Here is a 144,179-nt window from a genome sequence, read left to right on the forward strand (position 1 = left end):
CGTGGTTCTGGGATTTTTGCTCACCGTTCTTGTGATCATTCTGACCCCACGGGGTGGGATTTTGCGTGGAGCACCAGATCGAGGGAGATTATCAGTGGTCTTGTATGTCTTCCATTTTCTAATTATTGCTCCCACAGTTGATTTCTTCACTCCAAGCTGGTTGGCTATTGCAGATTCAGTCTTCCCAGCCTGGTGCAGGGCTACAATTTTGTTTCTGGTGTCCTTTGACAGCTCTTTGGTCTTCACCATAGTGGAGTTTGGAGTCAGACTGTTTGAGGGTGTGCACAGGTGTCTTTTTATACTGATAACAAGTTTAAACAGGTGCCATTACTACAGGTAATGAGTGGAGGAAAGAGGAGACTCTTAAAGAAGAAGTTACAGGTCTGTGAGAGCCAGAAATCTTGATTGCTTGTTTCTGACCAAATACTTATTTTCCACCATAATATGCAAATAAAATGAAAAAAAAACAGACAATGTGATTTTCTGGATTTTTTTTTCTCAGTTTGTCTCCCATAGTTGAGGTCTACCTATGATGTAAATTACAGACGCCTCTCATCTTTTTAAGTGGTGGAACTTGCACTATTGCTGACTGACTAAATACTTTTTTTCCCCACTGTATATAGTACTTACCATCACTACCAAACAGATTGAACTTGGATTCATCTGACCATAACACCTTAGACCAATCTGTCTCTTTCTGTTGGCTGTGTTCCTTGGCAAACTCAAGTCGGACTTTCAGTTCTTTGCAGAGATGAAAGGCTTCTTGACTGAAGCTTGCACATGCAACCCTACTGCTCTTAGCTGTGACTCTACAGTTTAACAACTCACTTTGACCCCATATTCTTCATTCATTTCAGTTCAGCACTTTTATGGACATCAGATGCTGACTTTTTCTTAATAAAGTGATCAACTTTGGTGGAAGTTTTCCGTGGTCGTCCCCTTCTCGTTTTGACAGTTGTTTCATAACCTTCTTTTTCTTTTTGTGTTATACATGACACTTGACTCTGAGAACAGTTGTATTCCATAGGTACCTCTTTTTGGCTTTTGCCTGACTTCACAATAATAAGATTCATGACATTTGGTGATGAATTTTGCTTAGTCTTTGAGATGTTTTAACCAAAAAACACACACATAAAAAAGTAGGCAAAATTTGACTACCCATGACAAAATATGCAAAACATTTGGTCCAGCAAATGTTGAAAACTAACACATAAAGGGATAAAACAATGTCAAATACAATTTTCAACCTAATAGCTGACAACAATTTGCTTCTGGTTTACTAAAATCACCAGGAAAATGGCATCACAACTACTAGACAGAAGTAATAACACATTTAAAAAAATGCAAAACTTTTGGTCACAACTGTATACATACCCCGGTACAGTCAGTGCCAACTCTACAATACCAAAATGAACTACTAGCTGCCACTACCAATAGTTTACACAGACCGATTGGACAAGCTTTACAAATAGCGTATGGCTTCAGGGTGCAGTTTACAGAGTAAGAGGAACAGAGTAATTGCATTTTATATATTAAAGATGTTCCAAAATGGGAACAAAACAATGCGGTATATACAATTACATGAAATAAAAAAAAGAAGCATTTCAATCTGAGTTTGCAAGAATGGCTCCTATCATTATGGAGGGAAGAGCTCCAGTTAGGAAAATGGAATACTCTCACAGAAAACTGTGTCTTCAAAAAATTAACAATAATAGAAGCAAACTTTCTGATTTTTATTAGATCAAGGTTACTCCCACATATCTCCCCTTCGTAAGATCATATGGGGGATGCTTGTGGGATGTGCTAGGTCTTTTAGAAGTTTATGAGATCCCATTTTTCAGGATATCTTTGCCTCTGAATGTCCCAGGTGGTATATATTGTTTTCATGTTTCCTATTGCAATTTTACCTTTCTATAGAGATGAAACATGGCATGGATAGCATCATCCATCATCCTGATTTTAAAGAGAACCTGTCACCCCCCAGGCATTTTTAAGTAAAAGAGCCACCTTGTGCAGCACAAATGCTGCATTCTGTCAATGTGGCTCTTTTACTTAGCATCCCTTCCACCGCAGAAATAATTGTTTTTAAAATTGGTCAATAATACCTGAATTTTGACAGGGGGGGGCAGGTCTTTCCCCCTCTGACAGAAGCCTCGCATCCATCAGTCATTTCTTTCTTCAGTATTTGGCCTCCTCAGCTTCTTTTGAAATTGTGGCGCCTGCACTGTACTATATCTCCTTGGGCATGCCCGTGCTCTCACATCACATCCCGGCCTTCCTATTGCACTGCCAGAGATCCTGCCCTGCAGTCGCTTATGATTTATTCACACTGCGGGGCTGGGAATCTTGGGCATGAGAGACGCAGAGAACTAATGCGCATGCCCAAGATTCCCAGTCAACAATAGTCAACTTTTGGAGCAAAAAACCTTGGTCAACTGTAGCAGGCCAATAGGTTTTTGAAAATGTTAAACCACTGTAATTTTACACAAAGCAGGTTAAACTGTATGGATGACAATAGTCAATTTTTGGAACCAATTTAAATGTTTTTTTGGGAGTTTTATATACCATAATGTATAATGTAACACTAAGCATGTTAAACTGTATGAATGACAATAGTCAACTTTTGTAACAAAAAAATTTGGTTAACTGTAGCAGGCCAAGCGGTTTTTAAAAATTTTAAACCACTGTAATTTTACAAAGAGCATGTCAAACTGTATGGATGACTAACTGAATCCCAAAAATGTTTTTTTTTTACTTTTTTGCAGTTTTATATACCACCATAATGTAACACTAACCATGTTAATGTACCACTGTAATGTGATATTAAGCAGTGCGTTAAAGTCTACGGATGACTAATTGAATCCATAAATAATTTTTGAATTTTTTTTAGGTTTTATACACCATTGTAAAGTAACACTAACCATGTTAAACTCTATGGATGACTAATTGAATCCAGAAAACATTTTTGAACTTTTTTTTGCAGTTTTACATACCATCGTCATGTAACACTAACCACTTTAAACTGTATGGATGACTACTTGAATCCAGAAAAAAAAGGAACGGTTGAACAGTTTTTGTGAGTTTTATATACAACCAGAATGTAGCACTAACCACATTAAACTCTATGGATGGATGGCTAATTCAATCGGGAATTTTTAAAAAACTTTTTTTTGGAGTGTTATATAAAACTTTAATGTACCACTAAGCATGTTAAACTGTGTGGATGACAATATTGTCAATTTTTCACCCCCCCCAAAAAAAAAGAATGTGGTCACATGCAGCAGTTATATATTTGGCAATGGACTGAAAAGCCCTAAGCCCTGCTTAGAGGCCGTATTCTGCCTGCTCATGCAACTGTCCGTAGGCTAAATGAAGATTGTATTTGATACAAACAGCAATGGGCAGAATTAGCCCTTAGAAGGACTGTTAGTATGATGTTTCAGCATCAGCCCCAGTATCATCACTAGGAAACTCTGGTTAGTTTAATTTATGCACACATAGGCCTGGATAACTGCTCTGTCTCTCCAATCACAACTGTCCCTGAGCTGTGCAATGGCATCTTTGTGCCAAGCATGGTGGTGCATGTCCTGTTATAACCTCTGATGAGGTAATGCGGCCATCCAATCACAGTAATGCCACTATCAAAATGGCTACGACATTACTGTGACTGGCAGGCAATACCCACATGTTTACTGACTGTGTAACAGGTGCCAAACATGCGGGGCATGCATTCGAATCCAAACACCAGTCAATGCTCGTAAAATGCTGAGTAAATCCGAGCACTCAGATACTCGAGTGATATCCGAGTATCACCGAGCATGTTCGCTCATCCCTATTGGTTATACAAAGTGGACCGCACCTTTCCCTTTGTTAACTTTACACAAATAATAAATATGTGTTAAGTTATTGTTATTATGAGTATATAGATTCAGTTATGAAAAATCTGAAATTTAGTAAGTTTGAAGTTAATATAGCTTATATCAACTAAATGTCAACTTTTTTATTTGTCGACTAACAATTAAGCGCATGCTACCGCCTACAAATTATTCTTTTGCCTAAATTGGGAATTACATGCCATTGACAATATCTATTTAGATTTATTTTTTACCAGAAAATAAAAAAATGACATTTCAGTGATGCATAGGACTGGTGTTGAATATACCCTGTGTGCCATGGGTGGTCAATAAGCTGCTCTGTCTTGCCTAAGATATTTCGATACTGGGTTAGGGTCTCAAAGTGCACTTTTACCCTGATTGAACAGAAGTCCAACTATGCCTTTGTGTCTGCCATTGATGTGCTTTTCTATCAAAGATTCTGAAAATCTCTGCCTGGGGAAATTGCTATATTTGAGAAATGCTAGCTAAGAGGCTCAATAATTATATGGTATATTTGGTAGTAAATTATTTAAAGGTCCAATTTCTTAATGAGAAACTGGCTCTATTATAAGGCAATGAAGCTGTTACACCATGCTCTCTCTATATTTTTTTATATAATGAAAACGTGTAATAAGTGAAGCACTCGGCTGCAACATGTATCCGCCAACAATGGACAAAATCATCATTTCAGGGGTGACTTGCTTAACATAGCTTGAAAGTGCTTTCATAAATGAAATGTCCGCTGAATTTAGGAAACCACCGAATCGTCCACAGTGAAATTGTTTCAGATTGAGTCTATTAATTTTCTTACCTACTAATAACAGAGGGAAACTGTCTGTGCAAAATCATATGTATCTGAAATTACCATTTTATCTAGTCTAATTAAATATTGTTCTTAATAAGAATTACTTTGCATTTCAGTCCATGGCCTTTCTCTCTGACTCCAGCCACTACCTGGTTAACCCCTTCCTGCCATCCGACGTACTACCCCGTCCATGGGACCTGGGCCCCTATGCCCATGGACGGGATAGTACGTCTCAGCGATCAGCGGCGCCCACGTGGTGAGCGCCGCTGATCACGGCCGGGTGTCAGCTGATTATCACAGCTGACACCCGGCACAATGTGTCAGGGGTGGTCACGGACCGACCCCGACACGTTAACCCCTTGCACACCACGATCAAACATGATCGCGGTGTACCGGGAGTTAAAGGGAAGCATCGGCAGGGAGGGGGCTCCCTCCGTGCTTCCCTGAGCCCCCCCCTACAGGCCCCAGGATCCAAGATGGCAATGGGGGCCTTCGGGGGCCTGCAGGAAGCTGGCTTCCTCAGTGCCTGCAAAGCGCAGGCATGAGGAAGCCTTCGGCACTGCCTGTGACAGATCGCTGATCTGTCACAGTGATCTGTGATGTGACAGATCAGCGATCTGTCACAGGACAGTGATGTCCCACCTGGGACTATGTAATAAAGTAAAAAAAAATAAAAAAAAGTGTAAAAATAGTTTTAAAAAAATCGCCAAATAAATTAGTAAAAAAAAAAATATTCCCCAATAAATTCATTTTTTGAAAATGAAAAAAAAAAAACAATAAAAGTACACATATTAGGTATCGCTGCGTCCGTAACGACCCGCCCTATAAAGCTGTCCCATTAGTTAACCCCTTTAGCGAACCCCTTAAAAAATAAAAAACGAAGCAAAAAATAATGATTTATTATCATACCGCCAAACAAAAAGTGTAATAACATGCGATCAAAAAGACGCATATAAATATCCATGGTACTGCTGAAAACGTCATCTTGTCCCGCAAAAAACGAGCTGCCACACAGCATCATCAGCGAAAAAATAAAAAAGTTATAGCTCACAGAATAAAGCGATGCAAAAATAATTATTTTTTATATAAAATAGTTTTCATTGCATAAAACCGACAAAACATAAAAAAACGACCTAAATGAGGTATCGCTGTAACCGTACTGACCCGAAGAATAAAACCGCTTTATCAATTTTACCGCACGCGGAACGGTGTAAACGCACTCCCCCAAAAGAAATTCATGAAACGCTGGTTTTTGTTCATTCTGCGTCCCAAAAATCGGAATAAAAAACGATCAAAAAATGTCACGTGCCCGAAAATGGTACTGATAAAAACGTCAACTCGTCCCGCAAAAAATAAGACCTCACATGACTTGGTGGGTCAAAATACGGAAAAATTATAGCTCTCAATATGTGGTGATGCAAAAACTATTTTTACAATAAAAAGCGTCTTTTAGCGTGCGACAGCTGCCAAACATAAAAACCGCCATAAATAGTAAATCAAACCCCCCGTTATCACCCCCTTAGTTAGGGAAAAATAATAAAATAAAAAAAATGTATTTATTTCCATTTTTCCATTAGGGTTAGGGCTAGGGTTAGGGTTAGGGTTAGGGCTAGGGTTAGGGTTAAGGTTAGGGCTAGGGTTAGGGTTAGGGCTAGGGTTACAGCTTGGGTTAGGGCTAGGGTTAGGGCTGAGATTAGGGTTAGGGGTGTGTTGGGGTTCGGGTTGGAGTTAGAATTGGGGGTTTCCACTGTTTGGGCACATCAGGGGCTCTCCAAATGCAACATTGCGTCTGATCTCAATTCCAGCCAATTCTGAGTTGAAAAAGTCATATGGTGCTCCTTCCCTTCCAAGCTCTGCCATGCGCCCAAACAGTGTTTTACCCACACATGTAGGGTATCAGCCTACTCAGGACAAATTGCAAAACAATTTTTGGGGTCCAATTTCTCCTGTTACCCTTAGGAAAATAAAAAATTGGGGGCAAAAATATCATTTTTGTGGAAAAAAATGATTTTTTTATTTTCACGTCCGAGCGTTATAAACTTCTGTGAAGCACTTGGGCGTTCAAAGTGCTCACCACACATCTAGATAAGTTCCGTGGGGGGTCTAGTGTCCAAAATGGGGTCACTTGTGGGGAGTTTCAATAGTTTAGGTACATCAGGGGCTCTCCAAACGCACATGACACCCGCAGACCATTCCATCAAAGTCTGCATTCCAAAACATCACTGCTTCCCTTCCGAGCCCCGACGTGTGTCCATACAGTAGTTTTCTCCCACATATGGGGTGCCAGCGTACTCATGACAAATTAGACAACAACTTTTGGGGTCCAATTTCTCCTGTTACCCTTGGGAAAATGAAAAAATTGGGGACTAATTGATCATGTTTGTGGAAAAAATACGATTTTTTTATTTTCATGCCCTGGCATTATAAACTTCTGTGAAGCCCTTGGGGGTTCAAAGTGCTCACCACACATCTAGATAAGTTCCTTAGGGGTTCTCGTTTCCAAAATGGGGTCATTTGTGGGTGTTTCCACTGTTTAGGTACATTAGGGGCTCTCCAAAGGCAACATGACACCCGCAGACCATTCCATCAAAGTCTGCATTCCAAAACGTCACTACTTCCCTTCCGAGCCCTGACGTGTGTCCATACAGTAGTTTTCTCCCACATATGGGGTGTCAGCGTACTCAGGACAAATTGGACAACTACTTTTGGGGTTCAATTTCTCCTGTTACCCTTGGGAAAATAAAAAAATTGGGGACTAATTGATCATGTTTGTGGAAAAAATATGATTTTTTTATTTTCATGCCCTGGCATTATAAACTTCTGTGAAGCCCTTGGGGGTTCAAAGTGCTCACCTCACATCTAGATAAGTTCCTTAGGGGGTCTAGTTTACAAAATGGTGTCATTTGTGAGGGGTTTCCACTGTTTAGGTACATCAGGGGTTTTCCAATCGCGACATGGTGTCCGATCTCAATTCCAGCCAAAAACGTCAAATGGCGCTGCTTCCCTTCCGAGCTCTGCCATGCGCCCAAATAGTGGTTTACCCCCACATGTGGGGTATCAGCGTACTCAGGACAAATTGCACAATAACTTTTAGGGTGCTGTTACCCTTGGAAAAATAAGAATTGAGGGTGAAAAGATCATTTTTGTGGGAAAATATGATTTTTTAATTGTACAGCTTTATGTTATAAACTTCTGTGAAGCACTTGGGGGTTCAAAGTTCTCACCACACATCTAGATAAGTTCCTTAGGGGGTCTAGTTTCCAAAATGGTGTCATTTGTGGGGGGGGTTCCACTGTTTAGGTACATCAGGGGTTTTCCAATCGCGACATGGTGTCCGATCTCAATTCCAGCCAAAAACGTCAAATGGCGCTGCTTCCCTTCCGAGCTCTGCTATGCACCCAAATAGTGGTTTACCCCCACATGTGGGGTATCAGCGTACTCAGGACAAATTGCACAATAACTTTTAGGGAGCTGTTACCCTGGGAAAAATAAGAATTGAGGGTGAAAAGATCATTTTTGTGGAAAAAATATGATTTTTTAATTGTACGGCTTTATGTTATAAACTTCTGTGAAGCCCTTGGGGGTTCAAAGTTCTCACCACACATCTAGATAAGTTCCTTAGGGGGTCTAGTTTCCAAAATGGTGTCATTTGTGGGGGGTTTCCACTGTTTTGGTACATCAGGGGTTTTCCAATCGCGACATGATGTCCGATCTCAATTCCAGCCAAAAACGTCAAATGGCGCTGCTTCCCTTCCAAGCTCTGCCATGCGCCCAAATAGTGGTTTACCCCCACATGTGGGGTAACAGCATACTCAGGACAAATTGCACAATAACTTTTAGGGTCCTGTTACCCTTGGGAAAATAAAAATTGGGGTGAAAAGATCATTTTTGTGGAAAAAATATGATTTTTTAATTGTACCGCTGTACGTTATAAACTTCTGTAAAGCCCTTGTGGGTTCAAAGTTCTCACCACATATCTAGATAAGTTCCTTGGGGGGTCTAGTTTCCAAAATGGGGTCACTTGTAGGGGGTTTCCACTGTTTAGGTACATCAGGGACTCTCCAAACGTGACATGGCGTCCGATCTGAATTCCAGCCAATTTTGCATTGAAAAAGTCAAACGGCGCTCCTTCCATTCTGAGCTCTGCCATGCGCCGAAACAGTCGTTCCCCCCCACAAATCAGGTATCAGCGTACTCAGGACAAATTGCACAATAACTTTTGCAGTCCAATTTCTCCTGATACCCTTGGTAAAATAAAAAAAATTGAACCTGAAGTATTTTTTTTGTGAAAAAAAGTTAGATGTTCATTTCTTTTTAAATATTCAAAAAAATTCCTGTGACGCACCTAATGGGTTAATAAACTTCTTGAATGTGGTTTTGAGCACCTTAAGGGGTGCAGTTAATAGAATGGTGTCACTTTTGGGTATTTTCTATCATATAGACCCCTCAAAGTGGCTTCAAATGTGATGTGGTCCTAAAAATAAAATGGTGTTGTAAAAATGAGAAATCGCTGGTCAACTTTTAACACTTATAACTTCCTAACAAAAAAAAAATTTGGTTCCAAAATTGTTCTGATGTAAAGTAAACATGTGGGAAATGTTAGTTATCAAGTTTTTTGTGTGCCGTATCTCTGTGATTTAAGGGCATAAAAATTCAAAGTTGGAAAATTGCGAAATTTTCAAAATTTTTGCCAAATTTCCATTTTTTTCACAAATAAACGCAAGTTATTGGAATGAAATTTTACCACTATCATGAAGTACAATATGTCACGAGAAAACAATGTCAGAATCACCGGGATCCATATAAGCGTTCCAGAGTTATGACCTCATAAAGGTACAGTGGTCAGAATTGTAAAAATTGGCCCGGTCAAGAACATGCAAACCACCCTTGGGGGTGAAGGGGTTAAAATTAAAACAATCAGGCCATAGCTATAGTAGGTGCTGATATATATTCGTCCCATCTAAGCATGATACTTATAGGGCTCATACCCACTTGCGAGAGACTCTCACGATTCTGCACTGGCATGTATTTCTATGTAGCCGCATCCTCCGGTCTGAGTGCCAGCGGCAGTGCTGGGTTTTCATGCGAAAGACTCACACGAGAATTGTGCGAGTCTCTTGCAAGTGAGTATGAGCCCAAAGGGTTATTCCCATCTCTAAGATCCTATCCCAATATTTAGTATGTGTGATATTATTAATATTAGCAAATACCTCCAATTAGAAATGTAGTATAGTTGTTCAGATTCACTTACCTCATGTATAGCATTGCAGTAGTTTAGCTATCCACATTTAAGACCAATAAGAGCTGTCTAATGAGCTGTCACTATATGAGTGGTCGTAACCACGAATACCTAAACTATTGCAATGTTCTGCCTATGGGGTAAGTGACACAGCGAATCTGAAGGCCTATACTGTAGTGCATCTTCCTCTAACACAGGCCCTAGCTGGAGTCTTTGGTTTTTCCCGCTAGGCCGCAAGTCCTCCTGACAAAGTCTAAGAATGTTACTTGGGCCTCACTTTTTTCAACTGGCCCCTGTCTGCTATACTAGCCCCGGTAACCTGTGTATCGTACGTCAGTGCTGGAAGCAACGGACCGGCTCACTCACGGATCCCCATTCACCACCGCAAGCGTACTCCCTCGAATGGAGCTTCCTCACAGACCTTCGTGCAGATGACATTAGGCATATTGCTTTTGTTCAAGCTCTAAGACATTGCTGATATTTGTAGGTAATTTTCAGTACAATGAGATGAGACCAGAGGCATAGCTGCAGTTTTGGTTCAGGGGGGGCAAAACTTCTGAGTGGGCTCCTAACCAGGTAACCTTGATTACAACAGGGTGACGCACCCTAATAGTGGATGTAGGAGAACCTCAGCAGATGACCGCGATGTTGCTGAAAATAATCTCTATATAAAGACCAACATTGATTTTACCGCCTTATGGTCAGTGGTAGATACCAGTCCTAAGGAACATAAGATTACAGCACAGTTATAGGTGGTGACTTACAGCTGACGTTCTTTCTTATGGAATCGTTCACTTTTCACATCTTCTCCATCTGGCCCACACCAACATGACAACTTCTTCCAGCCAGGACTTGACTACAGAAATTACAACAAAGACACATTTCACGTCTCATATTTTCAGCACCATCCCCATCAATTCCCAACCTGCACAAACCCCTCATCCTGCTGATATCCCAATACTGAGCAACTGCTGCTGTATGTGTGCCCATTACTACACCTACTGTGTGGTTCTGTGTGACCTCTAAATTCTAAAGCAACCCTCTAGAATATATTGGGTGCAAGTGCCCTAGAAAACAGTGCCCACATTTTGCACCCTAGAAAATAATAATGCCTTGTGTGCGCCTTTGATAGTCACAGTAACCTGAGTTCCCCTATAACATTAAGCTTCCACTTTACATTTAATAATGTCCTGAGTCTCTGCCCCTGTACACCTCCCCTATACACAGTATGATGCTCTCTTATACACTAATTTTTTTTTTATTTTTTTTTACTTTTTATTATTGTTTACTCACCTATTATGATAGATTCTGTGTTTGCATGTGTATTGGTCTCTACAGAGTGCTGCTGCGTTCCTCCTTTTTGCAAGAAATGTATTCATTGCAGTTGGCACCTGTTCATACTATATGGAAGAGCAGGTCAGGTTTTTTGCTCTATGCAGTTATCCATTGGAGGTTGACACCTCCTCCTTTCTGACTCTGCACCCCATCCATCAGCCCAAGGGTGTTTAGAATCAACTACCAGCATACTTCAATGTGCAAGTATGTAACCCAGGAGAGACATGTTTGCCCAATCACACTGTAGACTTTTATAGCACAAGAGATGCATTTATTAGATGATAGGACCCATCAGAGAAGTGTCACCTTGTCGCAGTTGATGGGCTCACATGACTTGGCCAATTTATGCGCTAAGAACCTTCACTTTTATATGTAATTTTTTAAAAAATTTGTTTTACTTTTTTACTTTTTTATTACAGTTTACTCAGCAATTATGATAGATTCTGTGTTCACATGTTTATTGGTCTCTACAGAGTGCTGCTGCGTTCCTCATTTTTGCAAGAAATGTATTCATTGCAGTTCATACTATATGGAGGTGCAGGTCAGGGTCAGGTTTTTTGCTCTCTTATACCCAGTATAATGCCTCCTCACAGTATAGTACCAACCACACAGTATACTGACCCCTTAGTAGCCCCAAAACTGATTGATGACTCCAACACTGTTTGATGGCCCCCTCACTGTAATCTCCACACTGTATAATGGCCTCCATATAGTATAATGCACCAGATAGTCCTCAATATAGAATAATGAACTCCCCATAGGTCTCCATATAGTATAATGTACTCCCATAGGCCTCTATTAGTATAATTCATTCCCCATAGGCATACTCTATATAGTATAATGCACTTCCCATAGGCCTTCATATAGTATAATGTACTCCCCATAGGCCTCCATATAGTATAATGCACTCCTCATAGGCCTCTATAGTATAATGCATTCCCCATAGGCATAATCTATATAGTATAATGCACTCCCCATAGGACGTCATATAGTATAATGTACTCCCCATAGGCAGACTCTATATTGTATAATGCACCCCATAGGCAGACTCTATAGTATAAGGCAGGCCCTATAGGCAGACTCTGTATAGTATAAGGCAGCCCTCATAGGTAGACTCTGTATAGTATAAGGCAGCCCCCATAGGCATACTCTGCATAGTATAAGGCAGCCCCATAGGCAGACTCTGTATAGTATAAAGCAGCCCCCATAGGCAGACTCTGTATATTATAAAACAGCCCCCATAGGCAGACTCTGTATAGTATAAGGCAGCCCCCACAGGCAGACTCTATAGAATAATGCAGCCCCAATAATAAATGCAATACTCACCTGAGTCACCTCTTCTCCTCATTTCTCCATTGCTCCGAGCGCCCACACATCTCCGGACAGCAGTCACCGAGTAGTGATGTCATTGTGACCCGCCATCAGTGTCTGCGTCAGTGACATCAGACGCTGAGAGGAGGATGATGGGAAAGGGAGCGTAGGGCTCCATGTCTCATCAATGCTGTCAGCTGTATTGGCATGCAGCTGATACAGTTTCACTTGCGATGATGGGCAGGGGGCCTACTGCTGGCACTGGGCCCCCCGCCTGCTCAGGGGCCCCATAGCGGCCAGGTGGCAGTGCAGGGAGATTGATTCTCCCTGCTCTGCTGCAAAATTTAACTGTATCGCATGCACATCTACAGTAGCGTAGCTCCAGATGGGCCCCCACAGAGTGCAGGGCAACCGCTCCCTCTGCTCCCCCTGAGACGAGACATTTTTTCTTACGTCATTACAACATACATTTCCTGATTTTTAATTGTCTACTTTTTTCACCACCTCTTCTTTCTTCTACCAATCTCATTTCCTTTCCTTTCTTGATTTATGTGTATTTTGATGACCATTCCTTTTCTTCTTCTTTTGTTATTTGGATTTGCATGAGGTAGTTAGACATAGTTAAAAAGGTTTTCCAAGAAACATTTTTTTTAGTAGATAGGCTGTCCAAAGTGAAGAATAACAAACTGGGAACACGATTAGCAGTACTGCTAATGGAGAGCTGGTACTGCACCTTATTCACTTCTAGGGACGTTTGTAAAATTACCAAGCACAGGGAAATATATAGGGGTCACCATCATTAAGAAAGAAAGAGGGTTGGACGTGACAAAGAAGAATGCGCATGCGCTAAAGAAAGGTGACGTCAGTGCGTTACTATGCAACCCGAAAAGAGTGCGCACGATCATGTGTTTTAAATGGAGGTCGATGTAATCGCATACTACTAATATGCTATGTGAGTAAGTGAGTAAGTGATGTGAAGGAATATATGAGTAACGGGCTTGTCACTATAGTGACACAGAAACAGGAAGTGGTCACGGGCATACACCCGCCCATCTTTATGAGGCGGGAACACACTGAAGAGTGCATGCTATAAAAAGCGGGTAAATGAACAGCCCAGTGATGGCATTTTTCTCATGTAGGCATAACGCTGTACTCAGTACTCCCCTGATGATCTGGTTGGTGAAACGCGTAGGGAGAAGGGAGCGTCACATGGAGGAACCCATGAATGTAAAGATTTGGGTGAGATCTTTCCATGATATACTAGATGACATAAAAAATCTGTAAAGGTGGTGAACTGCATGATCTAAAGAGGAATGTCTAGGTTCACACCCTGGTTTCATAATTACAGACTGTATATTATGCCATTCTTTATTTTTAGGTGATCATTGAAATAAGGCTGTTACTACGAAATTTGTCCAGGATCATTGTTAGTGATGATTATGTATGTTACACAGAAGTGGCACATAAAGAACAATGGATCTGTAAAAGACATTTTTCTAGCACCATGAGAGTGTGATTTCTCAAAAGAAATTTACACTAAGCGGATACCCTGAGGGGGTGTCTATGTATGGTTGGATAACGACACTAAGGGTATACCGGTAAGGTGTTTAAAAGTTTGGTCTTACCGCATCTGACAGAGCGGTTTTTTCTTGTAAGTGTTTGTCTTTTTGTACATGTACATTTTTTATGAATGGACTAAGTCCTTTTTAAATCTAATTTTGAATAAAGTAGATTAGTTTTATTTCTGGTATTTTTCTAGCTTGCTGGTGTAGATAGAGAGAGAGGGTCACCATCATTAACAAGTAAGTTACATAACATAAATGGACAATATGGAAATGCATCCTTAAAGGGAGCCTGTCATGTAAAATAACACTAGTAACCTGCAGCTATGGGGCAACTCTGTAGGTTAGTAGTTTTCTGACACACTGTGTTGCCGCAACTGAGAGCCCTGTTGCCGGGAGGAAATGAACATTATTAATCTCAGAAGGCTCAGTCTTTGAGTCATATGGCTGTCGCCGATACAGTTTCAGTCACTACTCAGTGTATAGAGAGTGGTGCCTGTCACCGCATCCCCTATGTACTGGCTGACAGTCGATTCTAATGCTAAGCCTGCTGTCAGTCAGTGCCGGGAGTGCAGTTACAGCCACTGCTCTCTATACACTGAGCAGTGACTAAAACCATGCCATCACCAACTGTTTGACTGTAAGAGCAAGGCTGCTGGGGGGAATAAAGTTAATTTCCTCCTGGCAGCAGGGCTCTCAGTGCGGGTGCCGGATGGTGTCAGAACCCTATTAACCTGCAGATTAACTCTATATCTGCAGGTCAATAGTGTTATTTTGCATCACAGGTTCCCTTTAAAAGAAACAATGAGATCTATTTTTTATTGCCACAATCTATTTAAAAGATAACGTAGATTTTTTACAGATTTCTGTATACAGCTCCTATACACACCACTGTGTCTCCAAGGTAAGACTCCAAACACACCCTGTGCAGTCTGTCTCTACAGACATGTATTACTATCTCTTACCCGCTCAACTCTTCCTACTAACTCTGTCTGTATTTTTTAAACATACATTTTTTTTATTTTGAATTTCTTTTTCCAGTTTTTATTACATCATTAAGATAAACATTTTGATTTTATCTCAGATTTAAGACCATCATGGTGCCATATTGATATTGGTGCCATAATATATTACCTTCTCCAGTACAACTTGATTAATATAGTAGCAATAGAATCAAGCCATGTCAGGAAACAGAAAGTGTAAAAAGCACTTTTCTCCTGTAGATCATCTATTCCATATTCATTCTGACATGCATGTGCCCACAAATATTTAGAGTAATAAAAAATTGGCTGCCGCACAGATTATACTCTGTACTTCTTTAAATTTCCATCGGAACTTTAAAAAAAATCTATATATACATTTAGATATAAAGCAACCGCAACAAAATATGACATTTCCCCAAAGTCAATAGTGAATTGAGATGTAACCAAATGGTGAAGTAACACTTTCAATGAGTTTCTGTTCTGGGAGACCAAGTTTGTGCTTTGCTAAAGTATAGAGGAAGTGCTATTTAATATGAATGGGCCACAGTAATGATATGGACACTTTACTGGAAGAAGGATATAAATGTTGGCAATAGTGCTCAGCACACATTATGGATGGATTAATAGACCTATGTTTTATCAGGGGGGTTGTTGGTTCTGGCCTATGGATGTTTTGAACTTTTCGGTTGAACTCTTAGGTTTTGTGTACACAATGGCTTGATTCTTCTAAACCACCATTGTTCAAGTTGATGAGGGGCCATGCTGGATTGAGTCACTCCTGATTAATTAAGAGGTCTCTTAATGAATTAGAAATGTCTTAAAAGTGGTGTGTGACTCCGTGAGACTTTCCACAAATCTTACTCCAGTTAGATTCCTTGGGTACCCAGAAGGAGCTCGAATCTCAAAAAAGGGGTAGTAAAACTACAACTGGGGGGAGTCTGCGGTTAAGGACCTGCTACACCTGGTGATAATAGGGCAGGACTTTAGATTGTTCTGAGACTTAAGCCCCCGTTACACATACCGATATCGCTAGCAATATCGCTGTAACATCACCGATTTTGTGACGTAGCAGCAATATTGCTAGCGATATCACTATGTGTGATACTTACCTCCGACCGGCTCCCCCTGTTGTGAGTTCATTTTCCCCTTCACCTTTGATGTCTGATGAACTCCCTCTGCTGGTGAAGAGAGGTAGTGAAATTGATTGGGATGGGAAGAACCTGTTATCTGAACAGGCGGAGTGTGATTGGACATCTGGAATTTCTGAGTGGATATAAGGCAGCCGACGCCCTGCAGGGTTTGCTGGTGATCCTTTCTGCTCTGAGCTCTGGCATCCAGTTTTAGCTCCTGTCTACTAAAAGCTAAGTTTTGCCCTGCTATTATTCCATGAGATTTTGTCTGGTTTCCTTAGTGTTTGTATTCAGCCAGTCCTGGTTGGGACTGGCTGAATTCCATTTTTGTCTCTGATCAGTTGATCTCTTTGCTCTGTTTTCAGAATATACCTGAGTGCTTATATAGTGATTTTGAAGTCTAGCGACTTCAGGGCCTTTTTCCCTATCAGACGGTTGGGACATTTTTGGTAGGGTTTTTTGTGGATTGCAGCCAGCATCTTTTCTGTCCTGTCCTATCTAGTTAGTTGGGCCCCATCGTTTGCTCAGCCTCTCTTTCTGTCTGTGTTTGTGTTTTCATCTGTTTTTCACCGACAATACATGTTGGGGGCTGTCTATTGCTTTGGGGTCTGCTCTGGGGCAGTTTAGATTTCCCCTTTCTTTCTTTAGGCTTATGTAGTTCTCCGGCTGTGACGAGGGGTCTAGGGCACCATAGGAACCCCCCACGGCTACTGTTAGTTGTGGTGAATAGGATCAGGGGTCTGCAATCCGATAGCTACCAACCTCTCCGGTTTTCTGGACTTAGCTTGTATTTTTGTTTTCTCCTCCTCCGGTGACTCATTCATAACATCCCCCGCTGCTCATCGCTGGTCGCGCGAGAAGGTCCTGGATCATTTCTCGTTGGGCGCTTCCTGCTGGGGCTTCCTGTGGAGAGACGAGCAATGCGTGGAGGCGGGCGGAGGACGTCTGGATCGCCGCGTCTGACAGGTAAGTAGCAACCCCCAACCCCTGCTATGTTGCTGGTGAGATCTGCCTGTGTGGCAGCTCACTAGCAACCACTTAGCGATGCACCAGCGATCCATATCGTTGTCGGGATCGCAGGTGCATCGCTAAGTGTAACGGTACCCTTACAGCTGTAGGCGGGAATGCCAAGTGACTCAGACAGACGGTTCAACCGTGATAAATCCTCATCGCAGTCAGAGGTGGATGAGTTCCCCCTGTGTGTCCTTGTTGGTGACAAAGATGGGATGGTGACTGATGAGGCCAAGATTCCTGAGTTGGGGGTCTCTGGGGGTTATTTTGGGACTGCCCAAATGCAGGATCTTTTGTTAAAAAGTGCATTTGACAATGTGTCTGTGATAAATGGGGTTGCTCAAAAGCCGGCGGCCGACATTAGGTTTCCATATTTAATTTTAAATGAAGAGCTTCTTAGCTGCTTTATCAGGTCACTAAATCAGACGGAAAGTGATAGAGCAGTTGTTGGTACCAGGACCCTATAAGAGTAAGGTATTAGATCTGGCCCATTCTTATGTCTTAGGTGGTCATCTGAGAGTAGACAAAACTCAAGACCGGGTCCTTTAGAGGTGTTACTGGCCTGGGTGTCACTGAGAAATTGGAAATTTCTGCCGATCTGGCCCTACCTGTCAGCTAAAAGCTCTTGTATCCCTTTTCTGCAGTCTCCTAATGCCATTGCACATTATAGAGGTCCCATTTGATTGCCATGAACCTTGTTGGGCCCTTAGTTAGGTACACCAGGGGTCACCAATACATCCTGGTGGTAACGGACTATGCAACACGGTACCCAGAGGTGGTACCGCTGAGAAACTCCTCTGACATGAGTATAGCTCAAGAGCTAGTCCATATTTTCTTCCAGATGGGCCTGCCAAACAGATCCTAATGGACCAAGGAATTCCTTATATGTCTAAAGTGATGAGGGAGTTTTGTAAGGCTATCTGAATTACCCATCTCTGGAAGTTGATGTATCATCTGCAGATGGATGGTATTGTGGAGAGGTTCAACAACACCTTGAAATCTCTGCTTAAGAAGGTCGTGGAGAAGGATGCCTGAGACTGAAATTTCCTACTACTCTACCTACTGTTTTCCATTAGAGAAGTCTCATAGGCCTCTATGGGGTTCTCACCATTCAAGCTGCTATACAGATGGCACCTTCGGGGACTACTGGACATTGCAAAGGAGACCTGGGAAGCAGAGGTAACACTCCACCAAAGCATTATCAAACGTAGCCCAGATGCAGGACTGGATTGCGAGGGTGATGCCGATTGTGGAGGAAAGCCTCCTTCAAGCACAAGAGGCCCAGGCCAGGGTCTATAACCAGTCAACAAGATGGAGACAGTTAAGCCCTGGAGACTGTGTTGGTGTTGGTCCCCACACTGGAAAGTACGTTCCTGGCCAAATGACAAGGGCCATACGAGGTGGTCAAAAAGTTGAGTGATGTCAACTACAAGGTCTGCCAACCAGGGAGAAGAAAGCCATACCAGGTGCACCACATTTACCTGCTCAAACCATGCCGAGACAGGTAACCGGTGGAAGCTACATGCCTGAGGGACAATCCTGAAGCCAAGGTTGAGGGTGTGACAGCGGCAGAGACACTATCAGCAGTACAGAAGCAACAGTGCCAAGAGCTGCTTCAGCAGAACGGCGACCTGTTTTCGGAGTTGTCAGGTTGACAGTTGCTTTCAGTATACCAGGATGCCCTTTGGTTTGCAGGGATCCCCAACTACCAGCTACCTTCCATAGGGTCATGGACCAAATCCTAGCCTCTCACAAAAAGTACACCGCAGCTTATCTGTACGACATTGTGATCTTCAGCCCAGATTGGGAAAGTCACCTGCAGAAGGTCCAGGCGGTACTGGATGCACTGAAGATGGCTGGGTTTACCATAAACCCAAAGAAGTTCCCCATGGGTCAAGAAGAGGCAAAATTCTTGGGCTATATGGTCAGAAGGGGTGAAATAAAGCTGCAAATAAATAAGGTGGAGGCAATCCAAAATTGTCTGAAACCGGTTTCAAGAAGCAAGTTTGGGTGTTTCTGGGAATTGTGGGATACTATTGGCATTTTATACTAAATTTTTCCAAGGTAGCCACCCCCCTGAATGATCTTCTTAAGGGCACAAAGACATCGATGGCCAAATGGTCCTCTGAAGTGGAAATGGTGTTCCATCAGTCCAAGCTCGCACTAAACAGCTGGTCTTGGTCACACCAGCCTTCACCAAGGAGTTCCTGATTCAGATGGATGCCTCCAAGTTCAGTTTGGGAGCTGTGTTGTCCCACGAAATAGATAGGATGAACATCCAGTCCTATACCTGAGTAGGAAACTCTCCTACTGTGAAAAGAACTATGCCATTGTAGAGAAAGAGTGCTTGGCCATCAAATGGTCAATTCAGTGTTCCTGTGTCTCTGGAGAGGCTAGCTCCAGACAGGTGTTCATGATTATGTTAATCAAAACCCTGTGTTTTGCTAACTCGGTGAGGGCAGATCCACAAAACTACAAAGACTGTGCTTTGTGTTACCACTTTGTTTTTGTTTTCCTGTTTTTGCCCATGTGCAATAGACCAGTGAAGGACTTAAACAAACAGTGTTCCAGTGTCTACCTACGTGTACAGCTGAGTAAGTCTATCTACCAAAATAAATATGTATATATACAAATATAGTGGGGAAAATAAGTATTTGATAAACTGCCGATTTTGCAAGTTTTCCCACAAACAAAGAATGGAGAAGTCGGTAAATTTTATCAAAGATACACTTCAACTTTGAGAGACAGAATATTAAAAAAATCCAGAAAGTTACATTGCATGATTTTCAATTTGAATTTTATTGCATGAAATAAAAATTTGATACAATAGAAAAACTGAGCTTAATATTTGGTACAGATATTAAGCTCAAGTTTGCAAGTTTGTTTACAAGTACAGAGGTAAGATATTTCCTGTAGTTCTTAACCAAGTTTGCACACACTGCAGCAGAGATTTTTGCCCACTCATTCAATCAGATATTGCCCAGGTCTTTCAGGTTTCAGGGTTGTCGCTAGACAACATTGAGTTTCAGCTCCCTCCAAAGATTTTCTATTGGGTTCACGTGTGGAGACTGGCTAGGCCATTCTAGGACCTTAAAATTCTCCTTACAGAACCACTCCATAGTTGACCTTGCTGTGTGCTTCGGGTCATTGTCATACTGGAAGACCCAGGCAGTACCCATCTTCAATACTCTTACTGAGGGAATGCGGTTGTTGGCCAAAATCTTGCGATACATTGCTTCATCCATCCTACCTTTAATATGGTGCAGTTGTCCTGTCCCTTTTGCAGAAAAGCACCTCCAAAGCATGATATTTCCCCAATTCATCCTTCTTCGCCTCAAACACGAGTGAAGTTGATACCAAAAGTTCTGTTTTAGTCTCTTCTGACCACAAGACCTTCTCCCATGCCTCTTCTAGATCATCCAGAGAGTCATTGGTGAACTTCAAAAAGGCCTGGACATGTGCTTGTGTGAGAAGGGGGACTTGCAGGATTTTAATCCAAGACTGCGTAGTGTGTTAATAAAGGTACTATTTGATACTGTGGCCCAGCTCTCTTTAGGTCATTGACCAGATCCTCCCATGTAGTTCTGGACTGATTCCTGACCTTTCTCAGAATCATCCTTACCCCACGAGGTGAGGTCTTGCATGGAACCCTAAAACGAGGAAGATTGACAGTCATGTTGTGTTTTTTCTATCTTCTAATAATTACACCAGCAGTTGTTGCCTTCATACCAAGCTGCTTGCCTATTGTCCTGTAGCCCTTCCCAGCCTTGTGCAGGTATACAAATTTGACCACTGACTCTATAAAAGCAGAAAAAAATGTCCAATGCACAAAAATAAAGAAAAAAAATACCAAAAAACAAGCCTAAAAAAAGTTTTTATATGGAGATTTTTCCACAAAAAAAGCTCATGTGACCATACCCTCAATGTCGCTCCGCAAAGGATTTGTAAAGTTATACAGCTTGTTCTGTTAATTGATGTAATCTTATCTATAATATTTTGCTTATAGGTGAAATATAAACCTGTCATATCCTTTCCTATATGTATGAATACAAGTAATAGTAATAATCATAAACTTTTGTATATCAAAGAAAAATATTTTTCAATAAAAATCACGGAAAAGCCAAGTAAATAAATTAATCAATCCACTGAATAACCCTTCAATAATACTTTTAAAGGTGTTGCTATAGCGGTAGAAGATACACTCAGATCCTCTTGCCTGATATTGTCCCAAGGCCCCGCTGCACATATGAAGACACTAGTAGAAGACAGGGAAAATAGTAATTGTCTATACATTTTTTGTGTTATGATTGACATGCAATGTTAAGGTCACTGGCTACCACTTAGAGATAAGCGGCATTTTCCTCTTTACAAGGCTCTCAGGTAATCGCCTCCGACCTGATTGATAGTCTAATCCTTTTCTGCATAGAAAGCATCTCCTAACCTGCATCACATCAACCTTGAAATGTATTTCCTCCAGCACCCACCAAGGGCAACAAAGAATACAGGTGGAAGTTATATAGAGCCGATGGCCTCACATTTCTTGCCGAGACGTAACTGCACCATCTACCTAATTTCATAAAGGATTACAACTTGCAGTTTGGACTGAAATTGTAGTCCCTCTGCAGAAATGAAAGGTCAGAGCAACTGAGATTCAGGTTTAATGACTGAGAGGGGAAAAGATCACTAGTCAGCAATAGTTTTAATTATGGTGATGTTAACATTGACATTTCGTCCAATTAGAGTTTATGAAATGAAAAACACTATGTTATAAAATAATGTTAAGGGTCACAGACATGCTGACAAAACCAAACAAATTCTCAGTTAATATGCTTCAGAGCTGCGCCTCCGAACCATAGCAAGGTTCAGTATTCTGATAACCTTTACTAGATATTGCCTTGATATACGCCGCAGCTTGATCTAATGCTACTATGACATTTTAGTTCATAATGCCCTTGGTCTGCTTCTGCCTGGCTGCTGACTTACAACTATTTAGCCCAGTATGGTTTTTTCTTCCCTTATAGCTCTCCCACAAAATCTTCATTTCTTTGTATTTCATCTGCAACTGTTAAATAAAAGGTTTTAAGGTTGAACCTTACATACCCTTCATTTCAAAGACTACCAGTTCCCTACCAGACGGCACGGAGATTGTAAATGGAAAGTTGATTTAAAAAGGTCAGGTCTATTCCCATTCAAGCCTGCAATTTAGCATTTTAACTATTGTCTCAGCACTGTAACTCTGACTTCAATCTGGGACTTAGCAATATGTTTCCCATAGAGATTAAAGACGGTGATTAATATAGATGTGGTACAGATCTCATTTCATTGATATACTGTATGACAGAGAAAGAAGGAGAATGGGAACAAAACAGAAAAATGGAGCAAAAGTTTACAGGTTGGCTTCGTTACGTGTAGAGAAGCTCGTGATAATACAAATAAAACATTGTTGTTAATTTCACATGCCAAAAAATAGGGGATCTTAATGTGCCTTGTGTCTGCTGAAGTTGAAAAAGCATCCAACAGAGTGCATTGAACTTTCTTGAAGAACATTTTATGACAAATTGAGGTGGGCCCTTTCTTGTTATCTAAAATTCTATCCTTATACACTGACCCTAAAGTGAGAGGTAGGGTAAACGGCGTTCTATCTGACACATTTTCTATTAAAAATGGGACAAGGCAAAGGTGTCCATTATCACCTCTCCTTTACACATTGGTGATGGAACATTTAGAGGTAGCATGACATAAAACTCCAGATATTAGTGGAGTTACTATAGGCTCACATCACTATAAACTAGCTCTAAAAGCAGATCAATTGTTGCACTATGTTTCAAACCCAATGATTTCCCTCTATAATAAAGGAATTCAAAGATTTCGGCCATGCTAGTAATTATAAAGTCAACTGCTCTAAAAAAAATGCCATGAACACAACCTGGGTACACAAATTCCAGGGAACTTGGACGATCTGTATAGTTTAAATTAAATCCCCATCCTTGAACACATTTTTCAAATTCTAATGAATGATAACTTTAAACCCTTGTCCTCTTTTGGTCATATTAATGTGATCAAAATTGACATTTGCCAAAAATGTCTTATATATTCCAGACTGTTCCTGTCTGTGTTCCTCAGACCTTTTTGTTCCTTCTCAACAAGGCCATTAGCAAGTTTGTTTGGGAACGTCAAGGCTTGGGATACTTTTTAAAATATTGTGTCATCCCAAGAATAAAGGAGGTCCTAGTCTGCCCAATCTAAAAAAAAATACCATTAGTCTGCAATTCTTATGAGAAGATTGGTCAGTGGAACATTCTAATGGGTAAAACTGAGAAGAGACCTCTTTTCCTCGACACTCACATCTTTACCATGGATCAACAAAATACGTGTACAAACTATACAATAACCAATACTCATGCAACACTTTTTCAAACATGGGAGCAAGTCTTAATCTATCATCATTATCACGTAGGTTGGGACCATTAACGCCCTTGTTTACCAACCAGATTTCATCCCTGCTTTAGGTGTGGACTCATTTCCAATCTGGGATAGATCCGCTGGGGTTAGATTGAGATACGCTCTCATGGGATTAGGCTCTTTTCCTTCCTTTACAGAGCTTGGTGGCTCTTGTCCAGGTAGACTTCTATCATGGCTGTCTTTTTCCAGCTCAGGTCATTTATAAATTCTCTCATATCTCCGACTACTATAAAAGATGAACTCACTCAGTTTGAAACCTTAATCACTGAAGTAGGTCCTTGTACTAAACTTCTATCTTGTATATAGAAAGCAATACAAAAGGGACACCTGCAAAGACCCTCTGCCCTTTACTGGGGCTTGGGAGAAGGAGTTGGGTAGTCAAATTTCAGAGAAGGATTGGCATTCATACTCTCCAACAAATTACCTATTACTTGCTGTGCCCTTAAAATAAATATATGATTCAATTTAGATGGTACCATTATCCCACTATGCTACATAGGATCTTCCCCTCTGTTTCGAACTTGAGCTGGTGGTGTGGAGGTACAACCAGGTCTATTTTACATATATGGTGGGAATTCCCATTGGTTTCTGGGTTATGGAATTCAATTTTATCACTACACAATAGTCTCACTGGTAGCAGAGTCACACACTCCGCCCAAATAGGCCCATTTTCCATTACTCCGGATTCAATCTCAAAGGCAAAGAAAGATATCCTTAGGCACTTACTAATAGCTGTTAAGTCTAAAAATAATACTTCAAATAGAATATTGTGGTAGATGGGGTCTCATCTGAAGTACTGGTTTCACTTGGTCTTGGATTTTTACTTTAAAAATATTTTAAGAAAAAAAGTTTACAGCTAGAAAGTCAAGTCTATAGAATCTGATACATAGATGCCAATTCATGATTTGCATTTTTTAAGTCATTTTTCTTTTGCCTTGACTTCACTGTATACAATGGAAGTTGCTCACTCCCAGCAATTTGATAAGTTTTACTTCAAACTGCTCTTATATAGTACACCGCTGTCAATGGAGACTACTGGTACCCAACCTTTCAGACCTTTAAAGCCACATTAAGCTCTGAGAAAGGATCATGAGCCACATCAAGATCCCCTTGACATCTGCCTCAGTGTAGTAGTTCCAAAGGCTCCCATTATTGGTATTATGATAACCAAGCTTTCCCACCAAAATCCTACCAAGGCACAAAACTTAAATACAGGGATTCTTACATTACCCCTTTTTGGTACTCTTGCATCAAATACTCCCATGATACTATCACCTCCAGCTTCAAATCCTTCCTGACAGGTAATATCATCCTATGTTGAACTTATCGTATGTAATTTTATACCTAAATTTTCAAGGACAGTATATGTATATCCAAATCTGCTCTTCTATGTGGGGTACTCACAAAAGTTACCATTTGGAGACCGGTTCTTTATAGCTATTTGCTAGACCTGGTGCTAATGAATTGATCTGGCAGGCAACCATGAGCCACATGACATGGGCTAGCAAGCCACATGTTGGGGACTCTTGGTGTAGGCTAGCCAGATACTCACTACTATAAATTTCTACTTAACCACATTTATTGTGGCTCATCTTGGGGTTATATTGCATCTCATGATTAGACTATACCTTTGTGCTCTGCTTTTCATGCTTACATGCTTACTGGTAGAGATGAGCAAATCTTTCAAATTTGACAGTATCGACAATCTTTGCCCAAAAATGTGATCCTTGGTGCTTGGTAAATTGCTTTGCTGTGAATTGCATATACTGCATAGCCTCCAATTGCCTTGTAAATACTCATGTCATACTCTAAGGTCTCGTAGTTTATCTAACCACTGTCAAGCTCATTAAACAAACACAGCCCTTGTAATGTCAATGTGACTTTAACATACATGGCTATGGCTAGACACCAGACAGTAACCATTTTCCATAGCTATGATAGTCACACACTTTCTACAAATAGTTGGCCAGTTGGATAGAAGATAATGCTTACAGCATGCTTGCCAGCACCATCGAGTCTTCCACACAGTCCAGTCTCACTAGCCAACAGTCTGGATCACTTAATCTTCACCCTGACCCTCCTTCCTCCCACCATGTTGTGTCCCAGGAGATTAGTGATCCCACACTATGACACTCTGAGGAGCTCTATACAACATAATTTCTTGATTGTGGCCTCTCACCTTGCATGCTCCAAGATGGACAGGAGGAGATGTTGTTTAGCGATGCACAAAATTTAGAACAGCCACGGTCATAAGAAGATGATGGGAAATTGCAAATTTTAGCTAAGGAGGTAGATGATTATGAGGCATAGTTGCCAATAAGTCAGGTTTTTGTTAAGTCACCAAATCAGGAGGACCAAGGTGCAGCGGTGTTTAACAAGGTGGTTAATAATGAAGTCACCAACCCAGCCTGATAAGCTGGCACACAGAGCGAGGCCAGCAGCACTGAGGGTGAGGAATCAACAGCACCAAAACAGGAAGGAAGAGTCAGTTGGGTGACAAGAGTGAGAAGGCGGGCAACTGTTTCGCAGAGCACCAACACGTTTGAATTTCTCAGTCAAAGAGTTAGATGTTCTCCAGTCTGGGACTTTTTTTAAAGAGAATTCCATGACAAAAATATGGTCATTTGAAACCCCAGTCATACCAAGATCCTCAGTCGCCTGATCACTAAGAGCCTAACCAATATTAGCATGATCAGGTTCATATCATCTAAGCACCCAACTCCATGGGCCAAATTCGGGGTCCACAATTGGTGTCAGCAGGTGACACCGCTGCCTCTTCCTCTGTGCTAGGTGCTTCCCAATCCACTGCTTATGACACTGGTGCAGACGTCTCCCATCCTGCACCTGTTCTTACACTTTCTAAGGCACCATCATCAGGAACTTCCTGAGAGTAGTCAACATGGTGAAGACAGGGAAGTGTTGGCTGTAGGGATCTAGCCACATATGGCCAACTTTATATACCACTGTCTTTCCCATGACCAACACGTTACACTCATCTCTGCCAAAAAAGAGTACTGGTTGTTCACCCTGCTAGACCCAAGCTACAAGGAGAACCCTGCATCTCTCCTTCTGAGGTGGAGAGGTCTACTAAAATGGTTCTAAACCAGAAGACCATTGTGGAAAGTATGTTGAAAAAATCTGACAACAATAGTGGCAGGGAGCAAGCTTCCTTGCCCAACCAAGGAGGAGAGGCAAGGGAGACACACACCAGGTACAGCAGAGTCTGTATCAAAGACTTGGACCAATATCATAATACCCACCCAGCATCCATGCCCTGATGATGGTATTTTTGACAGGGAGGTAAAACTTTTTAAAGATGATCAAGCAATAACTGGCTGACAAAGCCACCGTACTTCCTTATTCCTTAGCAAACCTATTGGGTCTCTTGCTGAACACCTGGCATGAGTTGTCCTTCTATGCCATGGAGGTGTTGTGCTGCCATGTTGCTGGCATCTTGTCTGAGTGAGCTTTTAATGCTGCCAGGGAGGTCATACCAGATAGACGCTTTCGGTTCTTACCAGAAAATGCTGACAGGTTCATTCTGATAAAAATTAACACAGCCTGGATTAGCCCAACCGTTTCATACCACCAGTTGACATCAACACATAAAGTGCTTTTAATCTTCAATATTTGAATGAGGCATTCCAGTTATTGCCTTGTTGCCTTCAAGGGTATATGGATGACTTGATGACCCTTATTATTATTTTTTCCTGGCTTTGCACTTTGTGCAAAGCATTTATGAGTGTAGGAGTACATCAACTACACTTTCAAAATATTTGAATGAGGCCCTCCAGTTGTTGCCTTCAAGCGTCTATGGATTACTCTATTACCCTCCTTATCATTTTTTACTTCCTTTGAGGTCCTCCAGTTGTTGCCTTCAAGGGTCTATGGATTACTGTATTACCATCCTTGTTATTTTTTCCTGGCTTTGCACTTTGTGCAAAGCCTTTATGAGTGTAGGGGTACATAAACTACACTTTCAAAATATTTTCATGAGGCCCACCAGTCGTTGCCTTCAAGGGTCTACGGATGAGCCTCCTTTTAATTTTTTTTTCTGGATTTGCACTGTTTACAGAGTCTTTATGTGTGTAGGAATACCACAACTACACTTTCTTAATATTTGAAGGAGGCACTCCAGTTTGGACCTTCAAGGGTGTATGTATTACTCTGCTTGTAATGTTTGGCAGGCGTTGTATAGCCTTTATGAATCTAGGAGTACCACTACATGACTATTTGTTTTTGGCAATTTTTGCTTCATAAATTAAGCTGAAGTTTCCAATATATTAATAAAAAATAAGCCCCGCAGATCCCCGCACAGTCCCACCAGACCCCCATACAGCCCCGCCAGACCCCTGCACAGCCTCGCAGATCCCCCGCACAGCCCCGTCAGACCCCACACACATAGCACGCACACACCATACACACACACAGTCACCGCCCACACACTATACATGTACACAGTCACCGCCCTCACTCTGCCAACACTCTTCCTTCCTCCCGATCTGCAGTGTTTCATCCGCAGCAAAACCGCAGATCTTTTTTAGACCTGCTGTTTTGCTGCGGAAGTGCCCAACTCAGTGCAAGTCAATGAGTGCACAAAAACTGCAGATCCACACAAAGAATTGACATGCTGCGGAAAATAAAACGCTGCGAATCCGCGTGTTTTTTCCGCAGCGTGTGCACAGCGTTTTTGAATTTCCCATTGATTAACATTGTGTGCACAATGCTCTGCGGATTTGAGGCAATTCTGCGTGTCCAAAAATGCCGCAGAAACACATAAAAAACGCAACGTGTGCACATACCCTAAATCCCCTATTACTACTTTTAGTTCCTTGAAACAATATGAGGAATGGATTTGCAACATCACTAAAAGACTTGCACAACTTGAGGAACAAATTACTGATGCTATAAAAAGCAGATTCGCCAGAGATTATGACGATTATGAGAATGATGAGGTCTATACTTGGAGGAAACTACCTAGGAATATGACAAATAGATTGCGGTTCATTCTCTAAACTAGTGACAACAAAAAATGTGGCTATAATAAATATCAGATGAAAGAAAATTAGTTTCACCAATACGGACACCTCTCAGGAATATATGGAGGGTATCACTTCTGATGGTGTATCAGATTCATCAATGATGAGTCATACTTCCCTTATCCCCAAAAGTAACAATATATAATCCAGCACAAGGAGGTCATAGTATACAGGATCCATCCATTTAATCTCCAAAAAGCACCACAGGAGGGAAGGTTGGAAACATAGGGGCCACAAGCAGGTATCCCCAAAGATACAGGAGGTTTTACAACAGTGATCCATCGAGTATTATGTGCTTTGTGGTACACTTTGATGTTATATAACACTCCAAAAAGTGTTAACATTTTTTATGGATTAAATTACTTACCTATAGAGTATTCCATGCTCTGGAGTACATTTTTGTGATATTTAAAATGCAAAAAAAGCGTTACAAATTATACATTGCTACATTTCTCAGCCTTACAGTATTCCATAGTGTGGGGTACGTTTATATGATATCTAATACTTCCAAAATGGGGTAAAAACATTGCTTGGCTTCAATTCCTCATCAATACAGTATTGTGTGATCTATTGTAGAGTAAATTTCGGTGTTATAAAACACTTCCAAAAATAATGTGGTAGATGTTCCCCCATTTTTGACAACCAGCCAAACTAAAGCAGACAGCTGGGGTCTGGTATTCTCAGGCTAGTAAGGGGCCATGGAAATTGGCCCCTACCAGCCTAAAAATAGCAGCCCACAGCTGCCCAGAAGAGAAAAAATTGCAGTGACCTCAGTGAGATCACCGCTGACTCAGTTAGAAAAAGTGCAATGGTGCATAGGTGAGTTCACTCAGTTCAAATTCACAGCAGTGAAATTCTTCCGGTGAACTGCAGTGAACCTGCCTCTGCACCGTGAGACTTTTTCTCACTGCACTAGCGGTGATCTCACTAAGGTCACTGCAGTTCATTTGTCGGCTGGTAACCTTGATGATGTCACCACTAGTCACCGATGCTGCGCTCACAGCAGCTCATTCCCCAGTGGTTCTCAGCCTGGATGGTGGCATCTTAGCACCGTTCAGGTTGAAAACTGTTTATCCCCCAGACATGGATTACGGCGTGGGACAGATCAACGGACAGGTGAGGGATAACGGTAGGTGAGCAGTAGCCCCATCAGCTGACACCAGTGACCTGAGATAAATAAACTTTATACCTCAAATCACAGCTTCATGCCCACGCTGCCTTTTGACAGCATGGGAACCATGGCTGTCTCACTGGCTGCTATGACTTTACCGCTGATAAGAAGCAGTGTTTGCCACGCTGTCATGCACAGGACAGATGTCAAACACCTGTTGTTCGAGGGGCCGAACCTGAACAGTAACACGGATTTCCTAGTGAAGTTTGTGTTCAGAGTCTGTGCCCAAGCAGTAGGTGTTCAGTATGGACGCAGAACTTTACTGTTTGGGTTCACCCATCTCTAATTAACAGTAGATCTTATTGTATGATTCCCATATATCATTCTCTCCCTAAAATACACAAGAATTGTTCCCCCCACTTAGACCAATAGTTGCTGGAATTGGGGGGTTGAATGAGAGACCTAAGTGGATTTGTATTTAGAAATGCTTATTATAGATGTGTAAGGAAATCTTGAAAGCATGATGTGTTGGGTGCCAGGAAGAGGGGACTGGGACCACATAGAGTGGCTAAGAAGGTTGTGTAGCAGAGGCAACCAACTAGGCTACAGAGAGAATCGGCAAGAGTGTGCAGCGGGGAGGTGGAGGGAACACACTGCCATATCACTTAAGTTATGGGATGGGAAGAAAGAGGTAGACTTTATGAGTTCAGCAGGAGACTGTCTATATTTAAAGGTAAGGAAATGTAATATTACTAAATGTAGAAACAGAGCTAAGGTCAAGCAAGTGTCCATCATGTAATTCTCTAATGCTACAACTTTTAGTATTCAAACACAAGCATGTAGCCATTGGGACTAATGATTCTAATATCCAGACATGATTGTGAATCTATCTTGCATGTATTCATTCAGAAACAATGACATAAGTTAACTTTTCATCCCAACAACAAATGAATTTTGAAAACTATGGAACACTTTTTGATACATAAATTTTGCCATACATATAGAAGGTAAAATTGCATGGGATGTAATAAGCTTTTACTTTGGTTAGCTGTCCCCTTTCAGCTCCACTGGAGCCTTTTAGTGGAGCTGAAGATGACTGAGTGCATATGTCAACAAGTCATTTACTGACCTCATTTTCTGTCATGTCTCATAATGATCCTCTTAATTTCTGAGAGATCATTATTGGGGATTGATACATTCCCCTCATATACTACTTTGTGTAATGATCTATTTCGCGGCTAATTTTTTTAGCTTCTTTTGTTGGAACTCACCATCATTTTTCACCCCAGGAGCTTACATCTTGGCTAAGATTTTACAAGGCGGTTAATAAAATTATATGTTAAATAGATCAATAGGCCACCTTCTCATGCACAGTGTTTTCTCAGCACTCAAAGAAAATCATTCCAGGTGTTTTTCATAGCACTTTTTACTAGTTTCTTTTGTTGACTCTTTATTCATTTTTGTGACTCATATTTTGGGGACATTTTTCAAGTGCTAAAGAAGAAAAAGAAATGACATATTAAAGGGATTGTCCAGTTAAAAAAATGCTGAAATATGCCTGAAATAATAAGTTATACAGCTTATAAATATACAGTGGCATGTAAAAGTTTGTGCACCCCTAGTCAAAATGCTGCTATTGTGAACTGCTAAGAAAGTTGAAGATGAAATAATCTCTAAACGGACTAAAGTTAAAGATGACACCTTTCCTTTGTATCTTAGCAAATATATATATATATATAAATATATATATATATATACAGTATTTACACACACACTTGGTCAAAATTGTTGGTATCCCTCGTTTAATGACATAAAAACTCACAATGGTGACAGAAATAACTTGAATCTGAAAAAAGTAATAATAAATCAAAAATCTATGAAAACAAACAAATGAAAGACAGACATTGCTTTTCAACCATGCTTCCACAGAATTTTTCAAAATATAAAGCTCCTGAAATATGCCTGGACAGAAATGATGGTACCCTTAACTTAATATTTTGTTGCACAAACTTTTGAGGCAATCACTGCAATCAAACGATTCCTGTAACTGTCAATGAGACTTCTGCACCTCTCGACTCCTCAAGAGCAAACTGCTCCAGTTGTCTCATGCTTGAAGGTTGCATTTTCCAGATTGCATGTTTCAATTCTTTCCAAAGATGCTCAATAGGATTTAGGTCAGGGCTCATAGAAGGCCAATTCAGAATAGTCCAATGTTTTCCTCTTAGCCATTCTTGGGTGTTTTGAGCTGTGTGTTTTGGGTCATTATCCTGTTGCAAGACCTGTGACCAGCGACTGAGGCCAAGCTTTCTGACACTGAGCAGCACATTTCGCTCCAGAATCCCATGACAGTCTTGAGATTTCATTGTACCCTGCACAGATTCTAGACTCCCTGTGCCAGATGTAGCTAAGCAACCCCAGAACATAACAGTGCCTCTTCCATGTTTCATAGTAGGGACAGTGTTCTTTTCTTGATATGCTTCATTTTTCCATCTGTGAACATAGGGCTGATGTGCCTTTCCAAAAAGTTCCATTTTTGTCTCATCTGTCCATAGGACATTCTCCCAGAAGCTTTGTGGCTTGTCAACATGTAGTTTGGCAAATTCCAGTCTAGCTTTTTTATGATTTTTTTTCAACAATGGTGTCCTCCTTGGTCGTCTCCCATGAAGTCCACTTTGGCTCATACAATGACGGATGGTGCGATCTCACATTGATGTTCCTTGAGCTTGAAGTTCACCTTTAATCTGTTTAGAAGTTTTTCTGGGCTGTTTTGTTACCATTCGTATTATCAGTCTCTTTGATTTGCCATCAATTTTCCTCCTGCGGCCACATTCAGGGAGGTTGGCTTCAGTCCCATGGAGCTTAAATTTCCAAATAATAAATGCAACTGTAGTCACAGGAACATCAAGCTGCTTGGAAATGATCTTATAACTTTTACCTTTAACGTGTTTGCCTGTAAATTTTCTTTCTAATCTCCTGAGACAACTCTTTCCTTCGCTTCCTCTGGTCCATTTTGAGTGTGATACACACCATGTCACCACACAGCACAGTGAGTATCTGTAGCCCTCTATACAGGCCCCCTCACTTATTCCAAGATTATAGACACATGTGATGCTAATTAGTGGACACACCTTGATTTAACATGTCTTTTTTACCACATTATTTTAAGGGGTACCATCATTTCAGTCCAGGCCTATTTCATGAGTTTCATTTTTTTTTTATTCTGTGGCAGCATGGTTGAAAAGCAATGTCTGACTTTCATTTGTTGACTTCAATAGATTTTTTATTTAATATTACTTTTGTCAGATTCAAGTTATTTCTGTCACCATTGTGGGTTTTTCTGTCATTAAACTAGGGGTACAAACAATTTTGACCGTGTGTGTATTTAAGAGGAATTGGAGAGCAGATTTAAATTCTACAAAAATGCTTATTCGCCAAAATGTGGATTTTTTTTGTCATTGACTTCCACATGGATTCAGTAAAATGGCAGCTGCCATTTTGCTTAACCATAAAGGGCCATCAAAAGATTAAAAGTTAAGAAAATACTTACATTAACCTTACCACTCACCTCAAAGGCCCTTCCACAATACAACATTTCCCATCTAGTCCTCGGCATAGCTTATCTCCACCATTGAGCGTTGAATGCCCAGCCCACTTCACTCTAGACCGGGGCTTCTGGCTCTGATGAAGCCCATTACAATTTTGCCCATTTCAATTTTATCCATGCACTTGCAAGGTCATGGCAGACGTCGTGACATTATATGTTTATACTGTATGTATATACAGTGGGTACGGAAATTATTCAGACCTCTTTAAATTTTTCACTCTTTGTTTCATTACAGCAATTTGGTAAATTCCAAAAAGTTCTTTTTTTTCACTTTAATGTACACTCTGCACCCCATCTAGACTGAAAAATCGGACCCTTTGCTCATTCTTGAGTAGATGCACCCTTTCGAGCTAGTACAGCAATGAGTCTTCTTGGGAATTATGCAATAAGTTTTTCACCCCTGGATTTGGGGATCCTCTGCCCTTCTTCCTTGCAGATCCTCTCCAGTTCCGTCAGGTTGGATGATGAACGTTGGTGGACAGCCATTTTCAGGTCTCTCCAGAGATGCTCAATTGGGCTTAGGTCAGGGTTCTGGCTGGGCCAGCCAAGAATGGTCACAGATTTGTTCTGAAGCCACTTCTTTGTTATATTGTCTGTGTGCTTAGGGTCTTGTTGGAAGGTGATCCAAAGAAAGGAAAATTTAAAGGGGTCTGAATACTTTCCATACCTACTGTATATATTCATCTTTTGCATTTTAAAAATTTCAAAAAGGAAAGTGGGCTGATGCAAAAGTTTGGGCACCCTGCATGGTTAGTTCTAAGTAGCAACTCCTTTTGAAAGTATCACAGCTTGTAAATACTTTTTGTAGCCAGACAAGGGTATTTCAATTATTCAAATCCAACGGAAAAAAGAGGGGGTCTCCAGCATCAAAATTAGTGAATAAAAGATATAACTCACATTTATTAGGAAGGTTTTAAAATTGTATTAATAAGCCACTTTGACAGGCAAGGCTACTAACGCGTTTCAGGCTGGTTTCACATTTGCGTTTTTTAGCGCTGGAAAAAAACGCACACCTGCGCATGCGTTTTTTCCCCTATATTTAACATGGGTGCGCATACCTGTGCACTGGTCAGCGCATGTATGCGATTTTCATGCGCTGCGTTTTTTTGGGGTGTGCGTTGTGATTTTCCAGACGCAGCATGTTGCATTTTTTGGCCCTGCAAAAAAGCGCATGCGCACATATGCGCACGTTTTGCGCTAAAAATGGCCATTATAGCCTATGGATGCGCATATGTGCGCACTGGCATGCTCATGTATGCGTTTTTTTGCATATGCGTTTTTTTTTTTAACCATGGAATTTAGGGGTTTGGGTTAGAGTTAGGGTTAGTTAAGGGGGTTTAGGGTTAGGGTTAGGGTTAGGGTTAGGGTTGGGGTTTGGGTCAGGGTTAGGGTTAAGTATGGTTTTGTTAAGGATTAGGGTCATGGTTAGGGTCAGGATTAGGGTTAAGTATGGTTTTGTTAAGGGTTAGGGTCAGGGTTAGGGTTAGGGTTAGGGTTAGGGTCAGGGTTAGGGTTAGGGTTAGGGTTAGGGTCAGGGTTAGGGTCAGGATTAGGGTTAAGTATGGTTTTGTTAAGGATTAGGGTCAGGGTTAGGGTCAGGATTAGGGTTAAGTATGGTTTTGTTAAGGGTTAGGGTCAGGGTTAGGGTTAGGGTTAGGGTTAGGGTCAGGGTTAGGGTTAGGGTTAGGGTTAGGGTCAGGGTTAGGGTCAGGATTAGGGTTAAGTATGGTTTTGTTAAGGATTAGGGTCAGGGTTAGGGTCAGGATTAGGGTTAAGTATAGTTTTGTTAAGGGTTAGGGTCAGGGTTAGGGTTAGGGTTAGGGTTAGGATCAGGGTTAGGGTTAGGGTTAGGGTCAGGGTTAGGGTTAGGGTTAGGGTTAGGGTTAGGGTCAGGGTTAGGGTTAAGTATGGTTTTGTTAAGGGTTAGGGTCAGGGTTAGGGTTAGGGTTAGGGTCAGGGTTAGGGTTAGGGTTAGGGTTAGGGTTAGGGTCAGGGTTAGGGTTAGGGTTAGGGTCAGGGTTAGGGTTAGGGTTAGGGTTAGTTAGGGTTTAGGGTTTGGGTTAGGGTTAAGTATGATTTGGTTAAAGGTTAGGGTCAGGGTTAGGGTTAGGGTTAGGGTCAGGGTTAGGGTTAGGGTCAGGGTTAGGGTTAGTAAAGTCATGGTTTGGGTAGTGTGAGGGGCCACCGAAAAATGTTGGAAAAAAACGCAAACGCGGTAAAAACGCGCTAAAAACGCATACAAACGCATAAAAACGCTGCGTTTTTTTCATGCATGCTCATAAAAATGCTTGAAAAAAACGCAGCAGTTGTATGCTTATGTATGCGTTTTTTCTATGCGTTTTTTTGCGGGAAAAACGCGCTGCAAAAAAAAGCAAGTGTGAAACTAGCCTCAGACAGATATTTCATGTCCTTAGTCATAGGTATATCTTATCAAAACTAGGAAGCTTAAATAAATGAATACATGAGGAGACTGCAAAGTGAACACCCAGTTTCAGGTAATTAATTATCTCCACCTAAGGCCGGTTTCACATTTGCGCTTTTACAGCGCACGCACGGCCGGGGGTAGCTCCGCCCCCGAGCCGGCTCTCTGCCCGGCGTGCCCGCCCCTTGCTTGTAGCGCCGCCTCCTAGCGGACAGCGGCGCCTGCGATCGGCGCACCCTATCTTTAGCATAGGGTGCGCAGATCGTGCGCAGGCCGTGCGCTAGTTGCGCTTTGACCTGCGCTGCGCACTTTTGACGGTGCGCCGTGCGCGCCAAAATCCGAAAAGTTTGATTTTGGCGCGCACGGCGCACCGTCAAAAGTGCGCAGCGCAGGTCAAAGCGCAACTAGCGCACGGCCTGCGCACGATCTGCGCACCCTATGCTAAAGATAGGGTGCGCCAATCGCAGGCGCCGCTGTCCGCTAGTAGGCGGCGCTACAAGCAAGGGGCGGGCACGCCGGGCAGAGAGCCTGCTCGGAGGCGGAGCTACCCCCGGCCGTGCGCGCGCTGAAAATGCGCTAATGTGAAACCAGCCTTAGTCAGACCTAAGCAATTAATGCTGCTAAACAAAGCTAACATATAAATAATATAAAATATAAATAAATATTTTTATTATTTATAATAATAATATTATAATATTATTTATATGTTAGCTTTGTTTAGCAGCATTAATTGCTTAGGTCTGACTAAGGTGGAGATAATTAATTACCTGAAACTGGGTGTTCACTTTGCAGTCTCCTCATGTATTCATTTACTTAAGCTTCCTAGTTTTGATAAGATATACCTATGACTAAGGACATGTAATAAATGCCTGAAACGCGTAAGGTAGCCTTGCCTGTCATGGTGGCTTATTAATATAATTTTAAAACCTTCCTAATAAATGTGAGTTTTATCTTTTTTTCACTAATTTTGGTGCTGGAGACCCCCTCTTTTTTCCTTTGGATTTGGATTTATAGCACCAGTTGAACCGCATTGGACATCTCCTTGCATCAGACCGCTTATGGACTATATGGACACTGATGTACGGTAAGCTGAATATTTTTTCCTCTTTTTTTGCTATTTCAATTATTGTTTGAGGGATTTTCATCCATTCTTCCTTGGAAAATTCTTCCAGTTCTGTGAAATTCCAGGGTCGTATTGCATGTACTGCTATTTTGAGGTCTGGTCACAGATTTTTAATGATGTTCAGATCAGGGGACAGTGAGGGCCACTGTGAAACCTTCAGCTTGCACCTTTTGAGGTAGTCTGTTGTGGATTGCGACGTGTTCAGAATCATGATCTATTTGTAGAAGCCTTCCTCTTTTCATTGTCAGGTTTTTTTTACAGATGATGTTATGTTTGCATAAAGAATTTGTTGAAATTTCGCTGAATCTATTCTTCCGTCTTCCGTCTTCAAGTTAAATGTTCCTCATGCCATTGGCTGCAACACAACCAAGAGTTCCATTTTAACCTCTTCAATCCACAGGACTTGTTTCCAAAATGAATCAGGCTTGTTTAGATGTTCGTTTGTGTCACGCTGCCTCCACATACTCACCCGGCCTCCGCTCCCACGCCACAGCCCCCCGCCACCCGACAGCCACGGCAGTCCCTTCTGACAGGCTCACAGTCGACGGGGTCTCTGCATGCAATGCGCATGCGCCATAGGCCGCAGCCGCGCCTCCCTCCTGTTACTTGTGCTCCGGCAATGCCCTAACCCGGAAGCACCTACGGACCAATGGCAGACCTGACAGGGCCATACCAGGCTGCTCCCCCCTGAGGGAGGCGCCTGATCGTTGTGTTTGCTAGCACACTGGGCCCTGTTTCCTCGTGTGCTCGCTGCAGTCTCGCAGTCCTGCCTTCCGTGGTCCCTGCAGTAGCCCCGCAGTCCGGTGCTCCGTGGGTCCAGCTATCTACACTCCAGTCCTGCCTCCGGTGTTCCTGCTCCACCCTGCTATCCTCACTTCAGTCCTTCAGTCCTACTCCAGTCCTGCCTCCGGTGTTCCTGCTCCATCCTGCTATCCACACTCCAGTCCTTCTGTCCTACTCCAGTCCTGCCTCTGGTGTTCCTGCTCCACCCTGCTATCCACACTTCAGTCCTTCAGTCCTACTCCAGTCCTGTCTCCGGTGTTCCTGCTCCGTCCTGTTGTCTATGCTCCAGTCCTGCAGTCCTACATTTGTGCAGGTGTCTCTAAACAGTAGAACAATGTACCACTACTCAAGTGTCTGCTAAATTTTTCTGATGGTCTTTTCAAGTCAAATGTGGGTTCTGATTTGCCTCTCTAGCAATCCTAAGAGCCACTCTCACTGAAATTTTGCATGGTCTTCCAGACTTTATCTTGACCTCCACTCTTCCTGCTAACTGCCATTTCTTAATTACATTTAAAACAGAGGGACGGGCAACTTGAAAAAGCTTCCCTATCTTCTTATAACCTTCTCATGCTTTGTGGGCAGCAACCATTTTCATTTTCAGATTACTAGTCAGCTGCTTAGAAGAACCCATGGCTGTTGGTTTTTTGCACAAGGTTAAAGGAGGCTGGGTTTTTATAAGCTGGGAAATTTGCATCACCTGGCCTTTCCTAACGATGATAGTGAACAAACCATAAGTTTAACAGGCTAATTAAGGTTTGAATCCTTGCTCAAAGTTATCTGAGCACTTAAATATCCAAGGGTGCCCAAACTTTTGCATTGGCCCAATTTTCCTTTTGTAATCTGTAAAAAGAAAAACATGACAATATATATATATGGTGGTGTAAAATACAAAGGAAATGTGTAATCTAATTTTAGGCTTTTTAGATATAATTTTTTCTTCCACTTGCTTAACTGGTCACAATAACAGTAATTTTGGCCAGAGGTGCACAAATGTTTACTTGACACTGTGCTTCAATCATCCAACTTAGCCTAATCTTCATAAATATTCACATTCCCAGTCTACTTCTGACACTCCTGGAAAGTGTTTCCTGTGCTGACATATCATGAACCTATGATGGTGCCTGGCTGAATGCATCATTTTAATAGACTAAGCCACCCACATTCTCAATCACTGATTCGTAGACAATGGGAAGGTTTGGCTATTGGAATGAACCAGTCAGACAACCCCTTCACACACACACAGAGCTCTAAACTGCTGGCACAGAGTACAAATGGTTAGTAAACAGGTCAAAACTTGAACTTGGAGCTGATATGAGAAAATTAAAAGAAGGACGTTGTCTCCAGTGTAGAAATCCATATAATTAAAATTCCTTTTTATTCAAGACATTCTTAAAACTTCCAATATGTAGCAAAGACTGGGGCCCCTTGTAGACAACCAATGCATTTCGACCTAACAGGTCCTAATCATTTTGTGTCACACACCATCATTAAGACCTGTTAGGTCGAAACGCGTTGCGGAGAAGATGGAGAACTTAATTTTGATGATAGCGATATAGTGATGCCATCTTCTTCTATTTTACCAATCAGAATTCTACAAAAACAGAGTGGTAATTCTCTCACTGTAATGTGCCTAAGGGCTTGTGCACACGTCAGAATTTTCAGCCTGAGTTCAATCCTACAAAACATCGGATCGCACTCAGACCAATGTTATTCTGTGGGGCCGTGCGCATTTCACTTGATGATTACATTTCATCCGCTATTAGGTCAATGAGTCCGTGGAAACCATCGGACTGCACTCGGATGACATCTGAGTTCAGTCCAATCAGTCCGATTTCCACAAACTGACAGAATGGATAAGTTGGAGAATTTTTTTTTTCTCCATCTTCTCCTGATCTGAGAGAATTGGATCAGCATCTTGTGCAAATGGCACTCTGATTGGAGTTTAATCACAGTGTGATTTGCATAGTCGACCCTAATCTCTTGGATAAGAGAATACACGATTGTCTGCACCTAGCCTAGCAATAATTATCATATGGGGGAATAAACTTATCTCACTGAGAAAAAAAGCTAAATCCATAGGCATTTATTAACATCTGAAAACAAATCAAAGACTTATTCTGAGTCACCGTCCTAGAGGCATCTGTAAAAAAAATCTATGAATCACGTTACCTAATCTAAGTTTCCCATATGATTACTCTACTCCACTCCCCATCCTTAGTAATCAATGCAAATGTCCCACAATCATTGCACAAGATTTATTCTCGTTCTATTACTTTGTGAGTGCATGCATGACAGTACCGTGCCTCACAATAGCTGCAGGCAGTACGTTGTGGTCTCATATTGAGCGTTAATACATTCCTGCTGCATGACTTTACTTTAGATACCATGATTTATCGCACATCTAAGGTCACCACCTAGCACAGATGAAGGATTTTATATTTTCATCTCACCAGACTGGAGTAGAAAGCTGGGTGTTCATTCTTGTTGAAAGAATAAAAAGTACATAAATAGTACCATAAGTAATAAAACCAATATTTGGGAGAGTCACAGTAATTGACCCCGGTGATGTCACCAAATGCTTTACATCTTCAGAATGACATCATACAGTAAGTGTATTATCAAGAGCGGTTAGGAGACAGCAATGACAAGCGAATAGACACGCGTGGTCAAAATTATCGGTACCCCTCGTATAATTACAGAAAAACCCACAGCGGTGACAGAAATAACATGAATCTGACAAAAGTAATAGTGAACTAAAAATCTATGAAAATGATCAAATGAAAGTCAGACATTGCTTTTCAACCATGCTTCCACAGAATTCTTTTTTAAAATAAAACTCTTGACGTAGGTGGAAGATCCTTAAAGATGATTTCAGGGAATTAGGCTGCAAGCTTAAAGCAAGGACCTCCAAGGTGGTATTTTCGGAAATACTTCCTGTACCACGTGCCACGCCAGAGAGGCAACGGGAGATTAGGGAGGTTAATAAGTGGCTCAGGAATTGGTGTAGGAAGGAGGGGTTTGGGTTCCTGGAGAACTGGGCCGACTTCTCAGTTGGCTACAGGTTCTACGCTAGGGACGGGCTGCACCTCAATGGGGAGGGTGCAGCTGTGCTGGGGGAGAAAATGGCTAGAAGGTTGGAGGAGTGTTTAAACTAGGGACAGGGGAGAGGGTATTCATTTTATAGGAGGGGAAGACAGTGCAGATAGAGACCTGGGCACAAGTAATGAAATTGGGGGTGGGGGTGGCATGGGGGTGGGGTTAGAACAGTTAATAATTTAAGAAAGAATAGAGGTACAGAGAGATACATAAAGTGCACGTATACTAATGCCAGAAGCCTCACCAACAAAAAGGAGGAATTGGAGTTAATGTTGTTGGAACATAATTATGACATGGTGGGGATATCTGAGACATGGCTGGGCGAGAGCCAAGACTGGGCGGTTAATTTACAGGGCTATAGTCTGTTCAGAAATGACTGTACAAATAAGCGAGGGGGAGGCATGTGTTTATATGTAAAATCATCCTTAAAACCCATCCTTCGTGATAATATATATGAATCTAATGAAAATGTAGAGTCCCTGTGGGTGGAGATAAGGGGAGGGGGGGAAAATAATAAATTACTGATAGGGGTTTGTTATAAGTCTCCAAAAATAATGAAAGCAACAGAGAATATCCTCATAAAGCAAATAGATGAAGCAGCGACTCAAGGAGAAGTCATTATTATGGGGGACTTCAACTACCCTGAAATACATTGGGGAACCGAAACCTGCAGTTCCAGCAAAAGTAATAGGTTTCTAACAACTATGAGAGACAATTACCTTTCACAACTGGTTCAGGACCCAACAAGAGGGGAAGCACTGCTAGACCTAATATTAACCAACAGGCCAGACCGCATATCAAATATAAGGGTTGGGGGTCACTTGGGTAATAGTGATCACAAATTAATACGTTTTCATGTATCCTTTAATAAGATGTGTAGTAGAGGGGTTACAAGGACACTAAACTGCAGGAAGGCAAATTTCCAACGGATGAGAGATGATCTTGGTGCAATTAACTGGGACGATATCCTGAGACATAAAAATACACAAAGAAAATGGGAGACGTTTATTAGCATCCTGAATAGGACCTGTGCACAATATATACCATATGGGAATAAACAGGTTTGAAATAGGAGGAAACCATTATGGCTAAATAGAGCTATAAGGGGCACAATAAGAGATAAAAATAAAGCATTTAAAGAATTAAAGCAAGTAGGTAGTGATGAGGCATTAAATAAATACAGAAAATTAAATAAATTCTGTAAAAAGCAAATCAAGACAGCAAAGATTGAGACAGAGAGACACATTGCCAGAGAAAGTAAAAATAATCCCCAAATATTCTTTAACTACATAAATAGTAAGAAGCTAAAAAATGATAGTGTTGGCCCCCTTAAAAATAGTCTGGGTGAAATGGTGGATGAGCATGAGGAAAAAGCCAATATGCTAAATGACTTTTTTTCAACAGTATTTACACAAGAAAATCCCATAGTAACATAGTAACATAGTAACATAGTTATTAAGGTTGAAGGGAGACTTTAAGTCCATCTAGTTCAACCCATATCCTATCCTAACTTGCCCTAACATGTTGATCCAGAGGAAGGCAAAAAAAACCCATGTGGCAACAGTAGGCTTCACATTGGGGAAAAAAATTCCTTCCCGACTCCACATACGGCAATCAGACTAGCTCCCTGGATCAACGCAATATTAAGGAGACTATGATCAATATTATCAGATTAGTCTGACAGGAACGGTTTCTTGTAAACCCATGTTGATATTGGGTCATAAGGTTATTCTTCTCCAGATACTCCAGTATAGTATCTCTTAGAAAACCCTCCAGGATTTTACCCACAGTTGAGGTTAAACTTACTGGCCTATAATTTCCAAGTTCAGTTTTTGTCCCTTTTTTGAATATTGGCACCACATTTGCTATACGCCAGTCCTGTGGTACAGACCCTGTTATTATGGAATCTTTAAAGATTAAAAATAGTGGTCTATCTATGACTGTGCTTAATTCCTGCAGTACTCGTGGGTGCGTCTAAAAATCACTAAAATTGACAAATCCCCGGGCCCGGATGGGATACACCCCCGAGTACTGCAGGAATTAAGTACAGTCATAGATAGACCATTACTTTTAATCTTTAAAGATTCCATAATTACAGGATCTGTACCACAGGACTGGCGTATAGCAAATGTGGTGCCAATATTCAAAAAGGGGACAAAAACTGAACTTGGAAATTATAGGCCAGTAAGTTTAACCTCAACTGTGGGTAAAATCCTGGAGGGTTTTCTAAGAGATACTATACTGGAGTATCTGAAGAAGAATAACCTCATGACCCAATATCAACATGGGTTTACAAGGGACCGTTCCTGTCAGACTAATCTGATAAGCTTTTATGAAGAGGTAAGTTCCGGACTGGACCAAGGGAATGCAGTGGACATGGTGTACATGGACTTTTCAAAAGCTTTTGATACATTGCCACACAAAAGGTTGATACATAAAATGAGAACAATGGGGATAGGGGAAAATATGTGAAAGTGGGTTAAGAGCTGGCTCAGGGATAGGAAACAAATGGTGGTTATTAATGGAGCACACTCGGGCTGGGTCATGGTTAGCAGTGGGGTACCACAGGGGTCAGTTTTGGGCCCGCTTCTGTTTAACAAATTTATTAATGACCTTGTAGGGGGCATAGAGAGTAGAATTTCAATATTTGCAGATGACACTAAACTCTGCAGGGTAATCAATACATAGGAGGACGATTTTATATTACAGGAGGATTTATGTAAACTAGAAGCTTGAGCTGATAAATGGCAAATGAGCTTTAATGGGGATAATTGTAAGGTCATGCACTTGGGTAGAACGAACAAGATGTATAATTATATGCTTAATTGTAAAACACTGGGCAAAACTGTCACTGAAAAAGACCTGGGTGTATGGGTGGATGACAAACTCACATTTAGTGGCCAGTGTCAGGCAGCTGCTGCAAAGGCAAATAAAATAATGGGATGTATTAAAAGAGGCATAGATGCTCATCAGGAGAACATAATTTTACCTTTATATAAGTCACTAGTGCGACCACACTTAGAATACTGTGTACAGTTCTGGTCTCCGGTGTATAAGAAAGACATAGCTGAACTGGAGCGGGTGCAGAGAAGAGCGACCAAGGTTATTAGGGAACTAGGGAGTCTGCATTACCAAGATAGGTTATTACACTTGGGGTTATTTAGTTTGGAAAATCGAAGGCTTAGGGGTGATCTTATTACAATGTATAAATATATGCGGGCACAGTACAAAGACCTTTCTAATTATCTTTTTACTCTTAGACCTGTGACGGGGGACAAGGGGGCATCCTCTACGTCTGGAGGAAAGAAGGTTTAAGCATACTCACAGACGCGGATTCTTTACTGTAAAAGCAGTGAGACTATGGAACTCTCTGCCATATGATGTTGTAATGAGTGATTCCCTACTAAAATTTAAGAAGGGACTGGATGCCTTTCTTGAAAAGTATAATATTACAGGGTATATACACTAGTTTCCTTAATATTGCATTGATTCAGGGAGCTAGTCTGATTGCCGTATGTGGAGTCGGGAAGGAATTTTTTTCCCTAATGTGAAGCTTACTGTTTGCCACATGGGGGTTTTTTTTTGCCTTCCTCTGGATCAACATGTTAGGGCAGGTTAGGACAGGATATGGGTTGACCTAGATGGACTTAAAGTCTTCCTTCAACCTTAATAACTATGTTACTATGTAAATAGGCATGGACAGAAATGATGGTACCCTTAACTTAATATTTTGTTGCACAACCTTTTGAGGCAATCACTGTGTCACGTACCCGCTTCTCAGCACGTGACTTGGGGTTGTGCCTGCAAGGGTAATCTATCTCCTCTCACTCAGTCCAGCATTCATCCTCTGTCCTATGCTGCACTGGGTGCCTAAATCACACCCCATCACAGAGCACGCACCCTGCTTCATACACACTGCCACCACTCACCGAACACATGGGCGATAAGTCCCAGAAGTACCACTACTACTGTCTGCCAATCACCAGGATCATATACTCTAAGGCTATGGATTCTTTTAGAGCATACAAGGTTCAAACTTATTGAAGTTTTAAGCTTTAATAGAAAAGGTACAGTGCTTACAATAAAAGGATATAAAAAATAAGGAAATAAAAAGTGACATACAAATATGCAAAACAGTTATAAAAACAAAATGGAGAAACTTACAAAATACCTAAACCTTGCAGTCTGGTATTCTGCTCCCTGAGGGGGGATGAGTATGAAATGGAACACATCAGCTTGGCTGTCCCTCAGTCTGTGAACAACTTTTTTTGTGTATGGGCCTAATTTATAGGTTTAGCCCGCAGATCAGATTTCTAGACCAGCCTCTCATGTTAATATTCTAATTCCTGGTTTGTGACTGGACCATGGCTACATTACAAATGAATACATTATTTTTCTAAAAGTTCTTGTCTTAGCTTTTCTTTCCCATAGTAAATAGAAATTGTCAGGCTGCAAATAGGTCCCATTTGGCATCTGCACTCAAGGCATCAGAGATGTGAAATGTGCCAATTCTGTTTGTTCACAGGAAAGCACCCTGGGGTCTGAGACAGGAAACTGCCTTTTCTCAGGATAACATATGTTGTCACGTTTGTGAGACCTGCAGCCTAACGGCCCCGTCACACATAGCGATCTCGCTAGCGAGATCGCTGCTGAGTCACAAGTTTTGTGACACAACAGCGAGATCGCTGTGTGTGACAGCGATCAGCGACCGCCCCCCCTGCCGGTATTGCTGACCGCTCTTGGAAAGCCCTGGACATTTCTTTTATCGCTGGTCTCCCGTTGCCCAGCACGCATCGCTGCATGTGACAGGTGGGAGACCAGCGATCAGCTGGTAACTAACGTACACATCGGATATCTAAGGGACGTGCGTCACTTAGAAACCCAATGTGTACCTTAGTTACCAGCGCGCTGTTGCAGGGAGCTGGTAACTAAGGTACACATCGGGTTTCTAAGTGACGCACGTCCCTTAGAATCCCGATGTGTACCTTAGTTACCAGCTCCCTGCATCAGCGCGCTGGTAACTAAAGTACACATTGACGCCGCGCTCTCGGCGTCGCTAGTGCTGATCGCTGGTGAAGCTGTCTGTTTGTCCTGACACGTTGATATCGTTGTCGAGATCGCTGGTGAGTCACTATGTGTGATGGGGCCTTAAGGATAGATGCTAGTTACCTGCTGGCCATACACCACCTACAAATACATATTTCAACTACACACTGCAATCAAGCGATTCCTGTAACTGTCAATGAGACTTCTGCATCTCTTCACCGTCATTATATGTTGGGGGCTGCCTTTTACTTTGGGGTCTGCTCTGGGGCAGTTTAGATTTCCTTTTCTGTCTTTAGGCTATTTATCTCTCCGGCTGTGATCGAGGGGTCTAGGGCATCGTAGGAACCCCCCACGGCTACTGCTAGTTGTGTTGATAGGTTCAGGGGTCTGCAATCTGATAGTGCCAACTTCTCTGGTTTTCTGGACGTAGCTTCTATTTTTGTGTCTGCCTCCTACGGTGACTCAATCATAACACTGATGTTCCTTGAGCTTGAAGTTCACCTTTAATCTGTTTAGAAGTTTTTCTGGGCTGTTTTGTTACCATTTGTATTATCCAGCTCTTTCATTTGTCATCAATTTTCCTCATGCAGCCACATCCAGGAAGGTTGGCTACAGTACCACGGAGCTTAAATTTCTGAATAATATGTGCAACTGTAGTCACAGTAACATCAGGCTGCTTGGAGATGGTCTTATAACTTTTACCTTTAACATGTCTGTCTATAAAGTTCTATCTAATCTCCTGAGACAACTCTTTCCTTCGCTTCCTCTGGTCCATGTTGAGTGTAATACACACCCTGTCACCAAACAGCACAGTGAGTATCTGTAGCCCTCTATACAGGCCCACTCACTGACTCTAAGATTGTAGGCACCTGTGATGCTAATTAGTGGACACACCTTGATTTATCTTTTTTTTGTCACATTATTTTCAGGGGTACCATCATTTTTGTCCAAGCCTATTTCATGAGTTTTGTTGTTTTTTTTAATTCTATGGAAGCATGGTTGAAAAGCAACGTCTGACCTTCATTTTCATAGATTTTTGATTTATTATTACTTTTGTCAGATTCAAGTTATATCTGTGACCATTGTGGGTTTTTCTGTCATTAAAGAAGGGGCACCAACAATTTTGACCACATGTGTGTATTTAAGGGGAATTTGAGAGTAGATTTGAATTCTACAAAAATGATTATTCGCCGAAATGTGGATTTTTTTGCAATTCACTTCCACGTGGATTCAGCAAAGTGGCAGCTGCCATTTTGATTAACCATAAAGAGCCATCAAAAGAAAAAAAGTTAAGAAAATACTTACGTTCACCTTACCACTCACCTCAAAGGCCCTTCCATAATACATTTCCCATCTAGTCCTCGGCATATCTTATCTCCACTTTTGAGCGTTGAATGCCCAGCCCTCTTCACTCTAGACCGGGGCTTCTGGCTCTGATGAAACCCAGGACAATTTTACCCATGCACTTGTAAGGTCAGGGCACAAATTGTAACATTATATGCACTTGTTATCAACGACTTTGATAACAAGATACACCTAAAGCACCCCTCCAATCTATCCTAAACTATGCTGTCTGACTAATCCACTTATACCCCCGCTATTCCCCAACCTCTCCTCTATGCCAATCTCTTTACTGGCTCCCCATTGCCCAGAGACTTTAGTTCAAAGCCCTAATCATGACATACAAACCAATCCGCAACCTATCTTCTCCATATATCTGTGACTTCGTCTTCTGGTACTTACAGTACGCAACTTTCGATTCTCACAAGATCTCTTTCTTTACTCCCCACTTATCTCTTCTTCCCACAATCACATACAAGATTTCTACTGTGCCTACTCCTACTCTAGAACTCTCCACCCCAACATAAAAGACTCTCACTCATCATGGAAACCTTCAAAAGGAACCTGAAAACCTACTTCTTCCATCTAGCCTACAACCTGCAGCAACCCTTGTTCCACTATACCGTTGCACAATAAGCTCTACCATCAAACACTGTATCCTCACCCATCCCTTGTAGCCTGTGAGCTCTCGCGGGCAGGGTCCTATCTCCTCCTGTACCAGTCGGTGACTTCTATTGCTCATTATTATTGTACTTGTTTTTTATTATGTATACCCCTTTTCACAAGTAAAGCGCCACAGAATAAATGGCACTATAAGGCCCTGTGCACAGGGTTCGGATTCTGCTGCGGATCCGCAGCGGATTTGCCACTGCGGATCTGCAGCAGAACTGCAGGTGATGTACAGTACCATTAAAGCCTATGTAAAAAAAAAAAAAACACTGTGCACATGCTGCGGTTTTTTGTGCGGAAAAACAAAGCAGCATGTGACTTCTTTTGTGCGGTTTTGCTGCAGTTTTCCACCTGCTCCATTCTACAAATCCGCAGGTGGAAAACCGCAGTGGAAAACCGCACAAAAACCGCTGTAAAACCGCAAAAAAAAAGTAAGAAATCCGCAAGAAAAATGCAGGTCATTTGACCTGCAGATTTAGTAAAATCAGAGCGGAAAAATCCGCGGGAGGATCCACACAGTGTGCATATAGCCTAATAATAAATAATAATTATAATGCAAGGACCGGACGAGAGACATTAAAGAACGGATTGGCTTGAGAGGTGAGAGGTAAGGTTAGCATAATTTTTTTTTCACATCTTATGTTTCTGGTGAGGCCCCAGAGGATAAAAAGGGACATTCAATTTTTGCAGCGAGTAACTGCACTGCAAATCAAATTTCCTGGAAAATCCATGCAATTTGGTGAGTTCAAATTTTGTCAGATCTGGCCATTTCATCTTACAGTCACTCTACACAAGATTGTAAAGTTTCCACTCATTCCTTCATCACACTTTATATTTCCTAAATTAATATCCGGCAGAGCTGATTTGGAGTTTGACAAAATTGTTTGTGATTTCACCTTTTGTCATCTATTGTTTTGCATAGGACTTTGTTATTTGTATTAGTACCTCCAGCTAAAAATCAAATCGCGCTAGTGTCTTCATGTTCAACTGTTCACAGTTTTTCTTGTTTAGCCATTTCATTCATATATTCTTCTGCTTTCAGTTTAAGGGATGGAAGTAGAGAATGTTTTGAAACTTGACTTTGCCAATTTCACTAACTTCGCCGAAGAAATTTGATTTGCTGTAAATAAAAGGTGCTCCAAAGTCTCAAATTTCCTCGAAAAGATATATACGACAATATTCTATTTTCCTCACACACTAATTTTCTTCATTCACACAGTATCTACTCTGTTTCTTCACTGATGTATGGCTTTCTCTCCATATCTCTATGGCTAATCTGTGAGCTGTGACATCTGCTCACTATCCAGATTCACCCCAAAATGACTACTGCATTTCCTTCTTATGATTTTATGCAGGCTATGACAGTATCTCCTGATTGGTGGAGCTATACCATGTGCTCTCTGATAGCAGCAAGTAATTATTGGAAAAGTCACACCCACAGTCATGGGATCATTCTCTGACTGATGCCATCTTCTGCCATGTGTAAAATAGTGGCTGCTATTTTAGATGATTCCCACAAAACAATTTGAAAAATTCAACGCAAATAGTTTAAGCTTGCCGTGTTTTTCACATTTCTCTCAATTTGACAAAAATTTTATTCTGGAGAAATTCAGAGGAAGCCATTTAAAGTCTTGGTGTATTTTTGGATTGTGCTAGAAAACCTGCGCAAACATGAGTGGTTGGGGAAACTTGTAAACTTTATGTCATTTGGATTTTATGTCAGCGAATGCAGTACAGTACACAATCAGGGCAATTGTTACCACCCACCTTTCATTTCTACCTTTTTCCTCATAGACTGTAAGCTTGCGAGCAGGGCCCTCATTCCTCTTGGTATCTGTTATGATCTATGTGATTATTGTTATGCTGTAATGTTTATTGTCTGTACAAGTCCCCTCTGAAATGTAAAGTGCTGTGGAATATGTTGGCGCTATAGAAATAAAATTAATATTATTATTATTATTAATGCTGCCATCTGGTTCTGTTTCTTCTCTTTTTTTCGGATTGCTGAGAAAAACTGACTTACTCAAATGATGTCATAAGGCCAAGTCATTTAAACCTGGCTCATGCAGCAGGAAACCGCCTGAGTATTCAGATAGTTGGTATTTCTGCTGCTACACTGTACTACCACTACATACACACCTATACCAGTCATCATGGTTCCAGCATTGCCACATCAAACCAGTCTGTTATTTTATGTTTGAAGCACTGTTTCATCATGCACCACTATGCAACTCTACTATTACATTTATGCAACTCTACTATTCCATGCACTGCTACATCAAGCACTGCTGTACAACTCTATTACTCTATTTCCTACAATGCTACAGCTAAGGCTAATTTCACACTAGCGTATGGCCAAGCTGCGGAGGGCTGCGGAATTCCTCAGTGAAGCTCCGCCCACGGCCGCACCTCCTACGGTCAGCTCCGCCTACATCGGCATGCGGCCTGTGTACCCTATCTTTAACATTAGGTATGCAGGCCATGCTGATGCTTGAGAATGCCTACGCATGTGTCATTTTGACGTTGCGGCGAAACGTGTCGAACACAACGAGTTGCCTTTTGTTGCGGTCTCCGCACTGTCGAAATGACGCATGCGGAATCATACGCATACATCAGCATGGCCTGCGTACCTAATGTTAAAGATAGGGTACACAGGCCGCATGCCGACGTAGGCAGAGTTGACTGGAGGAGGTGCTGCCGTGGGAGGAGCTTCATGGAGGAAGTCTGCAGCTCGGTCATACGCTATTGTGAAACTAGCCTTAGTAACTATTCTGCGGCTTTGCAGATCCAGCTCTGCTTCCTTAGATATCACTGTTCCCGCTCTGCTACATCTGTTATTCCACCTCCACTACATTAGTGTTTGCTGTTCCAACTCTGGTAAACCAGTTCAGCATCTTCATTACAACCTGTACTATGCTCCACAGCACTTACACTTCACTGCCATCCTAATGCCACATCATCACCACCTGTCCGTGCTGCACAAAAACTACCATACTCATCCGGACCACGAGCTTTAAGGATCGACCTCACAAGGTGAGAAATAATGTACTCTTTTTTAAAGAAGTCTCGGTTAATCAAAGTAGTTATCAAGCAGGGGACACCATCTATGATGTCAATTTGCTTTACACATTTTCCTTCAATGTGTTTTATTCCAAGAAAAAAAAGAAGTGCACTACACCTAGACGATCATTGCTCATGCAATGTAAAACTATCTCACGCGATGGCCCCGATTTGCTTCCCTTCCTGCAAACCTATATATATTTTTATGAGCGGCTTTGATTGATTTAAATTGCCAAAATTGACCCTACGCCACTTGTTTTTTAAGGGCGTGTGGTTCAATAAATGGAGAAATATCATTTTACAATATGTGCTAGTGGCAAAAAAAGGCATTTGTCAAAAAGAAATAAAAACTTCTCCCACGTAATTAGCCATTAAGTCGAAAAAGAAGAGTTTTATGTGCTTTTCATGAATGCAAGTTCTACTGCAAAAAAAAAGAGAGAAAGAGGAGGAGGGGTAAAAATGCTCAATAAATAACCTGTTTAGACAGATAGTGATCTCTGGTGGCTCTGCTTGTTTGGTAGCCTAAAGGGTACAAGCTAAATTCCCAAGACTCAGTAAGGAAAATTAGCCTTGGTGTGGTATACAGCTAATATAGCTCAAAGCAAGTGTTAAACTCTGGGCATGCCTCGGCTTCCACCATGCATGCTGTCATCCCCAAGACAGTATTTACTTTAGCAGCAGGAGAATGACAATGTTTGGAAGACTTGGCCCAACTTGTTGCGAGCAAAGCTTGCACTCTAGCCCTAAGGAACAGGTCGTAGCTCCTTAATAACCACAATAAGAAGGAAAAAAACTGCTGTCTCCACTGTCAACGCGACCCGCTCAGCTTTCTCCTCTTCCCTTCTCTATGTCGATGGGCGAGTTTAGTGTGAAAATGTGCTGTTCACTCACTAGCAGTTAATTTCAACTTCAAACACTAAAATCCCATGTGAAGAATTTCTTTAAGGAGACGCCAAGATGCAGAACTTTTCTTTCTTGCTGTTCTTTTTTTTTTTCACCTCTTCAAGTGGTGGGGCCTGCTTTCCCGTGTGTAATTTCTACTCTCTTTACAGGTGGCAAATATTAAAACCAGCACTGGGTGCACCTCTGTGTAGGCAGCGCCACAGATCATGGTCTCACACTGCCCCCTGCAGGTCTCTGCCCACAGGAAATACAAAATCGAGGAAAGATTAAACTAAGCTCCGAAATCCTTCCAGGGAGTCAGTGGTTTCTTTGTAGCAACAAAGTGAACAATTGTTAAGTTCTTATAGAACTAATTCTGATGCTCTTACACTTCTTTATACTGGAGCGATAGCAGAGCGGACTTATCAATGGCGTAAGGAGTTTGTTATTTTGCACAATTTGTTCTCTGCAGGTAAATATTTTATTGACCCTTAGATTTAGCTCGGCTGTGGATGTTTTTTACTTGATGTTTTTTACCATATAGATTAAAGGGGTGATCCGACTTTATTTGTAAAACTCCGCCAAATGGTATAAAGTAATAAAATGAGCCTGGATGATGCAACACTGGTGCTCTAGGGCAGGGGTTGGGAATCTTTTTTCTGCCAAGGGCCATTACGATATTTATACCATCCTTCGGGGGCCGTACAAAAGCCACCCACAAAGTACATCCTGACTCTGGCACTGGTTTCATGACTTAATCTTTCATTGCATGCCCTTCAATGTTCAGTAGTGAACACTGCGGGTGTGCTAACAGAGCACGAAGAAATTAATGAGCTTGTGGCAATCAAAATACAGCTCCCTGCCCAAGAATGCAGTCCCTGAGAATCTGCTCGGGGGCCTGATAAAAGGTCATCGAGGGCCGTAAATGGCCCTGGGGCCTGAGGTTCCCCACTCCTGCTCTAGGGTCTCCCCTCTGTCTTCATAAACTGCAGCTTGTGACCATTGGCATCAATTAGCAGTCTCCACACACAGTTACCAAACTATTGTTATAATAGCACAAAGCTGAGAGATAAACACATGTATGGATATTTCGGTAGAGACATACGGCTGTAATGATGCTGTATTATTTTCCTTGTATAATATGCAGTTGCAGCAGCTAACACCTGTTCACACCTGCTTTATTCTGTTCGCAGGTGCTGATCAGTTTTTTGGGGAATTTTTGTAGATAGATTGATAGACTGATATATAATGTAAATTGATAGATAGATATGGGATTGATACAGGTGCTTCTCACAAAACTATAATAACATCAAAAAGTTAATTTATTTCAATTCTTCAATACAAAAAGTGAAACTCATATTATAGAGTCATTACAAACAGTGATCTATTTCATGTGTTTATTTCTGTTGATGTTGATGATTATGGCTTACAACCAATGAAAACCCAAAAGTCATTATCTCAGTAAATTAGAATACTTTATAACACCAGCTTAAAAAAATTAGTTTAAAATCCGAAATGTTGGCCTACTGAAATGTAAATGTCATGTCGGACGCTGTTCACACCACAGCGTCCGGCAGACAGAGGTAGTTCCACCTCCAGCCACTATAGCCTCAGTGGCGCCGGCCTGATCTTCAGGCTCTCGGGGGTTAATCCTGCTGGAGACCAGGTTGGATGGTTAGTCACGCCCACGGTCTTTAAATAGCCATGCTGGCCTATGGGCGTCGCCGATTATAGCTTGTGTTTCATACCAAGTGGTTCCGGTCTGGAGTGGAGGTGTTGCAGAGAGAGAGATTCGTATCTGGTGTCGTATGATCCGTTGTTATCCTTTCTCCTTCCCATATTTGTGTTTAGTTGTGCCCTGTTCACATTACTGTATATTCCTGTGTGTGTGCGGCGCAGTGCAGTTTAAGTTCTCCCTGTCTGTCTTTATTTGTGTGGGGGCTTTGGTGGTGTGTCTCCTCACTGGGTGGAGGGTGGAGGGTTAAGTGCAGGGCTTAGCAGGAGACAAGGAAAGGTTGGAGGCTCAGGCATTTGCACCATCAGCAAAAACCCTGGGTTGAGGGTCAGACAGGGTTTCCCCTAGTTATAGGGACATCACAGGGGCCCCAGGTATTACAGCCTTAGTGGGACTAAGCCCCACGTGACATTATGTTAAATAAATGTATTCTTGGTCGGCTCCTTTGGCACTTCACACTAGACCTTGGAAATCAAGGTCCCAGAGTCTGGAGGAAGAGTGGAGAGTCCAAAATCCAAGCTGCTTGTTGGTTTTCATTGGCTGTAAGCCATAATCATTAACACAGGGCTGGGGTTAGGGGCAGGCAGACCAGGCAGCTGCCTAGGGCCCCCGCTCCCCCAGGGGTCCCCAGCTAGTGGCACATCATGCAGCCGCTATGGGGCCTGTGAGTCAGGGGGGCCCGCCTGCCCCCAGCGCCGACTCCCCCCACCGCCGCCGCATTGAACTATACCGGCGTCTAGATAGATAGATATTGAAGACAAGAAAAAGAGTAGCACAAAAATACAAAAGAGAGTCCAGGTGCAAAGCTATCAAAGGCATGTACCAAACCTTTATAATGCAAAAAGGCTCCCAGCGCCGACTCCCCCCGTCGCCGCATTGAACTATACCAGCATCTAAATAGATAGATATGGGATAGATAGATAGATAGATAGAAAGATAGATATATAGATAGATAGATAGATAAATAATAGATAGATACATAGACAGATATGAGATGAATAGATAATAGATAGATAGAGAGAGAGAGAGAGATAAATAATAGATAGATACATAGATAGAAAGATAAATAATAGATAGATAGATTCATAGATACATAGATATATATGATATAGATAAATAGATATGAGATAGATAGATAGATAGATAGAGCAGTGTCACTGGGCTGCTTGCTTTAGTTTTCATAAAATCACAGTTTTATCAGCAGGAGATTATCACTAGAGGACGAGTAACCTTGCTGCCAGGTAGTCCTCCATATTCATGAGCTCTGTATAACCCCGCCCTCATCACTGATTGGCAGCTTTCTAGTGTACACTGTATCTGGTCAGAAAGATGCCAATCAGTGATGTAGGTGGGGTTATATAGAGCTCAGGATTAGAGAACTTTATAGATCTTCAATAGAGAAAACAGATATTATCAAAATGACAGCAAGTAGCTCAGTAAGTGACATATCACTGGAGATTATGCTGCTCTCAGATGGGATGGCAGCAACCTAGTAACGGATACCCTTTAATGGTTGACAGTATCAAATGCCAAAAATATACCTAGCATATACTGTAATTACAAATAAATATTTTAAATATCTTATATTAATGATTAAATAAACAGTTTATTCTTTTCATGAAGTAACATACTTACAAATAAATCAGGAAGCAACTTGGAGTCACAAGAGAAACATGATAGTGACTTACGAAAATATTTTAGTTAAAAAGTTGTTATTTTTTATGATATTCTCATTATTATTCTTATTACGGGCTACAGTCACAAATTTTAGTAGCATTTTCTTGACCTTAAAAAGCATGTTAAGAACAGCAATGTTTGCATTTTCAAGATAATATTATATAGTATCAGTGGCTTTTAGTTACACAGTTATAGCTTTAGCAGTCACAAGGTTCATTGATTTTGTGATACTGTATCAAGATATCTTAAAGAAATACAAGAGTTGTAATGTAAAAAAATGCAACATACTAGTAACTCCATCTAAAAAAGCCATACACTAGCAACACAAAAAGTCTGCCAGCTGCATATACAATACCATAAATTATTATATTATTATTATTATTATTATTATTATTATTGTTATTATTTTCTTTTAACTTGCAAGTTTGATTCATTTTGTCCAGTTCTTGATATGACATATTCCCTGTTCTGATTACACAGGTATTCCTCCTTAAGGATGAGGAAAGCTTTGAGGAGAACAGATTTTAATCTTCATTCTCTATGCCTATTACCCTGTCTCAGTGTTTCCTATAGGTGATTATTCTCCCTTGACCACTTTGTGTTCTCGGCTCTTGCAGCTCAGGATATTATCTGCCTGCAATACCTTTTCCCCCTTTTTTATTTCCCTTCCAAAGTGCTGACTGTCCCTGTCTTATCTCCTGTGTAATGTACACTGTCACCAGACCCTCAGTGTGCACAATTTATTACTACCCATGTAAAGGCCTATTTCATCATGGTCTAAAAAGTCATCTATGTGCTGATGCAAAGCCACCGATAAGAAAACAATGCAGAATGACATTTTATAACCTGAGGAACAATAGACCATGATAGTGTCTCCTTAAACAGAATATGAAGGCGAGCATTTCAGGAATCTAATAAACTTTAATGTAAGCATAATTTCTAAGTTAAAAACATGCTAAAATCACACAACACATACATACATGCCCATATAAACACATAGACATATACACACACATACACACGCACACACAGGGCTGTCACTAGGAATTTTGGAGCCTATACTGGCAAATTTTCAGGGCCCCCTTGAACCTTCCACAGTCCCATCGCCCTTTCTTAGAAAAACTCCACTTCTGAACCATGTCCTCACCAATCACACATTAACAGTTCCCATCACCAGATGACATACATAGCCAGGAGCTTTTGTTTTGACCAAAAGATTTTTTAATCTGCCACCACGACAACGTAGACTCTTTTGGCCGGGAACTACTCTACTACAACTTATTAAACACTTGTTAAAATATCCAATACAATTTTAGGTATATTTGTTTTGTTTTTCAATTTTTAAAATGCCCATTAATATCACATACAAGGGACAAATACCACCGACCACGAACAGATCACATGTTACCACCACAGTGACTGAATAGTACCACATACAAGGAACAAATACCAGCACACCATGGCCGGATAACATATTAGGCTACTTTCACACTTGCTCTGTTTTGCAGCGCGTTTTTCCCGCAAAAAAACGCATACAAACGCAAACAAATGCTGCGTTTTTTTCAAGCATTTTTATGAGCATGCATGAAAAAAACGCAGCATTTTTGTGTTTGTATGCGTTTTTAGTGCGTTTTTACTACGTTTGCGTTTTTTTCCAACATTAGTTGGCCCCTCACACTAACCCAAACCATGACTTTACTAACCCTGACCCTAACCCTGACCCTAACCCTAACCCTTAACCAAACCATACCCTAACCCTAACCCTGATCCTAACCCTAACCCTGACCCTAACCCTAACCCTTAACCAAACCATACTAACCCTAACCCTAACCCTTAACCAAACCCTACTAACCCTAACCCAAACCCTAACCCTAACCCCTAACTAACCCTAAACCCTAACCCTTAACCAAACCATACTAACCCTAACCCTAACCCTAAACCCGCTTAACTAACCCTAACTCTAACCCAAACCCCTAAATTCCATTGTCTAACTAATGGTCAACAAAAAACGCATGCGCAAAAAAACGCATACATGAGCATGCCAATGCGCACATATGCGCACCCATAGACTTATAATGGGTGTCTTGCTGTAAAAAAAACGCATTGTGCGCGCATGCATTTTTTTGAGGCAAGTCGGACGCCCAAAAAATGCAACAGGATGCATTTTGTGCGCCCGAGCGCACACCACAAAAAAACGCATGCGCGTAAAAACGCATACAAACGCATGTGTATGCGCACATAAGTGCATCCCATGCAAAATATAGGGAAAAAAACGCATGTGTTTTTTAGCGCTAAAATACAGCGCAAAAAAACACAAGTGTGAAACCAGCCTTACCCCCACATAGTGACTGAATACTACAATACTGATCATTAATAAAAAAACACAATACTAATATCATCCTAAGTGCCATTATACACAGGAGAGCTGTACTTAGTATACAGTGTCCGTGTACATGACCTGCCACACCAGCAGTGGATGCCGCGTTTACACAGGTCCTGCTGCCACCCACCAATGACAGAAATTTGAAACTACAGCCAGCTGCTGTTCTTACAGCGCGAAATTGGGGTTTTCTATGAGTCACAGGATTTAACAATCCCACAAGTAATCCCATTTGGGACAATTCCCATCAGGCATAGCCATAGGATGTTTATGCCAACTTCTGGTTGGTGCAACCTCTGGAGCTTTTCAAAGTCACAGATCTAAAAATCCTGTATATGATCTCGTTTGGAATATTTCTCTACTACCCCTTCTCTTTGAAATCTACAGGTTTATATACCTGTTCTTACATGGTGGATGGTATCACCTCCAATAGCACCTAATTTACTATTGGTCATACAATATAATGTCCAGAAAATTATAGAGATAGGAGCAGTCTTGTTTACTGATGAAGGCTAGTTGATACAGCTGAAACGTCTATATTTGTGACTGCAAATAAAAATTATTCATCTTTGCAACGAGTTGAGTGCCAAACATTTTTTGATTATTCTATACTGGTGTGGGAACCTTCTTTTGTGCACCGACACAGCTGTGCCACGTTATTCTACTGATTATACACAGGAGAGCTCTACTTATTATACAGTGTCCGTGTACAGGTAATTCAGTGATCACCAGTGACATTATACATATGAGCGCTGTATATAGCTTACAGGTAATACAGCAATCAACAGTGACATTATACACAGGACCTCTGCATATAGTGTCAGTGTACAGGTAACACAATAACCTTTGACATTATGCACAGGAGCTCTGTATATAGTGTCAGTGTACAGGTAATACAGTGATCACCAGTGACATTATACACAGGAGCTCTGTATATAGTGTCAGTGTACAGGTAATATAGTGATCACGTGGCATTATACTCAGGAGCTCTGTGTATAGTGTCAGTGTAGAGGTAATGCAGGGATCACCAGTGACATTATACAAAGGAGCTCTGTATATAGTGTCAGTGGACAGTTAATATGAGGATCACCAGTGACATCATACACAGAACCTGTGTATAGAGTGTTAGTGTACAGGTAATACAGTGATCACTGGCGACATTGTACACAGGAGCTCTGTATATAATATACAGTGTATACTGTGCATGTACATATGTAATATACTGACTCACCAGTGACGTCTCGACGTGAAGGCCACCATCTTCGCTTTTCAAATTCATCCAGCAAAGACCACCATCACTTCTTCCAGCCAGGACTTGTCTCTGCAGGAAATAACATAGCTATCAAGAGCACTGCTTGCAGAGCACTTTACTTAATTTTTTCCCAACTTCTACACTACACCAGATGAAGAAAAAAGGTGACATAATGTCACTCAGTACAGTAACAGGACCTCCCATTGAAAACAGTATCCTCCAAAAATAAAATACATCACTGCAGTAATATTATCCCTTAATTAGCCTCTACAGTAATAATATCCCCCATCCTGGCCCCCTAGTGTCTCATCACTGGCTCCAACCATATGTTCTCCCATCCTGCCCCCATATGAGCTCCCATCCTGCCACTATATGAGCTCCCATCCTGCCCCATATGAGCTCCCATCCTGCCCCATAGTAGATCCCATCCTTCCCCATATGAGCTCCTATCCTGCCCCCATATGAGCTCCCATCCTGTGGCTTTCAGTACAAAAAGAAAGTTAGGCCGGGGTCACACTAGCGATTAAAACGGTCGAATGCAATGCGATAAAAAATCGCATTGCATTCGAACCCATGTTATTCTATGGGGCAGCTCACATCATGCGATTTTTTATCGCATCCGATCCTCGGACTGAGACAATCGCAGCATGCTGCGATTGTCACCGATTTTCGGATCGGATTCCCCAATGCAAGTCTATGGATGCGATAAAAAAACGCATGGAAAACGCACCAAACGTGTGACTTGCGATTAAATCGCACAACTTCTCCAGGTCTACAGGAGAGGGCATCAGGCATTGGCATTGGATGTCAATTTGATGCTTAGATGCGATTAAAATTGGTTCCTTGCCGGAAAATGGGATGACAGATGGATATCTGGCCAAGAATTCTTTGTGCGATTTCGTACCGTTAAAATGGGACCGATTTTTTAATGGTTGTGTGTGACTCCAGCCTTAAAAATAAATTCCTTACCTGACCACGGTCCATAGGTGTCCTCTCCCTCATTTATTTGAGGTACGGACACGCCAGCACATGACAGTGACATCATACGCCGATGACATGTGCGCAGATGTCAGCTGCCAGCCTGTGATTGGCTGACAGCTGGTAACTGTTGCTGTCTGCCGCAATATATTGCAACTGAATGTGCAACCTCGGATGCACATTTAGTTGAAAATTGGATGTCAGGAAACCAGATGGTGGCACTGCTTCTTGATGGCTCGTGCATCTGCTTGCTATTTTTTTACAAATGGTGTCACCGAACTGGTGAGAGCCCACTGAATCCCACCACTGCAGCCAGTGTCTTATCTATAACCTCATCTGTGTCTTCTGGCCTCTCTACTGTGTTTTCTGTCTCTCTCTCTCCCACTCTGATTTTTATCTTTCCTTCTGTTTCCTTCTCCCTGCTTGTCTGTGGCTCCACCCCCACCATTTAGCCCTGCCCCTCCATGCCTCTCCACAGTCTGAGAGCTGTGATGCTGCTAGAGTGGAGGGATCCAATTCTCAGGTCCTAGCTGTGCTGCTGACTGCAGGCGCGGACGATCACAGTGTGACTGCGCGTCCCAGCTCCACTGCAGCCGGCAACTCTCTGCATGGCCGTGCGCACCACCCACACTCTGCTCTTCACTGTGCAGAGTATGAAGGAGCAGAGAACGAGTGCATACGCTGATATCCGGCATTCCAGCACATCGGCTTAGTACTAGGTGAGCAGAAGCAAAAAGTGAGGGGCCCGCTACGGGCACCTCTCTGCTCACCGGGCCCCATACCAGTGAGGCTCTGAAATTCTCTTCCTGAGAGAGTGGTGATGGCCAACTCACTGAATGAATTTAAGAAAGGAATGGATGCTTTTCTTGTGAGTAACAGTATAGAAGGTTACGAATAACAGAATATTATAGGTAGATGATTGACCCAGCTTAGGGGAAGGAAATTTTTTCCCTATGGAGAAAATTGGCTTCTACTCTGTGGCGTTTTTGCCTTCCCCAGGATCAACAAAGCAGAACAGCTGCACTAAAAATAGGCTGAACTAGATGGACATAAGGTCTTCCTTCAGCCTTCAAAACTATGTTACTATGTTACCCCAGTAAGGGCAGTAAATCCCTGAAGGCGGCCCTGCACGCACATACACACATACACATGGACACATGCACACACATATACATAACACACATACACACATACATACATGCACACACACATATGCACACTTACACGCACACACACAAATATACACACATGTAAACACGTGCACATTCACACACGTGCAAACATGCACATGCACATTCAAGTATGCACACATTCATACATACATAGGCATACATACACACAAGTACACAAACATAGTTGCATTTACAAGCTTGACTTTCTACATTTATTTATTTTGTTTAAATACAGTAGTGTCAGCATGTTCAGCCATGATGTACAAAGATTGTCAGTACTCATGTCAGTCCTTTTACCTAATAGCATTCACAATCTCTTATGTGACATACACGCTAAGGCCAAGTTCATAGGAATCTAATTAATTTACCAGTATGTTTTTGGAGTATGTGAGGAGTCAAGACTACCCAGAGGTCTATGAAGACAGAACATGCAGATGTTGTCCTCGGTCAGAATTGAGCCCAAAGTCTCAGCAAAGGTAAGCTCTGAGCAACCATGCTACGCCCATGGGACATTTATGACTAAAAACCAACTGAAAGAAAAGTTTTATGGATGTGCCTTAATAATTTTTATTATATGAAAAATGTTCAAAGTTAAGTATATATATATATATACACAGTGGGGCAAAAAAGTATTTAGTCAGTCAGCAATAGTGCAAGTTCCACCACTTAAAAAGATGAGAGGCGTCTGTAATTTACATCATAGGTAGGCCTCAACTATGGGAGACAAACTGAGAAAAAAAAATCCAGAAAATCACATTGTCTGTTTTTTTTTTCATTTTATTTGCATATTATGGTGGAAAATAAGTATTTGGTCAGAAACAAAATTTCATCTCAATACTTTGTGATATATCTTTTGTTGGCAATGACAGAGGTCAAACGTTTTCTGTAAGTCTTCACAAGGTTGCCACACACTGTTGTTGGTATGTTGGCCCATTCCTCCATGCAGATCTCCTCTAGAGCAGTGATGTTTTTGGCTTTTCGCTTGGCAACACGGACTTTCAACTCCCTCCAAAGGTTTTCTATAGGGTTGAGATCTGGAGACTGGCTAGGCCACTCCAGGACCTTGAAATGCTTCTTACGAAGCCACTCCTTCGTTGCCCTGGCGGTGTGCTTTGGATCATTGTCATGTTGAAAGACCCAGCCACGTTTCATCTTCAATGCCCTTGCTGATGGAAGGAGGTTTGCACTCAAAATCTCATGATACATGGCCCCATTCATTCTTTCATGTACCCGGATCAGTCGTCCTGGCCCCTTTGCAGAGAAACAGCCCCAAAGCATGATGTTTCCACCACCATGCTTTACAGTAGGTATGGTGTTTGATGGATGCAACTCAGTATTCTTTTTCCTCCAAACACGACAAGTTGTGTTTCTACCAAACAGTTCCAGTTTGGTTTCATCAGACCATAGGACATTCTCCCAAAACTCCTCTGGATCATCCAAATGCTCTCTAACAAACTTCAGATGGGCCCGGACATGTACAGGCTTAAGCAGTGGGACACGTCTGGCACTGCAGGATCTGAGTCCATGGTGGTGTAGTGTGTTACTTATTGTAGGCCTTGTTACATTGGTCCCAGCTCTCTGCAGTTCATTCACTAGGTCCCCCCCCGCGTGGTTCTGGGATTTTTGCTCACCGTTCTTGTGATCATTCTGACCCCACGGGGTGGGATTTTGCGTGGAGCACCAGATCGAGGGAGATTATCAGTGGTCTTGTATGTCTTCCATTTTCTAATTATTGCTCCCACAGTTGATTTCTTCACTCCAAGCTGGTTGGCTATTGCAGATTCAGTCTTCCTAGCCTGGTGCAGGGCTACAATTTTGTTTCTGGTGTCCTTTGACAGCTCTTTGGTCTTCACCATAGTGGAGTTTGGAGTCAGACTGTTTGAGGGTGTGCACAGGTGTCTTTTTATACTGATAACAAGTTTAAACAGGTGCCATTACTACAGGTAATGAGTGGAGGAAAGAGGAGACTCTTAAAGAAGAAGTTACAGGTCTGTGAGAGCCAGAAATCTTGATTGCTTGTTTCTGACCAAATACTTATTTTCCACCATAATATGCAAATAAAATGAAAAAAAAAAACAGTCAATGTGATTTTCTGGATTTTTTTTTCTCAGTTTGTCTCCCATAGTTGAGGTCTACCTATGATGTAAATTACAGATGCCTCTCATCTTTTTAAGTGGTGGAATTTGCACTATTGCTGACTGACTAAATACTTTTTTGCCCCACTGTATATATATATATATACAGTATATATATATATATATATATATATATATATATTTTACAAAAGAGACAAAAAAAGTGATGGCATTCACAGTTCTGTCGTGAAAATTCTTTATTAATTAAAAGGCATTGGCACGGGAGGAACGTACAGAGGACACTCTCTGTACTTTCCTCCCGTGCCAATGCCTTTTAATTAATAAAGAATTTTCACGACAGAACGGTGAGTGCCATCACTTTTTTTCTCTTTTGTACAAAATCAGATTACCGTACATGTTTGCTTTTCTGGATTGAGCACCCATTCTGATGGTATTTTGACGGTCGGTCCATGTGTGTGATTTTTGACTTGAATAGCAGTCATGGAACTGCTTTGGGGTTAAGGAGCAGTGTCGAATCATCTGTGTCTCTTAGATATATCTATAATATAACACTGTAAGCGTCACTCTGTCCGAAGCCTTTATAGACTGCACAAGTGTGATGCGCCTGCGCAGTCTGGCTCCAGACAGAGTGAGGCAGCCAGCGGTGAGGAGTGTGTATGGCGTCGGAGATGGCGGTACCATACACACTGCATACCGCTATCTCCGACGCCATACTTACATACTTACCTGACCGGGAGGAGTGTTGCCGCGGTACTTCTCTTCGCCCGAAGACCGGGACTGGAGTGCGGCCGGAATCGCACTGTGCATGCGCAATCCGGTGCCATTTTACTGAAGACACACTTGCAGTGTGTCTTCAGCAAAATGGCGCCGGGCCGGAATCGCGCACGCGCATAGCGCGGTCTGGCGCCATTTTACTGAAAACACACTTGCATTGTGTCTTCAGCAATATAGCACCGGACAGCACTATGGACATACGCGATTCCGGCCGCACTCCTGCCCCAGCCTCCAGCAGAACAGCACTGGAGCACAGGAAAGAAGGGTGAGCATAAATGTTTTGTTTTTTTAAATTTTAATAGGAGTGAGGGGACCATGCAAACCACGATAGGGGAGGTGAGAGGACCATGCATACCAGGATAGGGGGGTGAGGGGTTCATGCATACCAGGATTGGGGGGTGAGGGGGCCATGCATGCCATGATTGGGGGATGAGGGGTACCATGCATACCAGGATGGGGGGTGAGGGGACCATGCATACCAGGATTAGGGGGTGAGGGGGCCATGCATGCCAGGATTGGGGATGAGGGGTACCATGCATACCGGGGGGATGAGAGGACCATGCATATCAGGATGGGGGGGTGAGAGGACCATGCATACCAGGATTAAGGGGTGAGGGGGCCATGCATACCAGGATTGGAGGATGAGGGGTACCATGCATACCAGGATAGGGGGGTGAGGGGACCATGCATACCAGGATTGGGGGATGAGGGGTACCATGCATACCAGGGGGGATGAGAGGACCATGCATATCAGGATGGGGGGGTGAGAGGACCATGCATACCAGGATTAAGGGGTGAGGGGGCCATGCATACCAGGATTGGAGGATGAGGGGTACCATGCATACCAGGATAGGGGGGTGAGGGGACCATGCATACCAGGATTGGGGGATGAGGAGACCATGCATACCAGGATTGGGGGATGAGGGGGCCATGCATACCAGGATTGGAGGGTGAAGGGTACCATGCATACCAGGATAGGGGGGTGAGGGGACCATGCATACCAGGATTGGAGGGTGAGGGGGCCATGCATACCAGGATTGGAGGATGAGGGGTACCATGCATACCAGGATTGGAGGGTGAGGGGGCCATGCATACCAGGATAGGGGGGGTGAAGAGACCATGCATACCAGGATTGGGGGTGAGGGGTACCATGCATACCGGGATAGCGGGGGGTGAGGGGACCATGCATACCAGGATTGGAGGGTGAGGGGGCCATGCATACCAGGATTGAAGGATGAGGGGTACCATGCATAACAGGATTGGAGGGTGAGGGGGCCATGCATACCAGGATAGGGGGGTGAAGAGACCATGCATACCAGGATTGGGGGTGAGGGGTACCATGCATACCGGGATAGCGGGGGTGAGGGGACCATGCATACCAGTATTAGGGGATGAGGGGTACCATGCATACCGGGATTGGGGGATGAGGGGGACCGTGCATACCTGGATTAGGGGATGAGTGGTACCATGCATATCAGGATTGGGGGATGAGGGGTACCATGCATACCAGGATTGGGGGATAAGGGGGACCATACATACCAGGATGGGGGTGAGGGGCCCATGCATACCAGGATTGGAGGATGAGAGGTACCATGCATACCAGGATAGGGGGGTGAGGAGACCATGCATACCAGGATTTTAGGGTGAGGGGGCCGTGCATACCAGGATTGGAGGGTGAAGGTACCATGCATACCAGGATGGGGGGTGAGGAGACCATGCATACCAGGATTGGGGGATGAGGGGTACCATGCATACCAGGATAGCGGGGGTGAGGGGACCATGCATACCAGTATTAGGGGATGAGGGGTACCATGCATACCAGGATTGGGGGATGATTGGGACCGTGCATACCAGGATTGGGGGATGAGGGGTACCATGCATACCAGGATAGGGGTGGTGAGAGGACCATGCATACCAGGATTGGGGGATGAGGGAGTACCATGCATACCAGGATTGGGGGATGAGGGGTACCATGCATACCAGGATTGGGGGATGAGGGGTACCATGCATACCAGGATTGGTGGATGAGGGGTACCATGCATACCAGGATTGGGGATGAGGGGTACCATGCATGCCAGGATAGGGGGTGAGGGGACCATGCATACCAGGATAAGGGGGTGAGAGGACCATACATACCAGGATTGGGGGATGAGGGGTACCATGCATACCAGGATTGGGGAATGAGGGGTACCATGCCTACCAGGATGGGTGGATGAGGGGTACCATGCATACCAGGATTGGGGGATGAGGGGTACCATGTATACCAGGATAGGGGGTGAAGGAACCATGCATACCAGGATAGGGGGGGTGAGAGGACCATGCATGCTAGGATTGGGGGATGAGGGGTAACATGCATACCAGGATTGGGGGATGAGGGGTACCATGCATACCAGGATAGGGGGTGAGGGGTCCATGCATACCAGGATAGGGATGAGGGAGTACAATGCATACCTGGATTGGGTGAGAGGACCATGCATACCAGAGTTGGGGGATGAGGGGTACCATGCATACCAGGATAGGGGGTGAGGGGACCATGCATACCAGGATAGGGATGAGTGAGTACCATGCATACCAGGGTTGGGGGTGAGGGGACCATGCATACCAGGATGAAGAATGGGGTGCCATGCATACTAGGATTGGGGGGGAGGGTACCATGCATACCTGGATAGGAATGAGGGGTGCCATGCATACCAGGATAGGAGGGTGGCAGTACATAGCAGGATAGGAGACCATATACCAATAAAAATAATAAAAATGCTCACCAACCGGGCGTAGAACGGGTTCATAGCTAGTATATATATGTTTGAAATATAAAAAAAATTCAAAAGTTCATATCACCCCCTGTTCTATGAATGTAAGCAAAATAAGAAATACAGTATAACAGGTAAAAAGTATTTGGTTTTGCCATGTGCGTCATAATCCAATCTATTAAAATGTCACAATATGCATACCATATTGTGATGGTCAAAAATGAAAATGGCAAAATTGCTGTTTTTTTATTCATTTTACTCTCCAAAAAAAGAACAAAAGGAAATCGGAAAGTCTTTTGGACTCCAAAATAATGATTAAAACTACAGCTCATGCTGCAAAAAGCAGCTGTCATGATCCCGGACGGGGTTTCGCTTTGGCCCTACTCTGAGTTTTCTACCTTCTCTGAAAGCAGGATGCTAAGCCCAGCCCCCTTGCAGTCACATGACCGTAGGTCCTGTGTTGGCTTGCTAAACTTCAGCGTTCAGGTCCTGTGCATCTGTATTTTCTGGCTGTTCTTGTCCCCAGGGGTCCCTACAGTGCGGGTGAGTCCCTGCTCAGCGGAGGCTGTACGCCAGCGCTGTCAGGATCCTGATATTATAACTGACCAATACTATTTTTTTTTTCCTCTGCTCCCCTTCCCCTGTGTGTGTGATGGATCTTATGCATGCTCTTTCTGAGCAGGTAAAGCACCTGACTCAGATGTCTCAGAAACTCCTTGGAGAACAACGAGTCCTGGCTCAGTCTCAGCAGCTGATCGCTGACACTGTGCAGGGGGCTTTTTTTTATCAGGGGCTCAGGATGTTACATTAGTTTCCCCTGAGTCTCCGGTTAAATTACCGGATATCTTTTCTGGAGCTAAAAAGGAATTCAGAGATTTCAAGGATGGCTGTAAGCTTTTTTTTTCATTAAGGCCACACTCTTCTGGGGATGAAAGTCAGAGAGTGAGGGTCATTATGTCTCTGTTAAGGGGAGCCCCCCAAGTTTGGGCTTTCTCCCTTCCGACCACGGCCCCTGAGCGTATGACTGTGGATGCATTTTTTGAGGCCCTGGGGCATATTTATAATGAGCCTGATCGGATGCGTATGGCTGAGGACATGGTGATGAGAGTGTGCCAGGGGAAGCACTCAGCCGAGTGGTTTTGCTCGGAGTTCAGATGCTGGGTTGCTGAGGTCTGCTGGAATGATGCCGCCCTCCGGGGTTTGTTCTGTAGAGGCCTGTCTGAACATCTGAAAGATGCCTTGGCTTTCCACCCTCCACCTGATTCCCTGGAGGAGGCTATGACACAGGCCGTCCGAATGGATCGCAGGCTACGGGCGAGGGGAGTGATGCAAATTGAGACACCGTTATTCTCCCAAGGAAGGGGAGCCAGTCCTACGTTGGAAATCATGGCGATGGGAACCATTGACCTCAAAGAGAATGAAGGGAGATAATGGTGTGTAGGTAAATGCTGTTTTCACTGTGGCGATTTTGGACATTGGAAAAAGAACTGCCCCTCCCGTCCACTAACCAACAACCGACTGAGCCCGGGTGATTGTCGTGGAGGTCACCCAGGCTCTCAGGTACCATTTTCTGCCTTCTCTAAAATGTTGTTGCAAGTGGAACTTTGTTGTGGGAGTGTCTCCACATCCACTTCTGCCTTCATGGATTGCGGATCGTCATTGAACTTTATTGACTCTGATTTAGTGTCCAGGTGTAAGTCAGGGACTGTTAGGTTGGAGACTCCTATTCACATTGTTGCCATTGACAAAACACCACTGGTTAAGAATGACGTTATGTTTTGTACTGAAGAGTTTCTCCTTAAAGTGAGTTCCTTGCACCAGGAACATATTTCATGTTTTGTGATGGACAACCTGCCTGCGGGACTGGTGTTGGGGTTCCCCTGGTTAAAATTGCATAATCCTATGATTAATTGGGAATCTCAGGACATTGTTAAATGGGGTCCCTATTGTTCTGAAAAATGTCTTATTACTGTGTCTGTGTCGTCCGTGGGTCTGGAAGGAATGCCGGAGTGCCTGAAAGACTATACGGACGTTTTCTCCGAAAAAGAGGCTGAGGTTTTACCGCCACACGGCCCATTTGATTGTGCCATTGACCTAGTTCCAGATGCTAAATTGCACAAAGCCCGCTTGTATAACCTTTCGGGTCCAGAACAGGCTGCGATGAAGGAATATATTTCCGAAAGTCTCCATAAGGGACACATTCGTCCTTCTGTTTCGCCCGTGGTGGCGGGGTTCTTTTTTGTAAAGAAAAAAGATGGTGGTTTACGCCCATGCCTCGATTTTCGTGAGTTAAATAAGATAACTGTGAGGAATACGTATCCCCTTCCACTTATTCCTGATTTATACAACCAGTTGTCCAAAGCTAAGTGGTTTTCGAAATTAGATCGGGGAGCGTATAACCTTATCCGAGTCCGGGACGGAGATGAGTGGAAAACCGCTTTTCTCACTACTGAAGGGTTGTTTGAAAATTTAGTCATGCCATTCGGCCTGACCAATGCTCCAGCGGTCTTCCAAAATTTCATAAATCACGTGTTCTCTGATTTTATTGGACGTTGTTTCGTGGTATATTTGGATGACATATTGATCTACTCTCCTGATAAACAGGCTCACATTGGTTATGTTCGGGCAGTTCTCCAAAGGCTCCGGGAGAACTGCCTCTTTGCTAAACTAGAAAAATGTTTATTTTTTGTTCAGGAACTGTCTTTTCTGGGGTTCATCGTGACTGCTGAAGGGTATCGTATGGATCCTAATAAGGTGCAGGCCATTGTTGAGTGGGTTCAACCTTGTGATTTGAAGGCTCTGCAACGTTTCCTAGGATTCGCCAGTTGCTATCGTAAATTTATAAAGGGGTTCTCACAGGTGGTTAAACCCCTCACAGACATGACTCAAAAGGGGGCCGATATCAAGAATTGGTCAACCGCAGCGGTAGCGGCATTTCAGTTTTTGAAAAAATGTTTCATGTCTGCCCTGGTTCTTATTCAACCGGACCCGTCTGAACCATTTATTGTTGAGGTAGATGCCTCAGAGGTGGGGGTGGGGGCGGTATTGTCCCAGGGACCCGCCACTTTGACCAATTTAAGACCTTGCGCCTTTTTCTCAAATTCTCCCCTGCGGAGAGAAACTATGATGTGGGGAATCGAGAACTACTGGCCGTAAAGTTGGCCTTTGAGGAATGGAGGCATTTTTTGGAGGGGGCTGTCCATCCTATAACCATAATTATGGACCACAAAAACCTAGCTTACATTGAGTCAGCTAAAAGGTTGACTCCCAGACAGGCTAGATGGTCACTTTTTTTCCCGATTCAACTTCTTGATCACTTTTCGGCCAGGATCCAAAAATGTCAGCAGATGCCTTGTCATGCAGTCTAGATCCGGTGTCCTCCACGTAACCTCCATCCTCCATTCTTCAGTCTGGGGTGGTGGTGGCAGGTATTTCTAATATGTTGGAACGGGAGATTCGGGAAGCCCAGTCTCTTGCACCTCCGGCTAAGCCGGTGGATAAACTTTTTGTGCCAGCTTGGTTTCATCTCAAGGTCCTCCGGGAGTTCCATGACTCAGTTCTGGGTGGACATCCAGGGATCTCGGCCACCCGGAAGGCCATTGCTATAGTATTCTGGTGGTCTTCTTTAGCCTATGATGTTGGGGAATATATGTCTGCATGTGATGTTTGTGCCCGTGCAAAAACCCCTCATAGCCGGCCGGGGAATTGGTACCACTGCCAATTCCTGAGAGACCATGGACTCATCTGTCCATAGATTTCATCACCAACCTTCCCGCCTCCAAGGGTAATACCGTTGTCTGGGTTGTGGTGGACAGGTTTAGTTAGCAGGCACATTTTGTACCTTTGGCAGCTCTACCTAATGCGGAAACATTGTCCAGATTGTTTGTTGAGCATGTTGTGCGGTTGCATGGGGTACCCTTGAATGTGGTGTCTGATAGGGGAGTGCAATTTGCTTCCAGATTTTGGAGAGCTTTTTGTAAGAGGTTAGGTATTGGTCTGTCCTTTTCATCTGCTTACCATCCAGAGACTAATGGGCAGACTGAGCGGACCAATCAGTCTCTGGAGCAAATTCTGCGCTGCTTGACCTCAGCCCGACAGGATGATAGGTGTTCTGTGTTACCGTTGGCTGAGTTTGCGTTTAACAACCGCATTAACCAGTCTACGGGTACATCTTCCTTTTTCTGCAATTATGGGTTTCATCCTCATTTTGGAGAATTTTCCCGTTTGAATTCTGGGGGTCCTGGGGCGGATGAGACGATCCAGCGGTTGGGGGAGGTATGGCGGGAGGTCCAGAGTAACGTTACGAAGGCCCAGGACAAATTTAAATTTTTTGCAGACAAAAAACGGTCCGTGGGACCGGTGTTTCAGATTGGGGATAAGGTATGGTTGTCCACCAAGAATATAAGGCTCAAGGTCCCCTCTGCTAAGCTTGGACCCAAGTTTATAGGTCACTATGAAATTAACGAAGCAGTTAACCAGGTGGCTTTTTGGTTATGTCTCCCGCCATCTCTGCGGATCCCAAATGTTTTCCATAAAGCCCTTTTGAAACATGTGAGGTCCGGTGGGGAGGGATCATCAGCTTCCCCGCCACTAGTTTCTGTAGACGGGCAGTCGGAGTATGAGGTGGAACGAATTGTCGACTCCAGGTTGGTCCATCGTGCCCTTCAATATCTGGTACATTGGAAAGGCTACGGTCCTGAAGAACGCTCATGGGTTCCTGCTCGATCGGTTCATGCGGATCGGTTGGTCCGAGCCTTTCACGCCAGGTACCCTGAGAGACCTGGGGGTCCGGTGGCACCCCATTGAGAGGAGGGTACTGTCATGATCCAGGACGGGGTTTCGCTTTGGCCCATCCTGGTCGGGCTGGGGGTTGGTTGTTCTGCCTCTCTCTGATGGAGGGCGGCTATTTATTGTTCGCTGGACCTGGGTCCGGTGTCAGTTATACTCCTGCCCTCGGCTGAGTTAGTTAACCTCTTGTATACGTGTGGCCTTGTGCCTGTTAACTTGTTGCTTGTTTGGTTGTGATCCGGTTCTGTCCCTGTTACGAGTTCTGCCTGCCCCTCTTGTACCGCACCGCTCTCTCGTGTATGAATCTCTGCTTGTGACTCAACTACTCTCTGCTCGTCCCTTGGGTACCGCACCACCCTCTTGTGTATGACCTTTGGTTTTGTATGTCCTCCCGTCTGTTTACCCCTCCTGTACCTCGGTTGCCCATACTGTGTATGACCTCCATTTTGCCCAACTCTGAGTTTTCTACCTTCTCTGAAAGCAGGACGCTAAGCCCCGCCCCCTTGCAGTCACATGACCGTAGGTCCTGTGCCGGCTTGCTAAACTTCAGCGTTCAGGTCTTGTGCATCTGTACTTCCTGGCTGTTCTTGTCCCCAGGGGTCCCTACAGTGCGGGTGAGTCCCTGCTCAGCGGAGGCTGTACGCCAGCGATGTCAGGATCCTGATAGCAGCCCTGATACAAGTCTATGAATGAAAAATTTAAGAAAAGCTATAACTCTTAGAAGGTGAAGAAGAAAAATCAAAAACTAAGAGGGGTCCATGTAAACCTGGAGACGACCCTGCCTAAATGTCCAGCGTATATCAGTGATCATAGGCTCCCGCAGGAAATCTAATATCATAATCAATAGCCAATTAATTCAGTAAATCAACCCATGGACCATATAATGAAGGTGAGTTCCACAAAATTTGTTCTTTCCAATGGTAGAACCAACACTTGGTCCCATACTGTTGGATTCCGAAATCACTGTTTATGTTTCTGAATACTGGATTCCATTCCTGATTTACTGCATTGCATTTATTTTTCAAACAGCAAAAAGTATAAAAATATAAAAAATTAAGGGAACCCTGAAACTTAGACACTATAAGAAATGAAACAATGAAAGCGTTAGAGAAACAAAATATCATAAAGGTTATATAAGTGATTAATAAATATTACAAATTCAATAACTTTTATCCAAACTTTAATTGAAGATTAGCTAAAGAAGTTTTTGGCCAACATGACAGTTCTCAGAGGCCTGATATGGCATCTTTGATCTCTCAAGTGTGTTAAATAAATTCTAGGAGAAGCACTGAGTGCAATTTTCATCTGTGTGGTTAGTTGCAATAGATTAATCTATGCAGTCTACCAATCGTTTCCTGTAAAATATTTAATCTTAAAATTTATGACTTTAAGGGTGTCCTGCAAGAATTTTGTTATTATGATAATTCAGAAGTTGAGTGTAGTATAAAGTCCATGGAACCACACAGTGCCCCAATCTACATTCACAACTATCTGAGATGATCTGAAAATAAAGAAGAAGGGCCCCAGTGATTAATTTGAACTTTTACAGAAAAACTTGTACAAATTTCTGGTATCAATGGTATCTGACATTTGATAACTGTACTTTTGGTTATCATAAGTAAAAATGTACAAAAATTATTTGAAGGATAAATCTGTAATTCCCCCCAAAAAATCCATCTGCTAATCATTAAACATTAGATTTTAATCAAAAAAGATATTTATTTTTTATTTTATTTTTGCCTTTCTTTGCTACGAGTATGTTCACATTACAGTGGGTATGGAAAGTATTTAGACCCCTTTTTTCACTTAACAAAAGTTAATTTTTTTTCTCATTAATGTACACTGTGCACCCCATCTTGACTGAAAAAAACATAAATGTAGAATTTTTTGCTAATTTATTAAAAAGAAAAACTGAAATTTCACATGGTCATAAGTAGAGTTGAGCGACTTTTGGTTTTTTAGGGTCGCGTTTCGTTTCGTGAAACCCGACTTTTCCAAAAGTCGGGTCGAGCAAGATCGTCCGATTATAGGGAAAAGTCGGGGTCGTCCCGAAACACGAAACCCAATGTAAGTCAATGGGGAATAAAAGTCGGCAATGAGAGGAGGACAGGAAACACACCTACAGTGCCCATTTGAATGCCAAAAGCATCAATTCTTCTTACTTAAGCTTGTCAACCTTAATTAACTTCATAATACAAGTTACGCACTGAAAAATGGGGGTTATTTGGCTAAAGTTGTGGGGGGGGAGGGCTGGCTGCAGGATTTCATGTGCCCTGGGCGAAAGAGCGCCCCTTTAACACATACCACAACTCATCATGCTCCGATACAGCAGAGAAATAGCGGTATAGTACAATGAAAAATACCTCACTTTTTACATCTCATGACGAGGCCCATCTATTTCTCCATACAGAATCATTGGTCCCATATAATGTTTGAAACAGTATATGATGAGCTCCACATAATGCTACAGTATATGTTGGTCCCCATGGATGAAGCTCCACTGTCTTATGGGCCCAAATAATGCTCCAAACATAATTGGCCCCATTTCTAATGCTCTAGTGTATAATGGGCCCTGTAAATGCTGCTCCAGTGTCTGATGTCCACCTTTGGACTGTTCCAGTGTATGGTGGGCCCCATCTATCATTCTCCAGAGTATAGTGCTCCCCAAAAATTGCTGTCCCAACATTGAAAACAATCAAATAAGTCTCCTCGCTAGGGAATCCCTGTACTTGTCTGGATTCCTCGTCGTCCCCATCTTCCATCTCACTGCACAGTATTTCAACTTTGCAAGTGCTGTGATCCTGAGCAAGCAGGGGGGGCCCACTCGTTGGCGACGGCACTGGCACAGGGCCCCTAATAGTACGGTGGTGTGTCTGATGGCGGGTGGGCCGAACCTGCACTTTCATCTGCAGCTTCCTCTTTGTCACCGTGTAAGATGGAACTGTATATGGGAAGGGTAACCTGAGTTTCATCAGGGTCAGATTCAGGCCGTGTAGCGTGCGAGGGGAATGTAGTGGTCTGGGTCAATGTACCAGCAGATTCATCGAGCAGTGGCTGGGCATCAGTGCACTTGTGTCGCCCCCAGGAGTACGGTCGCCACAGTGGCATTACCTTCTTCCTAGGGAGTGTGATGTCATGCTTGGGAGCAACGAACGATCTCTCTAGCAGGTTAACTGATTGGGCGGCGTTATTCCCACGAGTCATGACCCTCCAAACAGCGTTCATGAATGCAAAGTGTTTGTTTTACGTGGGCAGTATGGTTGCAAAGCTGAACCTTAAAGGAATGTCCAGAAGGGCACCACCAGGAGTGGAGCCTACGGTTAAATTCGACTCCACCTGGGAAACCTCAACCATGCCAGCTACAGAACAGATGCACACATTGCTTAATTCCGTTAACGAACGAGACTCCGTCATGCCCCGCGGTCCGAGTCCGGCTTACTAGAGGGACACGTGAGGCTCTGGCACATGAGATTGGCCAATAACTGGTGTGTCATGCCCTTACATGTCCGTGGCTGCATGTGCGCTACACTGAAAAGGCCAGCGTTTGTCGCTTACAGGTGCAGATAACCCGCTGAACAACGTTAGTGATGGGGATCACTGATTACAATTATTACTCGCGAACAATGATTTCCCAGTAAGTGCAGGTCAACCGCAGTTCCGGAATTAGGCCTAACCGTCATTCCTGAAAAAATGAAAAACTTACGTGTGCAAACCACAGGTGCTGTAGCTTGCTTAACAGCTCGCCAGCCGTTCTCACGCCCAGTATGGATTACACGTGATTGCACAAAGGTGAGAAAGGGTACCGTTTCCCCAGATAACATGTATGGATAGCGTACACATTCAAAATATATGTCTATACATCAGGAGGCAGGCTCAGACGGTGTTAGGCCCTGTATGGATTGCACGTGATTGCACAAAGGTTAGAAAGGGTACCGTTTCCCTGGATAACATGTATGGATAGCATACACATTCAAAATATATGTCTATACATCAGGAGGCAGGCTCAGACGGTGTTAGGCCCAGTATGGATTGCACGTGATTGCACAAAGGTTAGAAAGGGTACCGTATCCCCAGATAACATGTATGGATAGCGTACACATTCAAAATATATGTCTATACATCAGGAGGCAGGCTCAGATGGTGTTAGGCCCAGTATGGATTGCACGTGATTGCACAAAGGTTAGAAAGGGTACCGTATCCCCAGATAACATGTATGGATAGCGTACACATTCAAAATATATGTCTATACATCAGGAGGCAGGCTCAGACGGTGTTAGGCCCAGTATGGATTGCATGTCATTGCACAAAGGTTAGAAAGGGTACCGTATCCCCAGATAACATGTATGGATAGCGTACACATTCAAAATATATGTCTATACATCAGGAGGCAGGCTCAGATGGTGTTAGGCCCAGTATGGATTGCACGTGATTGCACAAAGGTTAGAAAGGGTACCGTTTCCCCGGATAACATGTATGGATAGCGTACACATTCAAAATATATGTCTATACATCAGGAGGCAGGCTCAGACGGTGTTAGGCCCAGTATGGATTGCACGTGATTGCACAAAGGTTAGAAAGGGTACTGTATCCCCAGATAACATGTATGGATAGCGTACACATTCAAAATATATGTCTATACATCAGGAGGCAGGCTCAGACGGTGTTAGGCCCAGTATGGATTGCACGTGATTGCACAAAGGTTAGAAAGGGTACCGTATCCCCAGATAACATGTATGGATAGCGTACACATTCAAAATATATGTCTATACATCAGGAGGCAGGCTCAGACGGTGTCAGGCACAGTATGGATTTGACGGCCCAGACTACACAGCGGAGGAGCAGGGAGAGGTAAAGATTGCAAATGCTGGGGCCCTGCCCAAGCAAGGGGGGCCCACTCGTGGGCGTCGGTACTGGCACTGGGCCCCTCATAGTACGGCGGTGTGTCTGACGGCGGGTGTGCACCACCACCGTCAGAGACACTTGATTGCACTATGAAGGACCCTGTACCAGTGCCCGCGCCCAAGAGTCGGCCTACCCACCTGTCCAGGGCAACGGCACTCGCACGGTGTCGTGCGCTAGGTGGTGACCCCGGCCATGGGGGGGAGGCAGCACAGTTAGGGAGTTTTAGAAAGTGGCATATGTTGATGTTGGACATTCAGCTGATGCAAAAGGTGAAATAGGCCAAGTCCCAGGAAGAGGTGGACCAAAGCAAGCCATTTTTCTGTCACCCTATGTGTCATCAGGGGAAGGTGGGACAAAATCCTTGGAAACCCATGCGTGGTTCATTTTAATGAAGGTTAGATCATCCACATTTTGGGTTGACAGACGGGTCCTTTTTTCTGTCAGAATTGATCCAGCTGCACTGAAGACTCTTTCCGATAGCACACTTGCAGCTGGGCAAGCGAGCTCCTGTAAGGCATATTGTGCCAATTCAGGCCAGGTGTCCAGTTTAGCGGCCCAATAGTCAAAGGGGAATGACCTGTGTGGGAGAACATCGATATGGGAGGAAAAGTAGTTTGTAACCATAGTTGACAACTGCTGTCTCCTGTCACTTTCCATCGATGCAGTATTACCAGTTGTGTGAGCGGTACTTGAAAAATCAGTCCACAACATTGTCATGAAACCCCTGTCTCCAATGCCACTTCTGCTGTGTGCACCACGAACACCTCTGCCAAGCTGCCCCCGGCCCGTACGGCTCGTGTGAGAACCATCACCGCTGCTGTGTGCTGGGAATGCCTCAAGCAACCGATTTACCAGAGTTGCTTGTTTATTAGCCAATATTAGGTCAAGGTTCTCCTGTGGCATGATGTTTTGTAATTTGCCTTTATAGCGTGGATCCAGGATGCTGGCCAACCAGTAGTCGTCATCATTCATCATTTTGGCAATGCGTGGGTCCCTTTTTAGGATCTGCAAGGCATAATCTGACATGTGGGCCAATGTTCCCGGTGTCAATGATGCACTGCGAGTGCTGGTTGGAGGAGCACTTTCTGGCAAATCCACATCCCTCCAGTCACGCACAAACCCTGTACCAGACCTTGCCACGCCAACATTTTCACTTGCCCCACGAGATGCATCCTCCTCCCCTAAGTAATCATCCCCATCATCCTCCTCCTCCTCCTCTTCTTCCTCCACCTTGTCCAGGAGAGGTCCCTGAGCAGACAATGGCTGAATGTCATCAAGGATTCCCTCCTCCTCTTCCTCCTCATCAACATTGGCTGCAGACGCCTGCTCCTTAAGGTGCGTCAAAGTTTGCATGAGCAGACGCATAAGTGGGATGCTCATGCTTAGGATGGCGTCGTCTGCGCTTACCAGCCGTGTGCATTCCTCAAAACACTGAAGGACTTTACAGAGGTCTTTCAGCTTCGACCACTGCACACCTGTCAACTCCATGTCTGCTCTCAAAGTGCCTGGCCGTGTATCCTCCCACAAATGCATTATGGCCTGCCTCTGCTCGCACAGCCGCTCCACCATGTGCAGGGTGGAGTTCCACCTTGTTGCAATGTCGATAATGAGGCGGTGGTTGGGAAGGTGGAGCAATCGCTGCAGCTTCTGCATACGAACGGAGTGTACAGGCGACCGGCGGATGTGCGCGCACAGTCTTCGCACCTTCTGGAGCAGGGCTGTTAACTCCGGATAATTTTTGAGGAAGCACTGCACCACCAGGTTCAAGGTGTGAGCCAAGCAAGGTATATGGCTGAGTTCTGAAAGGGCTATGGCTGCCACAAAATTACGGCCGTTATCACTAACTACCTTGCCTGCCTCAAGATGTACACTGTCCAGCCATGACTCAGTTTGTCGCTTCAAGTACTCGGCCAGCACCTCGGCGGTGTGTCTGTTGCCCAAACACATCATCTGCAACACAGCCTGCTGACGCTTTCCACTAGCTGCTCGATAGGGGGACACATCGTGTGCAACAGTGGCAGCTGCAGATGGAGTGCTCGTACGACTGCGCTCTGTGGACGAGCTTTCGCTTCTGGAGGAGGAGGAGGGTCGAACGCCTACAGCCAACTGTTTCCTATACCGTGGGCTAGGCAGCACTGTCCCACCACCGCTGTCCCCTGTGGACCCTGCATCCACCACATTAACCCAGTGCGCAGTGATGGACACGTAACGGCCCTGGCCATGCCGACTGGACCATGCATCAGTTGTGAGGTGCACCTTTCCGCTCACTGACTGCTTGAGTGCATGGACAATGCGGTCTTTCACATGATGGTGGAGGGCTGGGATGGCTTTGCGAGAGAAGAAGTGGCGACTGGGTAGGTCATAGCGTGGTACTGCATAGGCCATGAGTTCGCGGAAAACTGTGCTTTCCACCAACCGAAAGGGCATCATCTCAAACGAGATTAGTTTGGCAATGTGGGCGTTCAAACCCAGTGTACGCGGATGAGAGACTGAGTACTTTCTTGACCTACTCATAGTGTCTGGGAGGGTGAGCTGGACTTGAGAGCTGCATATGGTGGAAGTAGCGGTGGACAGGGCGGACTGAGAGAGGGTTGATGATGGTGATGGAGTTGGTGTTCTTTATGATGGCCTAGAATCAGTCTTTCGTTGATATAACAGTGGGATTCCCTGACTGCTGTGGCCTTGCAATGACACCTCAACATTTGCTGCTGTGCTAACCGGTGGGCTTACAGTGGGGGAAACAATGTAGCGTTGCTGACTACCTTCGTTGTGATCAGTTGCACATGTGGCACTTGAGGTTTGGTGTTGTGTCCACGCTTGCAAGTGCATGCTGGTTAAATGTCTAAGCATGCAACTGGTATTCAAATTTTTCAGATTTTTCCCTCGGCTAAAGGTCTTTGCACACTTCTTACAGATAACCTTGGCCTGATCATGAGGATTTTGGTCAAAAAAGTGCCACACTGCACTCTTCCTACTTTGGCAGACATTTTGCGGCCTAGCACGCTGTGATCTTTTGACCCTCTGGACAAGCTGTCCAGCAACTCTTTTGATGTTTGGAACCTGTCTTTGGAGTGCTCCGGGCCTGCCAGATAACAGCTGTTGCAATATCGATGTCTGCTGTGGATGCTCCTCATCTGAGCTATTGGAAGCAGCACCCTCTTCCCCCAATGGATGCCAATCTGGGTCAACAACTGGGTCATCCATCACCTCCTCTTCTATGTCATGTGCACCTTCCTATGTGTCACCGTGTATGGTGGTATAGTGTGCGGGAAGGGGCACCTGAGTCTCATCAGGGTCAGAATCTGGCTCTGTACACTGCGAGGACAATGTAGTGCTCTGAGTGAATGTACCAGCAGAATCATCCATCAGCGGCTGTGCATCAGTGCACTCCATGTCAGATTCATCTTGGCCTGGGTAATTCACCATTTGACTTGATAATCCAGGCATGGTATGTGAAAACAGCTCCATGGAGTAATCAGTAGTATGGCCTGCGTCATCCTTCAATCTTGGTTGGGGTGAAGGACACAAGGAAAGGTGTGGTTCATGAACATGAGCCTCCAATTACGACTCAGTGCTTTTACTTTTTACAACTGAAGAAGAGGAGGCGATAGAGCTGGAGGCTGAGTCAGCAATGTAAGACAAAACTTTTTACTGATGCTCTGGCTTTAAAAGCGGTTTGCCAACTCCTAGAAAACTAAGCGTTTGAGGCCTTATGTAGCCAGACGATGACGCAGGCTCAACACCTCCTGCATTCGGTCCTATTTTGCTCTTGCCACTACCATCAGATCCACCACCAACACCATCATTACCAGCTGCCAACCCCCGCCCAATTCCACGGCCTCTTCCACCAGCCTTCCTCATTTTTGGTAGAAATGTAGACAAAATCCAACAAACTATATAGTAATGTAAAACAAGGTACAAGGTGTCTATAGGACAGGGGAGATTTTGAATTTCTGCAGACACTTGTGGACACTGGACACTTTTGGATTGTGTGAGGCCCACTGACATCTGAGCGCTATGTCACAGGCTCGATGGCACAGCTGTGACAAAAGTGAAGAGAGGATAAGGGAGATTTTGAATTTCTGCAGACACTTGTGGACACTGGACACTTTTGGATTGTGTGAGGGCCACTGATATCTGAGCGCTATGTGACAGGCTCGATGGCACAGCTGTGACCAAAGTGACTAGAGGATAAGGGAGATTTTGAATTTCTGCAGACACTTGTGGACACTGGACACTTTTGGATTGTGTGAGGCCCAATGAATATCTGAGCGCTATGTGACAGGCTCGATGGCACAGCTGTGACCAAAGTGACTAGAGGATAAGGGAGATTTTGAATTTCTGCACACACTTGTGGACACTGGACACTTTTGGATTGTGTGAGGCCCAATGAATATCTGAGCGCTATGTGACAGGCTCGATGGCACAGCTGTGACCAAAGTGACTAGAGGATAAGGGAGATTTTGAATTTCTGCACACACTTGTGGACACTGGACACTTTTGGATTGTGTGAGGCCCAATGAATATCTGAGCGCTATGTGACAGGCTCGGTGGCACAGCTGTGACCAAAGTGACTAGAGGATAAGGGAGATTTTGAATTTCTGCACACACTTGTGGACACTGGACACTTTTGGATTGTGTGAGGCCCAATGAATATCTGAGCGCTATGTGACAGGCTCAATGGCACAGCTGTGACCAAAGTGACTAGAGGATAAGGGAGATTTTGAATTTCTGCAGACACTTGTGGACACTGGACACTTTTGGATTGTGTGAGGGCCACTGATATCTGAGCGCTATGTCACAGGCTCGATGGCACAGCTGTGACAAAAGTGACGAGAGGATAAGGGAGATTTTGAATTTCTGCAGACACTTGTGGACACTGAACACTTTTGGATTGTGTGAGGCCCACTGATATCTGAGCGCTATGTCACAGGCTCGATGGCACAGCTGTGACAAAAGTGACTAGAGGATTAGGGAGATTGGATTGCTTTTAAAAAAGCAGTTTGCAGAGCAGTGGGTAAACAGCAATGCCAGCCTGTCAGGAAGCCTTAAAAGGCAGCCCAACAACCAACACCACTGATACACCACAATATAGCCTCCCCTTGCACTGCACACACAGTGACTGGTGTGTTGTGCAGGCCAAATCGCTAGCAGCAGAAGCAGTTTTTTTTTCTTCTCAGCAGGACAAAAAAAAAAATTGGGATTGCTTTTAAAAAAGCAGTTTGCGGAGCAGTGGGTAAACAGCAATGCAGGAATGTCAGGAAGCCTTAGAAGGCAGCCCAACAACCAACACCACTGATACACCACTATATAGCCTCCCCTTGCACTGCACACACAGTGACTGGTGTGTTGTACAGGCCAAATCGCTAGCAGCAGAAGCAGTTTTTTTTTCTTCTCAGCAGGACAAAAAAAAAAAATTGGGATTGCTTTTAAAAAAGCAGTTTGCGGAGCAGTGGGTAAACAGCAATGCAGGAATGTCAGGAAGCCTTAGAAGGCAGCCCAACAACCAACACCACTGATACACCACTATATAGCCTCCCCTTGCACTGCACACACAGTGACTGGTGTGTTGTGCAGGCCAAATCGCTAGCAGCAGAAGCAGTTTTTTTGTCTTCTTCCCTGCCTAACGCTCTCCCTACAGAATCAGCAGCAACCTCTCCCTATACTGAGATCGGCAGAAGTAAGATGGCGGTCGGCGTGCATGCCCTTTTATACCCCCTGTGACGCCCACCAAAGCAAGCCAATCACTTGCATGCCCTTCTGAAAGATGGTGGTGACCCCTGCCTATGTCATCACATTGCCCACAATGTCCGTGGATCCTGATTGGCTGAAAAATAGCACAAAACAAACTTTTGAAACGCGACTTTGGCGCGTAAGTCGCCGACCTCGTGGCCGACCTCATCCTAGGGTCGGGTTTCGTTTCATGAAACCCGACTTTGCCAAAAGTCGGCGACTTTTGAAATTTTTCGACCCGTTTCGCTCAACTCTAGTCATAAGTATTAAGACCCATTTCTCAGTATTGAGTAGAAGCACCCTTTTGAGCTAGTACATCCATGATGCAACAAGTTTTTCACACCTGTATTTGGGGATCATCTGCCATTCTTCCTTGCAGATCCTCTTCAGTTCCGTCAGGTCGGATGGTGAATGTTGGTGAACAGCCATTTTCAGGTCTCTCCAGAGATGCTCAATTGGGTTTATGTCAGGACTCTGGCTGGGTCATCCAAGAATGGTCACAAAGTTGTTCTGAAGCCACTCTTTTTTAAACCTATTTACTCCTGGAGCTTTTTTTGATTTTTCGTTTTCTTTGCTCGCTCCCCTTTTTTCCAGAGCCATAATTTTTTTATTTTTCCATCTATATGGCCATGTGAGGGCTTATTTTTTGTAGAACGAGTTGTACTTTTAAACAACACCATTGGTTTTACCATGCTGTGTACTCGAAAACAGGAAAAAAATTCCAAGTGCGGTGAAATTGCAAAAAAAAGTGCAATCCCACCCTGGTTTTTTGCTTGGCATTTTTGCTAGGATCAATAGATGCTAAATTTAACCTGCCATTATGATTCTCCAGGTCATTACGAGTTCATAGACACCAAACATGTCTATGTTCTCTTTTATCTAAGTGGTGAAAATAAATTCCAAAGTTTGATTAAAAAAAAAAAAAAAAATTGCTTATTTTTTGCGCGCCGGGCTGACATTTTTAATGATACCACTTTTGTGCAAATACATTCTTTTGATCGCCCGTTATTGCATTTTAATAGAATGTCGCGGCGACCCAAAAAATATAATTCTGGCGTTTTTAACTTTTTTCTCACTACGCCGTTTAGTGATCAGGTTAATGCTTTGTTTTATTGATAGTTCGGGCGATTCTGAATGCAGCGATACCTAATATGTGTATATGTGATTTTTTTTATTGCTTTATTTTGATTGGTGCGAAAGGGGGGTGATTTGAACTTTTAGGTTTTTATGATTTTTTTATTTTTAAACATTTTTTTTAACTTTTGGCATGCTTCAATAGCCTCCATAGGATCGCCCATATGTAGCAGATTTACCGTTGTGCTTTGAGCGCCAGCGACCGGGCGGTGCTCAAAGCGATCTGCCTGCAACAACCATAGAGGTCTCTATGAGACCTCTGGTTGTCAGGGCAACTCACTTCCAGCCCGGCAGCCGGAAGTGCTATTTAAATGCCCGCTGTCAGCTTTGACAGCGGGATTTAACTGGTTAATAGGCGCGGGATGATGGCGATTCCGCTCGCGCCTATTGCTGGCACATGTCAGCTGTTCATAACAGCTGACATGTCGCGGCTTTGAGGTAGGCTCACCGCCGGAGCCCACCTCAAAACAGGGGATCCTTACCGATGACGTACTATTCTGTCATCGGTAAGGAAGGGGTTAAATTTACCAAATGGCTGCAATGAAACAAAGAGTGTAAAATTTTATGGGGTCTGAATACTTTTCATACCCACTATAGATAAATGCTCTACACTGAGCATTCTGGAGGGGGTTACATCTGCATACTCAAAAATGTTATCCAGCTCATTGAAATGAGACAAATAGTGTGAAAGATGAACCTTTAGACTCCATAGTACCTTTTTCCTACTGGTGTTTGTCTATTTTGTGGTGCAAGTGGATTTGTGGATCCACTGTGCCACAGGACCAGGCCTGCCTATGAAGGGGTGTAGCTAAGTGGCTACCAGGTGTTCACTGGAGCTCCTGATGGTGGAGACAGACTGAGCTGCAGGTAGCCGCCAGGTACCACTCATGGATAGATCCCAGTACTGCAGCTGCTGACCCCAGGGGTAAGTTTCGCTGACACAGACTAAGGCTATGTTCAGACACACCGGTCTAGGTTACTTGGGGCGCCCTCCCAGAGCTGTGGGGTACTCGGTACCGGGCCGGTATCAGTGGTATGAGTCACAGCAGTGGTGACCCTGACCGTGGCCCTGGGCACCCAAGTAATGGGGGAATGTAATGGTTTGGATGTATAATTCGTGACGCCACCTGTGGTGTTCGGCAAGGGAGGTGTTAAGCCGACGCTGCATGCAGATCCTCCGGGACAGATGGTGTGGTGCAGCGATGATGGTATAGCCCTCCACAGGCAGGGCTGTTGTCCCAGGGCAGTGTAGATGTGGGGACACTTAGGTGATGTAGTGTCTGGCGCAGGGGATGTGGCAGTGTCAGGCGGACTGACGCAGGAAGGAATGGAGGACACCAGGGCATGTAGTTCCAAAGCTTTACTCACAGTCTGTAGTGCCTGCTTCTGTGCCGTGTCCTCCGGGTCAGGGACTCAGTCAACCTCCAGGCAAGATGGAAAGCTCCCTTCCACACTCCGCCAACTTATGTGCCTTTCCAGAACGTCTCCTCTATAGCGCCTTTAAGTGTGAAGATCTCCAGTACCGTGGTACTCTGGAGTTCCTCCTGACAGATGTTCCCAAGAACTCTACTTGCACGGCAGACAGCTGTAGCCTGCTACGGGGACTCTCTACTCCTAAGTCCCGGCTCTCTATCCGTGTTGCTGTTGTGCCCTCAAGTCTTAGATGGGAGTAGTGCATTTACAGCCTACTACTCCACCGGTGTCTGCTGCAGAACCATTAGTGTCCATACAACCTCGGGGACCGAGCCCCGGCCTTGCGCTTAGAACTTCTAGGCAGGGTTCTTCCTCTAGCCCACGTCTTTTGTGTTCCCTTTTACTCCTACGTTCCGTACTTGTCCTTTCCCTTCTATGGAAGCTCAGGCTTCAGGTCAACGTCCTTCTCCTTCTCTCCTTTCCTTTCCTGTGCCAGCTGGCTCAGGTCACTCAGGCAGCTGCAGCACTCCTTCCTCCATCCCTTCTTCCAGGGATCCCCACTCTTCCCGAGTGGCTTCCTTTCTCACTGACTTCCTGTCAGACTAAGCCCGTCATCCTAAACCATCCCACTCATATATATATATATATATATATTCTGAACTCCATCCAACTCCCAGCACGTCTAGTGTTCCAAGCATTGATCCACCAAAGGTGCTCTGCTTCTCTGTAAGCAAGGAGCCGCAATGTGGTTGTGCTGAACTACTCTATGGTGTGGGGGTGCGAGTGTTGGAGCGTGGTCAGGAGCCTCCAACTTACCTGGATTGTGGGGCACCACACCTTAGAAGGTGCAGTACCTCTGTGGCTACTGAGCCTCAGGGGCGCCACATACCCCCCCGTTAAACACAGCACGTCCACGGGCTGCAAGGTAAACAAAGTTCACAGTACAGGAACATAAAAATTTTTGCAATGCTGATTAAACATTTCCTATACTAAACTTCCCAATATGAGAGGCACTCATTCTTGAACGTTGCAAGCTGTTATCAATTTACTACCTAAAATTCTAAGTCAAAAAGTGCAATTTTTACTTAATTCAAGGTGCTATTATCTGTTACTCTCTATCACTTCAGTATTCTTCATCTTTCCATCTCTAGTACACATTTTCTTTTCTCTCTCTCTAGTGCACATTTTCTACTTTCTTTCAAGTGACAAACGTGATGCCTGGTTCACCATATACATTTTCAATTCTTTATTCAAATCTCTCATCTCTGTATCAAAAACATTCCTAAATCTATATAAAAGCTATCATAAGACACATTATCAAATGCTTCACATTAAAACTTTCAACAATAATTCTTGTAAGTGCTGGACATCGCTCCCAGCCGGGATCTCTTGCAGTGTCCTTTGATTGGAGTCATGCTCCAAATGAGGTAGACGTAGTCTTCGCAAAGTGTCCATATGTAAAACCAAGAGAAGGCACCCAAAGAGGTGCAACTATTTACAAGTAAAAGTTTTTGGATCACTCCAAGTTCATGATCGCTAGTTCAATAGGAAGGCTGCCAACAACACAGGGCAACACTGGGAAAAACCAAAACTGAACCATGATGGTCAAAAATAGAAAAAATAGAACAAAAGAACAATGGTGCAAATAAACCCTCCTGGGTCACGAGAGTTAGTGCAAACTTTTAGTGCTGGTCCCCTCCTGGGGTTTTGGAAGCTTGGGAACTGCTACCAGATGAAATACTTTGGGTGTCTTCATCCTGCTGACTACTGGCTAATTCTGGTGTGCTGGTACGTGGCCAAGCACCGAGGGATGCCGCAGCTTGACGGCGCTGATAAGCGACTATACGGGGGTTCGGCAGCCAAGGGATCCCGAGGTCACTATCCCAAAGCGACTGAGACTCATCCAATCCCCGAAGATGCCGAATCGTGCGCGCCTGTTCCATCCATACCCTTCTCAGTAGGGACCTCCTCCACCTCCCCATTTCTGACTGTCCCAGGCCCCCAGCTGACTCCTCCAACTGCCCCATTTCAAGTTCCCACAACCCTGCCTCTGACAACGTGAAGTCGGGGGGCAACCCATTAGGAGGGCTGGGGTATATACCTGGTGCCTCCCGGCGGTGCGGTCCCTGCTCTGATGCAGGCATAGCGGTAGTGGATACTGCTTGGTGGAACACCAGGGACGGCGGTGGAGCTAATGGCGGATCCGGGTCCGCGGGGGTCTCTGTAGGTACCTGCGCAGCCGCATCAGGTCCGGACGGGGGCTTCTCTTCTGCTGCTTCAGCTCCCTGTGCTGTGTACAATTCCTCCGGTAGTAGCGGCAGGGAGGGAACAAAGTATGCTGCCGGTGGCATGGCAGCGGCTCTAGGCTCCGCAGGGTCTTCCTGGAAGAGGTTCGGTGTAGCAGCAGCGGGTACCGTTGTCGTGGGTACCGCAGGTGTAGGCCCCTCCAGGGAGCGCTGCAGATTCAAGGTCCATAGCATCTCCTGCCTCAGTTGCAGGTGGCGTGTGAGCTGGGCAATCTCGTCCTCCAGCTGCTGTCGGTTCATCTCTGCTACAGGGTTGGAGCCTTCAGCCATGGCGCTGGGGAGATCTACTTCCCCGCACTCCGCAGGCCTCCTTCCCTCTCTCTCCAAGATGGCGTTCTGGCGTTCTTCTCTCTCCTCTCTCGGCCCCTTTCCCGCCACTGGCTTCTGCCCCTCCTTCCTGGGGCGGCGTCTTCTTCCAGTACCTCCATACCAAGCCAGTATACGAACCCCTCGGGAGGTGGGCCATGTTGCTGTTACATAGTAATTCAGGCAGGGGAGGCCCAAGACTCTTCGCGGTCTTTTCCTAGGACCTCCCATCTCTCCACGCCCTTCTTTCCACGCCAACAACCATTTTTAATGTTCATTTCACAGTCTATTAAGTTGGGTCTTCTGCACATTCTCAAAAGTTTTAAGTCCAACAAATCTCAGGCGCACAGAACCCGATGGCATCGGGTCTCGTCATCCTGTTCGTGATGCCAAGTTGGGTCGCCCTCCCAGGGCTGTGGGGTACTCGGTACCGGGCCGGTATCAGTGGGATGAGTCACAGCAGCGGTGACCCGGACTGTGGCCCTGGGCGCCCAAGTATTGGGGGAATGTAATGGTTTGGATGTATAGCTCGTGATGCCACCTGTTGTGTTTGGCAAGGGAGGTGTTAAGCCGATGCTGCATGCAGATCCTCTGGGACAGATGGTGTGGTGCAGCGATGATGGTATAGCCCTCCACAGGCAGGGCTGTTGTCCCAGGGCAGTGTAGATGTGGGGACACTTAGGTGATGTAGTGTCTGGCACAGGGGATGTGGCAGTGTCAGGCGGACGGGCGCAGGAAGGAATGGAGGACACCAGGGCATGTAGTTCCAAAGCTTTACTCACAGTCTGTGGTGCTCGCTTCTGTGCCGTGTCCTCCGGGTCAGGGACTCAGTCAACCTCCAGGCAAGATGGAAAGCTCCCTTCCACACTCCGCCAACTTATGTGCCTTTCCTGAACGTCTCCTCTATAGCGCCTTTAAGTGTGAAGATCTCCTAGTACTGTGTTACACTGGAGTTCCTCCTGACAGATGTTCCCAAGAACTCTACTTGCACGGCAGACAGCTGTAGCCTGCTTCGGGGACTCTCTACTCCTAAGTCCCGGCTCTCTATCCATGTTGCTGTTGTGCCCTCAAGTCTTAGATGGGAATAGTGCATTTACAGCCTACTACCTCACCGGTGTCTGCTGCAGAACCATTAGTGTCCATACAACCTCGGGGACCGGGCCCCGGCCTTGCGCTTAGAGCTTCTAGGCAGGGTTCTTCCTCTAACCCATGTCCTCTGTGTTCCCTTTTACCCCTACGTTCCATACTAGTCCTTTCCCTTCTATGGAAGCTCAGGCTTCAGGTCAACGTCCTTCTCCTTCTCTCCTTTCCTTTCCCATGCCAGCTGGCTCAGGTCACTCAGGCAGCTGCAGCACTCTTTCCTCCATCCCTTCTTCCAGGGATCCCCACTCCTCCTGAGTGGCTTCCTTCCTCACTGACTTCCTGTCAGACTAACCCCATCATCCTAAACCATCCCGCTCATATATATATACATATTCTGAACTTCATCCACCTCCCAGCAAGTCTAGTGTTCCAAGCAGGGAACCACCAAAGGTGCTCTGCTTCTCTCTAAGCAAGGAGCCGCAATGTGGTTGTGCTGAACTACTCTATGGTGTGGGGTGCGAGTGTTGGAGCGTGGTCAAGAGCCTCCAACTTACCTGGATGGTGGGGCACCACACCTTAGGAGAGAGGAAGGTGCAGTACTGTAACAACCCTGCTGGCATCACTGCATGGCCTCCCATCCCCCCGCAAACCAACTTACTTTCTGCTTCAAGCCATGCTGTGAATTCTGTCTGTTGCCAGCCCTGAGCTCCATGTGCTATGCCTCTTGTTTTCCTGCTTGCTCTCCATGTTTCCTGATTGTGTGTATAGGGGGCGGCGCCTGAACTCTCTGGTTCTTATGCAGTCAGGGTGCACCTGGCTAATGGGTCCCTGACCAATCACCTAGAGCCCTTGACTATTTAGTTTCGCCACTCCCACTGAAACATTGCCTGTGCAATGGCTAAACTCAGTTAGCTCCTTGCTGCTGAGCCAGCCAGGCCCTGTCCTATGTCTTGCCTTCTCTGAAGGCTCTTACTGCGTACTCTTGTGTCTTGGTACCTTGCCTAGCATTTCTCTGCCCGCTTGCCAGGAGGCAGAATATCCTGGTCCTTGTGTCTTTGTCCCAGTGTCTCTGTCTGAACTCAGTCTTACCTCTGTCTGTCGGTCTCCTTGTCTGTGGTTCCTTCTCTGCCGTGTCTTTCCTTGTGTCCTCCCTATCTGTGCGTCTGCTCCCTAGCCGCTCTGTCTGCACGGCCCCCTAGCCACTCTGTCTGCATGGCTCCTTAGCCGCTCTGTCTGCACGGCTCCTTACCCGCTCTGTCTGCACGGCTCCTTAGCGGCTCTGTCTGCACGGCTCCTTAGCGGCTCTGTCTGCACGGCTCCTTAGCCGCTCTGCCTGCACGGCTCCTGCTGCCGCTGCAGAACCTCTTGCTGCAGCTTCTCTCCACAGACCATGTGGTTCAGCTTTGCTCCATTCCTGCTGCCACTGCAGAACCTCTTGCTGTAGCTTCTCTCCACAGACCTTGTGGTTCAGCTTTGCTCCATTCCTGCTGCCGCTGCAGAACCCCTTGCTGCAGCTTCTCTCCACAGACCTTGTGGTTCTGCTTTGCTCCATTCCTGCTGCCGCTGCAGAACCTCTTTCTGCAGCTTCTCTCTCCACTCCTGCCTTCACCTGCACCTCCTGTGTGAACAGGTCCAAACCTGTTCCTTCATATTCCACGCCTGCCTGCCTGCATCCATACCTGCACCTGCTGTGTGAACAGGTCCCTACCTGTTCCCTCTCAAGCCGTGCCCGCCTGTCCTGTGTCTCAAGCCATGCCCACCTGTCCTGTGTCTCAAGCCGTGCCCGCCTGTCCTGTGTCTCAAGCCGTGCCCGCCTGTCCTGTGTCTCAAGCCGTGCCCGCCTGTCCTGTGTCTCAAGCCGTGCCCGCCTGTCCTGTGTCTCAAGCCGTGCCTGCCTGTCCTGTGTCTCAAGCCGTGCCTGCCTGTCCTGTGTCTCAAGCCGTGCCCGCCTGTCCTGTGTCTCAAGTCGTGCCTGCCTGTCCTGTGTCTCAAGCCGTGCCCGCCTGTCCTGTGTCTCAAGCCGTGCCTGCCTGTCCTGTGTCTCAAGCCGTGCCTGCCTGTCCTGTGTCTCAAGCCGTGCCCGCCTGTCCTGTGTCTCAAGTCGTGCCTGCCTGTCCTGTGTCTCAAGCCGTGCCCGCCTGTCCTGTGTCTCAAGCCGTGCCCGCCTAACCAGTATCTCCAAGCCACGCCTGCTTGCCCAGTGTCTGTCATACCTTCTTGCCCTGTGTCTCAGCCTACCTGTCAGTCACACCTGTCCAAGTGACTTGTCTCCAAGTGGGATCAGCAGCCAGAGCCAGACACCACCCTGGAGTGGCACCCGACAGCTATCTGCCGCACAAGCCTGACCTCACCATCAGAGGCTCCAGTGAAGACCAAGGTAGCTGTCGCAGTCACGCCCCTTCCAGGGTAGTCTGGTCTGTGGCACAGTGGGGCCACAACCCCCCCGGCTCACGCCATTCAGCCTAGGCGCGAGCGTGACAAGTACCTCTGTGGCGACTGAGCCTCAGGGGTGCCACATACTGGATCAGGGACTGGCCACACACAGACTGGGGGACAATGTTCAGGCACTGACAGCACTGGAATCAGGGGACTTTGGGAACAGAACTGGCTGTACCAGTACCAGGAGACTTCAGATTCAGGACTGACATTAACAGGACCAGGCTAAAATGTTCAGGGAACAGGAATGGCCATACCGGGACCAGGGGACAACATTCATGGCCTGACAGAACTGGGACCAGTAGACTTCGGGAACAGAACTGGCTGCACTGGGATCATGGGACAAAAGTTTAGGCACTGGCCGCAGCAAACTACCTAATGACTAAATCCGTTGCTTGGCGAATACCTAATGGAGCGAGGGTCTTTTATACAGGATAACTCCCAGAAATTGTGTGGGAACCATCTTGAAGGTAGATATCATTATACTAAATGCCTCTCAGCTACAACATGAGGGCATTTACTATATGCACGTTCTGCCCCTTTAAGAGCAGTGGAGCGCAGGCGCGCACACTAGGTGCGTCACCGGGAACTGCAGTTCATATTATAGAGAAAAGCAGGAATATGCTGAGGAACCACGCTGCAGGGCCGGGGAGGTGAATTAGCTAGCGTCCCTGCATAGAGGGAGAAAGGGACACCATACAGGGGCATCAGCCATAGTACTACGCCCCCTCTTCTTCAAGCCCACGAGGACTCCCTGTAGAGAAGTTAGAGGCCGATATCTCTTCATGGACTCCAACAATTTCTCTTCAGGACCATGAATTTTTCTGTCCACTAGAAAAAAAGTGACACATCTCATCCTCTTCATGACTAGGATGCTTCTCTCCATCAAGTCATTCTCATCATAGGATGAAGAGGGTGTAATACCAGGAACTGGGCATTGGGAAGTCTCAATCGATTCATTGGGAATGAGTCACCGGAGGAGGAGAAAACAAAAATACAAGCTAAGTCCAGAAAACCGGAGAGGTTGGTAGCTATCGGATTGCAGACCCCTGATCCTATACACCACAACTAACAGTAGCCGTGGGGGGTTCCTACAGTGCCCTAGACCCCTCGTCACAGCCGGAGAACTACATAAGCCTAAAGAAGGAAAGGGGAAATCTAAACTGCCCCAGAACAGACCCCTAAGCAATAGACAGCCCCCAACATGTATTGTCGGTGAAAAACAGATGAAAACACAAACACAGACAGAAAGACAGGCTGAGCAAACAATGGGGCCCAACCAACTAGATAGGACAGGACAGAAAAGATGCTGGCTGCAATCCGCAAAAAACCCTACCAAAAATGTCCCAACCGTCTGATAGGGAAAAAGGCCCTGAAGTCTGTAGACTTCAAAATCACTATATCAGCACTCAGGTATATTCTGAAAACAGAGCAAAGAGATCAACTGATCAGAGACAAAAATGGAATTCAGCCAGTCCCAACCAGGACTGGCTGAATGCAAACACTAAGGAAACCAGACAAAATCTCATGGAGTAATAGCAGGGCAAAAACTTAGCTTTTAGTAGACAGGAACTAAGCTGGATGCAAGAGCTCAGAGCAGAAAGGATCACCAGCAGCCCTGCAGGGCGTCGGCTGCCTTATATCCACTCAGAAATTCCAGATGTCCAATCACACTCCGCCTGTTCAGATGACAGGTTCTTCCCATCCCAATCAATTTCACTACCTCTCTTCACCAGCAGAGAGAGTTCATCAGACATCAAAGGTGAAGGGGAGAATGAACTCACAACAGATCAGCTACCATTCCGGAGGATTCAAGGACCAACTGGAGTTCCTCCTCCAGGTTAGTTGATTACAGAGACTTAGAAGATGCCACTGCTTTGCTATTCTATTCACCAAAGCACCTAGAGGCTTAATATACCTCCTTTGGATCTGTCTTCAGCCTAGTCTCCATGACGACATTTCCATGAGGCGGAGAGGTTACTGGGGGCAGATCATTGGTAAAATCATCAGGAGTGTGTAGAGTTATTGCCTCCGCTTCCCTTTCTTCGAAGATGCCAGCACACACCAAGTCGGTGACCAGCATACCTGGAGGAGAAGATGGCGACATTGCTGACTGACCTGGACTTATGGGGACCAGACACCTCTATTGACTAGACTGTCCCCAACGGAGCACCACACAGGGTCTCCAGATCAGAATGGGCACTTGAGTTCTCAGCTCTGGATGACCTATGGGATTACCAGACAGTACAAGAAAGGCAATGTTCTCCATGTATAATGCTCCGATCTGGACCTCAAGTTGTATGTACCACTCCTAGGCAGATGCTGGTAATGCAGCTGCTGACCCCACAGGTAAGGTTCCCTGACACGAACTAGAACTATGTTCAGACACAGTGGTCTATGATACTGGATCAGGGACAGGCCGCACATGGACTGGGGGGCACCATTCAGGCACTGACCGCACCAGGATCAGGGGACTCCAGGAACAGGACTGACCTCATTGGGACCAGGGGACAAAGTTTAGGCATTGGCTGCAATGCGATCAGGGATTCGGATTCAGGTGACTGAATGGGATAAGGGATTTAGGTTTAGGATACTGACCGTACTAGGACCAGTGTTTCTGGTTCAGGGCACTGGTCAAACTGGTACCATGGGACCTCCCAAATGTACAGGTAGAACACCAAACTACCTAATGACTAAACTTGTTTCTTGACAGCTCCCTAAGGAGCCATCTTGCAGTGCACACTGCACAAACTTACACTGCCCCTTTAAGAGCAGGGGAGCATGGGTGCACACACTAGGTGTGCCATCGAGAACTGCAGCGCATACCACAGAGAGAAGTAGGAACATGTCGGGGAGTAATCCAGTATCCTTGATTGGAAGGAGAAGCTCAGCCTGGCTAGGACGGAGCCTCAGTGACTGGAGGTAACCTCTATGACATCACCGCCGGTCACTGACGCTGCATTCACAGCAGCTCATTCACCAGTGGTTCTCAGCCTGGACAGTCGCATCCTGTGCTGACATTAAAAAACGGACATGTCAGCGTGTTTTGCCCACGGACACACGGTCCTTGAAAACACACTGGCATGTGCGCAGACCCCTTCACTTGAATAGGAAAATAGCTCTCCATTCCTCCCGGTCTCTTCGTATGGCTAAGCAGTACTGTACAGCCACATTTCCGATATTGCCACGTTTAGTAGAAATTGTGGGACAAATTTTGGTGCCATTTTTATCCACTTCTTGAAAATGTACAATCTTTGGCTAAAACAAAATTTTGGTGGTAAAAATGTAGTTATTTTGTCTTCACTTCCCAATGGTATCAAATTCTGTGACACACCCATGGTGTCAATATGATCACTGCACCCCTGGATGAATTCATTGGGAGGTGTAGTTCATAAAATGGGGTCACTTATGGGGGGTTCTGCTGTTCTGGCACCTCATGGGCTCTCCCAGTGGGTAAGGCACCTGAAACCATAACAGTAAAATCTGGCACTCCTTGCCTTCTGAGCATTGCACTGTGCCTGAAAATTATTTCCTGATTACATGTAGGGAATTGGCACACTCAGAAAATATGGACCTCAGTTTGTTGTCGTTATAAACTTCTGTGAAGCACTGGAGGTTCAAAGTGCTCACCACACATCTAGATAAGTAACTTGGGTGGGTCTAGTTTCCAAAATGGTGTCACTTGTGAGTGGTTTCCACTGTTTAGGCACATCAGGGGCTCTCCAAACACAACATGATGTCCAATCTTAATTAATCTTAAAGGGTTAATAAACTTCTTGTATGTGGTTTGAGCACCTCGAGGGGTTCAGTTTTTAGAATGGTGTCACTTTTGGGTATTTTCTATCATATAGGCCCCTCAAAGTGACTTCAAATTTGATGTGGTCCCTAAAAAAAATAGTGTAAAAATGAGAAATTGCTGTTCAACTTTTAACCCTTTTAGTTCCAAAATTGTGCTGATGTAAAGTAGACATGTGGGAAATGTTACTTATTAAGTATTTTGTGTGACATATCTCTGATTTCAGAGCATGAAATTTCAAAGTTGGAAAATTGTGAAAATTTCAAAATTTTTGCCAAATTTCAGCTTTTTCCATAAATAACCACAAGTTACAGTACCCTATTTTTCGGACTACAAGACGCACCGGACCATAAGACACTCCCCCAAATTTTCAGAAAGAAAATAGGGGAAAAAAATAATGTGTCAAATGGGGGTCCGTCTTACAGTCCAAATTCAGCTTACCAGGGAAGGGATCAACACAGGTGGAGGAGTGGTCATAGGGGTCATTCAATGGTCCAGGCGGGTGTGGTGGCCTCCAGGAAATTCCATTCCAAGCTGGTGCGGTGGTAGCAGCACTGTGCTAGGGCAGGGGCTCTGTGCTGGGGCAGAATCTCTGTGCTGGGGCAGGGGGGCTGTGCTGGGGCAGGGGCTCTGTGCTGGGGCAGAGGCTCTGTGCTGAGGCAGGGGGACTGTGCTGGGGCAGGGGCTCTGGGCTGGGGCTCTGTGCTGGGGCAGAGGCTCTGTGCTGGGGCAGGGGGGCAGTGCTGTGGCAGGGGGGTTGTGCTGGAGCTCTCTGCTGGGGCTCTGTGCTGGGGCAGGGGGGCTGTGCTGGGGCAGTAGGGGCTGTGCTCCGCTGCAGTGGCAGCGGCTCTCTGTGCTCCATGGGCGGCTCCGCCGGCATTTTGTCAAAGCCCTCCAAGAACATGACCTCCGAGAACATGGCCACCAGGAAGATGACCTCCGGGCCAGGGGTGGCGCGTGCTCAGATTCAAATCTCAGTAACGAATACTTGTCCCGAGATCTCGACTCCCGAGATCTCGGGACGAGATCTGAATCTGAGCATGCGCCGCCCCATAGGCTTTGATGAAATGCCGGCGGTGCCCTTCACAGAGCAACTGCCACTGCCCCGGAGCACAACCCACCACCACCACACCACAGAACCCAGCCGCAACCGCACCAGCCACATGATTTGTAAGTATATTGCGACCATAAGACGCACCCCCATTTTCCCAAAAAAAATTTTGGGAAAAAAGTGCGTCTTATGGTCCGAAAAATACAGTATATCAAAGAAATGTTACCACTATCTTGAAGTAAATTATGTCACAAGAAAACAATCTAAGAATTACCAGGATCCATTGAAGTGTTCCAGAGTTATTACCTCATAAAGGGACAGTGGTCAGAATTGTAACAATTGGCCCAGACATTAACTTGCAAACCACCCTCATGGGTGAAGGGGTTAATGTTTAATGTAATGTATCACCTTTTTTTGAATTTTTAATAAATAAATAGTATGTTTTAAAACACGATATTTAAAAAAAGTTGAGACATTAATTGCTGTAATTGTTTATTTTTATGTTAATTTGAACAATGAAGGCAACTGTTACCACCCACCTTTCGTGTCTCCCCTTTTTTCCTCATAGATTGTAAGCTTGCGAGCAGGCCCTCATTCCTCTTGGTATCTGTTATGATTTATGTGATTATTGTTATGCTGTAATGTCTATTGTCTGTACAAATCCCCTCTAAAATGTAAAGTGCTGCGGAATATGTCGGCGCTATAGAAATAAAATTATTGTTATTATTATTATTAATATTAATTTGTGAATAGTGATTTGGGTTTGCCATGATTGTTTGCTGGTGTGGAGGTATCACTGCACAAACTTACTTAAAATAAATTTGAGACACACAGGGTACAGAAAACTAGGGTCAGTCTCCGACCCCATTTCCTATGCTGGGGCCAAATCAGTTGTTCACTGTGTACGCTTGCTGGCATGCACAGTGTACAGCTACAGGGGGTAACTGCAACCATGTTTTGGAGCCCACAGCTATATACTTCTGCCAGGACCTGCAACCTTGCTCTCTGATCCTTGCTGCTTTTGCCCCTTCCTACTACTCCAGCCCAATCACTGGTCCTAGCTGCTCCTTCAGCTCTGAGGAAGATTTGGTCAGTCACAGTGCGCACACTTATATCACGGTGCAGTCACTGACAAAATGGCACTGAAATGGGATTCCAAATGTTATCCTCCCCCTTTCTTTGCAAAGTATCTAAAAGGAGGTTTGGAGACGTCAAAGTAGCTGCCACCTTTGCAGCTATCATAATGCTGGTTAACAATACTATAGCTTTTTTTTAAAAAAAATGTGTGCAGCTGCTCTCCATAGTGTCTAAAGTGTGAAAATAAGGAAAATAAATATTTATTTTTTAATATATTTATACTTTGAAAAAATATTAATATGGGAGAAAATAATTTTAATTTTTAAATTTAATATTTTAAAAAAATGACTACATGTTTGAAAGGTAACTGCATTCCATAATTAGAATCATGATAACAATCTCACAGCTGCCTATCGCCCCTTTCCTTTTTTGTCTTATGTTAAAGAATGTGAAACGTTTTTGTTTGCATAAATATATTTTACAAAAACTTTCATTGTCACAATGAATGTCTAAGAAACGTTGAACAGAAAGAATAAACCAGAGAACAAATGTCTTCAAAGAATATTTCTTGGAGAAACAAGGTCTCATTCATCCGCCCTTTTCTTGTATCCTGAACCTTTGGCTGCACAAAACAAACAAACATTTCTTTCCATAAAAAGACAAAGAGCCTGAATACTAAGTTGGGCAAATCATTTAAGAAAACAAACTTTCACATATAAGGGCTTTTGCCACACATGACTTATTCTGATGACAAGGAGATTGGCCAAGGAGTGTTGAAAGCTTATTAATATTGCACAAAAGACTTTTGTTTAACAATTAGAGGAGTACATGGGAATTGCAATGAATGGGAAAGTGAGAGAAGTCCACTTGAACAAATATAAAAAATGCTCACGTTGATCTAGAAAAATAAAAAATAACGGCATTGTGGCATCAAGTGCTAAACACACTGCAGTCAGCACAATCATATATCTAAATAACATCTCAGAACGTAAATCTCTATTGGTTTCGAAACTTTCCTGACACGGTCAATTTCTGTTTTTGCATTTTCATTTTTTCCTCTCCTTCTTCCAAGAGCCATATCTTTTTATTCTTCTGTCCACATAGTCAAATGAGGGCTTGTTTTTTTACAGGATGAGTTTTACTTTTTAATAACACTATCCAGAGATGGAATTCAATCTATTTCTAATGTCCTACAATTTATTTTGTCACGTAATGTTTTTTATGTTTGTTCACAAATGGAATAACCTATATACTGGAATCGCAATGGGGTCCCTGATGCCCCCCCCCCTTTCCACACACTTTAGTAAATGTATTTTTGGCAGATTTTATGTATGCAATGATATCAAAATATATCTGGGCCACATTAAATTATGGTCCACATGGGACCATAAACTTAATATTTATCAAATATGCCTCCCCCATGCTAAAAGCCCACAAAGAGCAGGTAAGGCTTGTTTCACACATCCGTATTTTACCATCAGTCAAAATCCGCCGTTTTGCAAAAAAACGGATCCGCCATTTTGCTTGGCGGATCCGTTTTTTTCCCATTGACTTGCATTACCGGCGGATCTTGACAGATGGCCATCCGTTGGATCCATTTTTTGGCGGATCCGCCAAAATTTTGGCATCCGCCGACATGCCTGGACGGACAATGCAACGTTTTTTCGGGCGGCCGGATCTGCATTTTACATTGCGCATGCCCGGAGGATTTGCCTCGGCCACAAATTTAACCCTAAACCCTGTTCTGGCGGCTGAAAAAAATTCTCTCTCTCTCTCTATCTCCCCCTTCCTCCCCAGGCAGCGGTTCCTTTAAAATTCTTCCATCGATGGATCCATTAAAACAACGGTCCGGTGCCAAACGTTGTGGTCAGTACAGGAACGGATCCGTTGTCCGCCATTTTAGCGGATTTTAACTGACGAAAAAAACTGACGTGTGAAACAGGCCTAAGATACAGCATTAATTAAAAACAACCTTATGTTGATGGGAGGAGGAGCTCTGCCAAGGATAGACAAAGTTACCATCTCAAATAGTATGCTAAAAAAGAAAACAAAAAAATGACTTGTACCTCTGAACAAATTAAAGCAAGTGTGAATAAGTGCAACCTGCTTGGCTGCATAACATACGAACAAAAGGATACAGAAGCTTTTTGTAAATGTTAAAATGTATGCAAATATTCAATATGTGAAATGTAAACATAATTCCTGCTATATAGAATCTAGTTATAAAATGAAATTACTTAGCAAACAAATTGACCAATTCATGTTAGCCCACCAGCCACAACAAGGCGTACCTTTGTTGTATAAGTAGATAGATAGATAGAAGATAGATTAAATATAGATAGATCATTAGTATTTTTAGTATTAGTATTTTTATTAGTGTGTAAGTAAATACATTTATCTGCATCATATTTTTAATATTTTATCTGGTTTGATTTTTTTGATATTTTAAAATTTTGCATATCTTCTCCCTTACATATATATTACATGTAATAGACATATTGAAAGCAAAATACACAAATCACAGACATTTTCATCACTTCACTTTTTCAGAATAAGTAAAAAATATCCAAAATGATGTACAACACGATATCAGCTGCAATTTATTAAGCACATACTGAATTCATGGATGATCTACTGTAATTCTTAAGACTGTATTATTTTTATCCCTGTCTCCCGATATGATTGGCAATGTGCTCTCTCGCCACTGGACAGAGCTGGTTGCAAATGTATTGCAAAGGACTGGAAACGGGAAAATTTGTAACATCTCATCTGGCCAGATGCCAAATATCTACAGGGCATTAGCAACAAACTGGTGAAGCTCATTAAAGAGGAGAGAGAGAGAAAGGAACCTATAACCATTAAAACTCCATTAAGCAGCATGTCATCTTGTGGAACTAAATAGCCCACAGTAATCAAAAGCATATGAACCCCAGCTGGGTTACCTAGTGAATTGCTTCGATTTAGGGGAGAATCTATCAGGAATGAATGCTCTTGGTTTGGTGGAGCTTTTTTCTTCTCCAGTATATGGTTCCTAGTTCCATTATAATTAAAGTGATTGATGCTCCATGTAGACAAAGGTGAGGAGTGACCAAAATAGCCGGCACATCTGCTCATTCCAAACAGCAAATAAAATGCAACTATAGCAGATAGGCACGTAAGGTTATCCTGCCACAATCAATTAGGCATGGCAGACACAATACTTTCTCATCAACTTGTGCTGGGGATATCCATCATTTTTTTTTCTACCAAGCACATTACCTATTGTGTAGGTCCTGAGCACAACTGTTTATAGCTTCATTCGGCGATACCGCTTCTTCTGCTCTTAAATATTCATTTGCTTCGGCTGTAAATTATGCATGCGCTATATGAGCACATTGATTCTACTGCGAGGAGCAAATATTGAATGTAGCTCATGAAATAAATATAATGGTTTATGTGTTACTTTACACATGAAAGATGCAAATATCTAGTAGGAATCATCGCCATTGTTACGGGCTGAACTTTTTTTTTTTTCGTCATTTTTTGCTCCATTTTACTTTGCTTTTAGTGGTAGATAAGAGGAAAGAAAACTGTAACGGCCATCTAGAGCTGTGCTGATCGTAGTTTGACTCAATGACATTTTTAATTGTTTTTAAGCTCACCCTATATCCCTACTTTACATTATATTACATACACATCACTTGGAATGTAGGCGTATTAATTCAAACGCATATTTCTCAGTAACGGAGGAACGGACTGGCCATGTAAGGCTACTTTCACACTTCAGTTTTTTTACGTCAGTTGAAATCCGGCAAAGATGAAAAAAAGGATCCGTTTCCGTTTGAGAAAAAACTGATGCACCGGATCCTTTTTTTGACGGATCCGTTTTCAGTTGCCAATGTCTCAAATTTAAAGTCATAGTACCCTGGAAAGGAGAGAGAGAGAGAGATTTTTTTGCCGCTTCCAGGGTTAATATTCATGGCAGAGGCAATTTTCTGAGCATGCGCTGTTTAAAAAAAGCGGTCCGGCACAGGAAAAAAACGTTACATGTCACATCTTTTCCAGACGCCGGACACGCCGCGTGCAATGCGGCACCAATGTAACTCAATGGGGAAAAAAGCGGATGCGGCGACACATATCGCCGGATCCAGTTTTGGAAATTTTCGCTGCAGGGCGCCGGATTTAGAAAGCCGGAAGTGTGAAAGTAGCCTAAAGGTATTGCTCAATTTGCCTTTGAAAGAGCTACAGGTTCATATAAATAGTTTGGGAGCTGAAAGATTCCCTTTAACTAAAGATGAGCAGATCCATCCATGGAGAATCGAATTTGAGTCAAATTTTCTGAAATTTTCACAAAAATTGAAACAGTTTGAGATTCGATTGATGGTTCCCCACACTACTGAAACATTACAGCATAGACTAATGTCTTTTTCCATGGATTTGCAGGCCTTTCCATAATGTCCGACAGCTAAGACATCTAGCATCTATGACTGTTGGACATTTGGTGCATGAATATAAATGACGGAGAGTAGGTGCAAATGCAATGCACACATAGCATTACTTTGTAATAGATATGAGTGGATCGATTCGCGAAGGAACAAGTTCAAGTAGAATTGCCTGAAATTCACGGTTTCACGCATATTCAAATATTTTGAGATTCAATTTGTGGTTGACAAAAAACCTGGCCTGGTGCCACTTCCTACACTGCCAAAGCATCAGGGAGCAGAAAGACGTTGTTTTGCATTCCTGGCTTCTTCATAATGCCCTGCAGCTATAACATATTATGAATTATCATACCTTTGTACCATTGTTGTCACTACCTGGGCCATCACAGATCAGCGCTTCCCAGTAGAACACTGTTAGTGCAGCAGAGTCTTTTTCCATCTCCAGAGTCAAGAGTGTAAGCTCTTATGGTCAACAGGGTTCTCTTACTCTCTTGTAGAGTGTAAACTCTTATCATCAGCTAGGTCTTCTTGCTCTTCTATAGAGTCCAAGCTCTTATGGTCAGCAAGGTCTTCTCTCTCTTCTATAGAGTGCAAGCTCTTATAGTCAGCAAGGTCCTCTCTCTTTCTCTTCTGAAGAGTGGAAGCTCTTATATTCTCTCTCTCTCTTTCTTCTCTCCTTCAGGTGAATATTCTGAGCAGCTACTAGCTTTCCAGTATTGAGATTCATGCAAATTTATTTGCCAAAAATCAAATATTGAGGGAAAATTTGGTTAAGCTGGCGAATTTGAAAAAGGATCCACTCATCTCTACTTTTAAGCCTTGTTCTTGCATGATCTTTATTAATGATGCTTGATCATTTTGGGACATGTTAATGTAACCCAGAAAGTAAGTATAGTGAGATGAGCTAACTCATTTTTTTAGTGATTTCAGTGACTCCAATGGTTTTGTGATTGTCGAATGTTACTTTTTGTATTGTGGATGACAACTGAAGACATATTCAGGATTTGCGTCATCAAAAAAAAACTGAGCAATACCTCCTAACTGAATAAAACAAATGTGAAGAGGTGCAAGCTGCTTAAACTGCATTCTATAAAAACTAAAGAGCGAAGTAGCACACTGTAAACACTAAGATGGATGACTAAACTGCATTATTGCTATAAAGAATATATTTGAGTAAAGGTACTTAGAGCACAAAGTGGCCAATTTGTGTGTGCCCACCAGCCAAGTCAAGGTGACCTTTTTCTGATGGGACCCAAGACCTAATATTTAGCAAACATTGACTGAACACTACTGCTATAAGCCTAAGATTGTTTTTAATTGAAGCTGGATAATACATTTACATTTGAAGGCTTTTTATCAAGCGGAAGTATGTCTGATAAATATTGCGTCTAGAGCCACATCTGAGAAATGTCTCCTTGACATGGTTGGTGGGCGCACACAAATTGGTCAATTTGGGCGCTACATACCTTCTCATTTTAATTATATTCTATATGGTAATAATGCTGTTTAAATTTAACATATTTAATGTTAGCTTACATCTTAGCATATATAGTGTGCTGTTGTATTCTTTGGTTTGCATACATTATACATTGATCATACACCATAGATATATTGTGTATTCATCCATAATGCAGATACCAGGTTATTCAGCTGATCACGATACAGTAAGTCTTTCTCTCAGCACACCAAGCTGAGATTGCTAGGATAAGCTGTGGTCAGCTAAGGGGAACTATGGTATCACAAGGCTACCAATTAGCTGACTGGTCACCTATGAAATGCAATGATAGGTGAAGTGGATAGGATGGGAAACACTCCTATTAGTCTCTTTATGTTTTCTCTCATAGAATAATGACCTGTATAGAGTAAAAGGCATATTGACAGGGAATGTATTCATAAGAAAACTCTTTAAAAGAACATTTAAATGGCTGCATCAACTTTGTTGCATCTTTAGATAGACGAAATCAATAAACAGAATGAAAACAAAATTTTGTGTCATCTAAGTTATATGAAAAGAGGAGAACATAAAAGTAAAGTCTTGACTGAAGCAATCTCAATTATTCAATGAGATGCTCAGTAGAACTAATGGTGATATTAAGAGAACACATGAGAAAGTAGATTTTTATTATCAGCTAATGACCAGTTTGTTAGCTAACAGGTTGTAAACACTCAAAGAAGCTGATCGTTAAATGTGGTTACTACATACCCCCAGAGGGATTTACTAGAATTTTAATGATTTCATCAGAAGGCCAAGAAGGGGCAAAATTCTTGATTTAAATGGCTATAGTGCTCGGCCACATTGTCAAATTAAACTGGAAATAACATGTTCTTTGTCAAGAATGGACATTTTTTTTTACCTTAGCAATCACCTACGAATATAGGAAAAGCTCCAATTCTAATGGATAACTGCTCAATAAGTGGCACTTAATCTACATTACTTTGTGCTAAAATTATTCTAAGGGTCCTCCTAAGCAATGTTTCTTTGAGGGAAATTGCAATACTCATTTCAGAACAATCGTTTAATAAAATTTACATGACACTTTCACAGATCTTCATTATTTAAAGTGATCTCTGAGATGGAGGAGAACATTGAGTACTTAACCAACCTGCACTTGAGTCAGTCGCACTGTGTTGTTTGCCTTTATAATAGAGATCCAGCTGCACAAGTACGTCTTTCCTGTTGGAAAAAAAATAATTGTCACTCTAGTTACTTTTTTTTACATATTAATTTCTCTTAAAAGTAACTTTGATCATATATAAACATAGCTATGAAACTTTTTGAAATTAGGCATGTTGACTGAAATTAGGCAAGTTGCCGGAAACCAAGACAGTGTCTAGATCTAGCTATCATTTCTGTAATTACAGGTCATTGGGCTCACTGATAGGTTTATGGCTACTTAGCCAAAAAAATGACCTAAGCATGACCTTGAAATGTTACAAAGCAATTGTCCTACTCTTCTTCCATACATATCTCAGTTCAGAAAGCGAAAATTAGTTTACAGGTGCTACCAAAAAGCCCAAATAATCAATCTCAGAAAATCTGTCAATGGTAATTTTGAGACAAAAATTGCCCCAGTAGACAGGAACGGAGCTGACACAATTAGAATTCAACAAATTGAGTGGATTTTACTGAGAAATTTGATTTGAAGCCAATTCATACTCTGTGAATTGTAGACTTGAGATCTCACTGTGCATGCGCGTTGTAAGGCTGCAGCAACATCAGGATGTCACAACATGTGCCATGGCCTTAAAACGATCACTCTATACTAAGACATCCAGCCACAACTAGGCCGTGACTAAAGTAATCTCTGGCCTATTTACAGGCAGAAGTCCCAACTGAGCATAAAGTGGCCTCACTCACTGGTGGGAAAAAGGAAAAAGGTGGGAATGACTTAAAAGGGAATCGGTGAGGTGATTGGTGAGATGAGGGCTTTTTTTTAAGATTTCTGACAGCAAGATGGAGCAAAATGCACCGCAAATTACAAAAAAATTCAGTTTCCGTAAGACATGGATTTTTGAAAAAATCAAGTAGATCTCAAAACCATTTGAATAAATTTGCCCATCTCTAGTCCTTAAGAACGAAAAGTAGAAGAAACAGTTATTAGAAGTGGAACCAACTGCTGTGAAAAAGCACTGGACATCAGCTCCCGATCCTATTTGCTATAGTTTTTCTAAGCTAGACTATATCCATTTGTTTACTGATTAACCCTTGAACATTGTAAATGCAGTTGTGAAACCTGGACTTCTTTTGTCTTCAGTTCATGGGCTTGTCTTCATCCACGCTGTTCCATGCACCGTCTGGCAAGTCCTGCCTACTGTGTTATCACCTTTGGTCCATGTTGTCCATCCTGACTTACAGCTTAGAGAATCCACATCACCAGGTGAGCCAACAGCTAGTTACCATAGATGGTACCTGAACAGTGACTGAATGTCAACAATGCAGAATCTAACCTGATTTTTAATGGAATTATATCTATAAAGTGTAAGCATTGATAGCATTTTAGAAAAGTGTTACTTTTTTTCAAATCTTGTATATATGCTTTGCACAGTGGATCTTTTGAAAATTTAAATCACAGGTGAATTTTCCCCAAAAATATGATTTGCAGTGAATACATTTTTACGAATTTCAATACTGAAAAGCTTGTGATTGCTTGTATTACAGAGGATAGAGAGAACTTCACTGACCATGAGAGCTCAAAGTTTACAGGCAAGGAAAGAGGCAACCCTACTGTCCATAGGAATTTACACTCTACAGGAGATAGAAGATCCTACTGATCATAGAATCATAGAATCGTAGAGTTGGAAGGAACCTCCTGGGCCATCTGGTCCAACCCCCTGCTCAAAGCAGGATTCGCTAAATCATCCCAGTCAGATGTCTGTTTGAAGACTTCTATTGAAGGAGAACTCACCACTTCTCGTGGCAGCCTGTTCCACTCATTGATTACTCTAACTGTCAAAAAGTTTTTTCTAAAATCTATTCTGTGTCTCCTCCCATTCAGTTTCATCCCATTGCTTCTAGTCTTTCCTTGTGTAAATGAGAATAAAGATGATCCTTCTACAATGTGACAGCCCTTGAGATATTTGTAGACCGCTATTATGTCTCCTCTCAGTCTTCTCTTCTGCAAGCTAAACATTCCCAAATCCTACAACCTTTCCTCATAAGACAGGGTTTGCAGACCGGTCACCATTGTGGTCGCTCTTTTCTGAACTTGCTCCAGCTTGCTGATGTTTTTTTTAAAATGTGGTGCCCAAAACTGGACACAATATTCCAGATGAGGTCTGACAAAAGAGGAGTAGAGGGAAATAATGACTTCACGTGATCTAGACTGTATGCTTCTGTTAATACATCCTAGAACTAGAGCTTACACTCTACAGAAAATAGAGACTTACCCTGTGACTCTGGAGATGAAAAATGACTTTGCCGTACAACTGTTCTCCACTGGGAACCACCAACCTATGATTGCCCAGGTACTGACCACCACTGCTCAAGATATAATAATCTGTAAGATGTCATAGCTGCAGAGTATTATGGGGAGGCCCATGTGGCAACACAAAATAAAGTTTGCTTGCTCTCTGATGTCTCAGCAGTGTGCTAAGAAAGGTGCCGATCGAGTTTTCTTTTTTTTTACAAACCGACAATCAAATCTCAAAATGTTTGAATTCACATGAAACAGCAAATTTTAGGAAATTCTACTCAATCCTCCATGAATCGATCCACCTTTTCTTTTGCAAAGTAAAGCTAAATGGGCAGTATTGTATGTATTTGCAGTTTCTCTAAGTTATTTATATTCATACAGTAAATGTCCAACAGTGAAAATAGAACTGTAATGAATGTAGGTCCTCAAAGACAGTCTGATGTGCTTTCTTATATGGTTAAATTAAAGGTATGCTGAATGGAGGCCAATGCCTGGAGAATGGGTACATATACAGAGATAATGCCATATGTACACATCGAACATACTGTAATGCATGAACGCAATGTGCACTTAGCGAACCATTTTTCTGTCATCCACAAAATTCATATAATCTTTTCCTTCACCATTATGGACAGCTACACCACCACATAGCCAAATTTCCAAGAATTAGTAAATGATCAAGAACTGGAAGCAATTAGTATGGCAACTACAAACCAAATCTTGGTATCTATTATACCCAATCTACTTGCTGTTAAAGGGTCCTATGTTTCAAAACATATTTTATTCAATATGTAAAATAGGGGCAGGTCACGGAGGGATCAGTGACCTGTGAAAAGCCATAGAGATTAATATGTAAGCAGAGCACCATATAAAGACCTCCCTACAGGCTGCCCCAGAGTACGAGAATCTCATTAACTGAAAATTAGAAATAAAGATTAAACAACAATCACAAGATGGATTTCATCAACCAAGGTATCATTATAATCAGTATAACGACGCCAACCTGACACTGTCTGTAGGTTACTTAGCACAATCCTGCTAACATGTTTCTTTAAGAAATCACAAGACCAGTGATGAGGGATATCAGAATGCACTTTTCTGCCCAAAATCCATTGTTTAGCAATCAGCATGAATCCTTTGTACATGCATCCGTAGAAACATTTGGTTGTCAAAAGTGGCAAAAGATAAAAACTGGAGAGAAGGAGGAACGGAAAGGGAAACTTGATGCTTCTGGGTTCTACTAAGCAATTCAGAAGTAAATATACAAAAAAAAGTATAGAGTTGTAATTTGAAGCTTCTGGTTCTTCTGGTTAAATGGGTTTTTCCGGTCCAAAATAATAAGTCAGTAGTCACTCTGTGTGGCTGCAGATTTATGAATCCCCCAGCACATGCTTGTGCGCTGCCGGGATTCTCTGGTTTCTGTCCAGGGATGGGAAGGTAAGTATGCATTATACATACTCCCGTCCAGAACCCGACTAGTGGGCGTGACCTCGCTCCATACACAATGTATTGAGCAAGGCCACACCCTTCCTAGCGATGTGGCCATCCAGTGGGCTCTAAGGGGATTCTTCAGTATGAAGTCACACAAAGCGTGCAGACTTAACAATTGTATATCTTTTAGAATACTGGTGTTTTCCTATTTGGTACAGAGGCTATTGTGATGCCTCAGGAGCCAGTGCCTTGGTGAAACCACTACCTCTGGACCTCTATGGATACTAGAGATGAGCTACTTTGCCTTTTTTCGGGTCGAGTTGGGTTTCATGAAACCCGACTTTTGCAAAAGTCGGGTCGAACGAAATCGGCCGACTATAGGGAAAAGTCGGAGGCCAACTGAAACACGAAACCCAATGCAAGTCAATGGGGAAGCAAAGTCGGCAGGGAGTGGAGGACAGTAAACACACCTACAGTGCCCATTTCAATGCCAAAAACATCAATTCTTATAACTGAAGCTTGTCAACCTTAATTTACTTCCTAATAATAATTACGCATTGAAAACTGGGGGTTATTTGGCTAAAGTTGTGGGGGGGTTGGGCTGGCTCCAGGTTTTCGTGTGCCCTGGGCCAAAGAGTGTCAGTGCGCCCTTTTAACACATACCACAACTCATGATGCTCCGATACGCCACAGAAATATAGGTATAGTACAATGACACAAACTTCACTGCTTACATGACATGACTGATCTATTTTAAATTGTACAATAGCTCAAAAACAGGACAGTATATTACTCCATACAGTGTTATGGCCACCACATTGTGCGCCATTCAGAATAATGAGCCCCATATATTTCTTCATACCAAATAATTAGTCACATATAATGTTCCATACAGTATCTGATGAGCTCCACATAATGCTCCATATATAATGGGCCCCATTTGTAATGCTCCAGTGTACAATATGCCCCTTAGATGCCTGTCCAGTGTCTAATCTGCCCCATTTACATTGCTCCTGTCATGATCTGAGTTTGATCTGACAGATTTAATGTATATAGCGAACTTTTTTCCCTTTGGCTTGGTGCCAAAGTGGGTTGATTGCCCCCGATGGCCATTAGGGTCATTACACGTGGTGTCGTTTGGTCTAAGTTACCCCGGTGGTGGTTAGTGGAATTACACTTTAGTTAAAGTGCACATTTATCATGCAGGTGTGATTGCTGGCTCTGTTATAAAAGAGTCACAGGTGTTGCAATCAGAGTTGGTGATAGTTGTTCATTTGCAACCAACCTTGGTGGAGGAAGGAGCTGGAGAGAGCTCCTTGCAGCACGGTCTGAACCCTTTTGTGGAAGTAGTCAGAGGGGATTTCCTTGCAGCTCTGACAGAGCTTGGTAGCAGCATTTCAGGAGGAGAGCTGCATTCTGGTGGTGGACTCTGTGCTGGAGCATTAGTACAGAGCAAAGCTAAGTGTTTCTTTAGCCCTGTTTGTGACTTTCCTTATGTGTGTTCTAGTACAGTGGTGGGATTAGTTTCTGCACTGACCAATTCCCTAGTGAGGGACTAGATGCAGGGTGAGTCAGGGTTTCTAGGTTCCCGATCGGCGCCCGGTGCGGAACCGGCATAGGGACTGTTGAGGAGTGCAGGGTCTCTGGCTCATGGGAGTGCAGGAGGTCTCCACGTCCCCATTCCCTAGTGCAGGGCCCACCACTGTAATTGTTCCCTGTGTTTACCCTTATTATTTAAATTTGCCAGCTGGAGGCGGTGTATCTGGCTGCACGTTCCATTATCATTTAAATTTGCCTAGCTGGAGGCGGTGTATCCAGGGTCACGTGTGCCACAAGTTCGCCCTGCTGGAGGCGCTGTGTCCAGTCACACGTTGATCGTTACATTATCACCAACCTTAAAACTTTTTTTCTGCTGAGCCATGGACCTAATGCAAACCTTTACCCAGGTACTGCAGACCTTTACTGAAGAGATTAGGGGGCTGCGCAGTGAGATGGTGCAGCAACTGCAGCTGTTGGTGGGCTTTGGAGGTTTGATTCAGGCACAGGCTCAGCCAGAACCCAAGATATCTATCCCGGACCGGTTTTCTGGAGGGAGAGATCAATTCTTGGTATTTCAGCAAGCCTGCAAATTATATTTCAGGCTGCGCCCTTGTTAATCAGGGAGTTAAGAGCATCGGGTAGGAATCATTATGTCCCTTCTGAAGGGGGATCCCCAATCCTGGGCCTTCTCCCTGCCGGACGATTCACCATCTTTAGAGTCCGTGGACAAGTTTCTTGCGGCTTTGGCGCTTGTGTATGGGGATCCTGATGGCGTCTCTCTGGCGGAATCCCGACTCCGTAGGTGTAAACAGGGAGCCCAGGTTGCTGAGGAGTACTGCTCAGAGTTTAGGAGGTGGGCCACTGACACTCAGTGGAATGACCCTGCGCTTAGCAGTCAATTTGTGCAGGGTCTGTCTCCAAAGTTGCAGGACACTCTGGTGCAGTACGCCGCCCCCAGGTTGCTGGAGGCCGCCATGTCCCTTGCCATCCGGGTGGATAGACGCCTTAGGGAAAGACATACACAAAATGTGCCCCCTGTAGTCCTCTACAGGGGGGAGGACCCACCAGTGCGGTTGGTGGAACCCAAGCAGCCCGGTGTTGTTGGTACAAAAAGGGGGTTGCCTGCGGTTCGCCGTGGTGAGGGGGTATGCTTTTCCTGTGGGAAGCCAGGCCATTTCATGGGAGCCTGCCCAGTGCGTGCCAAGTCTCCGAATGAACCTATGCAAGTAGGAGGTGTTGGGTTGAGTTCAGGCCTGCCTACGGTTCAGGGAGTGGTGTCGGCATGTTATTTCTGTGGGAAGACTGGTCATGTCCTTAACCCCTTCACCCCCAAGGGTGGTTTGCACGTTCATGACCGGGCCAATTTTTACAATTCTGACCACTGTACCTTTATGAGGTCATAACTCTGGAATGCTTCCATTGATCCCGGTGATTCTGACATTGTTTTCTCATGACATATTGTACTTCATGTTAGTGGTAAAATTTCATTCAAATAACTTGCGTTTATTTGTGAGAAAAACGGAAATTTGGCGAAAATTTTGAAAATTTCGCAATTTTCCAACTTTGAATTTTTATGCCCTTAAATCACAGAGATACGGCACACAAAAAACTTGATATCTAACATTTCCCACATGTTTACTTTACATCAGCACAATTTTGGAACCAAAATTTTTTTTTGTTAGGAAGTTATAAGGGTTAAAAGTTGACCAGCGATTTCTCATTTTTACAACACCATTTTATTTTTAGGACCACATCACATTTGAAGCCACTTTGAGGGGTCTATATGATAGAAAATACCCAAAAGTGACACCATTCTAAAAACTGCACCCCTTAAAGTGCTCAAAACCACATTCAAGAAGTTTATTAACCCTTTAGGTGCGTCACAGGAATTTTTTTGAATATTTAAAAAAAAAATGAACATCTAACTTTTTTTCATAAAAAAAATACTTCAGGTTCAATTTTTTTTATTTTACCAAGGGTAACAGGAGAAATTGGACTGCAAAAGTTATTGTGCAATTTGTCCTGAGTACGCAGATACCTGATATGTTGGGGGGAACCACTGTTTCGGTGCATGGCAGAGCTCAGAATGGAAGGAGAGCCGTTTGACTTTTTCAATGCAAAATTGGCTGGAATTCAGATTGGACGCCATGTCACGTTTGGAGAGTCCCTGATGTACCTAAACAGTGGAAACCCCCTACAAGTGACCCCATTTTGGAAACTAGACCCCCCAAGGAACTTATCTAGATATGTGGTGAGAACTTTGAACCCACAAGGGCTTTACAGAAGTTTATAACGTACAGCGGTACAATTAAAAAATCATATTTTTTCCACAAAAATGATCTTTTCACCCCAATTTTTATTTTCCCAAGGGTAACAGGACCCTAAAAGTTATTGTGCAATTTGTCCTGAGTACGCTGATACCCCATATGTGGGGGTAAACCACTATTTGGGCGCATGGCAGAGCTTGGAAGGGAAGCAGCGCCATTTGATGTTTCTGGCTGGAATTGAGATCGGACACCATGTCGTGTTTGGAAAACCCCTGATGTACCAAAACAGTGGAAACCCCCACAAATGACACCATTTTGGAAACTAGACCCCCTAAGGAACTTATCTAGATGTGTGGTGAGAACTTTGAACCCCCATGGGCTTCACAGAAGTTTATAACATAAAGCCATACAATTAAAAAATCATATTTTTTCCACAAAAATGATCTTTTCACCCTCAATTCTTATTTTTCCAAGGGTAACAGGACCCTAAAAGTTATTGTGCAATTTGTCCTGAGTACGCTGATACCCCACATGTGGGGGTAAACCACTATTTGGGCGCATGGCAGAGCTCGGAAGGGAAGTAGCGCCATTTGACGTTTTTGGCTGGAATTGAGATCGGACACCATGTCGCGTTTGGAAAACCCCTGATGTACCAAAACAGTGGAAACCCCCCACAAATGACACCATTTTGGAAAATAGACCCCCTAAGGAACTTATCTAGATGTGTGGTGAGAACTTTGAACCCCCATGGGCTTCACAGAAGTTTATAACATAAAGCCATACAATTAAAAAATCATATTTTTTCCACAAAAATGATCTTTTCACCCTCAATTCTTATTTTTCCAAGGGTAACAGAACCATAAAAGTTATTGTGCAATTTGTCCTGAGTACGCTGATACCCCACATGTGGGGGTAAACCACTATTTGGGCGCATGGCAGAGCTCGGAAGGGAAGCAGCGCCATTTGACGTTTTTGGCTGGAATTGAGATCGGACACCATGTCGCGTTTGGAAAACTCCTGATGTACCAAAACAGTGGAAACCCCCCACAAATGACACCATTTTGGAAACTAGACCCCCTAAGGAACTTATCTAGATGTGTGGTGAGCACTTTGACCCCCCCCAGTGCTTCACAGAAGTTTATAATGCCCGGGCGTGAAAATAAATAATTCGTATTTTTTCCACAAACATGATCTTTTAGTCACCATTTTTTTATTTTCCCAAGGGTACCAGGAGAAATTGGACCCCAAAAGTTGTTGTCCAATTTGTCCTGAGTATGCTGATACCCCATATGTGGGAGAAAACTACTGTATGGGCACACGTCGGGGCTCGGAAGGGAAGTAGTGACGTTTTGGAATGCAGACTTTGATGGAATGGTCTGCGGGTGTCATGTTGCCTTTGGAGAGCCCCTAATGTACCTAAACAGTGGAAACCCCCCACAAATGACCCCATTTTGAAAACTAGACCCACTAAGGAACTTATCTAGATGTGAGGGGAGCACTTTGAACCCCCAAGGGCTTCACTGAAGTTTATAATGCCAGGGCATGAAAATAAAAAAATCGTATTTTGTCCAGAAACATGATCAATTAGTCCCCAATTTTTTCATTTTCCCAAGGGTAACAGGAGAAATTGGACCCCCAAAAGTTGTTGTCCAATTTGGCCTGAGTACGCTGACACCCCATATGTGGGAGAAAACTACTGTATGGACACACGTCGGGGCTCGGAAGGGAAGCAGTGACGTTTTGGAATGCAGACTTTGATGGAATGGTCTGCGGGTGTCATGTGCGTTTGGAGAGCCCCTGATGTACCTAAACTATTGAAACTCCCCACAAGTGACCCCATTTTGGACACTAGACCCCCCACGGAACTTATCTAGATGTGTGGTGAGCACTTTGAACCCCCAAGTGCTTCACAGAAGTTTATAACACTCGGACGTGAAAATAAAAAAATCATTTTTTTCCACAAAAATGATATTTTTGCCCCCAATTTTTTATTTTCCTAAGGGTAACAGGAGAAATTGGACCCCAAAAATTGTTTTGTAATTTGTCCTGAGTAGGCTGATACCCTACATGTGGGGGTAAAACACTGTTTGGGCGCATGGCAGAGCTTGGAAGGGAAGGAGCACCATTTGACTTTTTCAACTCAGAATTGGCTGGAATTGAGATCAGACGCCATGTTGCATTTGGAGAGCCCCTGATGTGCCCAAACAGTGGAAACCCCCAATTATAACTCCAACCCTAACCCCAACACACCCCTAACCCTAATCTGAGCCCTAACCCTAGCCCTAACCCTAGCCCTAACCCTAGTCCTAACCCTAACCCTAGCCCTAACCCTAACCCTAGCCCTAACCCTAAGGCTGTGTGCACACGCTGCAGATTTTGCTGCGGTTCCGCAGCGGTTTTGGCTGCTGTGGACCCGCAGCAGTTTCTGCTGCGGTGTACAGTACCATGATTCCCTATGGGATTCAAAAACCGCAGTGCAGACGGTGCGGAATTTTCCGTGCGTATTATCTGCGGTTTTCAATCCGCAGAAAGAATTGACATGTCAATTCTTTCTGCGGATTCTCCTGCGGTTTGCCATCTCCTCTATTGAGGAGATGAAAAACCGCAGGACAAAACCGCAGAGCAATCCGCAGGTAAAACCGCAGGTCTTTTGACCTGCGGTTTCACCTGCGGATTTTACAAAATCCGCGCGGATGAATCCGCACCTAATCCGCAGCGTGTGCACACAGCCTTACCCTAACGGGAAAATGGAGATAAATACTTTTTTTTAATTTTATTATTTTTCCCTAACTAAGGGGGTGATATCGGGGGGTTTGATTTACTATTTATGGCGGTTTTTATATTTGGCAGCTGTCGCACGCTAAAAGACGCTTTTTATTGTAAAAATAGTTTTTGCATCACCACATATTGAGAGCTATAATTTTTCCGTATTTTGACCCACCGAGTCATATGAGGTCTTATTTTTTGCGGGACGAGTTGTCGTTTTTATTGGTACCATTTTCGGGCACGTGACATTTTTTGATCGCTTTTTATTCCTATTTTTGGGACGCAGAATGAACAAAAACCAGCGTTTCATGAATTTCTTTTGGGGGGGTGCGTTTACACCATTCCGCGTGCGGTAAAATTGATAAAGCGGTTTTATTCTTCGGGTCAGTACGGTTACAGCGATACCTGATTTAGGTCGTTTTTTTATGTTTTTGTCAGTTTTATGCAATGAAAACTATTTTCTATAAAAAATAATTATTTTTGCATCGCTTTATTCTGCGAGCTATAACTTTTTTATTTTTTTGCTGATGATGCTGTTTGGCAGCTCGTTTTTTGCGGGACAAGATGACATTTTAAGCGGTACCATGGATATTTATATGCGTCTTTTTGATCGCGCGTTATTACACTTTTTGTTTGGCAGTATGATAATAAATCATTATTTTTTGCTTCGTTTTTTATTTTTTAAGGGGTTTGCTAAAGGGGTTAAATAATGGGACAGTTTTATAGGGTGGGTCATTACGGACGCGGCGATACCTAATATGTGTACTTTTATTGTTTTGTTTTTTTTATTATTTCCAAAAAATGGATTTATTGGGGGAATATTTTTTTTTTTTTTTCTAATTTATTTGGCGATTTTTTTTTAATTATTTTAACACTTTTTTTTATTTTTTTTTTACTTTATTAAATAGTCCCAGGTGGGACATCACTGTCCTGTGACAGATCGCTGATCTGTCACATCACAGATCACTGTGACAGATCAGCGATCTGACACAGGCACTGCAAAAGGCTTCCTCATGCCTGCGCTTTGCAGGCACTGAGGAAGCCAGCTTCCTCAGGCCCCCGAAGGCCCCCGTCGCCATCTTGGATTCGGGGGCCTGGAGGAAAGGAGTCCCCCGCAGCAGCGCTGCACATTGCGCTGCCGTGGGGGGCTCAGGGAAGCACAGAGGGAGCCCCCTCCCTGCCGATGCTTCCCTTTAACCCCCGGTACACCGCGATCATGTTTGATCGCGGTGTGCAAGGGGTTAACGTGTCGGGGGCGGTCCGTGACCGCCCCTGACACATTGTGCCGGGTGTCAGCTGTGATAATCAGCTGACACCCGGCCGCGATCAGCGGCGCTCACCACGTGGGCGCCGCTGATTGCGCCGACGTACTATCCCGTCCATGGGCATAGGGGCCCAGGTCCCATGGACGGGATAGTACGTTGGATGGCAGAAAGGGGTTAAGGCTTGCCCATTGCGCGCCAAATTATCTGTGTCATCTCAGAAGCCGCATACCCCTGGTCATTTGGAGGGAGACGACCAGGGAGTGTACATTTCCTCCTCCATTGTGCCCTCCCAAGGTATCATGTCAGCAGAAGTGTTGGCTGGCGGGATACCGGAGGTGGTACCGGTGCTTGTGGACAGCGGAGCAGGAGTCAGTCTGGTGGCTGCTCGCTTTGCCCAGACTCATGGCCTGAAGTGTAGGACGCTGGCCCAACCTATAAGCGTCCAGGCCATTAACTCTGTTCCACTGAGCCAGGGGAGCCTTACCCAAGTCGTAGAAAACATCCATCTGCGTATAGGACATCATGAGGAGTCCTTGTCATGCTACGTCTTGGAGGGAATGTCAGTACCTATCGTTTTAGGCTTCCCTTGGCTGAAAAAACACAACCCGGTGATAGATTGGCAAGCGAGGGAAGTAGTCAGCTGGGGGCAGTCATGTGAGGGCTGCTGCCTAGGGACTACTGTCTCTACCATCTCTCTTCAACAGACCCCTTCCTCTCCAGTGAGAGCAGCGGATGTGCTGCAGGAGAGTAGGGGCAAGTCTCAGCCCTTGCCGCTAGCCAACCCTGTGAGGCAAAGACCTCGTGGTGGAAAGGGTTGGAGGGTGGTGTACCCCATGGTGAAGTGTGGGGGCGTGAGTGTGTTGACACAGGGGGACGCCTCTGTTGTCAATTCCAGAAAGAGTTCTCCAAGTGGTGACAAACGAACGAGTGGCAATAAACGTTCAGGTCCGGACCTGTGTGTGAATGAGCATGTATGGGTGGCCACCAAAAAGCATCCAGTGGAAGTGTGTTGTGGAGTCTTACCAGCTCGTACCAAACATACACATACACAACTCGTTCCCCAGGTCGGCGCTGTGGAGATGTGTGGTACCTCCAGAACATACATTGCCAATACCAACGGTACTCGTTTGTCATAAACCTGAGGTTCAGGTAGTGGGGGTGTTAAACTCTGGATCTGGGCATCCCCGCTGTAGGGTGTTCCCTAATGAGGAGCGGTCTTGAGGGTCCAGAGGCCCCTCATTAAGGGGAGGGTACTGTCATGATCTGAGTTTGATCTGACAGATTTAATGTATATAGTGAACTTTTTTCCTTTGGCTTGGTGCCAAAGTGGGTTGATTGCACCCGGTGGCAATTAGGGTCATTACACGTGGTGTCGTTTGGTCTAAGTTACCCCGGTGGTGGTTAGTGGTATTACACTTTAGTTAAAGTGCACATTTATCACGCAGGTGTGATTGCTGGCTCTGCTATAAAAGAGTCACAGGTGTTGCAATCAAAGTTGGTGATAGTTGTTCATTTGTAACCAACCTTGGTGGAGGAAGGAGCTGGAGAGAGCTCCTTGCAGCACGGTCTGAGTCCTGTTGTGAAAGTAGTCAGAGGGGATTTCCTTGCAGCTCTGACAGAGCTTGGTAGCAGCATTTCAGGAGGAGAGCTGCATTCTGGTGGTGGACTCTGTGCTGGAGCATTAGTACAGAGCAAAGCTAAGTGTTTCTTTAGCCCTGTTTGTGACTTTCCTTATGTGTGTTCTAATACAGTGGTGGGATTAGTTTCCACACCAACCAATTCCCTAGTGAGGGAATAGGTGCAGGGTGAATCAGGGTTTCTAGGTTCCCGATCAGCGCCCGGTGCGGAACCGGCATAGGGACTGTTGAGGAGTGCAGGGTCACTGGCTCAAGGGAGTGCAGGAGGTCTCCACGTCCCCATTCCCTAGTGCAGGGCCCACCACTGTAATTGTTCCCTGTGTTTACCCTTATTATTTAAATTTGCCAGCTGGAGGCGGGGTATCCAGTTTTACGTGTACTTCTTAAATTCGCTAGCTGGAGGCCGTGTATCCGGCTGCACGTTCCATTATTATTTAAATTCGCCTAGCTGGAGGCGGTGTATCCAGGGTCACATGTGCCATAAATTTGCCCTGCTGGAGGTGCTGTGTCCTGTCACACGTTGATCGTTACAGCTCCAGTACATCATGGGCCTCATGGATGATGCTCCAGTGTATGATGGGCTCCAATAATGCTCCATATATAATGGGCCCCATTTGTAATGCTCCAGTGTATAATGTGCCCCATAGATGCTGCTCCAGTGTCTGATCTGCCCCATTTACATTGCTCCAGTACATGATGGGCCTCATGAAATGATGCTCCAATGTATGATGGGCTGTAATAATGCTCCATATATAATGGGCCCCATTTGTAATGCTCCAGTGTATAATGTGCCCCTTACATGCTGCTCCAGTGTCTGATCTGCCCCATTTACATTGCTCCAGTACATGATGGGCCTCATGGATTCATGGATGATGCTCCAGCAAAGTAAAGAGGAAGTTCTGCTGAGGAAATAGAGACAGTGGAAAGGCTCCAGAGAGGACTGACAGTTGAGGCGGTCATGGGGAGGGTGGCCAGAGGACGGTAGCCGCAGACGAAGACGGCCTGGGGCTATCATACGGACGGTGTGCTCAGACTGGTGCAGCGCTGTGGTGGTTGGGCCTAGGCCAGCCACAGTGGAAGAGCCACAGAGGACGCCACGATTATAGTTACAAAGGAAGTGAAGGTACTGGGGCCTGTGTACAGAGAAATATGAAACGGCTGTGGTGAACTGCTGTTGTTGACAGAAGGATGGGCACTAAAAACGGACCTGTTCAATACAAACTCTGTCTCAGTCTCTTGTTTGTCTGCGGCAAGAAGAGGGCCCCCCCCCACAGTTGGTTATCCTACAGATGATACCTTAATACAAATTTTTGAAACAAAGTACTGTATCAGCACATACCAGGTGTGTCCAGTCTAGGTTAAATTTCCGTCTATACTTCCAGAGTCAGACACAGACACTTACAGGCTCACTATGTATTACACCAGAATTAAAAAAGTAGAAAAAGGGAAAGGTATTCATAGCGTACATCAGTATACAGTGTTGTAGTACTTTTAAATCTTTGTATACATTTCAATCTCAGGAAGCCAGTCAAGAATCTCCGCTACTAGAAAATACATGGATACAAGTATAGACGCAAAGTCGAGTGTTTAGCAGAAATTTTGGAATTACTCATCACGGGAAAACCTCCCGGTATACTTTATGTTGCAGATGCGATGCAGACCCTCAATTACTGTGTCTGTGGAGATAGCGAAAAAGGTTCTCTGTGAAGAAAGGATTGCTTTATCGCAGTAGCGTGGATCTCATCACCGTTACTCGTCTCCATCAAATTGTGATCACAGGGAGAGATGTACCCATGGTCCTCACTGCCTATCATGATGTGTCTGGTCATTTTGGAGTGCAAAAGACAGAAGCCACAGGCCGTAGGCGATTCTATTTGATTGGCATGAGAGGAGACATTGAAAAATGGTGGCAGGAATGTCACACGTCTGTGACTATCACAACTGTGAAAGGTGATCATAAACCACCACTGCATCCGCTTGTAAGTTGACGTCCATTTCAAATGGTAGCCATTGATCATCTGAAGGTAGAGGCCAGCAGGACAGGCCATAGCTACATCTTAACCATCATTGATCAATACACCAAATTTCGAGTGCCATCCCTGTGAAGGATTTAACTGCCCAGACTACACAGCGGTGGAGCAGGAAAAGGTAAGTATTGCAACTTGCAAGTGCTGTGGCCATGACCAAGCAGGGGGGGCACAATCGTGGTCGACGGTACTGGCACAGGGCCCCTCATAGTACACTGGTGTGTCTGACGGCGAGTGGGCCCTCCCACCGTCTGAGACACTGTATTGTACTATGAGGGACCCTGTGCCATTGCTGGCGGCCATCAGTGGGCCCATCCACCTGTTCAGAGCAATAGCACTTGCCGGGGTGCGCCAGGTCTTGACCCCAGTCGTTGGGGGAGGGGTGGGCAGCCCAGTTAGGGAGGTTTAAAAATTGGCATATGTAGATGTGTTGGCTGGACATTCAGCTGCTGCAAAGGGCGTAATTGGGCAAGTCCGAGGAAGAGGAGAAAGAGAAAGAGGAGGTGTGCTTAATGGTGGCGGTGGTCTTAAAGTGGGGGTAGCGATGGAGCGTTGTGGGCTACCTTCAGTCGGAGCAGGTGCACATGTGCTACCTGAGGTTTTGTAGTGCGTCCACGCTTGCAAGTGCATGTTGATTAAATGTCTAAGCATGCAACTGGTATTCAAATTTCTGAGTTGTTTACCTCGGCTAAAGGTCCTTCTGCACTTCTTACAGGTAACCTTTGCCTCATCAGTAGGATTTTGGACAAAGAAGTGCCACACTGCACTCTTCCTACTATGGTAAACATTTTCTGGCCTTGCACGCTGTGCTAATTTGACCGTCTGGTCAAGCTGTCCTGCAACTCTTTTTGTTTTTGTTCTACGTTTTAGGACAGCTGCAGGCCTGCTAGATAACCGCTGCTGTGATGTCAATGCCTGCTGCGGATCCTTCTTATCTGAACTATGGCCAGCGCCACCCTCCTCCCCCAATGGATGCCAATCCGGGTCCAGAAATAGGTCATCCATCACCTCCTCTTCAAATTCATCTGCACCTTCCTCTTTACCTTCCTCTGTGTCACCGTGTAAGGTGGTATGGTATGCGGGAAGGGGCAACTGGGTTTCATTAGGGTCAGATTCTGGCTCAATAGACTGCGAGGGCAATGTAGTGCTGTGGGTCAGTGTACCAGCAGAATCATCTAGCAATGGCTGTGCATCAGTGCAGTCCATGTAAGATTCATCTTGGACTGGGGAATTCAGGATTTGACTGGATAACCCAGGCATGGTATGTGAAAAGAGCTCCATAGAGTAATCTGCAGTGTGGGCTGCCGCGTCCTTAACGTTTGGTGGGGGTGAAGGACACAAGGAAAGGGGTTTTTTATGACCAGAACCCTGCACTGACGACTCCATGCTTGCAGGTTTCGACCGTTCAGAAGAGGAGGCAATAGAGCTGGTGGCTGTTTCGGCAATGTACGCCAAAACCTGCTCCTGATGCTCCGGCTTTAAAAGCGATTTTCCTACTCCAAGAAAAGGCAACCTTACAGGCCTTCTTGGGCCAGAGGATGACGCAGGCTCAACACCTCCTGCCTTAGCTGCTATTGTGCTTTTGCCAGAACCAGCCGATGCACCACCACCATCAGTACCAGCCACGCCCCCCTGCCCACGTCTGTGGACTGTTCCACCATACTTCCTCATGTTTGGGAAAATGTAACCAAAATACCAGCAGAGAGATGGTACTGTATGAGGAGCATCCAGCCGTGTAAGGTGTATTAAACAAACTAAATCAAAGTATACATTATGTTAGTCACAGACGTTCTCACAGTATGTATTTGACCGTAATCCAACAAGCAGATATACGGAACTGTTTGAAAAACGGACACGACTCTAAGGTGTAGGTCTGGAAAAATGGACAAACTCCTTGTTTTTTTTTTCCAGAGTCACACACAGGTAGCTTTTATTTGTCCGTGATACCAGCCGGAATACACGGTAGTGTGTGAGAAGCGTACACCGCTGTACGATGTGTGTATGTAAAATTGTCAAGCTCCGTGTATTTGTATACGGACTGACACAAGCTGTCTCTGTCTAGTTTTGACTGTAATCAAACAGCAGATATACGAAGCTGTTTGAAAAACCGACACGACTCTAAGGTGTAGATCTAGAAAAACGGACAAACTCCTCGACTTTTTCTTCCCGAGTCACACCCAGATAGCTTCTATTTGTCTGTGATACAGCCTGATTACACGGTAGTGTGTGAGGAGCGTACACCGCTAGACGATGTGTGAAAAAATGAACGCTCAGTAACTCACCAGGACAAAATAATAAAATTTGGAGTGCTTTGAAAAAAGCAGTTTGAACAGCTGTGTGCACACAGCAATGCAGCTAGCAGGTAGCCTTAAAAGGCAGCCTAATCACCACCAGCGCTGCTGCACAAAACAAAAATCCTCCCCTTTCACTGCACACTAACTGTACAGTGAAAAGCGCTATCAGCAGAAGCAGTTTTTTTTTTCTTCTTCCCTGCCTAACGCTCTCCCTATTCAGAATCAGCAGCAGCTCTCCCTATTGTAAGATCGGCAGAAGTAAGATTGCAGGTGGCGTTCACAGCCTTTTATACCCCCTGTGACGCCACACAAAGCCAGCCAATCACTTCAATGCCCTTCTCTAAGATGGTGCTGGCCGCTGCCTATGTCATCGCGTTGCCCACAGTGTGCGTCCTCCATCATTGGGTGAGAAAAGGTGCTGAAAGCATAATTTGAAACGCGACTTTGGCGCTCGGGTCGCTGACATTATGGCCGACCTCATGCTATGGTCGGGTCTCGTTTCATGAAACCCGACTTTGGTGAAAGTCGGTGATTTTTTAAATTGACTGACCTGTTTCGCTCAACTCTAAAGGATACCCCTTAATAATTGCAGAGTCATGTATTGCTGGGTTAGCATGAGAAGAATATACATGCTATATATTCTTATTATCAATGGCTCACAAGTGAGACATAAAATAGTGTGTAGCTTCATCAACTTGTTGTCATTGACATGGCTGCTCAAGTGCAATGTAGTCCAGTGGAAGAAAGATAACTGTGCAAAGAAAATTGAGAATATGAAAAAAGTCAGTTCTTTCCAGTATTTCCTAGTGCTGAGTTTATTTGATTCAGAGTTCATTAAGTTTAGTATTAAAAGTTTATCTCCATCACATGTAAAGGTTAAAGCAGTTCTGAGTGCGTGAAAAAAATCACTGAAAAGTCATATCTATAAAACTTTACAGACTTTATTCTTGGACTTCAAACGGATCCTCGGGCTGTTAAAAATGCACACACAAAGGATAAAAGCACAGCATGTACTAATGCAAGTTGTATGTAAAGTTTATTGACCAGGCCGGTCTACCTATCTGTCTATCTATCTGTATTATATTACTCTTTCTCTCTGTCCATCTCTCCACCACTCCAGATATATCTGGAGTGACTATGTGCCCCACTCAAACACTGCGTACTTAAATAACCCCTTAACGTGGATTTCTGGTATCAGAAAACCCTTGCTCCCCCGGCTGCCCGGCTGTATTTTGCTTTAAAAATAAAAACGCTACTTCATTCACTTTCCTTGGGTCCAGCATTGAGTTTGCACAGTTGCTCCCGGTGTCTGAGATTGTTTGTAGCGCTAAAGTCACATTGACATTACTGCAGCCAACCAGTGAGCACAGCAGCTCTGCCCGAGTTGACCACCAGTCGCTCAGTGCTCAGTTACTGGCTGCAGCACTCTGTATGTGTTGTCAGCACTGTAGACAACAACACACTCCGGGAGCTGCTGCAAAGACTCAGCGCTGGACCAAGCAAGGATGAGAAAAAACACAGCCTGTTTTTTTAAAATGCAAAGCAAAGCGACAGGTGTTTTCTGAAATTTGAAAACCCTTTTAAGACTTCTCACATGGCCAGATGGGCCTTATCATCCCTCATGGCATGGAAATGGATTGAAAGATAAGGAATACTTTTGTGCAATGCTAATATTGCATATGTTTATATTATGGCTTAACATTGCTTTGCATGTGTAACCTTCATCATTATGATGACTTTTAAGTTGTAAAATGGACTTTTATGTTCAAGATGCCAATAACATGATATTTAGCTACAAAATATATGAAGATCAATAAATAGCTTTAGGGCTCATACCCATATGCGAGAAAAAAATGGTCCGATTTCCGGACTGAAAAAACGGACGAATGCGATGCGAGTGTCATGCCAGTGTAATGCGATTTCCGTGCGATTTTTCTACAGAACATCCGTATGACGTGCGTATGCAATCCGCATGCAATGCGATTTTAACATGAGGTTTTACATAGAGCAGTTCTCTCTATGTAAAAACTCGTGTTAAAATAGCATTGTTAAAAAAAACTGCACCCATCGTTTTAAAACAAAATAATCTTCAAAACATATATATATATAGATATAGATAGATATATGGATATAGTAAAAGCCGGGAGATGCCGCGTACAGTAAAGAGTAGAATAGGTTAGAATAGAATAGATAGAATAGATATATGCGTAGAATATGTGTGTATATATATATATATATATATATATATATATAATAGATAGATAGATAGACACATGTCACACACATATATCTATATCTATATACTGTATATATATATTTCAGATAGCAGAATAGCCGTTAATTCATTTGTCGGCTTTTGTGTAATAATTGCAAAAACCGACAGGATATGACACATGGTTTACATATAGTAAACCATTGCATATCATTAAGATTTATATATGTCCCTGACTAATAATGTTAGTAGTGTATGTGTGTAAAATTTTGGAGCTGTAGATGTTAAATTAAAGGATTAATTCATGGAAAAAAAAATTGCATGGGCTCCCACGCAATTTTCTCGGCCAGAGAGGACAAGCCAGTGACTGAGGGCAGAAATTAATAGCCTATTTTTGGCAGCAGCTTCTTATTGGCCAGTTATTTATCAATCCACTACCCACATTTAACTCCCTGTTAAACATGCCCCCTGATGAAGGCTCTGGGTGAAACGTGCGTTGAGGCTGGTGGACCAGGGCGCATGTACTAGACCCCCCTTTTCACTGACATATCATCTTTTGTGTAAGTACTTACCTTATGCATTTTTTCACTAAACTATTTAGTACCAATCATGACACTTGTTAGTTGACTTGAATTATTATGTAGATGGGGTTGTTTGTCCTATTTGGAATCTGTCGTGTTACTTTACATTTCTTACTTTGTACATGTTACTGGTGCCACTTCAAGGAACATTCTGTTTTGGTAAATGTATGTCTTTTTTATTAATAATAATAATTTTATTTCTATAGCGCCAACATATTCCGCAGCACTTTACATTATAGAGAGGACTTCTACTGACAATAGACATTACAGCATAACAATAAACACAGGTCAAAACAGATACCAAGAGGAATGAGGGCCCTGCTCACAACCTTACAATCTAGGAGGAAAAAGGGGAGACACGAAAGGTGGATGGTAACAATTGCTTCCATTGTTCGGAGCAGCCATAGTGTATGAATCGAGTGTTCCTGTAATGCTGCATGAACAAGTTAACAGCCTAAGTATATAACAGTACAGACACAGAGGGCTATTAGATGCGAGGAATCTGAATATGGTAAAAAATATTTGAATGGGCCACACAGGCATAATTAGGTTAATGCATTGAGGCGGTAGGCCAGTCTGAACAAATGCGTTTTTAAGGCACGCTTAAAACTGTGGGGATTGGGGATTAATCATATCAACCTGGGTAGTGCATTCCAAAGAATTGGCGCAGCACGTGAAAAGTCTTGGAGACGGGAGTGGGATGTTTTGATTATTGAGGATGTTAACCTCAGGTCATTAGCAGAACGGAGGGCACGGGTAGGGTGGTAGGCTGAGACAAGGGAGAAGAAGTAGGGTGGTGCTGAGCCATGGAGAGCTTTGTGGGTGAGGGTAATAAGTTTGTACTAGATTCAGGAGTGGATGGGTAACCAGTGTAATGGCTGACACAGAGGCATCGGTATAACGATTGGTGAGGAATATAATCCTGGCTGCAGCATTCAAGACAGATTGGAGACGGGAGATTTTGCTAAAAGGGAGGCCGATTAGTAGAGAGTTACAATAGTCCATATGAGAATGAATAAGAGAAACAGTAAGAGTTTTTGCAGAGTAGAAAGTAAGAAATGGTCGAATTCTTGAAATGTTTTTGAGGTGCAGATAACAAGAGCGAGCCAGAGATTGGATGTGGGAGGTGAATGAAAGCTCGGAATCAAGTATGACCCTAGGACAGCGGGCATGTTGCTGGGGAGTAATGGTGGAACCACACACAGAAATGGCAATGTCGGGCAAAGGTAGGTTAGTAGAGGAAGGATACATGAGGAGTTCAGTTTTTTCCAGTATTGAAATCTTTTCAAGTGTATTTAACAAATTGTTAGCTTTTATGAGACTTTGTGTGCCCCAATTTTGACATATTGGCTGGTAGATTAGTTTCAGTGTGTCTCTCTAATATTTTCCTCTTGATTGCTCAATTTTTTGTGTTGGTATTCATGAAACTTTTTGAGCACTTTTATTATACTTTATTACATTTCCTTATAAATGTTGCCCTCACCTAAGTAGCTCTTAAGAACATCATATGAACTTCTTTTCAATTATCTGAAGTTGAGAATAAGGAAAGTCTACAAGATTTGGATTATGTGTATGCTGGGATGAAATAGTCAGAAAATAGGAGTTTAAATCCACAGAAGATTAATTCCAAATAGCCGGTAAGAATAAACACAATAATTTATTGTTTATATGTTATAATTACTAGTGATGAGTGAAAGTGCTGGGATAAGGTGTTATCTGAGCATGCTCGGGTGCTAACCGAGTGTCTTCGGCATGCTCGAAAAATATGTTTGCGTCCTCACTGCCACATGTCTCGAACGGCTGCAACACATGCAGGCATTGGCTGTTTGTTAGGCAATCCCTGCATGCGTTGCGGCTATCAAACAGCCATGAGACATGTAGACAGGGACTCTAACATATTTTTCGAGCACGTTGAAGACACTCAGTGAGCATACGAGAATCCTTGGATAACACCTTATCCAAGCATGTTCACTCATCACTAATAATTATGTATAAAGCCAAAAACTTAACCAGTTTTGTTTTGTTAAACTCGTTAGTATTTTTGCTGTGGAGTCAAAAACTAGTTAGTGTTTTTGTTGTATACCTAAATAAAATATTTCATCCATACTTACCTGCTATTTGGAATCAATCTTCTGTGGACCTTGACGGCACAATTCTGTATTCCAGCTATTACATTCCAGCATATCTATTACCCGATCATGCACTTGATCAGGGAAGAAGAGCTGTAGCAACCAACAAACAGAGGGGAGCGTATAATTGTACACACCAATTGCCTACATAAATATTCCACTAAAGGAAGACACCGCCATCCACTAAAATGATACATTTTGAAAGTCGGCAGATAGAGTGATGGCAATCCTGTGTAAGATTTTAAATCTCAGGAACCAAAAAAGCTAAAGGAGGGGTTTGTAAGATGAGAGATATGTGGGAAATGTAATTTTTTTCATGCTGACTCCTTTCTCAAAGACTTATCATCATCAGGACACGGCACTCAACGGTAAAATATTTTCAGCCTCTCATCTACATGCAAAAGTGGTGAACTCGTTTTTTTTCTTTTTATCCGCCTTGATAGAGAGGCAGTGGTGTTCAGAATCAAAGTAGTCACAGCCAAGCACATTCTAAACTATGGGTGCAAAATTTGGGACCCGTGATACTATTTCGTGTGCCCACCATCTATCTGGTCATAGACATGCTGTCTTGTGTGTGATGGCTTCTGACATATATATTCCTTGACAGAGAGATGAGCTATGGTGCAGTGAAGAGCAAAAGTAGATAAGTACCTATGGTTCACTATGTGTCCTTCTCTGGGATCCTCAAATATAAGCAGAATGGGGAACTCCTGACTAGTACTCTAGAAAGGAGTTGATGATGAGGCTTTCATCAATGTAGCTTTATTAGACTAGTGAAACACATTTTAGCAACTCACATTAAAGGGAATCTGTCACCCCATTTTAGCCCTATCAGCTGCCGGCACTGCCATCAGGGGCTTATCTACAGCATTCTGTAATGCTGTAGATAAGCCCCCGATGTAACCTGAAAGATAAGATAAACAAGTTAGATTATTCTCACCCTGGCGTCGGGTCCAGTCCGATGGGTGTCGTGGTCCTGTCCGGCGCCGTGAGCAAGGCGCAGGACCTTTCTGACCTTTCCCGGCGCCTGCGAACTGTAGTACTTTACTCTGCCCTCAACAGGGCAGAGAAAGTATGCCTGCGCAGGAGCCGAGGCAGAGGTAAGAAGGGGGACGGCATTGTACGAAGATGGGAGGCGCCGGACAGGACCACGACACCCACCGCACCCCCCGGTGCGTATAGTCTAGCTCGTTTTTCTTATCTTTCAGGTTACATCGGGGGGGGCACATCTACAGCATTACAGAATGCTGTAGATTAGCCCCTGATGGCAGTGCCAGCAGCTGATAGGGCTAAAAATAGATGACAGATTCCCTTTAACTAGAAGGAGCAGCATGCATGTTATCTTCCTTTCTAGAAGAAGGTGAAAAGGTGGTTCCTCATTTTCATGGCAGTTGGGCGCCCTGGACCTGTAACTTCCATGTATCTGACTTTTAGGGTATTTAGTTAGAATATTTTATAAAGTGCCCAGATCATAATGCTGCTTTTGTTTTTGTTTTTCTGCCCTTGGAATTGATTCTTCAATCTGACAATATGGCCCTTGGATCAGAAATGGTTGTGTAATCCTTTTTTAAACATTGCAACATGACACTGGCACTGTCCTTGAAATTGACAATACCGGGCATGCCCTCTCATCAGAAGTCTCTTAATTTGCAACAGTTTGCTTATGGATTACCCATAATTGAATACGTGTCATGGTTTGGTTATTTGCATTCTAGCATTTCTAGGTACCACATGTTTCTCCCTTAGAATATCTAGATAATTGCCATTCAGTGTATTTGCCCATCCACAGGCACATTTACCCATCCCCAAAAGATATAAGAATTACTCTGAAAACCACTCCAGTAAATCCTTTTCATCTCAAATGGATTTATGGATTAACAGTACTCTATTTAAAAACATTGGCAGCTGTTTCAACCTACCCCAGATGTCCTCCTTGTTCATGAAAGCAATGGCTTACATTTTAATCAAGCTAATCAGCAAACATGTTAATACGTTGCAATAGGATTTTCCAATATACAGCTTTTGACCTTCATTAGAGGTGACGCACCAGGAGCAAATAGCAGGAAAAAAGTGTTAAAAAGTAATTATTTATATAGTTTTACTAACAAGTTCCTGGAAAACTTACCTGCAAACATAGTTCTACTATTGTGTATTGCTATGTTTTAATAAATGATATCCATTTCTATTAGTTAAAATATTTTCAGAAATTCTCCATTAGTAAAGCTCCTAAGCTTGATTGATCCACCCCCATTCTTCATGGTTGGTGAGATGTTCTTTTCCTGAAATTCTGAGCCTTTTTTTCTCCACACATACCTTTGATCATTTAAGCCAAATAATTATATTTTAACCTTATTGGTCCACAGGACTTGTTTCCAAAATGCATTAAGCGTGTTTAGATTTTCTTTTCCATGCTTCTGATGTTGAATTTTATGGTGAGGACACAGGAGAGTTTTTTCTGATGACTCTCCATAAAAGCCATATTTTTGCAGGTGTCTATAAACAGTAGAACAATGTACCACAACTCCAGAGTCTGATAAATCTTTCTGAAGGTCTTTTGTGGTCAAGCGGGGATTCTGATTTCCATCTCCAGCAATCCCATTACGACTCTCACTGAAATTTTGCTTGGTCTTCCAGACTTTATTTTGACCTGCACAGTTCCTGCCATTTCTTAATTACATTTTGAAACCAAAGAAAGGGCAACAAGAAAATGCTTTGCTATCTTCTTATAGCCTTCTCCTACTTTGTGGGCCTCCATCATTTTCATTTTTGAGTGCTGCTTTGAAGAACCCATGGCTGCTGTTTTTTGGCACAAGGTTAGGTGAAGCTTGTTTTTTATAAAGCTGGGAAATTTGCATCACCTGGCCTTTCCTAATAATGATAGTGAGTAGCCCTAACAGACTAATTAATGTTCCTTTTTGTAATTTGTAAAATATAAAAAATGACAATGTGTTTTTTTGCCTACAATGCAGAGAAAATGTGCCATCTTTAGCTTTAGCCCTTTTAGAGTTCATTTTATCTTCAACTTGCTTAACTGTTCACAATAACAGTAATTTTGACTAGATAGATAGATAGCTAGATAGATAGATAGATAGATAGATAAACAGTGCAAGGATAAAAGCTGGGTGGTCACACAGATCTCACAGCTGCCACAAGTTATCAAGGTTACGTAACCAGAGGGGATAGCGTAGATTATTATTATTATTATTCTTATTCTTATTTATTTATATAGCGCCATTAATTCCATGGTGCTGTACATGGGGAGGGGGGTTACATACAAAGTTATAGATATCGTTACATACAAAGTTATAGATATCGTTAACAGTAAACAAATTTACAATGACGGACTGGTACAGAGGGGAGAGGACCCTGTCCTTGCAGACTTACATGCTACCGGATAGTGGGGAAGAGATAAAAGGTCGGGGGTGCAGCAGCTCAGGCGGTGGTGAGGCGGCAGAATGGTTATTGCAGGCTGTAAGCTTTCCTGAAAAGATAGGTTTTCAAGTTCCTTTTGAAGGATCCGAGGGAGGTGGATAATCGGACGTGTTGAGGCATGGTATTCCAGAGGATAGGGGATATTCGGGAGAAATCTTGGAGGCGGTTGTGTCAGGAACAAATAAGTATGGAGGAGAGTAGGAGGTCTTGGGAGGACCGAAGATTACGTGAGGGAAGCTATTGGGAGATTAGTTCAAAGATATAGGGAGGGGAAAGGTTGTGGAAGGCTTTGTAGGTCAGTGTTAGTAGTTTGAACTGGATTCGTTGGGGAATTGGGAGCCAATGGAGGTATTTGCAGAGGGGAGAGACAGGGGAGTAGCGAGGAGAGAGGTGGATTAGTAGGGCAGCAGAATTGAGGACAGACTGAAGTGGTGCAAGAGAGTTGGCAGGGAGGACTGAGGAAGGGATGGATTCTGGAAATATTTTTGAGTTGGAGGCGACAGGAGGTGGCAAGAGTTTGGACGTGTGGTTTGAAGGACAGGGCAGAGTCGAGAGTTACTCCGAGGCAGCGGATTTCAGGTGCTGGAGAGAGCGTGATGCCGTTTACCAAAATAGATAGATCGGGTAGGGAAGATACGTGAGATGGAGAAAAGATAATGAGTTCAGTTTTTTCTATGTTGAGTTTTAGGAAGCGAGAGGTGAAAAAGGAGGATATGGCTGATAGACACTCCGGGATTCTGGACAGCAGAGAGGTGACATCTGGGCCAGAGAGGTAGATCTGAGTGTCATCTGCATACAGGTTGTACTGGAAGCCATGGGACTTTATGAGTTGTCCTAGGCCAAGAATATAGATGAAAAAAAGTAGGGGCCCCAGGACAGAGCCTTGGGGGACTCCAACAGGGAGGGGGCAGGATGAGGAGGTAGTGTGGGAGTGGGAAAAGCTGAATGTGCCGTCAGAAATGTATGACAAATCCAGGACAGGGCAAGGTCTTTTATGCCAAGGGAAGAAAGAATCTGTAGCAGTAGGCAGTGGTCAACTGTGTCAAAGGCAGAGGACAGGTCAAGAAGGAGGAGGATGGAGAACTGTCTGTTAGCTTTGGCTGTAAGTCATTAGTAATTTTGGTCAGGGTAGTTTCAGTGGAGTGGTGGGGGCGGAAGCCAGATTGCAGGATGTCAAGGGGGGAGTTAGATGAGAGGTGGGAGGAAAGTTGAGCATGGTCATGCTGTTCGAGAAGTGTGGAAGCAAACAGGAGCAGTGATATGGGGCAATAGTTGGGCATAGCAGTTGGGTCAAGGTTTGATTTTTTGAGGATGGGTGTTATGGTGGCATGTTTGAAGGCAGAGGGGAAGGTACCAGAAGTTAGGGATAGGTTGAAGAGATGGGTTAGGGCTGGAATGATCATGTTAGTGAGGTTGGGGAGCAGGTGGGAAGGGATGGGGTCAAGTGCACAGGTGGTGAGGCGTGATTTGGAAAGGAGATGAGTAAGCTCTCCTTCAGTGATGTTGGAGAGGGAGGTTATTAGGGAAGGGCAGAGGTCTGGTATGAGGAGCGGTTGGGGTGGTGGAACTGTAAAGGTTTGCCTTGTTTGGTCAATCTTGTTTTTGAAGTAGGTGGCAAAGTCCTCAGCAGAGATGAGGGGAGTTGGAGGTGGCAGTGGTGGGTGGAGGAGAGAGTTAAATGTGCTGAACAGTTGTTTTGGGTTGTGGGATAATGAAGATACAAGGTTTGTGAAATAGGTCTGTTTAGCAGAGGTGAGGGTTGATTTAAAGGCAAGTGTAGCTTGTTTGAAAGCAGTGAAGTCGTCTGGCAGACTTGTTTTCTTCCAACGCCGCTCCGCGACACTGGATGCTTGTCGAAGTTTTTTGGTGAGGTTGTTCTGCCAGGGTTGCATATTGGTTTGACGCACTTTGCCATGCATGAGAGGAGCGACTGAGTCTATGGCTGATGTGGGGGTGGCTTTGTAGAAAGCGGTGGCACTGTCCGTGTTGTGAAGTGAAGATATGGAGGACAGAGGTAGAAGAGAGTCTGAGAGTCTGTGGATGTCTAGTTGTGCGAGGTTTCTGCGAGGATGTGCTAGTGGCTGGACATGGGGGGCAGGTGAGGAGGACAAGGATGAGAAGGTGAGTAGATGGAGGTCAGATAGGGGGAAGGGAGAGGTTGTGAGATTAGATAGGAAACAGAGGCGAGTGAAGATGAGGTCTAATGTATGTCCATCTGTGTGGGTGACTGTTGAGGACCACTGAGTAAGTCCAAAGGATGAGGTAAGTGACAGGAGTTTGGAGGCTGCTGGCTGGTGGGTGTCAATGGGGATGTTGAAGTCCCCCATGATGATGGTGGGGATGTCAGAAGAGACAAAGTGGAGGAGCCAGGTGGAGAATTGGTCGATGAAGGCAGTGGCTGAGCCCGGTGGTCGGTATATGATAGCCATTTGGGGATTAGAGGTTGAGTAAATAAGGACAGAGTCAACGTCGAAAGAAGGGAGGATAAGGGAGGGTGGGGGTTGGATAGGGTTGAATGAGCAGTTTTTAGAATGGAGGAAACCCACTCCTCCACCTTGTCTGTTACCAGGGCGAGGAGTGTGGGTAAAGGTGGAGGCCGCCATAACTCAGTGTGGCCGGGGAGGCCATGTCAGGGGGTGTCAGCCAGGTCTCAGTGAGGGCCAGGAAGGAAAGTTTGCGGGAGGTAAAGAAGTCGTGGATCATGTGGAGCTTGTTGCAGATGGAGCGAGCATTCCAAAGTGCTCCAGAAAGAGGGTGCGGGAGGGAGGGGGACAGTGGCACAAGTTTTAAGTTGATGGATTGCAGTAGTTTCTCTTAGTGTGAGAAAGATAGGGGTGAGGATTAGTGGGATGTATGAGGCAGGGGGGCCTGGATTGCGGGATATGTCACCAGCATTGAGAAGAAGCAGAGAAAGGGAAAGCAGGTGGGTGAAGGAGAGTGATCGTCTTGTATTGTATTTTAGTAGGAGAGGTCTGAGGTTAAGGAGTATGTCTGCAGATGAAGCGAGGTGGGGGGTAAGATTGATATTTGGTTCAAGGTTGCAGGGGTTTGGGGATAGTGAAGGAGAGTGAAGATTAGTGGAGCAAAAACGGTGATGGCAAATGTGAGCATGGTTGAAGAGCAGGGTAAAAAAAAAAGCAAAGCAAGTAAAGTAAGAAAGCAGTGGTTAATCTTACCGTCTGACCGATTTCTGGACTATTTCTGGTATATTTCTCATATATCACTTTATCCCACTTTATCCCACTGCTGCCATCAGTTGTCAAGGATACGTAGCCAGGGGCTCACACAGACCCCACCACTGTTACCACTTTGTCACAGATGACATCGTAGAGATGATACAGATCCCACCGCTATCACCGGTTTGTCAGGGGAATGCAACTCCACTGCCTCCAATTGTCAGGAAAATTACACAATTGGCTGACAAGTGATGATTGAGGCCACAGCTGCTTCCACTACTAGGTCAGTTTTTGTGGAACTCACAGTGAGAGTATGGTATATATAACCTCCAATTCCAATGCATGGAATATATATATATATATATACACCCCCATAGGGTCACTTTCAACTCCACAATAACAAGAAAAGAACCAATAGTAGCTGCCACCAGCAATTATTTAGAGAGGTCAATTGGACACTAGTGTTGAGCATTCCGATACCGCAAGTATCGGGTATCGGCCGATACTTGCTGTATCGGAATTCCGATACCGACTTCCGATATTTTTTCAATATCGGAATTCGGCATCGGAATCGGAAGTTCAAAGTTGATTGACAGCCTGACGTCATCATGATGCGCGGTGTGTGCGCATCATGATGCGCCGTCATTTCGGGCCTTCCGGGGGTCTCTGCCGGCCTGCCGGGGGGCTGTGTGGACTGCCCGGGGTCTGTACCGGCCTGCCGGGGGGCTGTGCCGGCCTGCCGGTGGTCTGTGCACCCTGTGGGGGTCTGTACCGGCCTGCCGGGGGGCTGTGCCAGCCTGCCGGTGGTCTGTGCACCCTGTGGGGGTCTGTACCGGCCTGCCGGGGGGGCTGTGCCGGCCTGCCAGTGGTCTGTGCACCCTGTGGGGGTCTGTACCGGCCTGCCGGGGGGCTGTGCTGATGTCCGGGGGTCTGTGCAAGCATCGTCCGATGGGACTACAAGTCCCATCTGGCGATGCCTGCTACCATGACAGTGATTGACACATTAGCCAATGATGGGACAGTAGTAGTCATCATCCGGCTAATGTGTTAAATGTTAAAAAAAAAAAAAAAAATACTACATACATACTACATGCATACTACATGCATGCTACATACATACTACATGCTATATACATACTACATATATACTACATACATACTACATATATACTACATACATGCTACATACATACTGCATGCTACATACATACTACATGCTACATACATACTACATATATACTACATACATACTACATATATACTACATACATGCTACATACATACTGCATGCTACATACATACTACATGCATGCTACATGCATGCTACATACATACTACATGCTACATATATACTACATACATACTACATATATATATGTAATTTTTTTTTTTTTTTTTTTTTTTACATTCAACACATTAGCCGGATGATGGGACTACTACTGTCCCATCATTGGCTAATGTGTCAATCACTGTCATGGTAGCAGGCATCGCCCGATGGGACTTGTAGTCCCATCGGACGATGCCTGCACAGACCCCCGAAGCCTGCACAGACCACCGGCAGGCCGGCACAGCCCCCCGGAGCCTGCACAGACCACCAGCAGGCCGGCACAGCCCCCCGGCAGGCCGGCACAGACCACCGGAGCCTGCACAGACCACCGGCAGGCCTGCACAGCCCCCCTGGCAGGCCGGCACAGCCCCCCGGCAGGCCGGCACAGACCACCGGAGCCTGCACAGACCCCCTGGCAGGCCGGCACAGCCCCCCGAAAGGCCCGTACAGACCCCAGAGAGGCTGTACAAGGCAAAAACAGGGTTTTTCTTATTCCGATACCGGAAGTCCCATAGACTTGAATGGGACTTCCGGTATCGGAATCGGCGATACCGATACTTTTTTTAAAGATCGGCCGATCCATTCCGATCCGATACTTTGAAGTATCGGACGGTATCGCTCAACTCTATTGGACACCAGTTACTGGTAGCATATGGAGTCAGGAGTGTGGTTTACAGAGCAATAGGATCAGAGCCATTAAATGTTATATATTTAATCCAGAAAGATAGGCAGTGTTCATAAATAATATACAAACATGATACAAAATGGGAGAAAACAATACAATATATACAATTACATGAAATAAAAAAGTAATAACGAGAGAGAATTAAAAACTGATGTTGCAGGAATGACTCTTATCTTTATGGAGGGAAAATGGAACACTCTCACAGTGAACTACGGCTTCCAGAATGAACAAAGACAGAGACCAAACCTGTGCCCACATACCTCCCCTTGATGAGCTCATGTAGGGGCTGATTGTGGGATGTGCTAGTTCTTTCAGAATTTTGTGAGATTCCTAAATTACAGGACATCTTCACCCATGGAGGCCCTTGGTGGTATATATTATCGTCATGTTTCTTATCATGATTTTATCTCTATTCAGATGAAACATGGCATGGATAACACTATCCATTAGGCGATATTAAGTTGGAGTGGTTAGAATGGCCTTATGGGGATGTGAGTGAAGGCATTATGCAAGTCCCTTTACTCTCATAAATATCGGATCAATGAAAACCCCAATATTGATCACTGACCACTGTCTCCAACAAGTCTCAGACAGTGCTTTAATCCTTTAATCAGAGAACGCTTAGGGCTGGGAGGCATACTGCCCCACCACTGCATAATCAAATCTCTGCCTTGATTTCTTTCAAAATTTTGTGAGATCCCAATCCTACAGGATATTTTCGCCCCAGGTGGTAGATATTGTTGTCACGTTTCTTATAGTGATTTTATAGGCATTATGTCTGTTCCCTTTGGTACAACGCTGAAAATATATATCCTATAAATATCAGATCGATGCCAACCCCAATATTCATATCTGGACACTGGAGACAGAGTGTCTAACTGCAAGTATACAGTTTTTCTTTAAAGAGAATAAGAGTTACCTCTGATAGTGATAGATTTTCACTTCTCTGCCTCGTGAATATACGGTTGCCTTTTTTTCCCCAGAACAGTTCCCTGCTGTAATTACTTGGTCACTGCAGGAGGACAATATTTAAATGGAGATTGAGGTGTTAGCTCCCTCTCTCATTTCACTTGTTTTAATTAGCCCCTCTGTTCCTAGATCTAATTAATCCCATATGTTCTCTGTGAAGGCCTACTTCAATGGATGGTGAAATGGTAGATTTCCCCCCTTCTCCCCTTCTCCGGAAATGTCTTTATGGATCTTATTTTTTCTCTAAGATAGATAGATAGATAATAAATTAGGCCATCTTTGATGATTAATGAGCTGTTTAAAATGAATGAAAAATATGCTTTCTGTAAGGATAAAAACGAGCAAAAAATGAAAACAAATAAACATATATTTCTGGACAATATAATTAGATTTATTTTATTTAACATGGCTAATGCAATATACATTTTTTAGCTGTTGCGCATGCAGACGTTCAGGAAAAAATTTAATTAAATTATCTGCATGCTCTGGCAATATAATATATGAGATTATTAGAGAGGCCAGGCGCAGTAAGCCAACATGAATAAATATATTATGTAATGTCTGAGCGGGCCTATTTTGCGTGTATAAACAGTACTGACCAAATGTACACAACTCACATTTTCCTATAAACCTCTTCTTGTAAATAACACATTTCATTATGAAAGTTGGTTGAGGAGATAATTCGTAACTAGCAGATGTACTATGTGGATCCATCACTGGAAGAATTGCCAGATGCAATTAACAGCAATTTGGAATCTCCCTAACCCATCATTCCGTAACTTGTTTTGTTATTCCAAAAATTATCAGGTACAAAGTGTGTGTCCTGAAGGTTTTTTACTTAAGTTATCCAAAGTTCACCGCATACTTAAATTGTGATTTGAAAGGGAAAATGCAGATTCTGTTTCTTTTCCGACAACTTTTCCAAGAACATGTCTACAAAAGATGAGTAGATGTTCACTTTGAACACAAATCAAAATGACTTTTAGCTATCTTATGTCTTTTACATGTCGAACGAGAAGCTCTTGGAGGGAATGTATCACCAGTTTTTATTCTAATTAAAACTAGATAGATACTGATTTTTTTTTTTTTATTCTAGTTCATTATTATTTTCTGATTGTAGATATTTTTTTATTTTACATCTTTGTACGTGATTGCGGGCAGCCGTCTTGTCCTTGTATCAGCTTTGCTTCGTTAATAGTATTTAGAAGATTTCCCGCTTTAGAAATTGGTGTCGGGAGATGACTCATTATCGTATAAAAGATTGTAATATCACAAAAACGTACACAGAAAGATTATGTAAACCATGATTTGTACTTTATGAAGATTATGAGATCATAATGCGAGGAAAGAACTGAGCGGAGTCATTATTGCACTCATACATGCCCATTTAACCATTTCTAAATTTGCATGAAGAGCCCTAAAACTTTAATACAATTAGACACCCTGATCAAAAAGTGTTACAAAATACTTAAGTAATGAGCTACTCTATATGCAACAAAAGGCATATAATAGTTCTCAGGAAAAATCTTGAACATTTTCATTTTGTGTCACGGTAAGACCAACATAGATAGCAAGACTCAATCACTTTATAAAAAGATGGCTGTAAGGCCGCTATCACACACCCATGTTTCATGGTCAAAGTACGGACTGCAGTGTATGGACTAGCCACAGATCTACTGTCTCTAACTCCATAGTTTCATGGATGCCTATGAGGCTATTGAGTTTGAGTCAGGAGATCTGCTGCCAGTTCATTCATCATGACCCATATTCTGGCCGTGAAATATGGATCCCTGTAGTCATCCATTCATAAAGTGATAAAGTCCCTGCCCTAAGTGCAGACATGGTTGATTAACTCAAAATGCTTTTTGTTTCTTGCTTTCATTACTCAAGATGTGTACCACCGTTTATAGGGCTTTGTCATGTACTAGGCCTTTAAGAGACCAATCAGAGGGTGAACTGTGACCAAACACAGCAATTATGGAGAAGTATGGACCGTGGATGACCAATAAAATCATTAAAATGTTATTAAGATGATAATATGTATACTGTGCGCGTGCTGATTTGGGTGGATCTTCCATCCATAAAGATTGATGTCTTTATGGCCAACAAGCATGATGATGGAGGGGTGCAGCCATATCAAAGTAGGGAGTTGAAAATAATGTAATAAGAAGGCTCCACAGAGTTGCAAAAGTTTGTAAAGTGTTGTAAACTTTGTAGGGGTTCACTTCCTCTGGGAGGCATTAGGCATTAGGCCTTAGGTAGCGTTCACAGACATAGGCAATACAGCTTTGGTCTCCAAACACGTGCCACTTTTATTGGCTTCCATAGGTTGCACAGCAGCAAAACAAACTCATAAACATAAATCCCTAGCCTTGTCCAGGCACCAGCTAAACAGAACAGAACCTGGCTACTCATACATGGCTGAGCTAGCCCCAGCTTGGTCTCACAAAACAGCTATTGTCCATAGCAACTGTGGGGGTAACAGGCCCACGAGAGTTGATGTGCAATACCGGATTAGAGGCATTGTGATGAATGAGCTTGGAGAATCAATACAGTACCCACATACACAAAGTGTCCAACATAAGATTTCACTTTAATTAAATGCGGATGGGGTTTATATACACCCACGGTAGAAAGGACTTTATTGCCAAGCAAGAAACTGTTTTGTGGGATTCAGAGATAGTTGTGTCTAAGTGTTTGGTTCGATCCAGAATCTCAGGAACTTGGAATGTGTAAGAGAGGGGGTGGGTCTGTGTAATATTTCTGTGTTATAGATTTACTGCAGAAAATAGGGACTGAGAAGACAAAATGGACCCTGGATTCTTACAGTTGTCTGCACACGACCGGTGCAGACTCTCCTCTGAGAGAAATTCTATTCTGTCTCTCTCTTCTGTTCCAAGACACATCCAGACTGGTCAGCATCCCTAAGCTGACTGAGTAAGGAGAACAGCTAGCCTACTTAAATGCAGGGCTAGTCAGGTGATCTAACCAGAACCTGTAGAGCTAGGATTTAACCCTTCCTGGCTTTCCTACAACTTAATAAAAAGATTTGCTTTCTAACAAGATTTTTGGTTGGCAATTGGTAACTCGGTACTCATGTGAAAGAGAGCACTGCCAGTGGAAGGCTGGTCACTCTAAAAAGGATGTCCATACACAGGGTTTGTACAAACCATTTCATAAATCAGGTCCTTGAGAAAACCTGGCGGTCACACTTCAGCCCTTAGGCCGGAGTCACACTAGCGATTAAATCGGACGAATGCAATGCGATAAAAAATCGCATTGCAGTCGTCCCTATGTTATTCTATGGTGCTGCTCCCATTATCCATTTTTTTATCGGATCCGTTCCTCGGACCGAGACAATCGCAGCATGCTGCAATTGTCAATGATTTTCGGATCGGATTCGCCAATGCAAGTCTATGGATGCGATTAAAAATCGCATTGAAAACACACCACAGGTGTGACTTGCGATTAAATCGCAAGACTTCTCCAGGTCAACAGGAAAGAGCATCAGGCATTGGCATTGGATGTCAGTTTGATGCTTAGATGCGAATAAAATCGGTTATTCGCCGGAAATTCGGATGACAGACGGATCCCTGGACAAGAAATCTTTGTGTGATTTCGCACCGTAAAAATCGGTCCGAATTTTTAATGGTTGTCTGTGACTCCAGCCTTATACAGAAAACTGGACTTACGCAAGGCCACTTGTGTTGAGACCATAGGTGGCTGCTGGATGGTGGAGTGGACTAAATCTCAGCAGTGGAACACAAGTGAACCAGAGTCAGTAATACCTATAACTGGCAACTGGAGTCAGGGAGCTAGGAGTTTAAACAGTGTGTAGCCCTGCCGAAAGCTTAGAGCAAGGAGGTAAAGAGACAACAATATTAAGGAACTAACTCACAATCTACTTGCCTTTGTGATACCACAAGACCCAGAATGCGAAACAGAATTGAACCAGTGTCATGCATGATGAAGTTGAGGCACTGTCTAGTGACAAAAGCAGAATTGGAAGAGTAAGAACAGATAGCGTGTTCAAAGAAGAAGAAACTGTTACTGAATGTTCCTTGGGTCAGAGAAAATACACTGTTGTGAGTTCATTTTCCCCTTCACTACTGAGGCCCGAGGAACTCCCTCTTCTGGTAAAGAAAGGTAGTGAGCCTGATTATCAAACACCTGAGTCTGATGATGATGACTGGCTGAGTGGAGTTACTGACTGGATATAAGGCTGCCGACGCCCTTCTGCCCTGCGGGTGATTTCTCTGTGGGATCCTTGGAGACCAGTCCGAATTCCTGCTCCTCTAAAGCTAAGTTTTCTGCTTGGCCTTTTGCATTTGTGCTTAGACTTTGTTTTGCTTTGTTTTTCTGGATTTCTGCCATTCCCTGCTGGGGTGTGCTGAATTCCTTTAGCTCTGTCTTCTGAAAATACCTGAGTGCTGATTTAGTTTTTGAAGCCTAGCTGCTTCAGGGTCTTTTTCTTATCAGCTTGTTGGCTTATGTCTTTGATAGGGTTTTGGCAGATTGCAGACAGCAACCTTCCTTTCCTGTTCTGTTTAGCTAGCTTGGGCCCCATCGTTTGCTCAGCCTATCTTTCTATCTGTGTGAGTGTTTTTTCATCTTGCTTCACCGTCATTATATGTTGGGGGCTGCCTTTTACTTTGGGGTCTGCTCTGGGGCAGTTTAGATTTCCTTTTCTGTCGTTAGGCTATTTAGCACTCCGGCTGTGATCGAGGGGTCTAGGGCATCGTAGGAACCCCCCACGGCTACTGCTAGTTGTGTTGATAGGTTCAGGGGTCTGCAATCTGATAGTTGCCAACTTCTCTGGTTTTCTGGACGTTGCTTCTATTTTTGTGTCTGCCTCCTACGGTGACTCAATCATAACAATACACTATCCCCTACTATTCAAGTGACAAGGGTCAGAGGGAAGCCCTTCATGCCCAGCTTTGCTTTCCTTGCAAGGATTTAGGCTTATCTAAATGAGCTCTATGAATATGAAGGAATTTTGAATAAAGGTAAAAAGATTCATTTTCTATTTTCTTGATTTTATTTTAGGTAATCATTCATTCAGAAAAAAATCACGAGGAAGGGATGAGAACAATCACCCAACAAAAATTTTTTAAAAATATATTTTTATAAATATGGAACTAAGAAGTGAGTCTGCACTAGTAAATGATAGCACTGGTATAGTGGATGTTGTGGTTTGGATACTAGTCATTGTTTGTTGAAACTTGTATTTAGTTCACATGCAATTGGCCAACTTTCAGGGCAGGCAAACCAATTATATTCATGCATATTTCACAATTATTGCCCCTGGCCAGTATTGCATTAAAGGAAAAGGAAGGGGAAAATAACAGATGTTTCTTCTTAGGACACAAAATAAGTAATTTGTATATTTAGTATGCTTGACAGGTCAGGTTGTTCTGATTTAGGAAAAAGTGATACTAATGAAAATAGTTGGGTTTACTAATTTTCTCCATCAGTGAAAGGGTCAACTGAAATTCATAAGAAACTCCTGAAAAGGATAAATATGACTCAAAACACAATTATCTGCTACCAAAGGGGAAATTGATGCACCCAAATGTAGCATTTGGTGGTTTTAACAAGAGCTTATGACTGATAAAATGACTTCATACATTTCAGCCTTCATTCACATGATTAAAATACTTTATCATTTTTACAGCACTGATATAACCTAGTAATTCACAAGCTCATAAAGCATATTCAGCAAGAAAGTTAAACATTTTTAATTAAAGTATGTACAGTAAATTTACATGTTTTTAACTTTTTCAGAAAAAATACCAAATACACTCACTGGCCACTTTATTAGGTACACCTGTCCAACTGTGTGTTAAGACTTAATTTCTAATCAGCCAATCACATGGCGGCAACTCAGTGCATTTAGGCATGTAGACATGGTCAAGACAATCTCCTGCAGTTCAAACCGAGCATCAGTATGGGGAAGAAAGGTGATTTGAGTGCCTTTGAACGTGGCATGATTGTTGGTGCCAGAAGGGCTGGTCTGAGTATTTCAGAAACTGCTGATCTACTGGGATTTTCACGCACAACCATCTCTAGGGTTTACAGAGAATGGTCCGAAAAAGAAAAAAAATCCAGTGAGCGGCAGTTCTGTGGCCGGAAATGCCTTGTTGATGCCAGAGGTCAGAGGAGAATGGGCATACTGGTTCGAGCTGATAGAAAGGCAACAGTGACTCAAATTGCCACCCGTTACAACCAAGGTAGGCAGAAGAGCATCTCTGAACGCACAGTGCGTCGAACTTTGAGGCAGATGGGCTACAGCAGCAGAAGACCACACTGGGTACCACTCCTCTCAGCTAAGAACAGGAAACTGAGGCTACAATTTGCACAAGCTCATCGAAATTGGACAGTAGAAGATTGGAAAAACGTTGCCTGGTCTGATGAGTCTCGATTTCTGCTGCGACATTCGGATGGTAGGGTCAGAATTTGGCGTAAACAACATGAAAGCATGGATCCATCCAGCCTTGTATCAACGGTTCAGGCTGGTGGTGGTGGTGTCATGGTGTGGGGAATTTTTTCTTGGCACTCTTTGGGCCCCTTGGTACCAATTGAGCATCGTTGCAACGCCGCAGCCTACCTGAGTATTGTTGCTGACCATGTCCATCCCTTTATGACCACAATGTACCCAACATCTGATGGCTACTTTCAGCAGGATAATGCGCCATGTCATAAAGCTTGAATCATCTCAGATTGGTTTCTTGAACATGACAATGAGTTCACTGTACTCAAATGGCCTCCTCAGTCACCAGATCTCAATCCAATAGAGCATCTTTGGGATGTGGTGGAACGGGAGATTCGCATCAGGGATGTGCAGCCGACAAATCTGCGCCAACTGTGTGATGCCATCATGTCAATATGGTCCAAAATCTCTGAGGAATGCTTCCAGCACCTTGTTGAATCTCTGCCACGAAGAATTGAGGCAGTTCTGAAGGCAAAAGGGGGTCCAACCCGTTACTAGCATGGTGTACCTAATAAAGTGGCCAGTGAGTGTAATATTTGCAAAATGTCAAAAAATGGTCACAATTAGCGTTTTACAGATTCAGGTTACTCTAAAGGGATTTTCCAGTATAATACATAGATAAAAGTAGATGTTTAGGGCTGATTGTCAACATGGTATTGGTGGGGGGTCCCTTTCTGAAAGAAGTGGCTGAGCTGCAACACTAGGAACATTCATATGGATGGACTCAGCAGCTCCTTTATGTAAATAAAAAAGAAGCCCTTGGTGGAACAGCTCAAGTTCTAATTCTAGCCATCAGTGAGGGATTAGCTTTACCTGGCACTATAACCAGAGGCGTAGCTAAGGATTTGGTTCAGTAGGGGCAAAGCTTCTGAGTGAGTCCCTAACCAGGTAACCATTATTACAATTATGGTGGCATACCCCAATAATAGATGTATTAGAACCTCAACACATGACCTGGCTGATACTAAAAAAATCTATACAAAGAACAACACTGATACTACTGCCATTTGGTGACCATATAGTGGTAGATACCAGTGCTGCAGAATATGTAAAAGATTACAGTACAGTTATTGATGGTGACTTACAGGTGAAGTAAGTTCTTTCTGGTGGAGTCATTCACTTTTCCCAACTATTCCTTCTAGCACAGACCGATATGACGACTTCTCCAGACAAGACTCAGCTGCAGAGATTACATCAAAGACACATGTGACTTCTCACATTTCAGGCATCGTCCCCATCTATTCCCAACATGCACAAACACCTCACTCTGCTGATACCCCAATGCTGAGCCATTGCTACCATATGTGTTCCTATTACTGCGTGGTACTGTGCGCCCTCTAATTGTCCTCCTACTGGTGCCCTAGATTCCCTTTCATTGCAGTCATAAAGTATGATGTCAACAAATGTGCCCCACAAACACTTTAAGATACCCCCACAGTGAATTCCTCCACAGTACCCTCCACACACAGTATGATGACTCTATTGTACCCCATCCCTCAACTCCCATGGAAAAGTATGGTGACCCCAAAACAGTATGATCCCCCAACTGTGACCTCAACACAACCCTACATGTAGTACAATGGGCTTACATACGGTATACTGGCCCCATACCTCTCCACATTGTATGATGGTCCAAACACAGGATGATGATGGATGTATAGTATAATGCACCCCATAGACCTCTATATACTGTAGTATAATGCACCCCATAGTCCATACAGCATAAGGCACCCCATAATCCTCTGTATAACATAATGCACTCCTTATTCCATACAGCATAATGCATTCCATATTTCTCAGTATAGTGTAATACACCCCATAGTCCATACAGTTAAATGTACCCCATGGTGCCTAAAGTATAATGCACCCCATAGTCCATACAGTATAATG

Source organism: Dendrobates tinctorius, unplaced genomic scaffold (genome assembly GCF_039654945.1).
Source record: "Dendrobates tinctorius isolate UK_male_01 unplaced genomic scaffold, ASM3965494v1 ptg000203l, whole genome shotgun sequence".
In the NCBI taxonomy this organism is placed as follows: domain Eukaryota; kingdom Metazoa; phylum Chordata; class Amphibia; order Anura; family Dendrobatidae; genus Dendrobates; species Dendrobates tinctorius.